General features: G+C 45.8%; 1 protein-coding gene, 1 non-coding gene and 2 pseudogenes across 2 annotated transcripts; 3 read left to right on the forward strand and 1 right to left on the reverse strand.

The window, feature by feature from the left end:
* Nucleotides 1-24,844: 24,844 nt before the first annotated feature.
* LOC140197059 (uncharacterized) lies at nt 24,845-50,884 on the forward strand (annotated as a pseudogene).
* Nucleotides 50,885-60,942: 10,058 nt separating this feature from the next.
* LOC140197061 (uncharacterized) lies at nt 60,943-92,174 on the reverse strand (annotated as a pseudogene).
* A 4,514-nt stretch (nt 92,175-96,688) lies between these two features.
* LOC140195981 (uncharacterized) lies at nt 96,689-108,446 on the forward strand. The gene is made up of 2 exons (XM_072254666.1): nt 96,689-96,733; nt 104,451-108,446. Exon 2 carries the CDS (start codon nt 104,891-104,893, stop codon nt 106,748-106,750), a length of 1,860 nt encoding a protein of 619 aa, XP_072110767.1. The 5' UTR covers nt 96,689-96,733; nt 104,451-104,890; the 3' UTR covers nt 106,751-108,446.
* Nucleotides 108,447-142,967: 34,521 nt separating this feature from the next.
* Nucleotides 142,968-143,061, forward strand: trnai-uau (transfer RNA isoleucine (anticodon UAU)). The gene is made up of 2 exons: nt 142,968-143,005; nt 143,026-143,061. It is a non-coding gene; the product is annotated as a tRNA-Ile (tRNA).
* The last annotated feature ends 1,118 nt before the right edge of the window (nt 143,062-144,179 follow it).

A 144,179-nucleotide genomic window follows, 5' to 3' on the forward strand; every position in this document is an offset into this window, starting at 1 on the left:
CAGGACGAGGAATCACCAGCACCGGTCTGGGCGAGGAGACGAGTCTCAGCTTTATACAGGGTTGGAACGCGGTGCCTGGACTTGGCCTTGGAACACAGGAACACAGTGCCTTAGATTTGAGCACAGGAACACAGAACATGGAGCAGGGACCCGTCCTTGGGGAGCACAGGACGCAGGGCCGGGACTCGTACACAGAACACGGACACTAAACACCGGGACACAAGGAGACAGTTCCGAACTCAGCGATAGATAGTTCACTCTATTGGCGTGGCAAGAGACCGGTCTCAGTCCGGCGGCTGAACTTGATGGGGATCCTGACGAGGTTGCAGGTGGAAGTTCAGAAGGAAGCAGAAAGGAAAGGAACAGTCCAGCAGGGTATTTGTAGAACTGTTTATGTGCCAGACCAGATGAAAATCAGGTGCCTCAATTAAGGCACCCAATGGAACAAGGGAAAATTGGAAAACCCGGAATAGGGAATCAACGGACCGAACCGTGAACTGGAATGCGGACTTCACGGACCGGATCAAGACAGTAACCCCCCCACCCCCCGCCACCTTATGGGATCCTCCTGGCGACCCAGAAGGCCTTCCCAGATCAGGGACCACACAGCCGGGTAGGGCGACATTCAACAGGAGGGAACCCTGAATGGCGAGAGTTAAACAACAGTGTCTGTGTCGCTGGGTCCATATTTGACTGGACTGTTCTGCTATAAGGCGCGCTGGTGGCGGACCCAAAAGTAAGACACAGATCCTGAAGTTCTCGGAACAGGACTTGGTTTATCAAGATAGCAAGGGAAGAAACGTCGCAGGACATTGACCCAGGCCCTGGACGAGACGAAGATTCAGGACCTGGGTTAGAAGCACGTGACCCGGACATGGAATTAGGAACAATGATCCTGGACTAGGAACTCGGAACTCCGGAACCAGAGTCTGGACAAGGACACGGAACCTGGTCTTGGTTGGGACTTAGAACCTGGTCTTGACTCGGATCGGAACCCAGCTCTAGGCGAGGACTCGGAACTCGGATCTTGGCAAGGACTCGGGACTAGGATCCTGGCAAAGGCTCGGCACTAGGATCTTGGCAAGGACTCGGGACTGGGATCTTGGCAAGGACTCGTGACTAGGATCCTGGCGAAGACTGGGGACTAGGACCTTGGCAAGGACAAGACAAGGAACCTCTAGCGCTGGAAGAAGCTGCGCGGCAGGACGAGGTTCCTCCAGGGCAGGACCAGGCTTTTGGACTCGGTTTGGCTCGGCGCTTGGACTCGGCTTGGTTAGGCTCTTGGGTACGGAGCCCTGGACCCCTTCTAGGATGCAGGGCCAGGAAACTTTCTACAACGCAGGGCCGGAACCCTTAATAGGACACAGGGCTGGGATGACAGCCGAGGATACCGATGGGGACGATCGAGCACGGGACGAGGAATCTCCAGCACCGGACTTGCCGAGGTACTCTTGGGCTGGGCGAGGTACCCCTGGGCTGGGCAAGTACCCGGTGCTCAGATTTGTAATGGACTAAAACACTGCGCCTGGACTTGGTCTTGGAACACAGGAACACAGAGCCTTGGACCTGAGCACAGGACAACAGAACACAGACACGGGACCCCTCCTTGGGGAGCACAGGACGTAGTACCGGGACTCGTACACAGAACACGGACACTAAACACGGGGCACAAGGAGGCAGTTCCAAACTGAACGATAGATAGTTCATTCTCTAGCGTGGCAAGGCTTCGGTCTCACTCCGGCGGCTGAACTTGATGAGCATGCTGACAAGGTTGCCGGCAGAGGTTCAGAAGGAAGCAGAAGGGAAGGAAACAGTCCAGCAGGGTATTTGTAGAGATATTTATGTGCCAGCCCAAACGAAAATCAGGTGTCTCAATAAAGGCACAAAATAGAACAAGGGAAAACGGGAAAACCCGGATTAAGGAGCCGACGGACCGGACCGTGAACCGGAATGTGGACTTCACGGACAAGACCATGACAGGATTCACCATAAAACGAGAGGGCAATTCAGCAGGTGCAAGAACAAAAACCCACAGTTCTTTCCCAATCGAGGCAACAGCAACATTCAATGTGAGGACGAAATGCCGTTACCTCCATTTATGCTGCTCCTCACTGTGGCAGTGGAGCAGGACGCAGACGGAGATTAAAGACCTGATGTCAGTGGATTCAACATGAAGCAGGAAATCGGGATTAATCGCTTGGACAAGTATTGAGCAGCCCAACTCATTAACCTCGGCCGGCAAATGTGCAATTAACTCGTCGCGTCGTTGCACTTCGTCAGAATGAAACAAAGAAAGTCAACACATTACCCGAACATAGTCTGAAAATTACACTTCCACTAAATCTACGTCCATCGCTTTAGAGAAATTGTTGCAATACTTGTGATGAGATCCTAGGTTATTCATTATAGACTGTGCCTTTAAGAACCCCGCCTATCGGAAAGAGAAAGCTGTACAGCACAAACAACTTGTTACAGAGAGAGGGGGGGGGCGGTTACTGCACAGTTTGTTTGGGATTTCTGCAAGGATACTGCCAGCTTCTGAGAGCCTACAAAGAGAGAGAGAGAGAGGACGAGCTACTTGATGGACAGCCGGTGCTCAGCGCAACAGTATTTAAACCAGCGTAGTTGCTTGTTTCACAGGGACGCACAGAAGAAGGGACACGTAGACGCACTAAGGTGTTGTGAAATTACCACTACACTTTCAGGTGCCCACGAGTGTGGGACTGAGGATCGATTAAGTGGTATCGATCTATGTTTATTAGTGCGTGAAAGAGCGACCCTTTGGAGTCTACCGGTGTTTCTAACCCTTGCCTTAGTTGGTAGATTATCACTTGAAGACGGTGCTCTTAAGTTGGTCAAGGTTGGCTAACTTGGAAGTTTCAGAGGACGACGGGAAGAATCGACGTCAGCGGCTTACGTGAACAACAAACCACCTCTCTCTCCCCTCAATTCTACTCAACTCAACTCAATAACACCAACTGAACTGACTTCGTTTACCTACTATCGTAAGACAGTATCACTTACCAGCTAAGCTTGAAGAAGTTTGGGTTTTATATTTCCACACCTATATATGCATAAGCTCTGCTAACCTGTTCGATTTAACTAGTTCTATATGACTGCATTGCGGAGATACTAATGAAAATAGTGTCAGTATAGAGCAAAACCAGAGCCCAGGTGTGTTCCATTCCTACTGGTTCTTTAACCCGTTACGGGGTACGTAACGTTCTAAACACATGTACCTCGCTAATACTTTTTGAACTTATGTATGAAGCATCACTTCCTCCTCCGCATCAAGTAGAGGATGACAGTTCCTTCACTGATATCTGCAATGTTCCATGCTCGGCCCTTCCTGGTGAAACCCCTGTGCATCGGCTCCATTGCATTCACAAGAGGAACGTTAAGATCCCTAATCAGACAATTATTACATATGCAATTTTGTTTGCGTTGCTTGGATTTCCAGCATCTGCAGAATTTCCCTTGCTTGTGAAATATTATATATGATTATGTCTTGACCTTTCCGGTCAGTGAAGGCAAACAATCGGAACGTGTTCAACACCACGTTATCAACCGGCATCTGAAAACGTTATTGTTGTTTGAACATCCGTTTTCTTGTTCTTCTCTACATCACGAGAACGCCGTCACTCTGTGTGAATCTCCCAGCCCTTGTCATCCATGGACGATAATTATCCTTGTTTGTCCGTCTCTGACCATCAGACAAACTGATCAATTTCATCGCATATCTGACGAGCTGTTGGAACTCCCTCTTCTCAACACCCTCAGACCCCTCTAAAGGGGCCTGGGCTTCTTTTCATATTATGCCCAATGGGTCTCTAACTACGCAGACAAGGTCCTCCCCCTGGTCAAGTCCACCACATTCCCCCTGTCAGCCGAGGACAGGGGACATTGCCAAAGCAGCAATGCATGCGGTGGATGAGGCCATTCCCTTCCAAGTAGAGGGTGACGCTTCCGACTTCGCACTGGCCCCTAACCTCAACCAGGCAGGAAGACAAGTGGCGTTCTTCTCCCGTACCCTTCAAGGTCCTGAACTTCGGCACTCCGCAGTGGAGAATGTGGCCCAGGCCATAGTGGAAGCTATTAGGCACTGGAAGCACTATCTCGCCGGCAAAAGGTTCACCCTGCTGACTGACCAGCGCTCAGTCGCATTCATGTTTAATAACCAACAGCGGGGCAAAATCAAAAATGTTAAAATTCTGAGGTGGAGAATCGAAATCTCCACCTACCACTATGACACCATGTAGAGGCCTGGGAAGCTCAACGAGCCCTCCGATGCTCTATCCCGGGGTACATGTGCCAGCGCGCAGATCGACCGGCTATACATCCTACATGAAGATCTTTGCCACCCGGGGGTCACCCGGCTTTTCCACTTCGTGAAAGCCCGGAACCTGCCTTACTCCCTCGAGGAGATCAGGACGATGACCAGGGACTGCCAAGTCTGCGCAGAGTGCAAACCGCACTTCTACCGACCCGAAAAGGCATAACTCATCAAGGCCACCCGCCCCTTTGAGCGACTGAGTGTTGACTTTAAGGACCCCCTTCCCTCCACCGACCGCAATGTGTACTTCCTTAACGTTATCGACAAGTACTCGCGGTTCACCTTGGCCATCCCCTGCCCCGACACCACTACCACTTCAGTTATAAAAGCCCTGCGTAAGCTCTTCACTCTGTTCGGATACCCATGCTATATCCACAGTAACAGAGGGTCCTTGTTTATGAGTGACGAGCTGCGCCAATACTTACTGGCTAGGAGAATTGTAACTAGTAGAACCACGAGCTATAATCCCCGGGGGAATGGACAGGTAGAGAAGGAGAATGGCACGGTGTGGAAAGATACACTCTTAACCCTTAGATCAAAGAGACTGCCAGTCTCTCGCTGGCAGGAGGTCCTCCCGAGGCACTCCACTCCATCCTCTCCCTGTTATGCATGGCCACCAATGACACCCCTCATGAGCGGTTCTTTCTTTTTCCCAGAAAGTCGACCACTGGGTCCACCCTACCAACTTGGCTGACGTCCCCGGGCCAGTGCTGCTCCGGAAACATGCGAGGAGCAATAAATACTCCCCGATAGTCGAGAGGGCTCACTTACTTCATGCGAACCCTCACTATGCCTATGTGGTTTTACGGGAGGACACGGTCTCCATCCGCGACCTGGCGCCCGCAGGAGCAACCAGGCCCCTACCCTGAACACTCTGTAGTGACCATTGACCCCGTACCCAGCGATGTATGTATCCACGAGACACCGCGCACTCCAAGCCCTACACAGGCACCACACGACACTCCCATAGCGGGCGCGACACACACAGAAGAGGGATTAACAACGCCTAACGTGCTGGCACCTCAGGACAGGCCGGAGCCAGCACAACCGCCGTCACCAATGCAACCACCACTGGTGCTATGTAGATCACAGCAACGGACTCGACAGCCTGATAGACTTGACCTGTAAATATACTTGTTTCAAATATTGTCAGTCACTTCACCCCACGGAACTCTTTTTTTTAAAAAGGAGGGGTGAATGTGGCAAACCATGTATATATGTTGTAACTGGGTTAACTGTCTGGACACGCCCCTCTACTGACTACCCCTGTGGCTCCTCCCACAGATTCCTGTATAAAGGTGATTTCGCCTTGTCCCTCCCCCTCAATCCGGGGGCAGACACTCATCATGGAGGTCGTATTGTACAGCGAATAAAAGCCTTTCAGTATTTTACCAAACTTCAGTTTTTTGGAGTTATTGAAGCTGCTTCACCCACCTGCAATCGGAACAAAACATCACTCCAGCGTCCTGCGTGTCTGTTATGTCCACTGCCTTTGACCAGCCAACTCTCACCAATCTCCCATCGGCTGTCATCGCGACTGATCTTGGACCATCGTTCACTTCCCGCCTTTGGAAGGTTTTCCCCAAGACGACGCGACTGATCTTGGACCACCGTTCACTTCCCGCCTTTGGAAGGTTTTCTGCTGTCTTGCATGCGCCACGGCCAACCTCTCCTCTGGTTTTCAGACTCAATCCAATGGTCACACTGGGAGAGATAAACAGGAGTGGGAGTCAAGCCTGCGCTAACTTTACTCTTCCAACCATAGGCTCGGGAGCTCACAATTGTTTTGGCCAAATTCCGGCCTCAATGACTACCAGTCTGACTCCACGAGTAGGTCTCCCTTTCAACGAGAGGCAGGAACTGAGCCCCCGCTCCTCGCTGGTTAAGAGATTGACATAGGAGTCCCTGCTACTGAACAGCTGAGCCAGCGCTACAAGCACTCCTGGGGACGAGCAAGGGCTTCTTTGCTGCGCGCCCAGAGACAACATGCCCGGTTCCTACCAAGAGATGAGGTCTTGTTGGCATCATGGGATCTTTTCCGGAAAGTTGAGAGCCGCAGATTGGCACCGCTGCTCGTGGGATCGTTTTCAGTGGAGAAGGCTGCCAACAAGATGTCATATAGTTTCCGTCTGCCATCATCACTGACGATCCACCAGAAATAACAAGTTTCCTAGCTCGAGGTGGTTACTACCATTTCTATGGCCCAAGTCACCCCACCTCCCCTCATCCCCACTAAGTAGATAGTGCCTTTGTCTATACGGTGTGGTGCCTCCTGGTATGTCGCTGGGTACGTGGTATTGTCCGGTACCGCGGAACGATAGGGAAATGTTGAAGAAGGACATTTTGGGCAAGTTGCTCATCTGAGTTTTCCAGCGGACAGGCTCTGTTGCACTGTGACACACGCCTCCCTATTCCTGGTGAATTTCCTCTGTAGTCTTCGCGAACAATGCATCCATTGAAATAAATCCTATCCGGAACTGAATTGAAAACACTTCAAGAATCCTAGCAGATCACGCAGCAGCTATTGAGAGACTAGCGTCGATGTTTCGGCCGAGGCACTTCCATTACAGCATTGACAAAGGGCCATCGATTCACTCCTTCCATGCCGACCAGGTGTCCATCAAGATAGTACCATCGACCTGCATTTGTCCCGCCTGATCTGGGAGACGAATTAACCTGGATATACGTGTTAGTCGCATGGGCGCGGAGGCTGAAGGCCTCTTTCCCCGCTGTAAGAATGAATAACTCAGACTTCCCTACCCTGCGCTTAATCCATCACGTCTTTTAAACCTCTGTGAGTACAGGATGACAAAGGAGGTAGTGTTCGCTCTCTAAAAGAGCAGTAAAGTGGATAATTAACCAAACCATGACAGGGTTGTGCTGCAGAATATTGATAGCGTCAGAGGATGAGATTACTGGGGACGTGACCAACATACTTGTGTTATCTCTAGGCACAAGCAGATCAGAAATAAGACGATGATCAATGTTATTCCATTATTTAATCGGAATGGATAATCCCGGAAAACAATAGACTCGCTGGCCTCACGTCTGCTGTACGCAAGTTACTGGAGAGGATCCTTCAGGATAGGATGCAGAGTTGTTGAAGACTACTCACATAAGCAGACAAGTTGGCTCTTCCGAACTGTGACGATATGTTTACTGGCTAGTGTAATCGACCTGCACCAGCACCGGATCCGATTATAGCCCTCGCATCCATGCACCTATCCACGTCTCTTAAACGCTGCAACTGAATCTGCATCCACCACTTGCTCTGGAAACTATTTCGACACTCACACTGACTTCTGAGTGAAGTGTGATCAAATCTGTGGAATTCTCTGCCACAGGAAACAGTTGAGGCCAGTTCATTGGCTATATTTAAGAGGAAGTTAGATATGGCCCTTGTGGCTAAAGGGATCAGGGGGTATGGAGGGAAGGCTGGTACAGGGTTCTGAGTTGGATAATAAGCCATGATCATACTGAATGGCGGTGCAGGCTTGAAGGGCCGAATGGCCTACTCCTGCACCTATTTTCTATGTTTCTATGACTACGGGGTCCTCTGGGAACATGGGGATTCCTGACTGCCTCTGACCACCCCATTAGTAATGCCACCTTTGTAAACAACTTCCTCACCGCTCTACAGCTATCTCGAGTCTTGTCTATTATTAAATGTGCGGCCCACACCCGCATGTCCGACCGGGTCACTACAGGCAATGTTTTAGCGGATAAGACAGCCAAAAGTGCGGTCGAACCCTTGGTAGTTGTAGTTCCCTCATGTTTCCTTCAAGCAACCTTCTGTGACTTAAGCAGAATGGATTTGCTAGACATGCGGGAGGTACATACTTTTCAGGGGGATGCCTCTGAGGAGGAACGCAAACTGTGTCCCAGATGGGATGCCAGAAAGACCCCGATATAGGTTTTTGGATCACCCCAGTGGGACAGGTTTGTGTTCCTGCACAGTTTTTACCAATATTGTACACACCCCAAAAAGGAGGGAAGGGTTGGTAACCTGTACCCTGTACACCGGGTACGTCTCCCTTGACAGGTGAACCTTTTTCACGTCTACAAGTTGATTTTATTGAATTGCCTAGAGTGCATTGCTATAGATACTGCATAGTTATTATAGACTTGTTTAATAGATGGATTGAAGCTGTTCCAACTACCAATAATACTGCTATGACTGTTGTGAAGGTATTATTACAGGAAATAATTCCCAAGTACGGCCTGCCAGAGATGCTGAGCTCTGACAATGGGCCACACTTAGTGGTGAAAGTAAACAAAGGGGTCTGTAACAAACTAGCTATCAAGCAACAATTCCACTGTGTACACCACCCACAGGCCGCTGGCATAGTGGAAACTGCCAATGGCACTCTGAAGAGTAAATTGGCCGAACTAACAGCAGAGACTGGACTCACTTGGTTGAAGCTGGCCCTAATCCACATGAGGGTTACCCCACAGGGGAAAACAGGGTTGTCACCAGCTGAAATCATTTATGGACGGCCCATGAGGACACCCTGGGAACAAAGACCTTGTGTACCATTGCTCCCAGAAAGTCTACCAGCAAAATTGGATATGCATACCCTAGGGGAAGAGATGGGGAAATACATATGCCAACGAACCAAAATTCTCCAAGCATTACATTCACAGGTATGACATGCTTACAAGGAAGAGAACTACCCCGCAGAGAGGAGTGACTATCCCACCATAGAACCTGGGAATTTTGTCCTGATCAAGAACTGGGATTGAGGGAAACTCAGACCTCGGTGGAGAGGACCATATCAGGAGTTACTGACCACTCCCACGGCTGTGAAACTGAAGGGGCAATCTCGGTGGATACATCGAACAGACAACAAACCTGTTACTGAAGGAACTGAGTAGAAGGACTCTCTCGACTAAAGGAAAATGTATTGGTTGATAGTGGTGTTCGTGTTTATGTCTTTGAGAGGGCTCACCCCAGCATCCGGGGGCCCCCATGTTAACACCTTTCTGTCACACAGGCAGAACTAGGGGCCTGCTGGGTTTGTGGTGAAATTCCCCAGCATGGTAAAACTATGGTTCCAATGTCAGTAATGTTACATGCTTAAGGAGATCTGTGTTTTTTGTGAGAATGCGGTAATGGTCTTTTGGAGGTCACCTGATGTGATTTTCCCGCCGATGTGAGGTCAGGTGATGACATGTGCCCCGTGACGAAATAAGGGTTGACTCAGGTGACGCAGTGGGTTTTTGAGTTTGTTGATTTCCAGGTAGAATGTGTTGTGCCTCCGTTTCTGTTACGTGTTTGTTTTTGTGACGCAGTTTCATTTTTAAAACAGAAGGTGTGTTCTCTTACAAGATATTGTATTTGAGCTGGGAATTTGTGGCTGGAAGTGCCAATTTACTCAATTCAGACAGTTTTGAAGGAAGAGTGAAGAATTCATCGAAGTGAAGGATCGAGAGAAGTCGGCATCGGTTGGCAGTTTAATAAAGGATCGACCTTTTTGAGTCTTCGTTGGAGAGAACCTGCATTGAGGTAACTCTTGCAATAGTGCAATGAGTTCATGCACAAACGCTCTCTCTCTCTAAAAGGAATTTGAGGTCAGTTGATTTAAACTGTTTATTTTTGGCATCGGGAATCCTGTGGACAGAACCGGCAGTAAAGGTGCGTCGGTGAAGAAATCGTTCTCCAGAGAAGTCTCTCCCAACTGAATGTGTAAAACTGTTGGACTTTCGAAGTTATCGTTTTAAGAACTGTACCTGACTGTATCGATTTAAGAACTGTTTTCAGCATTTAACACTTTAAGAAACAAAGTCGAGTGGCGAGCTGGTGAACAACTGCGTACCTGTTAACCTCCAGTTAAAGTTTTCCTTTGTTTTTACCTCCTTATCGTTTATACATGTTTAATAAATGTTTGGTTGTTTTTATAAAACCTGTCTCGGTAAATATTCATTGTTGCCGGTTACGCAACAGTAATCCCACTGAACCAGAGTGAGGAACTCTCAGCCTGAGCTTTCTCAAATAACACCCAGGGAAGTGAGGTGAGGAACTGTGGCCCAGTCAGAGATAACTGTGGCTGTCAGTGTTCTGAGGGATGGTATCTCTCAAACAGAACTTCCTATGCTGGGAAACATGCATCCTGGCCATACTTGCAGGTGCCCAGCAGCGGAGAAGCTGAGACTGAGCGATTTTGGATGATCGCTTTTCTCTCCTATGGAGTAGCCAGGAATTCACGAGAGATAATCAATTTGGCTACAGCACTTGAGGAGCTGGCCACAATACTGCAGGGGCTCTGACAGAATCACAGGCCCAAGTAACAGAAATATCCACTGAAATGATTGCAATCCGGCAAACAGACCCACAGAATCGTATGGCTTCAGATTTTATCCTGGCTGAGAAAGGGGGAACCTGTGCTATTATTGACACAGAATGCTGCACCTATATCCCTGATGACTCTACTAACATTACATCCCTCTCCAAGCACACTGCCAAGGAGACTGACAGCATCAAGAAAGTAGGGCAGGATTTACATGGGTTCACCAAAGGGTCGAAATGGTGGTCTTCGAAGGCCTGTTCAGTAATATGTGGGGCATTATATTGCATTATGGCCGAATAGTTGTACATATGATTGTTATCATTACCGTTGTTGCTTTCTCTGTAAAAAATTACTGCTTTGTAGATCAAGTAATAATCAAAAGGAGGGAATGATAAAGTATGTAAAAGGGTTAACACTTCGTTAAACAATAGCAGCCTGCTTTTCTGAAAGAAACTGCTGATGATCAACAGATGTGCTGAGCCATGCTGAGCCATATTTCTTCTTGAGGGTAGCTAGCTAGGGTTTCAGGATGCTTATCTCCCTGTGCACTCATGTGTAGAGATAGGACAGCTTCAGTCTGTTCTATGTGTGTAAGCCATTATGACTATTTTGTAATTTGTCTTTAGGGGCTGTCATGTAGTAAATAACTTTGGCTCCAGCCTGTCTTGTGTGGGGGGTATCTGGACGGATATATCTGTGGTGTAAGGGGAATTGTTAGTCAGTTAGTGGATTGGGCGGGAACAGTCATAGACTGAGTAAGCCCCGGGTGCTTGGAATAAAGAGTTTGTACTTAAACGGTCTCTGAGTGACTTTATCTGGATTCGACTTCCACAGAATAGGAGTGGTTTTAAAGGGCTGGGCTGCTGGAAGCACATTACCAGACCTGGAGTGATTGCAGCTGGGTCTGACAGAGGCATAACTGGCTCTTCTGGGCACATTCAGTCTCACCCCAACTGCTTCCTACCTTCTCTTGTACAGATATGTAATGTCTAAAGGACTAGTGTTTGAGTAAATAAGACTCACCAAACTTTCTCCTGACTGAATCACTGGAATCTCCGAGTCAGATGAGTTCTCTCCAGTTGATGCTCTCAATCCTCGGGCTGGTTCACTTGTTGCTGTTCCCTCGTCTTCAGTCGTGGTTTGCTTCCATTTGGGGTTTTTCTTCCAATAAATCTCTCACCGCAGGTCTAACTTTAACATGTAATGAAGCCCATTAACAATAAAAAGGAGAACCAAACATATCTGCTTCATGTTTCTAAGAACAAAACTCACTGAAATTTAAACGTTGAAGGCAAATATAATCATCTCAGTGAACAATCTTTTATTGTCCCTCACACGTCACAAAACGATATGGGATAAGGAGGAGCCATCAGTCAGTCATGGTAAGACATAAGACACAGGAACAGAATTAGGTGATTCGATCCATCTGGTCTGCCCCATCACTCAACCATAGCTGAGTTTTATTCCAACACCATATTCCTGCCTTCCTCCTGTAACCCTGAAGCTACTTAGCAATCATGAACATATTAATTTTTGTCATAAATATACCCAAATGGCAGCTTCAACTAATCTCTGCGGCAACAAGTTCCACAGATCAGACATATTTTCCCCAATTTTTTTTTCTCATCTGAGTTTTTAAGGGAAGCATCTTTATTCTGAGACTGTACTGTGAGATTACAGACTCTCTATCTAATGGAAACATCCTCTCCATGTCCACTGTATCCAGGCTTTTCAGCATTCGGTGGGTTTACTTAACCATACATCCCCCCCCACCACCCCCAATATCCCTCTGAACTCCATTGAGCACAGGTCCAGAACCATCAAATGCTCCTCATACATAAAGCTGATCTTTGCTGAAATGCCGAGAGGTGATTGGTAAGTTCGTGGCCTAAGGTGGAAGGCGCCAATTTTAGAAAACCTAGCATTTTTCAATTATCTGAAACAGAAATACCACAAAAGTTATTAACTCCAAACTTTCTGCCTAATCACTCAAAGAGTTGAACTACACGTGCATGTAACGAGAGCTGTATAACTTTAGGCCTTCTAACTTAGGCCACGAACTTATCAATCGCCCCTCTTACAGCTCCGGCACCTAAAAAAATTGCCTGCACCCCTGCTCCGGCCGTCCGGCAGAATAGTGCTCCTTTCCCAATGCCCTAACCCAGATTTACACAACCATGAGGAAATCTTACTCACCGCCGCCCGAACGGCACACACCGGCAACTGCGCATGCGTTTAGCGGGAGGTTCTCCGCAGCACCTCCGGTGGCCGGAGGTCTGCTCATCCCACCAGTGGCTGGAGGTCCATGCAGCGCCACCGGTGGCCGGAGGTCCATGCAGCGCCACCGGTTGCCGGAGGTCCATGTAGCGCCACCGGTGGCCGGAGGTCCATGCAGCGCCACCGGTGGCCGGAGATCATTCAGACAGACCTCCTCCGGCAGGCACTGCACAAGGAGGGCATTAAAGTGGGGGGAATCGTTTCCCTAGCCAAAGTTGGGATCCCCGGCATACGTGGCGTAAATGGAAGCAAACCTGTCAAAAAACTCGGGACCGTCCTCGTCTTTCCGAGGTTTACAATTCAATACTCTGATGAGATCCATTGCTTGGGACAAGGCCCTTCTCAGGGTGTCTCCAATGCGTTGGATCTGGTCCGGGCCCTGGAGGAAAGCGGCACTAAAAGCCGCCCAATCTGCATGGCCCCCTTGGGCCTAACGCCATTTCTCCTGTTCCACAGGATTAAGGGCCATGTAACAGAGGCAATAAAGGTCCTCGGGAGCAGCCTGATAGATTCGGATTACACGTAGTAGGTGATCTATGAACCCTTCGGGATTGGTCTTTTTGTCGGGGGCCCCTTGCATTATCATGGCCATTTCCCGAGGCTTCCAAGGAGTGTGTACCTCAATAGTTGGTCCCTGATTATGCTGGCCTGCCTGGGGATTAGGCACAGTCCTAAATGGGAACTGTCAGGTCAACGGAGGCCAGTCATTCTCGGACTCATGATCAAAATTAGAGTTGGGGTCTGGATCATCAGGGTCCTGGGGATCTCGGGTGGGACCATGGCCCAACAGTCCGTCAGTTGGGCGAGCCACCGCGTTGCGCTTCGGCCGGGGCTTTGGGACTGGAAGCTGTGTGGTCCACCAGTGAGTTCGGGTAGCAATATAGTCCGAAAATTGTGAGGTACCTGATCTGCTATCAGTAATAGTCCTGGGAAGTATGGAGGATGCCGGGACGGGGGCCGTCATGGGGGCTGATGTGGGGGTAGGAGAATAGGGGGTGGTTTCGAGACCTGACCTGAAGGATTTGGTAAACCGGGTGGGGGAGGGAGTGGGATTCCTGCAGGGGCTGAAGGAATTATTACATCCTCATTGTCGGTTTCTTCGACGGTGTCAAATGAAATCTGCAGTCCTGACATATCCAAAGGTGCATCTTTCCCGGTTGATTTAATTTGTTGTTTATCAAATAATTCACATAAGGCCTTTAAAACCATATATGGTCGGACCTGGCCCTGATCATCGGTAATAGGGATGTTTCGTTTTTTGGCATTTTCTTCCCAGGATGTCTGTCTAGAACGCTCATTTAATCTGTCCGCTACTTTTACCCACATTGTAATCAAATCTTTCCATTATTGAGAGCAATTTTGCTTCCAGACTTCAGTCTCTGTTTTTTTGCATTTGTCCAGGTCCCAAGTTCCCCCCAAAGGCCAATTTCCACACCACCACCACCACCACCACCAATCTTTTATTTAAGCCCGCACTAAGACGTCTTAGGTTCTTTTCTAGCTCCGGATTTTCCTTACACATCTTTCCGAGTGGCGTGGTAATGTCCCCCTTATCCAAAGTCTGACCCATGTTTATCACTTTACTCCCAAATCCACTTCAAGGTCCTGACCTTCACGTGGGAGATTTCCCCTCTTGACAACCGGTCTAAGGCTGGATGCAGTTTCAGTGAAATATCACCCGTCCCTCCCCGATTCTTTTACTGCAGTACTCGTGTGCGAGGCGACCCCAACTCAGTCAGTCGTAGAAAAGCGAGATTTCCACTAGTTCACAAGTGTACCTAAAACGTTGCTACAGCATCCGGATGGACTGCAGGGGAGAGCCACTTCCCCTGTGTTTGGCCAAACGTCTGCTCTGCCCTGTGCTGATCAATTTAATCTACACGCCCCGTCCCCTCCTACGCCAATTAGAATGGTTACCAGCTTCAAAATGTAATAGGTTATTGCCACTAACCCGCTGACCAATTTGCTGTAACACACTCAAAGAAAAATGTAATAGGTCACTACCAATGATCCGCTGCCCAATTTATTAGCACCGGCAGGCTTTAATACTCACAATACTTCGTCGGGAATTGTAACCGCTCATTGAGGTCCTGGACCTCCAAAACAAATCCTGCGCGTCGGCCCCTGGCCTCGGAGTCCCGGACTCCCTGTTTCTCAGACACTGTTTCACTGCGTGTCGGCCCCTGGTCTCGGAGTCCCGAACTCCCCGTTTCACAGACACTATTTCACTGCGTGTCGGCCCCTGGTCTCGGAGTCCCGGACTCCCCGTTTCTCAGACACTATTTCACTGCGTGTCGGCCCCTGGTCTCGGAGTCCCGGACTCCCTGTTTCTCAGACACTATTTCACTGCGTGTCGGCCCCTGGTCTCGGAGTCCCGGACTCCCTGTTTCTCAGACACTATTTCACTGCGTGTCGGCCCCTGGTCTCGGAGTCCTGACTCCCTGTTTCTCAGACACTGTTTCACTGCGTGTCGGCCCCTGGTCTCGGAGTCCCGGACTCCCCGTTTCTCAGACACTGTTTCACTGCGTGTCGGCCCCTGGTCTCGGAGTCCGGGACTCCCTGTTTCTCAGACACTATTTCACTGCGTGACGGCCCCTGGTCCCGGAGTCCCCGACTCCCCGTTTCTCAGACACTATTTCACTGCGTGTCGGCCCCTGGCCCCGGAGTCCCCGACTCCCCGTTTCTCAGACACTATTTCACTGCGGGTCGGTCCCTGGTCTCGGAGTCCTGACTCCCTGTTTCTCAGACACTATTTCACTGCGTGTCGGCCCCTGGCCCGGAGTCCCCGACTCCCTGTTTCTCAGACACTATTTCTCATACAGATTCTCATACAGAAATCCGTCAACGTTAAAACCACTTCCCCTCGTGGCCTCTACCGACTGTGGTCCGTGGAGTCCGCTGAGCAGCTCAGCAGGAACCCTGAGGGGAACAAGCAACCAAAGGAGACCGTGAGAGGACCGGGGGAAAGTCACCCCGTGGGCCCGCCCGTCTCAGCGGCGTCCAGTGGATCGCTTGTTCACTAACACCAGGGCCGCTGGAGGCTCCCGTTGGGACTCCTGGCTGGCTCGCCAAGTTGTCCTTATCAATTCACTATTCACTCAGAGACCACGATCAATTCTTTATTCAACCTGATCCGAGCAGAGGTAACCACCATACGCTTCTACAGCGTCTGGCAGTCAGCTCTGCCCAGCACGAGTACAAGGTTACATTTATATGCAAAAGAAAGGTTTCAGTTAGCAGCTGTTTCCCCTGTCCACGCTTATGACGGTTTAGTGGTCAGCAATTTCATCAGGGTCACAACAGCTTCAGGTGCAGAGGTACAGGTCAGTCAGCGCTTCTGTTCTGAGAGATGAGCATGCAGTTGCAACATCCTAACCGTGCCCGGTTCTGTTGTCTAGTTCCTGCCGCTGCTATATTTTCCAGATCACATATACCATTTAACCCTTCCTATCCCGTACTCCAACCCCCTTTTCACTTACACAAAGAAGGTTGAAAAGTTTGTCTGGACTGAGCCTTGTCAGGATGCATTTGATCGATTGAAAGTTATTATTTGCGATTAGGCCAATCAATGTAGGGTCGTCAGTGAATTTAATTAGCAGATTGGAGCTGTGGGTGGCTACACAAGTCATGGGTGCACAGAGAGTAAAGGAGGGGCCAAGGAGACAACCCTGTGGGGTATGTGTGCTGAGGGTCAGAGAGACAGAGATGAGGGAGCCCACTCTTACCACCTGCCGGCGATCTGACAGGATGTCCAGGATCCAGCTACACAAGGCAGGGTGAGGGCCGAGGTCTCTGAGCTTCTTGTCGATACTTCACGCCTTCGTATGGCTACTGCTCTGCCCATGACGGCAAGGAACTGCAGAGAACTTTGGAGAGCAGAGAACATCAGATAAACAAGCCTCCCCTCCATGGACTCTTCCTACACTTCCTGTGTGTCGGAAAAGCAGGCCGTGTACTCAAAGATCCTCACAACCCGGACATTCTTGCTGCAAACCCGCTCCCTCATCGGGAAAGAGATACAAAAGCCTTAAAGCGCGTATCACCAGGCTCAAGGACGGCTTCCTGTCTGCGGTTATAAGCCAAATGAATGATAAAATGGGCTCGACCTCACAATGTAACTCGATGTGACCCTGCACCATATGTCTATCTGCACTGCACTTTCTCTGCAGCCATAATGCTTTGTTACAGTTACTGTTTTGTCGTACATCAGCTCAATGTACTGTAGTAATGTATCGATCTGTGTGGATGGTACGTCAGGCAAGATTTTCACTATAGCTCAGTACGTGATGATAATAAACAAATTCCCATTTTAATTGTGTGGAAATATTAGACAGACTGAGCTTCTGCTCTGGAACCACAGAAGGAAACTTAACTGTTGTAATTTCTGAGGAATGCAGATAAATGGAAAAGGCTTCAATCTCGCATTACGATCTGCGGTAACTGGGATCAGGTGACTGGTGGTGGGTCTCCCATATCAATATCAGAATCAGGTTTAATAGCACCGGCATATATCATGAAATTCATTGTCTCTGCAGCAGCAGTAGAACCTAATTCATAACAATAGATTTGAACAATTGTGATTTAAAATAAGAACATACATATTAAACAGTTAAATTATGTAAGTAGCACAACATAAAAATAAACTATTTTAATTGTGTGGAACTATTTGACTGACTGGGTTGTTGTATTGCAAATTCTGGAGTGAAGCTTAACTAAACTGCACATTTATGAGAAGCTCAGATAAATAGAAAAGGCTAAATTCTCACATAAATGGGCCATAGATCCAGAAACATTGGCTGCACTTCAGCAGGTAAAAACAGTGGAATGAAACATGCTGAAAATATTGCAGATAAAAACATATTGCCCACCCACAATGAGAGGACGTGACAGATCTGGATCTCACTGCCTTGTTTGAATGGGCAGAAGATGAAGCTACACGGACACGTTGAGCAGTGAGCGGCAGATGCTGCAGATCTGCGGGGAAATGTGAACAGGAAACGGGATCAGGTGACGGGTGGAGGGTCTCCCACCTGAACAGGTGACTCTGCTCCTCGCCCCTCACCCGCTGCCCGACCCATCCGCTGCATTTCCCACATTATTGCATAGTTACATATCCCTCCATATCTTCCCTGTCCCTTTCCCTCCACCTCCAGGTCACAGAGTTATGGGGTCGATTCCCATCCCGATCAAACACACTTTTCAGACACAAACTGGAAATGTGCAGGTTTCATTTAAATCAGTCTGTGTTTATAAACACTAATTTCTATTCACATTCCTCCGGCCTCACTGGACAGGAACACTGAAACACCAAGTGAGAAACAGCAGGAGGTGGCCATTCAGCCCCTCTAACCATCAACAAGATGGCGGCTGCTCTCCCATCTCAGCCACATGTTTCTGCCTGATCCTCATTTCCTCGATCCCTTCAGTCTCCACACATCTGCCGGCCTCTGTTTTATGTGAGGACGATCACCGAATCTTCACCGCCCTCTGTGGTGGGGATTTACAGACATTCACCACCCTCGGAGTGGAGACATTTCCCCTCATCTCAGTCCCGGACAGTCCACCCCCTTTTTCAGAGACTGGGATCCCTGGTTCAACCGGTAATGATGTTGTGCATTTCAATGTGTTCACCTCTCAGTCCTCAATTCTCCAAATGAAAGGGTTATCACATTTGATCTTTCTTCATATGATGACCCCACCACTCCAGGGATCAGTCTGGTGAATCTTCATTGCACTCTCAATAACAAATACTCTCTAACCTCTCTGTTAACCCTCTATGGAATTAATTTCCATCTTCTGCAGCCCCGTGTTGCCCCAACCACTCACCTCCCATCCCTGTCACTATTTCCACCTTCCCACCTCCCCCTCACCTGGACCCACCTCTCACTCCCCAGCTCTTGCCCCATCCCCACCCCTCACCTCTTTTCTCGGACTATTTCCCGTCCACTCTCAGTCCAGAGGGAGGGTCTCGGCCTGAAATGTTGACGGTCCATTTCCCTCCACAGATGCTGCCCGACCCACTGAGTTCCTCCGGCAGTTTGTTCTTTGGTCTGTATAACCCGTGTTAGTGTGGGGAGCGGGATTTTACACCATATTCCCGGTACAATCTCAACAAAACACAAATAATTGTCACTTTGCCCCGACCATTGGCCCCGCTTGCAGGCAACAGTCTGCCGGTGTTTGCCCCCCAATGTGGTGAATCGCCACCACCGTGGGCTCAGACATTTCCACAGATGAGCCCCTCCTGTCCCCACCGGGACAAACATCCTGTCCGCCCCCTCTCTCACCGTCTTCATCCTCTCCCTCCCCGGGGAACCGGCATCAAACCGACGGGCCGAGCGGTCTCCTCCTACCTCTCAGCGACACATCAGACTCCGGCCGCAGGAGACGCTTCACAAACGCCCCAACTTCCCTCGGAGGGAAATGGAAATAAATCAGAAAGCGGACATTTACTTTGGGATTTGTTCCGCTCTCATGAGGAGTGTGACACTCGGACAGGCGACGGAGTCAGTGGGGGTAACGCCCTCTCTGCCAGTCCGCCTCCGCGACTGGTTGTAACCAATGATTGACATCACTTCGCACCAATGGGAATAGCGCAGCTCCTGCATCCTCTGTTGACAGCGGTGGGGAAGGGGCTCGTCACGTGATTAGTAGCCCAGCCGTTAAACCGATAAAGCTCGAGCTCTCCAGCGCGTGGGTGACGTAAGACACCGCCCACGTGAGGGCAGATCCCGGTGTGGGGAGCCCATGTGTGACGTCAGGCGCGTGGGTGCGCGTGTGTGACGTCACCTGTGGGAGAGCGCTCGTGTTTAAAAACACCTGAATGGACGTTTCTTATGATTTCAGTGGGACAACAACATTAATCACGGGTTTCATCACTGAATCCAGTGTTGTGAGATGTAAAGTCCCCTGTTATGTGTCCGGCTGTGCCGTGTTGTTGGTGGAGTGGGCAGCGTGGTGTTTGTCTCGATTCGGGTCACAACACCAGAATTGCCAGCGGGGTCCACACACAGTGTATTGGTGACCAGAAAACCTCCCGTCCCTGCAGTCTCTGTCTCCTGGTAAACTCAACACCCTGACAATGTGGATCATAGATACCCCTTCCTCTCAGAGTCCGGGAATCATTCAGACAGTGATCAAAGAGAGGAATTATATTTATTGGTCATTAAAGTTCACCCAGATTCGTTTAGACGGATTTGATGTGGAGTTCGGGGGTCACAGTGAAAGGGCCGGACGGCCGAACTCCCCCCGTTGTCCAAACATCCTTCCAGGTGAGGCGACCCTTCACCTGTGAATCTTCCGGGGTCGCCCGTTGTGTCCGCTGCTCCCGATGCGGCTCCTCTACACCGGTGACACCGGCTCCTCCGCAGTTGTGCGGGGTCGGGTTGTTTTTATTTGGGGGTGTCGATGTTATTGTTGTGTTTTGTGCGGAGAGACGGGTATTTTTTAAGGTGGACCATCGGGATGCCGTTCTTGTTTTTATGCTGGGGGAGCTTGATGTTTCTCTCTGAACGGGGTTCATGTTCTTCCTTAGTTTCGTGGCCTCAGGAGAAGAACAAAAACTCAGAGTTGTATATGGATACCTGCTTTGATAATAAATTAACCTTTGAACTATCCGCTCCGAGCGGGATTTCCCAGTGTATAAACATTTTCATTCCGATTCCCATTCCGGTTGCGACGGGTCAACACATCGCCTCCTCTTGTGCCAAGATGTGGCCACCCTCAGGGTCCAGGATCAGCACCTTATATTCCGTCTGGTTATCCTCCAAACTGATGGCATGAATATTGATTTCTCCTTCCGATGAACAAATCTCCCCCTCACCTCTCCCTCCCACTCCCTCTCTTCCTCTCTGACTTTTCACGTCCACTCACCTGCTGATCACTTCTCTCTGGATCCACTGCTCCATCCCTTTCTCCTATTCTCCACTCTCCTCTCCTATTAGATTCTATTTTCTTCTGCTCTTGAGCTTTCCCACCTACCTGGTTTCACCTATCACCTTCCAGCTCGGCATTTCCTCGCCCGCCCCGATTTTATTCAAATATGTCCCTCATTCCATCTCAGTCCTCAGTTCAACTGGAAACGTCGACTGTTAACTCTTTTCGATAGGAGCTGCCCGGACTGCTGAGTTCCGCCGGCATTTTGTTTGTGTTGCTCTGGATTTCCAGCATCAGCAGACTTTGTCGTGTTTGTGATCTACCTCTCCGTTGTCACTCGCACCTCCGGCCACTGATGGCGCTGCACGGACCTCCGGCCACTGGAGGCGCTGCAAGGACCTCCGGCCACCGGTGGCGCTGCATTGACCTCCGGCCGCCGGCGGCGCTGCATGGACCTCCGGTTACCGGTGGCGCTGCATGAACCTCCGGCCACCGGGGCGCTGCATTGACCTCTGTCCACGGGTGGTGCTGCGGCGAATATCCTGCTGAACGTCGGCCCGGTGCCCATCACAGTTGTCGCCGGCGGTTCTGCTACCGAGGAGGTGAGTAATGGAGTTTGTGTAAATCGGGGGTTTGCTGCAGTTGGAAAGGGCCGGGACCGAGTTCTGCCGGACGGCTGCAGGCTCCGGGCTGTCCGGTCCCGCAGCCCCGGTTTTAGCTTTGCGCCCGAGCCCGGGCTGTGGGATCAGTCAGTTGTGGTTCCCAGGCTGGGAGGGGGTTTGGGGTGAAGGGGATCTGTCTGTGTGTGGGTAGAGGTTACGGGTGGACTGTGGGTGTGGGGGTGAGTGGTCGGAAAGATGTGGGGCCCTGGGCCTGAAAGGGGGCGGTTGTTAGAAAGTGGGATGTCCTTTCAGCAGGGGTGCAGTGCTAATTGTTTTAGGTGCCGGAGCTGACAAAATACTTGCCATTTCCTATATCCCCTCTCTCACCCAGTTTGTGTATCTGCTGATTTCATGTACTGGGCAACGTCCTTGCCCCATTCGAGTAATGAATAGGTAAACAAATTGAGTGTGGTATATATATACATATAGGGCTTCTTATAATGTCAGAATCGGTTTTATTATCACAGTCAATTGACGTGAAATTTGTTGACTTAGCAACAGGAGTTCAATGCGATACATATTCTGGCATAGATAAGAAATAAATTAAAACATAATAAATAAAAAAGTAAATCATTATGCATAATGAATAGATTGTTAAAAATGTGTAAAAACAGAAATGATGTATATTAAAAAGTGAGGTAGTGTCCAAAGCTTTCAAAGTCCATTCAGGAATCGGATGGCTGAGGGGAAGAAACTGTTCCTGAATCGCTGAGTGTGTGCCTTCAGGCTTCTGAACCTCCTACCTGATGGTAACAGTGAGAAAAGGGCATGCCCTGGGTGCTGGAGGTCCTTTATAATGGATGCTGCCTTTCTGAGACACCATTTCCGTAAGATGTCCTGGATACTTTGTAGGCTGGTACCCAAGATGGAGCTGACTGGAATACAATTACAGAGGCCCAGGTTCTGCAACTTCTCAATTAGGATAGTGGGAATGATGGTATTAAATGCGGAGCTGTAGTCGATGAACAGCAGCCTGACGTAGATGCTTGTGTTGTCCAGGTGGTCTAAAGCCGTGTGAAGGGCCATGGAGATTGCATCTGCCGTTGACCTATTGTGACGACAGGCAAATTGCAGTGGGTTCAGGTCCTTGCTGAGGCGGGAGTTCATTTCAGTCATAACCAACCTCCCAAAGCATTTCATCACTGTCGATGTAGTGCTACCGGGCAATAGTCCTTAAGGCAGCCCACATTCTTCTTCTTTGGCGCTGGTATAATGGTAAACCAAGATGAAAGAAATATATCAATTCCAGAGATCCACAGAAATATAGTGATAGTTAAAACATTAACAATAGTATAGCCTATTAGTACATTTCAGTGTATAACTGGTATAATAAAACATATAATACTTAATTTAATAATATGACAAAGTATTACTCAGTTGCACTCACTAATTATCATAAAATATAATTATCAAGCAAGTAAAGAAAAAGACAGTAATCATGTATTTTACCAATTTAAAAATAATTACCTACTTACCAAATGCCACCAATGAGAAGTTTCACAATAATTTCCACAAAGGGTCAGGCGTAATATGTGTTTGGGGGTCTGAAGCTACTCTTGTCCTGGTGTCATCTGCTGATCTGTGGTACTGCAGCCATGTTGTGACATACGGCTCAGGATTCCACTGAACTAGAGGAGGTCTGTGTAGTTTAACAAACATAAGTGCTGATACATGATCTATGAGAGTCCTTGAGTGTGTTGTTGTTATTATCAAGTTGATGTGACTGAATCCTCTCTCACAGTCAGCAGTACTAATAGGAATAACTTGTGAACAGCTCAGTAATGGGCGTAAATCTTGGGGGATGCGGCGTCCACGATTCTCCACATAATCCCTGAAGGCATTTATTACAGATGAGGAAGAAAGCTTAAACCTCTTACAGAGAGATGATATTGCAGCTTCTCCATAATTCTCCATCAGGCGGAAGGTACCGAAGCATCCGGGCTCACACGACAAGACTGTGTAACAGCTTCTTCCCCCAAGCCATCAGACTCCTCAATACCCAGAGTCTAGATTGACATTCACATCATTTATTATTATATCGTTATTTGTCTGCTACTGTGCCTATTGTCTTGTTTATAAATTATTGTACTGCCCTGCACTGTTTTTGCACACTTTATGTTGTCCTGTGCAGGTCTGTAGTCTAGTGCAGTTTTTTAATGTTTTTATGTAGTCTAGGGTAGCCTTGTGCAGTCTCACATAGTCTAGTGTAGTTTTGTGTTGTTTTATGTAGCACCAGGGTCCTGGAGAAACGTTGTCTCGTTTTTACTGTGTACTGTACCAGCGGTTTATGGTCGAAATGATGATAAAATACAACTTGGCTTAAAAAAAAAATTAAGCGGTATTTCAGCCGGCCAGTTATCTTTATCAAGGACACACATTTCATTTAACAGGGAATTAATACATACTTTGAGCTTTAGAAGTTTGAGAACCTTTCAAGGATATTGACGTGAACATAAGGTGCTGCAAATCGTTTATAAGACAAGTAAGAAACTGTCGATAATTAATGGAGACAATTTTGTTGTTGGTTGTTAAGGTAATTTCTCCAAACTTCCCCTTTTCAACTGCCTCTTGAGCTTCTAGAGTTTTTGTACCAGGTTGGTCTTTCAGTCCATGCAGTGATCTTCTGATCCATTGGGTCAGTTTGTCTGCATAAGCAGTCGTAGTAGTGCGTTTCTGTAAACACTCTGACAGTAAACCAAGTTCATGCAACGTGTCATACGTTAGAGCTAAGTCCAATTGAAACTGTCCTGAAGAATCTTTTCAACAGACCTTCATAGGTTTTTCTGTCACTCACAGATCCTGTTTCATTCTTCATTGCTTTTTCAAAATGAAAACACAGTGCTTCATAATTTTGTCACACTGCTGAAACTGTTCGAAATGAGCTAGCCACGCACCTGGTGCCCAGAACACGGCCTAGTTGCAAATTTATAGTTCTAGTTGAGAGGCACATTCAGACAGTTCCTTTTGATTTGGAGGTGATCTACTGTAAACAGAGTACAATTTATCCATAAATGATTGAAAATGATTCATTCTATGAAGTTCTCTCACTGAATCACCTACTGCAAGTTCTAATCTGTGATTAAGACCGTGCCAATTTGTCACATCAGGGTTATGTTCCTTGAGAATTGTAACAGCACCAGATTTGACACCAGACATTACGTTCGCCCGATCACTAGCAAATGCTACAAGGTTCTGTTTCTAACAGTAGAGAGAATAATAGTAGAGAGTGTAAAAGAGGTTTACCAGGATATTATCTAGATTAGAGGGCATGAGCTATAGCGAGAGGTTGGACAAACTTGTGTTGTTTTCTCCAGGGCGGCGCAGGCTGGGGTGAGACTGGATGGACGTTTATAAGATTATGAGTGGAGTAGACACAGTAGACAGATGGTATGTTTATCCTGGGGGTTGAAATGTCTAACACATTTAAGGTGAGAGAAGATGTGAGCGGCAAGTTTGTTTCTTTCTACATGAGTAGTGGGTAGCTGGAGTGCTCTGCCTGGGGTGATGGGAGACCCCACCAGTCACGTGATCCCCTTTGCCCCTCGCATTTAACCGCAGTTATAACAAGCTCTTCGCGCATGCTCACAGTCTCTGGCTGGGTGGTGCTGAAGTGGATCTGATGTTGGCCGTGAGCCCTGAACTGAGAGGCATTTAGTACCAAGTTATCTGGGCTCGTCAGAAATGTGTAGACTTCACTGAATCTGCATTGAACGATCCAAACCAGGAGCCTAGGCTGTCTATTTCCGCAGAATTGAAACGGGAGTCCCGTCAGCAGGTCACGTGAGGCTGTTTGCCGCAGATCTGCCCCGCCCTCCGCTTTGTGACGTATGATCACGTGGTGTGTGCTACCCTCCCCGGATGGGTGGTAATGCTTCCTCCATGTTGTGTTGGAGAAATCTGATGTTGGCCCCGAGACCCGTTAACTCGCCTCGCTTCCTGAGGCTCCTCACATTTGTCCTTGAGCTTTATGGCTGTTGTGTCTTCTCCCCGATTGGAGTGGGTGAGAAAGGAGAATGACCCAGGCTGTGGGGATCTTTGATTTCACTGTCTGCTTTACTGAGGGACTGGGAAGTCCAGGGAGGAGAATGGTTTCTGTGATGTGCTGATCTGTATCCAAAGGACCCTGCAGTCCCTCACAGTCATAGGCAGAGTAGTTACCATGCAATTGCGTGAAGTGTCCGGATCAGAAACTTTCTATGGTGTGTTGATAAAAATTTGGTGAGGGTCAAAGGGCATATGCCAAAATTCTAATTGTTTGTTCTAACTTCGTCATTTTAGGATCTTTTATACAGTAGGATGTGCGATTAATTCAGAATCTGTGTATTGCTGGAGGATCATCAGTGATTGTCCTTGATCCCTTCTCCCACCTGGTTCCATCTGCTCATCCCTGCCCATCTTGTTCATCCTCTGTCCAGTCTCCGAACCCCCTCCCCCCCGCTTCAGTGATATGCGTCAACCATGTGAGTCAACCTCGGTCCACCCTGTATCTCACCACCTCAATGTTATATATCAGCAATCTTTCTTCTAACCTTCGTCTTCTTTGTGAAGTGTTCATTTACACCTTTGGCTTTGCTGAGTTATTTCCAGAATCAGTTTTTGTTAACTGGAATGCCAGAGGGTCATCAGGTACCAGTTCTGTTGTGTATTGGTGTGGAGGTGTTAGTTATTCAACTGTGACTGGCTGACACACTGCAGCATTTTACTGGCAGCAAGGAGTACTGGGAGAGTTGGTGCTTGGGCTATAATCCTGTGATCGACATTCCAGGCATATGGAACTGCTGGTGTTTTGGCTTTGACTTTAGTTAGTGCTTCTACAGGTGGGGCTGGATGGTCATCCTTCTGCAATAAAGCAGAAATTTCGAGCAGCTGGACATTGATTGTGGGGAAATCCCGGATTGCACTACCCAGTGTGAGATGTGGGGATGATGTGTGAGACTCTTAGGGTTGGTGAGTGGCAGATTCAGCTGTGTGACTCTGTGAGTGGGGTCCTGGGATATCACAGTTTTTGACCCGGGTAAATTGGACCTGGGGATCGAGATGGCCAGGTTTATGAGGTGTTGAGCGAGTATTTCTGGTCTGCGATGTTTGTTTCTGGAGTTCCTTTGGAAGCAATGACTGCTAATCTGAGGAGAGGATGAGTTCCCATTCCATTCTCACAGGGGGAGGCTATGAGTAAATGGGCTGTTCCATGTTTACAACAGTAGAAATAGGCCCATGAGTTTGTGTTCAAACTGTGATGGAAATCCCCCCTCACTGTCACCTGTCTGTGACTCGGTGGGGAAATCAAGCAGAATCTGAAATTGCTGGAGATCTGCACTAAAAACAGAAAATGTTTGAAGTCATTCTGACGAAATGTTATTAACCTGAATTGTAAAGTTTGTTCCTCTCCCCACACCTATTCCTCACCAGCTGAGTGTTTCTGGAAATTCCAGTTTCTTTTTGTTACATTCACCCTGGAATGGTTTATATTTCCTGAAATGGACCTGTTTTAACCTGGGAATGGAAATAGCTCGTTCTGTGATTGTAGAACAGTAAAGAAAGCTCAAATGTTCCCTGTAAATTATTCTGGTACCAGTCTGTCTGTTATTCCTGGGAATGTGTTCAGTACCGTTGTTGATAACAAGGTTTATAAGAATAATTTCAGGAATAATCAGCTTTATGTACAGTATTGTTATGAACCAGCAGCAATAGATATGAAAATGAGTCAGGCTTTATAAACAAACAACAAAATTTATTAACCTCTGCTCAAAAACACAGAAAAGTAAACAAACGACGAACATAACTGGAAGTTAGCAGTTATGCGGCAATATCTAACAAACAGTCAAACTTAGAAACAGTTCTCATTGAAGCACAGTCTTAAAGCGGTAAATTCAAAAGTCCAAGTAATTTATACAATCATTAAGGAGAGACTTCCCCGAAACAACAATTCCTTCGAAGAAATGACAAATCTGTCAACCACAGCGGAGAGATGCCTTGTCAGACAAAATCACGAAGAAATAAAGTGTCTTAAAGTAACTGACCTTTTGGCCGGAGGGTGGTCACTGCACAAACCTTCCCGACCTTGCAGGGGTTTAACTGGAACGTGCATGCCACAATTTCCGGAACGAAGATTCAAAAAGTTTGATCTCTCCCAAATGGCTGAATGACATTAACTTTACCCAATCCTTTGGGTTTGGATAACACTGGTAATGTCTTCACTCTCCGATACTAGACTGTGAGGGAAAATAAACGTGCAACAAACAAAACCGGTGGTGTCCAGCACAACAGCCGACCGGCAACAACGTGGTTGCACCTTTAAATAACAACAAGAACTGTGTCACAGTGGCGGCTTTTCATTTATACCATGCCATCACGTGACATTACATCACTCCACTATCACAAGACCATTCCATCCTCCCACTCACAAAATCTTACTGTGGCATGTAACAGTATGAGGAGCATTTGATGGTTCCGGACCTGTGCTCAGTGGAGTTCAGAGGGACGGTGGGGGTGGTGTGGGTTTGTATGGTTAAGTAAACCTACTGAATGCTGAAAAGCCTGGATACAGTGGACATGGAGAGCATACTTCCATTAGACCGAGAGTTTGGGATCTGACAGCACAGTCTCAGATTAAAGATGCTTCCCTTTGAAACTGAGAAAATTATTTGGGCCAAAGATGTCTGATCAGTGGAATTTGTTGCTGCAGAGGTAGGTTGAGGCTGCCATTTGAGTAATTTTATGACAACGATAAATATAATCATGATTGCTAAGTAGCTCCAGGGTTACAGGAGGAAGGCAGGAATATGGTGTTGGAATAAATATCAGCCATGGTTGAGTGGTGGGCAGACCAGATGGATTGAATCACCTAATTCTGTTCCTGTGCCTTATGTCTCACCATGACTGAATGATGGCTCCTTCTTATCCCATATTGTTTTGTGCCGTGTGAGGGACAATAAAAGATTGTTCACTGAGATCATTATATTTGACTTCAGCATTTAAATTTCAATGAGTTTTGTTCTTAGTAACATTAGGCAGAAATGTTTGTTTCTCCTTTTTGTTGTTAATGTGCTTCATTGTCTTTCATGTTAAAGTTAGACCTGTGGTGAGAGATTCATTGGAAGAAAAACCCCAACAGGAAGCAAACCACGACTGAAGACGAGGGAACAGCAACAAGTGAACCAGCCCGAGGATTGAGAGCATCAACTGGAGAGAACCCATCTGACTCAGAGAATCCAGTGATTCGGTCAGGGGAAAGTTTGGTGAGTTTCATTTACTCAAACACTGGTCCTTTAGACATTACATAACTGTACAAAGGAAGGTAGGAAATCATTGGAGTGAGACTGAATGTGCCCAGAAGAACCAGTTATGCCTCTGTCAGCCCCAGTTGCAATCATTCCAGGTCTGATAATGTGCTTCCAGCAGCCCAGCCCTTTAAAACCACTCCCATTCTGTGGAAGTCGAATGCAGATAAAGTCACTCAGAGACCATATAAGTACAAACTCTTAATTCCAAGCACCCAGGGCTTACTCAGTTAGTCGTTCAAACAGGAACAGTCTATAACTGTTCCCACCCAATCCACTAACTGACTAACAATTCCCCTTACACCACAGATATATCTGTCCAGATACCCCCAACACAAGACAGGCTGGAGCCAAAGTTATTTCCTACATGACAGCCCTTAAAGACGAATTACAAAATAGTCATCATGGCTTACACACACAGAACAGACTGAAGCTGTGCTATCTCTACGCATGAGTGCACAAGGAGATAAGCGTCCTGAAACCCTAGCTAGCTACACTCAAGAAGAAATATGGCTCAGCATGGCTCAGCACATCTGTTTGTCATCAGCAGTTTCTTTCAGAAAAAAACAGGCTGCTATTGTTAACCCTTTTACATACTTTATCATTCCCTCCTTTTGATCATTACATGATCAACAAAGCAGTAATTGTTTACAGAGAAAGCAACTGAGTACAGCATTGACTTATCAGTGGGTAAAAACAGCGTGCAATGTTAATTATTACAATGATATGTACAACTATTAGGCCATAATGCAATATCTCACCCCACATATTACCGAACAGGCCTTCGAAGACCACCATTTCGACCCTTCGGTGAACCCGTGTAAATCCTGCCCTACTTTCTTGATGCTGTCAATCTCCTTGGCAGTGTGCTCGGAGAGGGATGTAATGTTAGTAGAGTCATCAGGGATATAGGTGCAGCATTCTGTGTCAATAATAGCACAGGTTCCCCCTTTCTCAGCCAGGATAAAATCTGAAGCCATACGATTCTGTGGGACTGTTTGCCGGATTGCAATCATTTCAGTGGATATTTCTGTTACTTGGGCCTGTGTTTCTGTCGGGGCCCCTGCAGTATTGTGGCCAGCTCCTCAAGTGCTGTAGCCAAATTGATTATCTCTCGTGAATTCCTGGCTACTCCGTAGGAGAGAAAAGTGATCATCCAAAATCACTCAGTCTCAGCTTCTCCGCTGCTGGGCACCTGCAAGTATGGCCAGGATGCATGTTTCCCAGTACAGGAAGTTCTGTTTGGTGGGGGCCTGAGATACCAGCCCTCAAAACACTGACAGCCACAATCATAGAAACCATAGAAACTACAGCACAGAAACAGGCCTTTTGGCCCTTCTTGGCTGTGCTGAACCATTTTCTGCCTAGTCCCACTGACCTGCACACGGACCATATCCCTCCCTACACCTCCTATCCATGTATCTGTCCAATTTATTCTTAAATGTTAAAAAAGAACCCGCATTTACCACCTCGTCTGGCAGCTCATTCCATACTCCCACCACTCTCTGTGTGAAGAAGCCCCCCCTAATGTTCCCTTTAAACTTTTCCCCCCTCAGCCTTAACCCATGTCCTCTGGTTTTTTTCTCCCCTCACCTCAGTGGAAAAAGCCTGCTTGCATTCACTCTATCTATACCCATCATAATTTTATATACCTCTATCAAATCCCCCCTCATTCTTCTACGCTCCAGGGAATAAAGTCCTAACCTATTCAACCTTTCTCTGTAACTGAGTTTCTCAAGTCCCGGCAACATCCTTGTAAACCTTCTCTGGACTCTTTCAACCTTATTTATATCCTTCCTGTAATTTGGTGACCAAAACTGAACACAATACTCCAGATTCAGTCTCACCAATGCCTTATACAATCTCATCATAATATTCCAGCTCTTATACTAAATACTTTGATTAATAAAGGCCAATGTACCAAAAGCTCTCTTTACGACCCTTTCTACTTGTGACGCCACTTTTAGGGAATTTTGTATCTGTATTCCCAGATCCCTCTGTTCTACTGCACTCCTCAGTGCCTTACCATTAACCCTGTGTGTTCTACCTTGGTTTGTCCTTCCAACATGCAATACCTCACACTTGTCTGTATTAAACTCCATCTGCCATTTTTCAGCCCATTTTTCCAGCTGGTCCAAGTCCCTCTGCAGGCTCTGAAAACCTTCCTCACTGTCTGCTACACCTCCAATCTTTTTATCATCAGCAAATTTGCTGATCCAATTTACCACATTATCATCCAGATCATTGATATAGATGACAAATAACAATGGACCCAGCACTGATCCCTGTGGCACACCACTAGTCACAGGCCTCCACTCGGAGAAGCAATTCTCTAGTACTACTCTTTGGCTTCTTCCATTGAGCCAATGTCTAATCCAATTTACCACCTCTCCATGTATACCTAGCGACTGAATTTTCCTAACTAACCTCCCATGCAGGACCTTGTCAAAGGCCTTACTGAAGTCCATGTAGACAATATCCACTGCCTTCCCTTCATCCACTTTTCTGGTAACCTCCTCGAAAAACTCCAATAGATTGGTCAAACATGACCTACCACGCACAAAGCCATGTTGACTCTCCCTAATAAGTCCCTGTCTATCCAAATGCTTGTAGATTCTGTCTCCCTCCAATAACTTACCTACTACCAACGTTAAACCCACCGGCCTATAATTTCCCGGATTACTTTTCGATCCTTTTTTAAACAACGGAGCAACATGAGCCACTCTCCAATCCTCCGGCACCTCACCTGTAGACAGCGACATTTTAACTATTTCTGCCAGGGCCCCTGCAATTTTAACACTATTCTCCTTCAAGGTCTGAGGGAACACCCTGTCAGGTCCCGGGGATTTATCCACTTTAATTTTCCTCAAGACAGCAAGGACCTCCTCCTGTTCCATGTGTACAGTTTCCATGATCTCACTACTTGTTTCCCTTAATTCCATAGACTTTATGCCAGTTTCCTTAGTAAATACAGACGCAAAAAACCTATTTAAGATCTCCCCCATTTCCTTTGGTTCCGCACATAGCCGACTACTCTGATCTTCAAGAGGACCAATTTTATCCCTTACAATCCTTTTGCCCTTAATATACCTGTAAAAGCTCTTTGGATTATCCTTCACTTTGACTGCCAAGGCAACCTCATGTCCTCTTTTAGACCTCCTGATTTCTTTCTTAAGTATTTTCTTGCGCTTCTTATACTCCTCAAGCACCTTATTTACTCCCTGCTTCCTATACATGTCATACAACTCCCTCTTCTTCTTTATCAGAGTTGCAATATCCCTTGAGAACCAAGGTTCCTTATTCCTATTCACTTTGCCTTTAATCCTGACAGGAACATACAAATTCTGCACTCAAAATTTCTCCTTTGAAGGCTTCCCACCTACCGATCACATCCTTGCCAGAGAACAACCTGTCCCAATCCACGCTTTTTAGATCCTTAAAAACGCAAACAACAGGAATTCTGCAGATGCTGGAAATTCAAGCAACACACATCAAAGTTGCTGGTGAACGCAGCAGGCCAGGCAGCATCTCTAGGAAGAGGTACAGTCGACGTTTCAGGCCGAGACCCTTCGTCAGGACTAACTGAAGGAAGAGTTAGTAAGAGATTTGAAAGTGGGAGAGGGAGAGGAAGATCCAAAATGATAGGAGAAGACAGGAGGGGGAGGAATGGAACCAAGAGCTGGACAGGTGATTGGCAAAGGGGATACGAGAGGATCATGGGACAGGAGGTCCGGGAAGAAAGACAGGGGGGGGGGGGACCCAGAGGATGGGCAAGGGGTATAGTCAGAGTGACAGAGGGAAAAAAGGAGAGTGAGAGAAAGAATGTGTGTATAAAAATAAATAACAGATAGGGTACGAGGGGGAGGTGGGGCATTAGCGGAAGTTAGAGAAGTCGATGTTCATGCCATCAGGTTGGAGGCTACCCAATGGCCACACATTTTAATTCCACATCCCATTCCCATTCTGACATGTCTATCCACGGCCTCCTCTACTGTAAAGATGAAGCCACACTCAGGTTGGAGGAACAACACCTTATATTCCATCTGGGTACCCTCCAACCTGATGGCATGAACATCGACTTCTCTAACTTCCGCTAATGCCCCACCTCCCCCTTGTACCCCATCCATTATTTATTTTTATACACACATTCTTTCTCTCACTCTCCTTTTTCTCCCTCTGAATATACCCCTTGCCCATCCTCTGGTTCCCCCACCCCCCGTCTTTCTCCCCAGACCTCCTGTCCCATGATCCTCTCATATCCCCTTTGCCAATCACCTGTCCAGCTCTTGGCTCCATCACTCCCCCTCCTGTCTTCTCCTATCATTTTGGATCTTCCCTTCCCCCTCCCACTTTCAAATCTCTTACTAACTCTTCCTTCAGTTAGTCCTGACGAAGGGTCTCGGCCTGAAACGTCGACTGTACCTCTTCCTACAGATGCTGCCTGGCCTGCTGCGTTCACCAGCAACTTTGATGTGTGTTGTTTTTAGATCCTTTCTCATTTCTTCAAATTTGGCCTTCTTCCAGTTAAGAACCTCAACCCTAGGACCAGATCTATCCTTGTCCATGATCAAGTTGAAACTAATGATCACTGGAACCAAAGTGCTCCCCTACACAGACTTCTGTCACTTGCCCTAACTCGTTTCCTAACAGGAGATCCAATATTGCATCCCCTGTAGTTGGTCCCTCTATATATTGATTTAGAAAACTTTCCTGAACACATTTTACAAACTCTAAACCATCTAGACCTCTAACAGTATGGGAGACCCAATCAATATATGGAAAATTAAAATCCCCTACCACCACAACTTTATGTTTCCTGCAGTTGCCTGCTATCTCTCTGCAGATTTGCTCTTCCAATTCTCGTTGACTATTGGGTGGTCTGTAATACAATCCCACTAATGTGGCCATACCTTTCCTGTTTCTCAGCTCCAACCATAAGGACTCAGTAGACCAGCCCTCTAATCTGTCCTGCCTGAGCACTGCTGTAACATTTTCCCTAACAAGCAATGCTACTCCCCCACCTTTCATTCCTCTGCCTCGATCACATCTGAGACATCGGAACCCTGGAATATTAAGCTGCCAGTCCTGCCCCTCCTGTAGCCAAGTTTCACTAATTGCTATAACGTCATAATTCCACGTGTCAATCCACGCCCTCAACTCATCCGCCTTCCCCACAATACTCCTAGCATTGAAATATATACACCTCAGAAGATTTTTACCACCACTCACAACCTTTCTATCAGCAGATTTGCTTGAACTTTTAACATCATTTATTTTCACCCCAGACACACTGTCAGCTCAGGCACTCTGGTTCCCATCCCCCTGCAAATCTAGTTTAAAACCTCCCCAATAGCATTAACAAACCTCCCTGAAAGGATATTGGTCCCCCTGTAGTTCAAGTGTAACCCGTCTCTCTTGTACAGGTCCCACCTGCCCCAGAAGAGGTCCCAATTATCCTGAAATCTGAAACCCTGCTCCCTACACCAGTTCCTCAGCCACTTGTTCATCCTCCAGAGCATCCTATTCCTACCTTCACTGGCACCTAGCACAGGTAGCAATCCTGAGATTACCACCCTCGAGGTCCTGCTTTTCAACTTCCTACCAAGCTCTCTATACTCACTCTCCAGGACCTCTTCACTCTTCCTTGCTATGTCATTGGTACCGATGTGCACCACGACATCTGGCTGGTCACCCTCCCACTTCAGAATGTCATGCAATCGATCAGAGACATCCTTGACCCTGGCACCTGGGAGGCAACAAACCATCCTGGATTCTCTATCACAACCACAGAACCTCCTATCTGCACCTCTAACTATCGAGTCCCCTATCATTACCGCTCTCCTTTTTTTCCACCCTCCCTTCTGCACTGCAGAGCCAGACTCAGTGCCAGAGATCTGACTGCTGCAGCTTGTCCCAGGTAACTCATCCCCCCAAACAGTATCCAATGCGGTATACTTGTTGTTGAGGGGAATGGCCACAGGGGAACCCTGCTCTGCCTGCCCTTTCCTCTTCCCTCGCCTGACAGTGACCAAATTTCCTGTCCTCTGCTCCTTTGACGTAACTACCTCCCTGTAGCCGCTATCTATAATCTCCTCATTCTCCCGAATGATCCGCAGGTCCTCCAGCTCCTGCTCCAGTTCCCTAACGCAGTTTGTTAGCAGCTGCAGCTGGATGCACTTCTTGCAGGTGTCGTTGTCAGGGACACCGGAGGGCTCCCTGACTTCCCACATCCTGCAAGAGGAGCATTCCAACATCCTGCCTGGCATTCTCTCTACGCTAGACAATCTGAACAAAAAAACTAATCGGAGCCTACCCTGGCCTCTGCCCGTTCTCGCCGAAGCCTGTTGAGCCAAAGCCATCCCACTCTGACTCAGTCCACTCCGACAATGGCCGCTGTATATGGTGGTCTGCTTTTAAACCTTGGCGCGCTATGTCACGCCCCTGCGCAGTGCAGACCCTTCTCCCCGAGCAGTGTTTAAGAAAAAAAAACGACTTTTTCTACCCGAATTCTTCCACTCTCTTCTTTAGCTGCTTGCTTCGACTGGACCACAGTTCCTCACCTCACTTCCCCGGGAGTTATTTGAGAAAGCCCAGGCTGAGAGTTCCTCACTCTGGTTGAGCGGGATTACTGACATTGGAATCATAGTTTTACCATGCTGGGGAATTTCACCACAAACCCAGCAGGTCCCCAGTTCTACCTGTTTGGCACAGGTGTGACAGAGAGACAGAAAGGTGTTAACATGGGGGCCCCCGGATGCTGGGGTGAGCCCTCTCAAAGACATAAACACGAACACCACTATCAACCAATACATTTTCCTTTAGTCCAAGAGAGTCATTCTACTCAGTTCCTTCAGTAACACGTTTGTAGTCTGTTCGATGTATCCACCGAGATTGCCCCTTCAGTTTCACAGCTGTGGGAGTGGTCAGTAACACCTGATATGGTCCTCTCCACCGAGGTCCGAGTTTCCCTCGATCCCAGTTCTTGCTCAGGACAAAATCCCCAGGTTCTGTGGTGGGATAGTCACTCCTCTCTGCAGGGTAGTTCTCTTCCTTGTAAGCCTGTCGTACCTGCAAATGTAATGTTAGGAAAATTTTAGTTAGTTAGCATATATATTTCCTCATCTCTTCCCCGAGGGTATGCATATCCAATTAAGCATCTCTGGCAGGCCGTACCTGGGAATTATTTCCCATAATATACGTTCACAACAGATAGCAGTATCATCGGTAGTTGGAATAGCTTCAGTCCATCTACTAAACACATCTATAATAACTAAGCAGTATCTATAGCAATGTACTCTGGGCAATTCAATAAAATCAGCGTGTAGACATGAAAAAGGTTCACCTGGCAAGGGAGTCGTACCCAGTGTGCAGGGTGAAATCTAGAACTTCTGCCAGTAATGCACTGCCCTCTCTTCCTTTAATTCCTTTGCAAGGCCCTGACTTAATTACAGACAGAAGTTCATTCCTGTCCTTATCAGAGAGCCCTCCTCCCTTTACTCAAACGAGGGTACAATGTATAATATTATCATCTAACAAGGGTACAATGATTAATGTTATCAGCTCTCAGTGTGTCTGTCTGCAAGCCGCAGAGAAATGCTAATGAGCCTGCCTTAGCTAACCGTTGAAGACAAAGTTTACTTCAGTTCAAAAAATCCTATTCAGTCCCAATTATTCTGTTAGCCAGAGCTTACACTGGTTTAAAATGATTTTTTTTTATATCCTCAATTCCTCAGGAGGGTTCAGGGGAAATATTTATGTCCAGTACAGAAACTGGTGTTACCTGTGTATATTGTGACGATACAAAAGTTGCTGGAGAATTTACAAGCGGGAAGAAGTGGAGTGATATTTGGAAATCTGACTTTTTAAAGCATAATTTAGCAAGCAAACCACATATGGACAATGTGCAAAAGCTCTGGTGAGAAAATCCTTTATTACTCATTACAGGCCTGCTACATAGGTTGTGTGAGAGAGCAGATGAACTTGATCGAACTCAGAGGAAATCAAAGTCCTTATCGACAGTGAATTGCTAGCTGTTAAAGTGAATACCTCTCTATATTAAATTCACTGTGCATGTGTTGTCACTGGGTAAAAAAATGCACAATGCAGGTTTTATGTGCACACTGGTAATTACAAATTAGAGGGGACATTGGTGGAAATGTGGGGAGACCTCCAGTGTCCCTGATGCCCTCACCTACAAGATGTGCATCCAGCTGCAGCTTGTAACCCTGCACTCAAGGAGTTGGAACTTGAAATGGATGAATTCCAGATCATCCAGGAGTTGTGGGGGGAGGGGGTGATAGCTATGAGATGAAGAGAGGTGAGTTACACCCAAGGTGCAGGACACAGGAAACTGTGAGAGAAAGGAAGGGGTATGAGGTTAAGTAGCCATCGCAGAGTACTCTTGATGCTATCCCACACAACAACACTTTAGAAACTGTTGGCGGGGGGCTTACCTGTCAGAGGAAAGTCAAAGGGGTAATAGGGGATTTGTTAGTTAGGGGAACAGAACAAGAGGGGACTAATATCCTAGTGGGAAGGCTTGCTCATGCTAGTACGGGGGGAGAGGTGATGTGGTTAAAATAATTTGTAGGGGGAATGGGAGCCCGAATGACAGAACAGATAGTGGAGAGGGTGAATTGAATTGAATTGACTTTATTACATACATCCTTCCTATACATGAGGAGTAGAAATCTTTATGTTACGTCTCTGTCTAAATGTACAATGTGTAATTTATAGTCATTTATGATGAATAGTTTGTACATAGGACAGTCAATATAACATAAAAATGCAATTGTATCAGCATGAATTAACCATTCTGATGGCCTGGTAGAAGATGATGTCCCAGAGTCTGTTGGTCCTTTTGCTGTGATACCATTTCCTGGATGATAGCCGCAGGAACAGTTTGTGGTTGTGGTGATTTGGGTCCCAATATCCTTTGGGCCCTTTTTACACACCTATTTCTGTAAATGTCCTGAATAGTGGGAAGTTCACATCTACAGATTCGCTGGGCTGTCTGCACCACTCTCTGCAGGGTCCTGCGATTGAGGGAAGTACAGTTCCCATACCAGGCAGTGATGCAGCCAGTCAGGATGCTCTCAATTGTGTCCCTGTAGAAAGTCCTTAGGATTTAGGACCCCATCCCAGACTTCTTTGACCATCTGAGGTGAAAGAGGTGCTGGTGTGTTTCTTTCATAACTCAGCCGGTATGTACAGACCATGTGAGATCCTTGGTGATGTTTATGCCGAGGAACTTAAAGCTGTTCACCGTCTCAACCCCAGATCCATTGATGTCAATAGAGGTCAGCCTGTCTCCATTCCTCCTGTCATCCACAATCAGCTCCTTTGTTTTTGTGACAATGAAGGAGAGTTTGTTTTCTTGACACCAGTCAGATGTTGTTCAGACCTCAGACAGAGTCAGCAATCAAATGGCTGAGCATGGTGCGATGAATGTGCTGAGCTGTGTATATCACAATGCAAGAAGCATCGTAGGTAAGCCAAGTGAGCTCAGGACAGGGAATTATGATATTGTAGCCATTACTGGGTGTTGGTTGCACCCAACATTCTGAGGGATTTCGAGGAAATAATTTGTAGAGAGATCGCAGACCATGCCAAGAAACAAAGTTTGATTCAGTAAGTGATTTTAACTTTCCATATATTGACTGGGTCTCCCATACTGTAAAAGGACTCGATGGGGTAAAGTTTGTCAAATGTGCCCTTAATCAGTACGTAGAATTCCTGACAGTCTGTTAGGAAATGATCCAGGGCTGGTGACAGAAATTAGAGACAGTAATACCATGAGATTCAAAGTAAGTATGGAAAAAGAGCAGTCTGGACCATGGGTTGAGATTCTAAATTGGATAAAGGTCAATTTTGATGGTATCAGAAAGAATCTGACATATGTTGTTGGGGACAGGCTGTTTTCTGGCAAAGGAGTACTTGGTAATTGGGAGGCCTTCAGAAGTGAAATTTGGAGAGTGTCTAGTTTGTATGTGCCTGCCAAAATAAAAGTTGAAAGGTAACTGGTGCAGGGTACCTTGGCTTTCAAGAGATATTGAGACCCCAGATATTTTGTTCCTCTAAATGCCTCAGCCTGTTGGGTTCTACCAAGAGTCATTCATGACTGCAATATCATAATTCCACACCCTGAGCTCATCTGACTTTTTATTTTAGTTATAGAACATAGAATAGTACAGCACAGTACAGGCCGTTCGGCCCACAATGTTGTGCCAACCCTCAAACCCTGCCTCCCATATAACTCCCCATCTTAAATTCCTCCATATACCTGTCTAGTAGTCTCTTCAACTTCACTAGTTTATCTGCCTCCACCACTGACTCAGGCAGTGCATTCCACACACCAACCACTCTCTGAGTAAAAAACCTTCCTCTAATATCCCCCTTGAACTTCCCACCCCTTACCTTAAAGCCATGTCCTCTTGTATTGAGCAGTGGTGCCCTGGGGAAGAGGTGCTGGCTGTCCACTCTATCTATTCCTCTTATTATCTTGTACACCTCTATCATGTCTCCTCTCATCCTCCTTCTATCCAAAGAGTAAAGCCCTAGCTCCCTTAATCTCTGATTATAATACATACTCTCTAAACCAGGCAGCATCCTGTTAAATCTCCTCTGTACCCTTTCCAATGCTTCCACATCCTTCCTATAGTGAGGTGACCAGAACTGGACATAGTACTCCAAGTGTGGCCTAACCGGAGTTTTATAGAACTGCATCATTACCTCATGACTCTTAAACTCTATCCCTTGACTTATGAAACCTAACACCCCATAAGCTTTCTTAACTACCCTATCTACCTGTGAGGCAACTTTCAGCGATCTGTGGACATGTACCCCAAGATCCCTCTGCTCCTCCACACTTCCAAGTATCCTGCCATTTACTTTGTACTCTGCCTTGGAGTTTGTCCTTCCAAAGTGTACCACCTCACACTTCTCCGGGTTGAACTCCATCTGCCACTTCTCAGCCCACTTCTGCATCCTCTCAATGTCCTGTGACAATCCTCTACACTATCTACAACACCACCAACCTTTGTGTCATCTGCAAACTTGCCAACCCACCTTTCTAACCCACATCCAGGTTGTTAATAACAGTCACGAAAAGTAGAGGTCTCATAACAGATCCTTGTGGGACACCACTAGTCACAACCCTCCAATCCGAATGTACTCCCTCAACCATGACCCTCTGCCTTCTGCAGGCAAGCCAATTCTGAACCCACCTGGCCAACTTCCCTGGATCCCATGCCTTCTGACTTTCTGAATAAGCCTACCGTGTGGAACCTTGTTAAATGCCCTAGTAAAATCCATGTGGATCACATCCACTGCACTACCCTCATCTATATGCCTGGTCACCTCCTCAAAGAATTCTATCAGGCTTGTTAGAGATGATCTGCCCTTCACAAAGCCATGCTGACTGTCCCTGATCAGACCATGATTCTCTAAATGCCCATAGATCCTATCTCTAAGAATCTTTTCCAACAGCTTTCCCACCACAGACTGGTCTATAATTCTCCGGACTATCCCTACTACCTTTTTTGAACAAGGGAACAACATTCACCTCCCTCCAATCCTCCGGTACCATTCCCGTGGACAATGAGGACATAAGGATCCTAGCCAGAGGCTCAGCAATCTCTTCCCTCGCCTCGTGGAGCAGCCTGGGGAATATTCCGTCAGGCCCAGGGGACTTATCCGTCTTAATGTATTTTAACAACTTCAGCACCTCCTCTCCCTTAATATCAACGTGCTCCAGAACATCAACCTCACTCATATTGTCCTCACCATCATCAAGTTCCCTCTCATTGGTGAATATCGAAGAGAAGTATTCATTGAGGACCTCGCTCACGTCCACAGACTCCAGGCACATCTTCCCACCTTTATCTCTAATCGGTCCTACCGTCACTCCTGTCATCCTTTTGTTCTTCACATAATTGAAGAATGCCTTGGGGTTTTCCTTTACCCTACTCGCCAAGGGCTTCTCATGCCCCCTTCTTGCTCTTCTCTGCCCATTCTTAAGCTCCTTTCTTCCTTCCCTATATTCCTCAATAGGCCCATCTGATCTTTGCTTCCTAAACCTCATGTATGCTGCCTTCTTCCACCTGACTAGATTTTCCACCCCACTTGTCACCCATGGTTCCTTCACCCTACCATTCTTTATCTTCCTCACCGGGACAAATTTATCCCTAACATCCTGCAAGAGATCCCTAAATATCGACCAAATGTCCGTTGTACATTTCCCTGCAAAAACAACATCCCAATTCACACCCACAAGTTCTTGCCTTATAGCCTCATAATTTGCCCTTCCCCAATTAAAAATGTTCTTGTCCTCTCTGATTCTGTCCTTTTCTATGATAATGCTAAAGACCGGGGAGTGGTGGTCACTGTCCCCCAGATGCTCACCCACTGAGAGATCTGTGACCTGACCCGGTTCATTATCTTCTGTTGGTTTCTTAAAGCTTCCCAACAGTTTTTGCTCTTTTAGTTGCCCTCTCTTTGTCTTTTCTGTTGGCTTTGGCTTCTCGTATCAGCCACGGTTCTGTCCTCCTGCCTTTCCAATTCTTCCACTCTTATCTGTCACTCAGCTCCCGAATTGCTCCCAGAAACCCCAGCCATTGCTGCTCCAATGTCACTGCTACCTTTTCCCTTCCAAACAAGTTTGGCCAGCTTCTCTGTGATAGAAACATGGAGAAGTTCAGGATGGAAACAGGGTATTTGGCCAATTTAGTCAATGCCGAAAAAACATTTAAGCTGTCTAATGCAACTACCTGCACCAGGACCATCGCCCTCCATACCCCTACCATCCAGGCTCCCATCCAAGCTCATATTCACCACTTGTGCTGGCGTCTCATTCCACACTCTCACGACCATTTCAGTGAACAGCTTTTCCAAATGTTCCCGTTAAACTTTTACCTTCCCCACTTACCCATGACCTCTTGTTGTCATCCCACCCAACCTCAGTGCAAAAAGCTGCTTGCATTTCCCCTATCTAAACCCTCATAATTTTGTATACTTCTCACAAATCCTCAAAGCAATGTATAATTCCCTTGTTTATGTTTTGAGCCTTTTTAGGTGTATAAGATGATGAGGGGCATTGATCGTGTGGATAGCCAGAGGTTTTTTCCCAGGGCTGAAATCGCTAAAACGAGGGGGCATAGTTTTAAGTTGCTTGGAAATAGATACTTGAGGGGATGTCAGGGGTAAGTTTTTTACCCAGAGAGTAGTGGGTGCGTGGAATGCACTGCTGGCTATTTGCGTGAGAGTGTTTCAGTTCCTGTGGGGCCAGGCACTCATGCAGCTCAGTGGGAACAGGGAATAATACCAATGGAGAGAGTCAAACTGAGCCGGTTCACAGATTGGAGATGGCAGAAATACCCCATTCTTATAGAGACAGGGGCAGCATCAGAGAGTTTGATGGTCTTTTCAGATACCAGCCCTGTGCCCAGTTAGAAGATGACTTCTCTCTCCAACTTGGGTTGAACTCCACTGTAACAGTGTGATGCCAGATCACACCTCGACAACTCCAGTGATCTCATCTGAAATGTTGTCCTACACCTCACTGATGGATTTTGTAAATCTTTTTACAGGTTAAAAATGACAGGGAATTTGTCCACAAGAATCTCGAACATAACACGCCAGTTTTGCTGTCTCTGTCCAGATATTTAAGAAGTACAGCCAGGGATTCACTCGATCATCCTTCCTGCTCAGACTGTGGGGAGAGATTCACTAAATCATCTGACCGACTGGCACACCCATCATTTTACACAGGGGGGGTCCCATTCATCTGCTCAGACAGTGGGAATGGATTCAGTCAGTCATCTAAACTGCAGAGCCACCAGCGAGTTCACACAGGGGAGAAGCCCAACACCTGCTCGGACTTTGGGAAGAGTTTCTCTCAGCCAATTCAACCAAATGTGCATCATTGAGTTCACACAGCGGAGAGGCTGTTCACCTGCTCTGAATGTGGGAAGCGAGTCAATCAGTCATCTAACCTTATGTAACTCTAGCTTCGGCTAGCAGCTTAATATAGGGGGTGTTATCCCCCCACAGCCCGGCCAAACTTAAGGAATCTCATTTTGGTGGATCCTGCGCAATGTGTCCCCTGTTACAAATCAGTACGCTGAAATAGCAAACAGTACACAATATGTGATTATACAATTGAGCTTTATAATTCTTGCTTTGACTGTAGGGTTAGTGAAGTAAACAGAAACAAAAGCAAAAGGGCCCACTCTCTCTATTCGTGTCTTCTCATCTCTCCCCAGCAAAAGACTGAAAATCTCTCTTCCAGACTCACAAGAGAGGACATTCTTGTCATTGGATAGCCCCGCTCTCCAAAACCCTGTTATCTCTAGCCGTAACCTAAACATTGCTGCTGCAGAGAAACCATTACTTCAGCAGTGAAACACTGCACAGAGGCCATTACATGAGCAGTGAAACCTGACAGCATGTTACACTTATGACACACTACCGGGTTCACACTGGGGAGAAAGTTTCAATAAGCTGCATGCTGGATATTTGTCCATCCCTGTTGCTGAATGCAATTTCGAGAGTGACTGTCGGTGCTGAACTCTGCAATTATTGCTGCTGCTCACCACACTCAGTTCTGCACCCTGGTCACTGGGCATGGGAGGAGTTTCTTCTGCTGCATATTCACCTTTAATGGGACTAGGAGTTTAATATTCTGGATCTGAGACAAATAAATCAGTTTTATTTTAAACTCTGTCTCTGGTACTTAGTGAATTTATAACACACTAGTGTACAGTAGAGAGTTAACTCAGGCTGTCTGGACCCTGCCAGTGATTCTGTTCTACAACAGTCCTTTTAAATCCTCCCCTGTTGTTCATCTCTCACTCTCCCTGCGGTGATGGGTTCCAAACAGTCACCACTCTGTGGGTGAAGAGGTTTCCCTTGAATTTTCTGCAGACTGAAGAAGTCGAGCTGACCACGGTTCTGTCTGAGATGTTCTTCACACCTCTAATTTCTGTGCTGAGGAAGAATCACTTCATTAGGATGTATCTACCATGCACCTCCGGAATTGCTCCCAGAAACTCCACCCATTGCTGCTTCATCGTCATTCCTACCAGATTCCCCTTCCAATCAAGTTTGTCCAGCTTCTCTGTCAAAGAAGCATGGAGAAGTTAAGTGTGGAAACATGCCATTTGTCCCATATAGACAATGCTGAAAATATTTAAGCTGTCTGATGCAATGAGCTGCACTGGGACCATAGCCCTCCATACCTCTACCATCCAGGTACCTATTCAAACTTCTCTTAAATGGTGAAATCGAGCTCACGTCCACCACTTGTGCTGGCTTCTCCTTCCACACTCTCACAATCAATTCAGTAAAGAGGTTTTCCACATGTTCCTGTTAAATTTTCGTTAAATATGGAAGACACTTACCATGACCTCTTGTTGTCATCCCACCCAACATCAGTGGAAAAAGCTGCTTGCATTTACCCTATCTATACCCTCATAATCTTGTATACTTCCAACAAATCCTCAAAGCAATGTATAATTTCCTTGTTTATGCTTAGAGCCTTTTTTGGTGTTTTCGATGATGCAGGGCATTGATTGTGTGGCTAGCCAAAAGCTTTTCCCAGGGCTGAAATGGATAACACGAGGGGCATAGTTTTAAGCTGCTTGGAAATAGGTACCGAGGGGATGTCGGGGTAAACTTTTTACACAGAGTGGTGGGTGTGTGGAATGCACTGCCAGCAGCGATGGTCGAGACAGATACAATAGGATCTTTTAACAGCCTTTTGGGTAGGTACATGGAGCTTAGAAAAATACAGGGTTATAGAGAAATAGAGGGCTATGTGGTAGGAAAATTCTAGGCAGTTTATAGAGTAAGTTACATGGTTGGAACAACATTGTGGGCAGAATGGCCTGGAATATGCTGTAGGTTTCTATGTTCTATGTTGAACAGCAAAATAACCTTGGCTATCCAACGATCCTCTGATAACTCTCCTGACACAAAGGATGATTTAATTATCTCTGCTAGGGCCCGACAATTTCTGCAGTTGCCTCCCGTAGGGTCCGAGGGAGCAGCTTGTCATGTCCTGGAGATTTATCCACCCTAATCTGCCTCAGGATAGAAAACATCTCCTCTGCTTTAATCTGTACAGGGTCCACAATTTTAATGCCACTTTTCCACACTCCCATGGACCCTGTGTCCATCTCCTGAGTAAATAGGGATGAAAAAAATATTTAAGATCTCCCCCATCTGCTTTGGTTCCACATGTAGATTGCCATTCTTGTCTTCCGGAGGGCCAACTTTATGCCTTGCAATCCTTTTGCTCTTAATCTATCCCTAGAATCCCTGAGGATTATCCTTCATCTTTTCTGCAAGGGCAATCTCCTGCCTTCTTTTAGCCATCCTGATTTATTTCTTATGTGTTCTCTTGCATTTCTTGTACTCCATAAGAACCTACCTGCCTATTTTTGTTATGCGGCTCCATTTTGTGCTTCACCAGGGTCTCAATACCTCTTGAAAACCAAGGTTCCCTACAGTTTCTATCTTCACCTTTTATTCTGACAAGCACGTACCCGCTTTGTACTTTAAAAATTTCATTTTGAAGGCTTCCCACTTCCCACACACACCTTTGCCATATGGCAGCCTGCCTCAGTCCACAGTTGCCAGATCCTAGTGTCATAATTCGAGGTGTTGATCCATGCCCTGAACACATCCGCATTTCCTACACAGCTCCTTGTATTGAAATATACAGGGCTCAACATATTCCCTGCACCATGCTCAACTCTTTCATTCCTGACTTGTCTGAGGACTGAACAACATCTGTCTCCACACCTCCTCCACTATCTGTTCTGTTATGCAGGCTCCCATTCCCCCTGCAACTTCAGTTTAACCCCCCCCCACGCACATCTGACCATGCAGCTGTATTACCCCTTTGGCTTTCATCTTCCAGATCAATAAAAAGGAGGTGCATACTAGGTACAGGCAGATAGGAACAAATGGGGTACATGCGAGATACAGGAAATTCAAGTGAACACTTCGGAAAGAAATAAAAGAGGGCATGAGGTTGCCCCAGCAGACAAGGTGAAGGAGACTCCTCAGGGACTCTGCAGATATGTTAAGAGCAAAAAGATTGCAAGGGACAAAATTAATCCTCTGGAAGATCAGAATGGTAATCCATATGAGGAGACAAAATAATAGGGGAGATTTTTTTTCTACAGCCGTATCTACTCAGGAGATGGACACAGAGTCTATAGAAGTGAGGCAAAGTAGCATCAACTTAATGGACCCTGTACAGATTACAGAGGTGGAGGTGTTTGCTGTCTTAAGGCAAATTACCCTGGATAAATCCTCAGGGCCTGACAAGTTGTTCCCTCAGACCCCGCAGAAGACAAGTGCAGAAATTGTCGGGGCCTAAGCACAGATATTTAAATCTGGGAAAGTGCAGGGACCGGATAAATAAGTATTTGGATAAATCTAGACTGATTAAGGATAGGCAACATGGCTTTGTGCATGGTAGGTCATGTCCAACCAATCTTATAGAGTTTCTTGAGGAGGTTATCAGGAAAGTGGATGAAGACAAGGCAGTAGATGTTATCTACATGGACTTTAGCAAGGCACTTGACAAAGTCTCATATGGAAGGTTGGTCAAGAAGGTTCAGTCATTCAGCCTTCAAGATGAGATAGTAAATTGAATGAGACACTGTCTTTGGGAGAAGCCAGACTGTGGTAGCAGATGGTTGCTTCTCTGACTGGAGACCTGTGACTAGTGGTGTGCCACAGGGATCAGTGCTGGACCAGTTGTTGTTTGTCATTTATATCAGTAATCTGGATGATAACATGGTTAGCTGGATCAGCAAAGTTGTGGATGACACCAAGATTAGTGGTGTCATGGACAGTGAGGAAGACTATCATGGCTTGCAGTGCGATCTCGACCAGCTGGGAAAATGGTTTGAGAAACAGAAAATGGAATTTAATGCGGATAAGTGTGACGTGTTGCACTTTGGTTGGACCTAGACTGGTCGGGCAGTGAGGAGTGCTGTAGAAGAAAGGGATCTGGGAATACAGGTCTATAATTTACTGAAAGTGGTGTCACAGTTATATAGGATGGAAAGAAGTATTTTGGCACATTGGCCTTCATAAACTAATGTACTGGCAACAATAGATGGATGTTATGTTGATTTGTAGAAGACATTGGTGAAGCCTAATTTGGAATATTGTGTGCAGTTTTGGTCACCTACCTAATTGAAAGATGTAAGAGAGTTTGAAAGAGTTCAGAGAAAATTCGCAAGGATGTTGCCAGGTCTGGAGTACTTGGGTTATAAGGAATGATTGAACAGGACAGGGCTTTATTCCTTGGAACGTAGAAGATTGAGGGGAGATTTGATTGTGACAGAGGGGCATAGATAGGATAAATGCAAGCTGGCTTTCTCCACTGAGATTGGGTGGGACTACAACCAGAGGCCATGGGTTAAGGGTGAAAGGTGAGACGTTAAGGGAACATGAGGGAAACCTCTCCACACAGATGATCATCTGGGTGTGGAATGAGCAGCCAGCACAACTGGTGCATGCAAGCTCAATTTCAACATTTAAGAGGTTTGTATAGGTAGGGGTATGGGCGTAGACAGTTTAAATAGGTCAACACAAACTAGGTGGGCCAAAGCGTCTCTTTCTGTGTTGTACTTTTCTATGATTGTGACAAGAACATGAAATAATACTAATACTCACTCTAATTCCTTTTAACAGCTGTGCAGACGAACCATACATCTGAGTAGGAGATATTTACATGGCGTTAAAATTGTGGCACTTTAAATTAACAGTACATAAAAGAAAATCCCAGCTGCACGTCAACTAAGGCTATTTGCATGAGGCTGTTTCAGTTACTGTGGAGCCAGGCACCCATGCAGCTCAGTGGGAAGAGGGAATAATACCAATGGAGAGAGTCAAACTGAGCCAGGTCACAGATTGGAGATGGCTGAAATGCCCCATACTTATAGAGACAGGAAGAGCATCAGAGAGTTTGATGGTCATTCCAGATACCAGCACTGTGCCCATTTAGAAAATAATTTCTCTCTCCAACATTGGTTGAACCTCTCTGTAACAGTGTGATGTCAGATCACACCTTGGAAATTAAAGTGATCTCATCTGAAATGTTGTCCTTCACCCATTGATGGATTTTGTAAATCTTTTTACAGGTTAAAAATGACAAGGAGTTTGTCTACAGGAATCTCGAACACAACACACCTGTTTTGCTGTCTTTGTCCAGACATTTAAGAAATGGAGCAAGGGATTCACTCAATCATCCTTCCCACTCAGACTATGGGGAGGGATTCACTCACTCATCTGACCATCTAGCACACCCGTCATTTTACACAGGGGAGAGGCCATTCTCCTGCTCAGGTAATGGGAATGGATTCACTCAGTCATCTCAACTGAAGGTACATCAGCAAGTTCACACTGGGCAAGGACATTCATCTGTTCTGTATGTGAGAAGGGATTCAGTCGGTCTTCTCACCTGTGGACACACCAGTCAGTTCACACTGGGCAGAGGCTATTCATCTGCTGAATTTGTGGGGAAGGATTCATTCAGTCATTTGACCTAATGGCTCATCAGCGAGTGCATACCAGGAAGCGGACGTTCACCTGCTCAGACTGTGGGAAGGGATTTCCTCACTCTTCCACCCTACAGAGACACCAGTCAGTTCACACTGGGGAGAGCCCATTCACCTGCTCAGACTGTGGGAAGGGATTCATTAAATCATCTCAGCTACTGAGACACCTGTCAGTTCACACTGGGCAGAGGGATTTCACCTGCTCAGATTGTGGGAAGAGATTTCCTCACTCTTCCACGCTACAGAGACACCAGTCAGTTCACACTGGGGAGAGCCCATTCACCTGCTCAGACTGTGGGAAGAGATTCACTCACTCTTCCAACCTACGGAGACACCAGTCAGTTCACACTGGGGAGAGGCCGTTCACCTGCTCAGACTGTGGGAAGGGATTCACTCGGTCATCGGACCTACTGAGTCATCAGTCAGTTCACACTGGGGAGAGGCCATTCACCTGCTCAATCTGTGGGAAGAGATTCTCTCAGTCATCCACTCTACAGAGACACCAGCGAGTTCACACTGGGGAGAGGCCATTCACCTGCTCAGTCTGTTGCAATACGTTCACTCAGTCATCCCACCTACAGAGACACCAGCAAGTTCACACTGGGGAGAAGCTGTTCACCTGCTCAGACTGTGGGAAGAGATTCACTCAGTCATCCACCCTATTGGCACACCAGTCAGTTCATACTGGGGAGAGGCCATTCACCTGCTCAGAATGTGGAAAGGGATTCACTCGGTCATCCGAAGTACTGGCACACCAGTCAGTTCACCGTGGAGAGTGGCCATTCACCTGCTCAGAATGTGGAAAGGGATTCACTCGCTCTTCCACCCTATTGGCACACCAGCGAGTTCACACTGGAGAGCGGCCGTTCAGCTGCTGTGAATGTGGGAAGGCATTCACACGACCATCTCATGTACTGAAACACCAGCAAGTTCACACTGTGTAGAGGCCGATCACATGCTCAGACTTTGGGAAAGGATTCTCTCAGCCATCCCCACCAAATGTGCATCATTGAGTTCACACTGGGAAGAGGCCTGCTGTAAATGTGGGGAGGGATTCACTCAGTTATCTAACCTTGTGACACACTACCGGGTTCACACTGTGGAGGAAGTTTCAATAAGCTGCATGCTGGATATTTGTTCGTCACTGTTGCTGAATGCAATTTCAAGAGTGACTGTCGGTGCTGAGCTCTGCAATTATTGCTGCTGCTCCCCACACCCAGTTCTGCACCCTGGTCACTGGGCATGGGAGGAGTTTCTTCTGCTGCATATTCACCTTTAATGGGACTGGAGTTTAATATTCTGGATCTGAGACAAATAAATCAGTTCTATTTTAAACTCTGACTTTGGTACTTAGTGAATTAATAACACACCTAGTGTACAGTAGAGAGTCAACTCAGGCCGGCTGGACCCTGCCAGTGATTTTGTTCCATGGCAGTCCATTTAAATCTTCCCCTGTTGGTCATCTCTCGCTCCCCCTGTGGTGATTTGTTCCAAACAGTCACCACTCTGTGGGTGAAGAGGTTTCCCTTGAATCTTCTGCAGACTGAAGAAGTCGAGCTGACTGCAGTTCTGTCTAAGATAATCTTCACCCCTCAAATCTCTGGGCTGAGGAAGAATGACATTGGTAGTTAACCTCCTTATTCACAGCACGTTTGCACATTATGGGTCATTTCACCCAAAGACTGAAAGCAGAATGGGAAACCATTAGTTGGATGTTCAACAACGCAGGGTCAGAAACCAGAGGCGGGTCTGCACAGGGCAGGGTTTGGGGCTCTAGATGATGTTCAGGGTAAGAACGTATGATGAGGAGAAGGGAATCAGCAGCAGGGCATTGCAGCAAACAACAGAGTAGCAACATTTGGAAGCTGATTGACTGAGAAAATATTTTGGTTCTCTGACTGATGACACAAACAATACCTGTTGTGAAGTGCTCCATTGGTCAAGAAAAATGTGTGTGTTGGGATGGTTATATCTATTGAGGGAGTTATTCCTGCTTGTTTATCCTGTAATATTATATGTGGATAGTTATTATGGATTGTCCTATCTGAAATAATATAATGATTATCATATAATTTGTAAGATTTTGACTAAAACTGGATCAGACTTGAATTTATCTGCCTTTATGAAGTGGTGGAGGGCATTCATGAGTTTGTATTTTAAAGCAAGATTTTGGTGAATGATATTTGCCACTTGATTGTACCTTTGTAAGTAATCAGATTGAGTTAATCTGCTGCAGGATCCTGAAATGTATTGGATTGTGTCTGGTTTCTCTTGGCATTTTCTGCACTTACTGCCTTGTTTGTTTGTATTTCATGTATTTTCATTTTTTTTTTCCTTTTGTTAACCACCTTGTCCTGTATTTCTGCAAGGAACCCCTCCGTTTCTGGGAAGAGGGATCCAACTCTCAGTCAGGTGCTCGATGCTTCCTTGTCACCATCTCATCTGCTCAGATCGTTGAGATGCCTGCCATGGAGGGTCATACTCATTCACTGGTTAATGTTTTCTTCCATAGTGATGATTCATTTTTCTGAGTTGGCCTCTCATTGAAGTTTTCTGGTCTGTATTTCTTATCACGATGGCATACACACACCTGGAGTGCTGAATTCTGTTCATTTTTGATGAAAATATATACTTAGAAGTTTTATCTGACTGTTGTGTGATTTTTTTTTTCATGTGTTATTTCTCTTCCTCCTTCTATCCAAGGTGGTGTTAATCTAAGTGGGTTTGAGTGTAAATAGTTCTTATTTATCTTTGTAAATGTTACTGATTGAAATGGGTCCGAGATATTTTTATTTTAAAAAGTCAATGCTGGTGTAAGGGGTTTCTTCTTATATGTTAGTGCTAGGTGAATAAAATGGCTTCTCTGTAATGTTAACTGCTGAGCAGCTTGTTTGGGTTACATTACTGATTAGAGAGTTGTATTCATTTGCTAACCAATTGGGATAGATGTTATTCTTTCTTGTGTGTCTGTAAGCTATTGTTTTTGCGGGCTTTGGGGGAGATGGCGCGATGGGGACGGAGAGAGGAGACACGATGCTGTAAGCTGGGTGATGGAACAGACCCCGAGCGGTAGACCAAGGCCCAGGGTGTTGGGGAGGAGAACCGAAGAGGAAGGATGTGCTGGACGTGCTCTGGTCGACCACCGTGGTTGGTTCCAGGCGGTGGGTCGAGGGGGTCAGAGCAGATGGCATGGTGGAAAAAAGACCCCATTCATTGAGCTCCAACGGTTGTGCACGGAGTGGTTGAACTCTGATAAGTTTGGCACCTTTTACTTTCCTTTTCTATTTTATCTCTATTAATTACATATTTCCAGTAAGATCTATAGACTGTAATCATTTAATCGCATATGGTGTATTGTCTGTTATTTGGTGGGGAGGGGTACATCACACAGCATCCACACAAACTTGATTACCTAGGTTGGTGGGGTCGAAGGCTGCTCCCCCTAGACAAAAGCGAGCTGAGCCAGTCTGAGGCTTACCATGGGGCTACATTGGTATTGATAAAGTGTTTATTACCTTTATTGTATTTGTTAACTATTGAGCTCTGTTTGGCAGGATTTTTAAGCCTTGAACTAAATTTTGTCAAAGGTTTTTTCCTATTTCGCACTACTTTCTATTTTCTTTGCTTGTCGATATTCCAGATACGTGGGTGTCAAGAGTCCCAATGAAGGGTCTTCGCCCAAAATGTTGATTCCCATCCATAGATGCTGCCTGACATGCTGAGCTCCTCCAGCACTTTATGTGTGGTTCTCTAGATTTCTTGCATCTGCAGGTCCTCTTGTTTCCCAGATACTTATATGTTTCTTGAAAGAACAAGCTGGTAGTGGGGTTGTGTGGATCTGTTGGTAAAATATTAAATAAAATCATTAGAAAGAGGTGGCATAGGGTTGGAAGGTGTTGAATCTGTGGGTAGAATTAAGGAACAGCAAATGTAAAAATAATCCCTGATGGAAGTTGTACAGAGACCTCCAAACAGTAGTAAGTATGTGGTCCACAAACTACAATGGGGGATAGAAAATGTGTGCCAAAGGGGCAATATTACAGTAGTCATGGGGGATTGTCATGCAGGTGATTAGGAAAATTAGGATGTTGTTGGTCTCAAGAGGAGGAATTCCTAGAATGCCTACAAGATGTTTTTTTAGAGCAGTTCATGGTTGAGCCCACTTGGGGATCAGCTATTCTGGACTGGGTGATGTATTGAACTGGAATCAATTCGGTCATTTAAGTTCAAAGAACCCTCAGGGGCAAGTGATCTTAATATAATCAAATTCATCTGACATTAGAGAAAGAGAAGATAAAGTCAGATGTGGAATAAAGAGAATTAGAGAGGCATGAGAGAAAAATTGGTCAAAATTGATTTGGAAAGAACACGGGCAGGGATGAAAACAGAACAGCAATGGCTAGAATTTCTGGAAGTGATTCAAAAGGCACAAGATATATATATCACAAAGAGGAAGTAGCATTCTAAAGGTAAGGTGACAAAACCGTGGATGGTAAGAGAAACCAAAGACAACATAAAATCCAAAGAGAGGGCATAAAGCAAAAATTACTAGGAAGTTAAAGGATTGGGAAGCTTTTGAAAACCAACGGAATGCAACTAAAATAATTAATAGGAAAAGATGGAATATATACGTAGGTGAGCTAGCCAGTAATATTAAAGAGGGTACTAATTTTTTCTTCAGGTAGATATAGTGTAAAAGAGAGGCGGATGTGGATATCGGACCATTGAAAGATGATGCTGGAGAGGTAGTAACGGGTTGGGGGTGCAAGGTGGTGGCAGATGAACTGAATAAGTATTGTACATCACTCTTATCTGTTGAATTCACTGGCAGGAATATGGAAGTCCCAGATGTCAGTGGTCAGAATGTGTAAAGTTACGTTACTCGGGAGAAGATTCTTGGGAAGCAGAAAGGTCTGAAGGTAAACAGGTCACCTGGACTTGATGGTGAACATGGCAGGGATCTGAAAGAGGTGGCTGAAGAGATGTGGAGGCATTGGCAATGATCTTTCGAGAATCATTAAGGAAATGATATCCTCAGAAGTCTTTTCCCTTCACTACTCCCCCTGTCCCAGTTTCACCTCTCACCTACCACTTCTTCCACCCCTTTCACCCCCACACTTCTTCCTCTGATGTCTCATCATTTTTTCCCAGTCCTGATGAAAGGTCTTGGCCCAAAATGTCGACTGTTTACTATTTCCCATATATGCTGCCTGGCCTCCTAGGTTCCTTCAGCATTTTGTGTATGTGTTGCTTGGATTTCCAGCATCCACAGATTTTCTCCTGTTTTTGATAATAAAAGCAAAAGCGGGGTCATATAAAATAGCAAGAAAATAGTGGAAAGTTAGAGGATTGGAAAGCTTTTAAATAACCAGCAGGAGACAACTAAAAAAAAACACACACACAGGAGAGACAAGATGAAAAATTAAGTTAAGTGAACCAATAATATCAAGTATCAAAAGTTCTTTTTTCAGATATATAAAGAGTAAGAGAGAGGCAAGAGTTGATATTGTACCGCTGGAAGATGATGCTGGCAAGTAAGTAACAGAGCAAAGAAATGGCGGCCGAATGTAATAAGTATTCTGTGTCAGTCTTCACTGTGTAAAACACAAGCAGTATAAGACAATAAGAAATAGGAGCAGAATTAGGCCATTCAGCCCCATCAAGTCTGCTCTGCCGTTCTATCACGGCTGATCCCAGTTCTCACTCAGCCCCATGCACCTGTCTCCTCGGCATATCCTGTAAGACCCTGATCAGCAAACTATTAGATTCTGCCTTAAATGTACCCACAGACTTGGCCCCCACCGCAGTCTGTGTCAGAGAATTCCACAGATTCACTGCCCTCTGACTAAATAAAATCCTCCTTAACTACTCTAAAAGGTTGCTCCTCAGTTTTGAGGCTGTGCCTGCTGTTATGTCTACCCCCACCAAACAAAAAGTGCTCTCCTTATCCACCCTATCCAGACCTTTCCACATTCAGTGGGTTTCAGTGAGATTTACCCCCCATCATCTGCATTTATTAAACATGTGTCAGTGAAGGAGTACAGGCCCAAGGCTGGGAAATGCTCATCATATCTTAACCCCTTCGTTCCCGGAATCATCCTCTTGAACATCCTCTGGACTCTCTCCAATGACAACACACCTTTTCTGAGATATGGGTCCCAAATATCCTAAGTGCAGCCTAAGTAGTTCCTTATAAATTATCAGCATTATCTCCTTGCTTATATTTTCTACTTCACTTTAAATGCCAGCATTGCATTTGCCTTCTTTACCACAGACTCAACCTGTAAATTAACCTTCTGGGAGTCTTGCCCGAGGACTCATACCTCTGTACTTCTGTTGTTTGAACCTTCTCCCCAATCAGGTAATAGTTCACTATTGTTTGTTTTGCCAAAATGCATTATCCAATATTGTATTTCATCTGCCACCTTTTTGCCTGTTCTTCAAATTTGTCTGTGTCCTCCTGCAATCACATTACTTCCTCAGCACTACCAATCTCTGTATCATCTGCAAACCTTGCCAAAAAGCCATCAATTCCATTATCCACATCATTGGCAAACAATGTGAAAAGTAGCGGACCGAATACTGACCCCTGAAGACCACTAGTCACTGCTAGCCAACCAGAAAAGGCTCCTTTTATTCCCACTCGCTGCCTCTTGGCTGTCAACCATTCCTCTATCCATGCCAGTATTTCTTCTGATTATTATCCTGTTAAGCAGTCTCATGTGTGACACCTTATCAGATGCCTTCTGAACATCCAAGTAAATGATATACACTGTCTCTCATTTGTCCATCCTGCTTATGACTTCCTCAAAGAACTTTAACAGATTTGTCTGGCAAGATTTCCCTGTATAAAAGCTATGCTGGCTTTGACTTATTTTATCATTAGTCTCCTAGTACCCCAAAACCTCATCTGTTATAATAGACTCCAACACTTTCCCAGCCAGAGGTTAGTCTAACTGGACTATAATTTGCTCTCTTCTGCCTTCCTCCCTTCTCAAAGAGTGGATTGACATTTGCAATCTTCCTGTCCTCCGGGACCATGCCAGAATCAAGTGATTCTTAGCAGGTCATGACCAATGCATCTGTTATCTCTTCAGCAACCTCTCTCAGGACTCTGGGATGTAGTCCATCTGGTCCAGTTGACTTATCCACTTTAAGAACCTGAGTTTGCCTAGCACGTTTTCCTTTGTAACAGCAATGGCACTCACTCCTGCTCCCTGACACTCACGGATCTCTGGCACAACTGCTAGAGTCTTCCACAGAGAAGATGGATGTAAGGTACCTATCAAGTTCATCTACCATCTCTTCCCCATTTCTACCCCATGAGCATCATTTTCCAGTGGCCCAATATAAACTCTCACCTCCCTTTCACAATTTTATAATGGTTTATATTTTTGTCTAGTTTGCTCTTATATTTCATCTTTCCCCTTCAAATAGCTTTTTGTTTAGTTGCTTGTTGTTGGATTTTAAAAGCTACCCAATTATCTAACTTCCAAATCACTTTTTCTACCTTATATGCACTTTCCTTGGCTTTTCTTTTTTTTACAGTCATTAACTTCCTTTGTCAGCCACGGTAGCCTAGCCTCGCTGTTTGAGAACGACTTCTGCGGGACATATCTGTTCAGTACATTGTGAACTATTCCCAGAAACATCAGCCATTTCTGCTCTGGCGTCATCCCCACCAGTATCCTTCTCCAATCCACCTGGGGAATCACCTCTCTCGTCCATCTGTAATTCCCTTTATTCCATTGAGATACTATGCATGTGACCCATGCTCCTCCCTCACAAATTGCAGTAGGAATTCAATCATATTATGATCACTGCCCTGTAATGGTTCCTTGACATTAACCTCCCTGATAAGATCTGGGTCATTACACGACACCCAATCTAAGATAGCAGTTCCCCGAGTAGGCTCAACCATCAGTTGCTCTAAAAACCCATTTCATAAGCACTCAATACATTCCCCCTCTTGCGATCTCACACAAATCTGACTTTCCCAATCCTCCTGCAGATTGAAGTCAATTGTGTCATTAAATTTATTACATAAATGCCAAGCATTCAGGAGTATCTGGGGCAGAAGTGAGGAGACATGCTTTTACCAAGGAGGGAAGGTGTTTTGGAATCTGAAAGGCCTGAAGGTAGATAAGATTCCTGGACCAGAACATGAACACCCCAGGGTTCAGAAAGAGGTAGCTGAAGAGATTGTGAAGGCATTGGAGTCATAGAACACCACAACACAGGAAAATGCCATTCGGCCAATCTAGTCCGTGCCAAAGCATTAATCTGCTGAGTTCCAACAATTTCCACCTGGACCATAGCCCTCCATATCCTTCTCATCCATGCACCAAAGCAAACTTCTCTTAAAGGTTAAAATCGTCCCTGCCACTTGCTCTGGCAGCTCATTGCACACTCTCCCCGCCTCTGAACAGATAATTTCCCCCTTAGTTTTCTCTTAAAGTAGTGAGTAATGATCTATCAACAATCACTAGATTTTGGAACAGTTCTGGCAGACCAGAAAGTTGCAAATGTCACTCCACTCTTTAAGAAGAGAGGGAGGCAGAAGAAAGAAAATTATAGGTCTGTTAGTCTGACCTCAGTGGTCAGGAATATGTTTGAGTGTATTAAGTGTGAAATTTTTGGGTACTGTAATTGGGGACGAATGAGGATGGCAGTTATATACAGGCCAAACTCAGCAGGATTCCTTTAGAGGAAATTGTGTCTGACAAATCTCTTGGAATACTTTGAGGAAATAACAGGCAAGATAGATAAAGCAGAGGCAGTGCATGTTGGTTGCTCAGGCTTTCAGATGATCTTTAACAAGGTACCCCATGCAAGGCTTATTGAGAAAGTAAGGAGGCAGGGGATCCAAGAGGACATTGCTTTGTGGATTCAGAACTAGCTTGCCCACAGAAGGCAAAAGGTGGTTGTAGATGGGTCATATTCTGCATGGAGGTCGATGACCAGCGCTGTGACTCAGAGATCTGTTCTGGGACCCCAACTCTTCGTGATTTTTCTAAATGACCTGGATGAGCAAGTGGAGGGATGGGTTAGTAAATTTACTGATAACACAAAGGTTGGGGGTGTTGTGAACAGTGTGGAGGGTTGTCAGAGGTTACAGCAGGACATTGATAAGATGCAAAACTGGGCTGAGAAGTGGCAAATGGAGTTCAACACAAATAAATGTGAGGTAGTTCATTTTGTTAGGCCAAATATGATGGCAGAATATAGTATTAATGGTAAGACTCTTGGCAATATGGAGGATCATAGGGATCTTGGCGTCGAGTCCATAGGACACTCAAAGCTGCTACGCAGATTGACTCTGTGGTTAAGAAGGCATACGGTGCATTGGCCTTCCGTGGGATTGAATTTAGTTGCCAAGAGGTAATGTTGCAGGTTTATAGGAACCTGAATAGACCCCACTTGGTGTTCTGTGCTCAGTTCTGTTCGCCTCACTACAGGAAGGATGTGGAAACCATAGAAAGGGTGCAGAGGGGATATACAAGGATGTTGCCTGGATTGGGGAGCATACCTAATGAGAACAGGTTGAGTGATCTCTGCCTTTTCTCCTTGGAGTGACGGAGGATGAGAAGTGACCTGATAGAGGTATATAAGATGAGGAGAAGCATTGGTCATGTGGAGAGACAGAGGCTTTTTCCCCAGAGTGGAAATGGCTGCCACAAGAGGACACAGGTTTAAGGTGCTGGGGAGTAGCTACACAGGAGATGTCAGGGTAAGTTTTTTTTCAGAGACTGGTGAGTGCATGGAATGGGCTGCCAGCAACGGTGGTGGAGACGGATACAATGGGGTCTTTTAAGAGACTCCTGGGCATGGAGCTTAGAAAAATAGAGGGTAACCCTAGGTAATTTCTAAAATAAGGACATGTTCGGCACAGCATTACGGGGCAAAAGGGCCTCTATTCTGCTGTAGTTTTTCTATGTTTCTAATTTCTATTCATATTTCTCTGTCCTCACTGACAGGAACACTGAAACAGCAGGATGTGGCCATTCAGCCCCTCTAACCATCAACAAGATGACGGCGGCTCTCCCATCTCAGCCATGTGTTTCTGTCCGATCCTCATTTCCTCGATCCCTTCAGTCTCCTCACATCTGCCCGTCTCTGTTTTATGTGAGGACGATCACTGAGTCTTCACCGCCCTCTGTGGTGGGGATTTACAGACTTTCACCACCCTTGGAGTGGAGACATTTCCCCTCATCTCAGTCCCGGACAGTCCACCCCCTTTTTCAGAGACTGGGATCCCTGGTTCAACCGGTAAAGATGTTGTGCATTTCAATGTGTTCACCTCTCAGTCCTCGGTTCTCTAAATGAAAGGGTTATCACATTTGATCTTTCTTCATATGATGACCCACCACTCCAGGGATCAGTCTGGTGAATCTTCATTGCACTCTCAATAACAAATACTCTCTAACCTCTTTGTTAATCCTCTATGGAATTAATTTCCATCTTGTGCAGCCCCGTGTTGCCCCAACCACTCACCTCCCACCCCCGTCACTATTTCCACCTTCCCACCTCCCCCTCACCTGGACCCACCTCTCTCTCCCCAGCTCTTGCCCCATCCCCACCCCTCACCTCTTTTCTCGGACTATTTCCCGTCCACTCTCAGTCCAGAGGGAGGGTCTCGGCCTGAAATGTTGACGGTCCATTTCCCTCCACAGATGCTGCCCGACCCACTGAGTTCCTCCGGCAGTTTGTTCTTTGGTCTGTATAACCCGTGTTAGTGTGGGGAGCGGGATTTTACACCATATTCCCGGTACAATCTCAACAAAACACAAATAATTGTCACTTTGCCCGGACCATTGGCCCCGCTTGCAGGGCAACAGTCTGCCGGTGTTTGCCCCCCAATGTGGTGAATCGCCACCACCGTGGGCTCAGACATTTCCACAGATGAGCCCCTCCTGTCCCCACCGGGACAAACATCCTGTCCGCCCCCTCTCTCACCGTCTTCATCCTCTCCCTCCCCGGGGAACCGGCATCAAACCGACGGGCCGAGCGGTCTCCTCCTACCTCTCAGCGACACATCAGACTCCGGCCGCAGGAGACGCTTCACAAACGCCCCAACTTCCCTCGGAGGGAAATGGAAATAAATCAAAAAGCGGACATTTACTTTGGGATTTTGTTCCGCTTGCAGGAGACGGGGTAACGCCCTCTCGGCTGGTCCGCCTCCACTATTGGGTGTAATCAGTGATTGACATCCCATCGCACCAATGGGAATAGCGCAGTTTTGCAATCAATTTAATTCCTCTGTTGACTGTTCGGGATGGGGGGCGCGGCTCGTGCTGAGTAGCTCAGCCGTTAAACCGAAAAAGCTCGAGCACAGCAGCGCGTGTGTGACGTAAGGCACTGTGCTCGTGACAGCAGATGCAGATACGGGGAGACCATGGGTGACGTCAGGCGCGTGGGAGGGGCTGTTGTGTGACGTCATGTGAGGGGGAGCGCTTCAATTTTAAACACCTTTTGTTGGGTCCGATCTGGAACAACAAAATTAAATTCGGGTTTCATCGGGACCGGATCCGGTGTTGTGAGATGTGTCCGGCTGTGTCGTGTTGTTGGTGGAGTGGGCAGCGGGGTGTTTGTCTCCGGGCTCTCCTCAGCCCCGGTTTTCACTTTGCGACCGAGCCCGGGCCGTGGATCAATTCCTTGTGGTTCTGCAGGGGGTTTGGGGCGAAGGGACAGTCTGTCTGTCTGTCTGTCTGTCTGTGTGGGTCGGGGTTATGAGTGGGTCCCGGGACAAATTAACTTGTAAACACCGGACCATCTGGTGAATTGGATCAGACAGCTTCGCTCGCCTGTCCTTTCAGGAAACAACAATTCTCTCTGCATATTAATGACTGTCTAAACTTGCTGTGAACAAGATTCTGTGTTACAAGATTGTGAGTTACAGAGTCTAGGACAGCTGTCACCGTCATGGGCTGCGAGTGCAGACAGGGATTGGGGTCACTGAGCTGTGCATCAGAGAAGGACACGGGTTTGTACAGCCTCCTGTGGGGTAGAAATGTCCACACGGTGAATTCGGATCTGCTGGCACATCGGGAGTCTGAAAGGGAAAGGGAATAGGGAAGGGGCTGAGCAGAGAGTTTTAACAGGGGTGGAGGGGTACAGGAGCTGTCTGATAGATCGTTTTAATTGTTTTTATAATCTCACAGATGGTGACTGAGGAAGAAGCTTGTTGAGGGAGGATACCCGGAGGCGAGCAGCTCAGACACGGAATCAGGAATTGAATTAAATTGACTTTATTTCTTACATCCATCAGGAGTAAAAATCTTTACTTGACGTCTCCATCTAAATGTGCAACGTGCAATCATAGTAATTTATAACAGTTTATAATAAATAAAACAGACAATGTAATATAGAGTACACTCAAATCAGTGTGAGTTCATCAGTCTGACGGCCTGGTGGAAGAAGCTGTCCCGGAGCCTGTTGGTCCTGGCTTTTATGTTGCGGTACCGCTTCCCGGATGGTATCAGGAGAGTGACAGTGATGTGATTTCCTGTGTCACGGGTACAGACAGTCATCTCAAGTGAGGAGTTTGTGTGGAGATGCAGCTTCCCTGGAGATGGAGGAAAGAGGACACACCAACAGGTGGAACCTGCTGTGGGAAGACATGGTTTGTCAGGTCTGACGATGAGCTGAATGTACCATAACCTTCAGACTGAATCAGAAAACCATTCTGAGGGTATTTGAAATGTCAGAATCAGGGGAGATGTGATCACATGTGCAGAGGGCAGGGGTTGTGTCTCCATCAGAACCTCAGTGAGATGGTTCAAGTTACAATGTGCAGGAATGAAAACACAGTGTTGGGTGCTGGATTTAATCATTGATTCTGACACAGTGAGAGGGTTAGTTTCGTTGTAAGGAGGCAACATTACTGTCCCCTTACTGTCTTTCCTCTCCACCCCATCCTCCCTCTCACCCCCACATTGGACATAAGTTCAGGGTGAAAGTGAATACTTTGAGGGGAGTCTGAAGGGGAATTCTTCACTCAGAGGTTGGTGGGAGTGTGGAATGAGCTGCCAGCAGAAGTTGTGGATGTGGGTTCGATTAAGACACTAAAGAGAAATTTGGGTGATGAGATGGATGGGAGGTGTATGGAGGCTATGGTGCAGGTAGTTGGAATTAGGCAGTAAAAACATAAACAGGTCAGCATTGACTAGAAGGGCCGAAGGGCCTGTTTCAGTGCTGCTGGGCTCTGTGACTGTCATAATATTCTGATCTGTAATTTCCAGAGTCAGTGCTTTGCTGCTAATGACTGAACCCAGAAATTTACCCAAACAAGAACTGAAAGACTCGTAGAATTGAAAGACTGCAGAAAGCGTTTACAAGCTGTGATCCTTGCCAAGGGGGATGTTACTAAGTACTGACCATGCAGGTTGTCCAAACTTTTGCTTCGGGCCCTTTTCCTTTCTTGCTATTTTGAAACTGTAAAAGATGGAAATAAAAATGTAATCCTGCTTAAAATATTAAAGAAATGTGCCATATTTAACTTTGTGCCTTTTGGAAATCAGGTCATCTTTTACTCGCTTAGCTATTCACAGTAACAGAAATTTAACCAGGGGTGCCCAAACATTTGCATGCCACTGTATATATCCTGTGCCTTCCGAATTGCTTCCAGAAATTCCTGCCATTGCCGCTCTGTTTTCATCCTCCCCATGTTCTTTTCAAATTAATTTTGACCAATTTATCTCTCATGCCTCTCTAATTTTCTTTAATTCCACATCTGACTTTAGCTTCTCCTTCTCCAATGTCAGGGTGAATTTGATCATATAAAGATCACTTTCCCTTAAGGGTTCTTTGAACTTAAGTGTCCTCATTAATTCCGCTTCATTACAACACCCAATCCAGAATAGCTCATCCCCAAGTGGGCTCAACCACCAGCTGCTCTAAAAAAGCATCTTGTAGGCATTCTAGGAATTCCTCCTCTTGAGACCAACACCATCCTAATTTTCCTAATCACCTGCATGACAATCCCCCATGACTATTGTAACATTGCCCTTTTGTCACGCACTTTCTATCTCCCATTGTAATTTGTGGATCACATACTCACTACTGTTTGGGGGTCTCTATACAATTCCCATCAGGGATTTTTTTTTACATGTGCTGTTCCTTAATTCTACCCACAGATTCCACACATTCCAACCCTATGCCAACTATTTCTAATGATTTTATTTACTATTTTAGCAACAGATCCACACAACCCCACTACCAGCTTGTTTTTGGCTTGTTCTTTCAAGAAGCATATAAGTATCTGGGAAACAAGAGGACCTGCAGATGCTAGAAATCTAGAGAACGACACACAAAGTGCTGGAGGAGCTCAGCATGTCAGGCAGCATCTATGGATGGGAATCAACATTTCAGGCCAAGACCCTTCATCGGGACTCTTGATACCCACGTCTCTGGAATATCAACGAGCAAAGAAAATAGAAAGTAGTGTGAAATCAGGAAAACCTTTGACAAAATTTAGTTCAAGGCTTAAAAAAACCCTGCCAAACAGAGCTCAATAGTTAACAAATACAACGAAGGCAATAAACACTTTCATCAATACCGACATTAGCTTTTTTAAAGTGAAAATATCTTCGTCCCATTTCAATCAGTAAAATTTATAAAGATAAAAAAGAACTTTGGAAAACTTTAGAAAAGACTATTTACACTAAACCCACTTAGATTAACACTACCTTGGACAGAAGAAGGAAGTGAAATAACACACATTAAAAAAAAAATCACACAACAGTCAGATAAAACTTCTAAGTACGAGGGGTGATTGATAAACTCATGGCCTAAGGTAGAAGGAGATGAGTTATACAGCCCTCGTTGCATGCACATGCAGTTCAACTCTTTGAGTGATTATGCAGAAAGTTTGAAGATAAGAACTCATCAGGGGTAATTGACAGGTTTGTGCCCAAGGTAGAAGGAAATGAGTTATTAACTTCAAACTTTCCGCATAATCACTCAAAGAGCTGACCTGCACGTGCATGTAACAAGAGCTTTATAACTCATCTCCTTCCAGCTGAGGCCATGAACTCATCAATCGCCCATCTGCGGACACTTTCTGGAGGTCCAAGATCCGTGTGCTCCACGACTGCTGGACTAAGTGTGTAGGAGGGGACTATGTTGAAAAATAAATGTGCTCGGTTTTCTAAAATTGACTCCTACCCGAGGCTGCGAACATATCAATCACCCCTCATATATATTTTCATCAAAAATGAACAGGAGTCATCACTCCCTGTGTGTGTATATGCAATCGTGTAAGAAATACAGACCAGAAAACTTCAATGAGAGGTCAAATCAGAAAAATGAAACATCACTATGGAAGTATGACCCTCCATGGGAGAGATCCCAACGATCTGAGCAGACGGGATGGTGACAAGGAAGCATCGAGCACCTGACTGAGAGTTGGAGACCTCTTCCCAGAAACAGAGGGGGTCCTTCCAGAAATACAGGACAAGGTGGTTAACAAAAGGAAAAAAAAAATCAAAAACACATGAAATATAAACAAACAAGGCAGCAAGTGCAGAAAATGCCAAGAGAAACCAGACACAATCCAACACATTTCAGGATCCTGCAGCAGTTTAACTCAATCTAATTACTTACAAAGGTACAATCAAGTGGCAAATATCATTCATCAAAGTCTTGCTTTAAAATACAAACTCATGAACGCCCTCCATCAATTCGTAAATGTACCATAAATTCAAGCCAGATCCAGAAAATCTGAGAAATTATATGATAATCAATACATTATTTCAGATAGGACAATCCATAATAACCATCCGGATATAATATTACAGGATAAACAAGCAGGAACAACTCCCTCAATAGATAAAACCATTCCCAACACACCCTCACCATGGATATTGTTTATGTCATCAGTCAGATAACTGAATTATTTTCTCTGTCATTCAGCTTCCAAATGCTGCTACTCTGTCATTCGTTGCCATACCCCGCTGCTGATTCCCTTCTCCTCATCATACATTCTTACCCCGACCATCGTCCAGAGCCCCAAACTCTGCCCTGTGCAGACTCGCTTCTGGTTTCTGACCCTGCTCCACTGAACATCCAACTGGTGGTTTCCCATTCTGCTTTCAGTCTTTAGAGGACAGTGGTGTTTTCTAACAACCCTTTAGAAGCAGGGAAAATGATCCATAATGTGGAAATGAGCCATCAATAAGGACGTTAACTACCAATGTTATTCTTCCTCAGCCCAGAGATAAGACGGGCGAAGTACATCTCAGACAGAACTGCAGTCAGCTCGACTTCTTCAGTCTGCAGAAAATTCAAGGGAAACCAATTCACCCACAGAGTGGTGACTGTTTGGAACCCATCACCACAGGGAGAGTGAGAGATGAACAACAGGGCAGGATTTCAAAGGACCATTGTGGAACTGAATCACTGGCAGGGTCCAGCCGGCCTGAGTTGACTCTCTACTGTACACTAGGTGTATTATAAATTCACCAAGTACCGGAGACAGAGTTTAAAATAGAACTGATTTATTTGTCTCAGATGCAGAATATTAAACTCCAGTCCCATTAAAGGTGAATATGTCGCAGATGAAATTCCTCCCATGCCCAGTGACCAGGGTGCAGAACTGGGTGTGGGGAGCAGCAGCAATTACTGCAGAGTTCAGCACCGACAGTCACTCCCGAAATTGCATTCAGCACAATGATGGACAAATATCCAGCATGCAGCTTAATCAAACTTTCTCCCCCGTGTGAACCCGGTAGTGTGTCACAAGTGTAACACACTGTAAGGTTTCACTGCTCATGTAACGGCCTCGGTGCAGTGTTTCACTGCTGAGGTAATGGTTTCTCTGTAGCAGCAATGTTTAGGTTATGACTAGAGATAACAGGGTTTTGGAGTGCGGGGCTATCCAATGACAGAAATGTTCTTCCTTGTGAGTCTGGAAGAGAGATTTCATGGTCTTTTGCTGGGGAGAGATGAGAAGACGTGAATGGAGAGAGTGGGCCCATTTTCTTTTTTTTTTGTTTTCTTTACTAACCCTACAGTCAAAGTAAGAATTTTAAATCTCATTCATTTAATCACATATTGTGTACTGTTTGTTATTTCGGGGTACTGATTTGTAACAGAGGACACATCACACAGCATCCACCAAAACGAGATTTCATAAGTTTCGCCCGGCTGGTGGGCTATCACCCCCTATATTAAGCTGCTAGCCGAAGCAAGGGTTACATAAGAATACATTACTGAGTGAATCGCTTCCCACATTCACAACAGGTGATCGGCCTCTACCCAGTGTGAACTTGCTGGTGTCTCTGTAGTTGAGATGAGCAAGTGAATCCCTTCCCACACACTGAGCAGGTGAACGGCCTCTCCCCAGTGTGAACTGACTGGTGTGTCAGTAGGCGAGATGACCGAGTGAATCCCTTCCCACAGTCTGAGCAGGTGAACAGCCTCTCCCTGGTGTGAACTGACTGGTGTGCTTGTAGGCTAGCTAACTGTGTGAACCCCTTCCCACACTCTGAGCAGGTGAATGGCCTCTCTCCAGTGTGAACTCGCTGATGTACCTTCAGATGAGATGATTCAGTGAATCCCTTCCCACAGTCTGAGCAGGTGAATGGCCACTCTCCGGTGTGAACTGACTGGTGTCTCAGTAACTGAGGTGACAAAGAGAATCCCTTCCCACAGTGTGAGCAGGTAAATGGCATCTCTCCAGTGTGAACATGCTGATGTATCTTCAGTTGGGATGACCGAGTGAAGGTCTTCCCACAGTGTGAGCAGGTAAATGGCATCTCTCCAGTGTGAACATGCTGATGTATCTTCAGTTGGGATGACCGAGTGAAGGTCTTCCCACAGTCTGAGCAGGTGAACGGCCTCTCCCCAGTATGAGCTCGCTGATGTACCTTCAGTTGAGGTGATTCCGTGAATCCCTTCCCACAGTCAGAGCAAGTTTACGTTCTCTCCCCTGTGTGAACTGACCAGTGTCTCAGTAGGTGGGATGACTGAGTGAATTCCTTCCCACAGTCTGAGCAGGTGAATGGCCATTCCCCAGTGTGAACTCGCTGGTGTGCCATTAGGTCAGACGACTGAGTGAATCCTTCCCCAAGAATTCAGCATATAACCAGCGTCTGCCCAGTGTGAACTGACTGGTGTGTCCACAGGTGGGAAGACCGACTGAATCCCTTCTCACACACAAAACAGGTGAATGTCCTTGTCCCAGTGTGAACTTGCTGATGTACCTTCAGTGGAGATGACCGACTGATTCATTCCTACTGTCTGAGCAAATGAATGAGCTCCCCACTGTGTAAAATGACGGGCGTGCCAGCAGTTCAGATGATCGAGCGAATCCCTTGCTCCACTTATTAAATATCTGGACAGAGACAGCAAAACTGGTGTGTTGTGTTCGAGATTCCCGGAAACAAATTCCTCGTCATTTTTAACCTGCAAAAAAGATTTACAAAACCGATCAATGGGTATAGGACAACATTTCAGATGAGATCACTTGATTTGTCAAGGTGTGAACTGACATCACACTGTTACTGTGAGGTTCAACCCAAGTTAGAGAGAGAAATCATCTTCTAAATGGGCACAGTGCTGGTATCTGGAATGACCATCAAATTCTGATGCTCTTCCTGAATGAATGGGGCATTTCTGCCGTATCCAATCTGTGACCTGGCTCAGTTTGACTCTCTCCATTGGTATTATTCCCTGTTCCCACTGAGCTGCATGGGTTCCTGGTCCCACATTAACTGAAACACTCTCACGCAAATAGCCGGTAGTGCATTCCACACACCCACCACTCTCTGTGTAAAAAACTTACCCCTGACATCCACTCGGTATCTATTTCCAAGCAGCTTACAACTATGCCCCCTCGTGTTAGCCACTTCAGCCCTGGGAAAAAACCTCCGGCTATCCACACGATCAATGCCCCTCATCATCTTATACACCTGAAAAAAGGCTCTAAACATAAACAAGGAAATTATACATTGCTTTGAGGATTTGTTCAAAGTATACAAAATTATGAGGGTACAGATAGGGTAAATGCAAGCAGCTTTTTCCACGGAGATTGGGTGGGATGACAACCAGGGGTCATGGGTAAGTGGGGAAGGTGAAAATTTAACAGGGACATGTGGAAAAGCTGTTTACTGAAATGGTCATGAGAGTGTGGAATGAGATGCCAGCACGAGTGGTGAATATGAGCTCAGTTTCACCATTTCAAAGAAGTTCAGATGGGGGTCTGGATGGTAGGGGTATGGAGGGTGATGGTCCCGGTGCAGATTGGTGCATTAGACAGCTTAAATGTTTTTTTTGGCATTGACTAGATGGGCCAAATAGCCTGCTTCCTTACTGAACTTCTCCATGTTTCTATGACAGAGAAGCTGGCCAAACTTGTTTGGAAGGGAAAGATAGGAGTGACAATGGAGCAGCAATGGCTGGAGTTTCTGGGAGCAACTCGGGAGCTGAGTGATCGAGACATCCCAAAGAAGTGGAAGCATTGAAAAGGCAGGAGGACACAACCGTGGCTGAAATGAGAAACCAAAGCCAACATCAAAGCCAAAGAGAGTGCAAATAAAAGAGCAAAAACTACTGGGAAACTTTTAGAAACCTACTGATGATTAAAAAAAAAGTCAGATGAGCTCAGGGCGTGAAATGATGAGATTGTAGTCATTAATGAGTCTTGGTAGCACCCAACAGTCCGAGGCATTTAGAGGAACAAAATATCCGGGGTCTCAATATCTCTTGAAAACCAAGGTTCCCTGCACCAGTTACCTTTCAACTTTTATTTTGGCAGGCTCATACAAACTCTACACCCTCAAACTTTCACTTCTGAAGGCCTCCCACTTTCCAAGCACTCCTTTGCCAGGAAACAGCCTGCCCAAAACCACACTTGTCAGATCCTTTCTGATACCATCAAAATTGACCTTTGTCCAATTTAGAATCTCAACCCATGGTCCAGACCTCTCTTTTTCCATATTTACTTTGAATCTCATGGCATTATGATCACTGATTTCTGTCTCCAGCCCTGGATCATTTCCTAACAGCTTATTGCACACTTCTACATCGGGAATTCTACGTACTGATTAAGGGCACATTTGACAAACTCTACCCCATTTAGTCCTTTTACAGAATATGAGTTCCAGTCAATATATGGAAAGTTAAAATCAGTTACTGAATCAACCTTTGTTTCTTGGCATGCTCTGCGATCTCTCTACAAATTTGTTCCTCTAAATCCCTCAGACTGTTATGTACAACCAAGTCCCAATAATGGCTACAACATCATAATTCCCTGTCCTGAGCTCATCTGGCTTTCCTACGATGCTTCTTGCAGTGTGATATACTCAGCTCAGCACATTCATCGCACCATGCTCAATCATTTGATTGCTGACTCTATCTGAGGCCTGAACAACATCTGACTGGTGTCAAGAAAACAAACTCTCCCTCATTGTCACAAGAACAAAGGAGCTGATTGTGGACGACAGGAGGAATGGAGACAGGCTAACCCCTATTGACATCAATCAATCTGGGGTTGAGAGGGTGAACAGCTTTAAGCTACTAGGCATAAACATCACCGAGGACCTCACATGGTCTCTACATACCGGCTGTGTTGTGAAAAGAGCACAACAGCAGCTCTTTCCCCTCAGATGGTTCAAGAAGCTTGGGATGGGGCCCCAAATCCTCAGAACTTTCTACAGAGACACAATTGAGAGCATCCTGACTGGCTGCATCACTGCCTGGTATGGGAACTGTACTTCCCTTAATCGCAGGACCCTGCAGAGAGTGGTGCGGACAGCCCAGCGCATCTGTAGATGTGAACTTCCCACTATTCAGGACATTTACAGAGACAGGTGTGTAAAAAGGGCCCAAAGGATACTGGGGACCCAATTCACCATAACCACAAACTGTTCCTGCTGCTACCATCCAGGAAACGGTACCACAGCAAAAGGTCCAACAGGCTCCGGGACATCATCTTCCACCAGGCCATCAGACTGATTAATTCATGCTGATACAATTGCACTTCTGTGTTATATTGACTGCCCTATGTACAAACTATTCATTATAAATGACTATAAATTACACGTTGCACATTTAGATGGAGACGTAACGTAAAGATTTCCACTCCTCATGTATATGAAGGATGTATGTAATAATGTCAATTCAATTCAAATCACCTTCTCCAGTATCCATTCTGTCATTTGGGCTCCCATTCCCCCTACAACTTATTTCAACCACATCACCTCTCCCCCCAAAATAGCACGAGCAAGCCTTACCCCTGCACTAGGATATTAGTCCCCTCTTGTTCTGTTCCACTAACTAACGTATCCCGTCACCCCTTTGACTTTCCTCTGCCAGGTAATCCCCCCGCCAACATTTTCTAAAGTGGTCCTCCTGTTGTTGTGTGGGATAGCAACAAGAGTTCTCTGCGATGGCTATTTAACCTCATTCCCCTTCCTGACTCTCACCCAGTTTCCTGTGCCCTGCACCTTGGGTGTAACTCACCTCTCTTCATGTCATATCTATCACCCCTCCAACTCCTGGATGATGCAGAATTCATCCATTTCAAGTTCAACTCCTTGAGTGCAGGGTTACATGCTGCAGCTGGATGCACATCTTGTAGGTGAGGGCATCAGGGACACTGGAGGTCTCCCCACCTTCCCACCAATGTCCCCTCTAATTTGTAATAACCAGTGTGCACATTAATCTTGTACTGTGCATTTTTCACCCAGTGACAACATGTTCACAGTAAATTTATATAGGAGAGGTATTCATTTTAACAACTAGCAAATCACTGTCGATAGGAACTGTAATCTCATCTGGGTATGATCAGGTTCATCTACACTCTCACACAACCTATGTAGCAGGCTTGTAACAAGTAATGAAGGCTTTTCTCACCAGAGCTTTTGCACATTGTCCATATGTGGTTTGCTTGCCAAATTATTCTTTAAAAAGTCAGATTTCAAAATATCACTCCACTTCTTCCCACTTGCAAATTCTCCAGCAACTTTTGCATCACCGCAATACACACAGGTAACACCAGTTTCTGTAATGTACATAAATATTTCCCCTGAACCCTCCCCCAAATGACTGACGGTGGTGAATTCATTGATGGTAATGCCAATGAATATAAAGGGAAACGCAGTATTCTGTCTCACTGGAGTCTGGCACATTTGTGATGTGAAAGCTATTTGTTGCCCAGGACAAAGGTGTTTGATATCATTATGTACCCAGAGAGAATGGGTCAAAACATTTTCCCACGGTAGAAAGGTCCAGAACAAGAGGAGGTAGAACAAGCAACACTCACAAAATGCTGGAGGAACTCAGCAGGCAAGGCAGCATCTATGGAAAAGTGTACTAATGCTGAATTCCGGCATTTTGTGTGTGTTGCTTGCATTTCCAGCATCTGCAGATTTTCTCTTGTTTGTGATTGGAGACAGAACAAAGGTGATTTTCTCAAATGGTGATGTAAAAGATTTTGTTCCCTTTCTCCGAGTTCCTGATCCTTGCATTTAGACAGCTGGAGCTCAGCTCTGTCTGAGAGATCCATCGGTTCCCATTCCCTCATCAGCGGGAAGCTCCCCGGGGTCCGTGCAGGGATCGTGGGGCTGAGAGAGAGGGAAGAAAACAGGACTGTCCCGGGATCGCGGGTCACAGTGTCCGAAGGTCACAGCAATTGCCCCTCAGTCGGTCGTGAAAACGGTCTCACGGAGAAACACTAACCACAGCGATATCCGAGCCCTTTTGTGTGCTGCGCATGCGTGATATTCGGGACCATCCGCAACCCTGACGCCTGCGCATTCGATCGGTGCTTCAGCGACAGCGAAAATTGTTAAAGAGCTTTCAGGTTAATCACGGAGCCATTGAAAAGTTTCTGCAAGCACCGGTTCAAGTACATACCTCAGTGTTTTTTTGTGTAGAAAACTCATCACCTCTTTTAACGCAGAAAGCAGCTTCCATAAAACATTACACTTAATATAAGCAAACTTTCCGCGTGTTTAATGCCAAGTAGAACGTTCTTACAAATGCAGATATAAAACACAAGAGATTCTGCTGTTGCTGGAGATGTGGACACATACACATAAAATACTGGAGGAACTCTGCAGTTCAGGCAGCAACCAAGCAGAGGTGTACACAGCCAATGCATGCTGAAGGGGCTCGGCCTACACGTTGTCTATTCATTCTTCTCCACATTGATCGCCTGATCTGTTGATTTCCACCGGTATTTTGCAGAAATTAAACACTTTTTTTTCGATCAACCAGTTTCCAAATGTTTCTGATCTTTCATTTTTAGCCGCATCCTGCTGATCTGATTCCTCTTCCTCTACCTCCTTGTAAACTCTAGTTCCCATCTCTTTCTGGAGCCCCAAACCCCTGACTCAGGCTGGTAACTCTTTGGTTTCTGACTCCCCTCCATCGAAGATTCACTCATTAGTCTGCTGTCAGACTTTTGAGGCGCGTTGCAACAACTCAGCTGTCTGAGGCACAGTCCTTTGAAATTAGTGAAAATGACACCAAAAGTTGAAAAGAGCAGGGAAGGAGGAGTTTAACCGCCTTAGTCCGGAGCCCTGAAGAACGTGAAAACCACAGTGAGCTCATCGTCTTTTTTCCGTCTGGAGAGAATCATGCAGGAAATTGATACAGGTGTATAAGATAATGAGAGGCATTGGTCGTGTGGATAGCCAGAGGCTTTTCCCAGGACTGATTTTCCTCCCTGATGTGAAGTTACTGGTGTTGCAGCAGCTGGGATGATTGAGTAAAACTCTTCACTCACTCCGGACAGAAATGTGGCCTCTATTTATTGTGAACTCACCGGAGCATCACCCGGTGGGTTAACTGAATGAGTCTCTTCGCACACACGGAGCAGGTGAACGGCCGCTTCCCAGTGCGAAGCTGTTGGTGTATTTGCGACGGCCGACTGAATCCCTTCCAAACTGAGAGACAGTGAATGACGCCACACTGCTATCAACGTCATGGCAATGTATCCAATCAGATCACGGACATGGACACGTGATCGGGCTCTCCTTGTAGCGAGTGGGGCGCTGTCTTCTCCAGCATCTCCGCCTCCACATTCAAGGATCGGCTGCATTCAAGCGCTGGTGAACTGACAGAAACAGCGGAACTAACGGGCTGTAGTGTTTGTGATTCACATACACAAATCCTTTGACTTTACTACACTGTTAAAAGTTTACAAAGCCCGTCAGCGGGTGAAGGACAACATTTCAACAGAAAATTTCAGTCTCCATGGTTATTTCTGATAAAAACAATTTCACAGCTCAAAACAATTCGGAGGAACAAGAAAGACACACAAAAAACGCTGGTGGAACGCAGCAGGCCAGGCAGCATCTATAGGAAGAGTTACAGTCGACGTTTCGGGCCGAGACCTTCGTCAGGAGAAACTGAAGAAGAGATAGTAAGAGATTTGAAAGTAGGAGGGAGAGAGGGAAGATCCAAAATGACAGGAGAAGACAGGAGGGGAGGGGTGGATCAAAGAGCTGGAAAGTTGATTGGCAAAAGGGATACGAGGCTGGAGGAGGGAGAGGATCTTGGGAGGGGAAGCCTGGGGAGAGAGAAGGCGGGAGGGAATCCCGGAGGGTGGAGAGCAGGCAAGGAGTTATAGTGAGAGGGAGAAAAACGAGAGAGAGAAAAAAAGGGGAAAATAACAAATATATTTTAAAAACATAAATAACGGATGGGGTGTGAAGGGGAAGAGGAGCATGAACGGAAGTTAGAGTGGTCAATATACATGCCATAGGGTTGGAGGCTACCCAGACGGAATATGAGGTATTGTTCCTGCAACCTGAGTGTGGCTTCATCTTGACAGTACAGGAGGCCGTGGATAGATATATCAGAATGGGAATGGGACGTGAAATTACAATGTGTGGCCACTGGAATAACACGACCCTTCTTGGGCCTGCCGGATGTCCCAGTCGGTGTTGTAGGGACCGGTGCTTGGAGCCCAGTTGTTCCCAAACTGTGTCAACAATTTGGCTGAGGGACCAAATAAATATTCCTCAGTCTACTATTGACAAAAAAATGTATATTTATATCCTGAAAATGAAACCAACTGTATATTAGATCCCGAGGGTTTCGGGAGTTTGGAAAAATTAAATAAGGGTGTCTGTGGGTTTTTGTTTCCCGGGGTTTGTTTCCACGCCCTGATATCGATGGAGTGAAGTGGGAGTTCAGAGCCGACACAGCGGGGTCCGATACAGGTCAGACGGGATAAGTTACAGGCGACACTCCGCTTCGGGACCATCAGCACTGGAACATTTAGAGTAACGCCGCAGTAATTCGGGTCAGAGAGAATATTAAATAAAACCAACACGGGAACTTTTTGATCCGATCCCCTGACAGAGTGTGAAGGAGCCGCGGCGAAGAGTACTTGCAGAATTTAAAATAAGCGAGCCGAGCCGGGCCCGTGTGGGCGGAAGCCGAGGAGGAGATCGATGCCTGTGAACGGGGGAAGTAAATCTGCAACGAGCTTTGGAAACTGTCCATGGAAAGTCGGAGACAGCGGGGCTGAGCGGTACCGGACAGTGTGAACAGATGTGACCGGATCGCGGGAATCATTGTCGCTGAGAAAGTTGCCGAGGCTTTCCCGGCTTTGCATATCAGTCAGAAACCCGATGGACAGAGAATTACACTGATTTTCCAAAGTGTTCCCGGCCTCCTTCCCGAACCCTGCTCTCCGTGCAGCGCCCCGGACCGGAACGTTTCTCCCGGCATCGGCACCTTTGAGGCGCCGGCGATCGCCGCCTTCCGCGTTTTAAACCTTCGGGAATGAGCTGTTCTCCATTTCCAGCATGTCCCTGCCCCGAGACCCACGGAGCGGACAGACAGCAACTCACTCGCTCTCTCTGTTGTTTCCCAGTGAATTTAGTGGCGACGGTGATCCTGTCCCGGGGAAAGTGCGGCCTCTCCACCCGCACCACTCGCTACCTGGTGGCCACGGCAGCGGCGGATTACTGACCATCGTTTTTGCGGTGATATTGTGGCGGGTCGGTTATTATTACTTCCCCGGACTTTCCTGGACATCACCCCCGTGTGCAGTGTGATCTCTGTCCTGGGAGAGGCAGTCACAGACTGTTCGGTCTGGTTTACCGTCACTTTTACATTTGATTGGTTTGTCGCCATTTGTTGCCAGAAGTGGAAAATAAAATATTGCACCGGGAAAACTGCGCCTGTGGTTCTGACAACAACCGGCGTCCTTCTCTGTTTTAAAGATATGTCTAACTTCTTTATATATCGTCCCGCGAAAGTGATCAACTGGGACTGTATTCGAAAGCCGGGCCACGATACGGATCCCGGGGGGGGGGCGGGGGGATATCGGTGGTTTTCTACCGTCCTAACGCCATCACACCCGTTCTTGTTAATACTACTGTTCGACGCTCTGACAGTCAGACACATTTTAGTGACTGGTCGCGTCCGTAAGGGGCTGAGGGATCAGAGCAAGGCGGAGAACCGCAGTGACCCGGAGATGGAGAGCAGGAGGAGGTCTGTGATCTTACTTCTCACCATCTCCGGAAGCTTCATCACCCTGTGGTCGGTGAGTGTTGCCGAATTTCATTACTTCACCATTGCCCGATTGGATCCAAGTAATTACAACTATTCGGAATGCATATTTGAACAGTCAGGGGACATGCTGATGATATTAAGTTGCTGCACAAACACGTTTATTTTTGGGGTAACTCAGTCCAAGTTCAGAGAGCAGTTCATCAGCGCAGCGAAGTATCCGCTCAGGTCAATTATTCAACTAATTAATAAACAAAATAACTAAGCTCTTCTCGGCGGCGGTTGCAATGTTTTCGATCTTGACTCTACAGAACCAATGATCATCGGAGGAATTGGCAGCGGGGAGAGTAAATCTGGTTTCGAGCCCGAGAGAAACACAGCCCAGGAACAGACGCTCCGACACCCGCACCCCGCCACCTCCTCTCCTACCGATTATTAAACTCATCCTACCTTTTATTTTCAGTTTTTCACCATATCCCCGTTCTCGTCACCGCCAGACCCTTCTCGGTCTGAGAAAGCGAGACAGGTTCTGGGGACATTCAGGAGCAAATCGGCAAAAATGCAACTCATTAGTTACTTCCGTCTTTTGCATAAGAATGAAGTGGAAAAAAAAGTCAACAGTCTACACGAACTTACAGTAAAGCTTGCACTTATCCATCGCATTAGACAACGATGTTACGGAGGAATGTTTAACACCGCAGAACCCATGCATAATTGTGCAAATTTTCACCGAAACCTCCGATGCCTGCTCTGCTTCAAGGAAAATAATGTCATCTCACTTCCTGATTTCTAATAAAATTCCATCCGATCAGATTGCGTGTTGACTCTCCTCTGCATTCACTCCAGTGGAATCGCATGTTTATTTTTATTTTTTATCTCAGCTCAAACTGATAAAAATCGCGGTATGGACACGGACAAGCCCACTGATTTCTCAATCGCTTGGAACTCTCGGCCGATTCTGATGGTGTTGCGTATTGCGGCTGTCTGGAGATTTACATAAATATTGTCGTGCGGGTCGAATTGTTTAATATTGTTGTGTGGTGACTTTGGAATGATGCCAGTCGTGTGTATATTACAAATAGGACAATGTATACCCTGCTCGTGTACCATAGCCTTTCATTTTCCTCTTTAAGGTTAGCATATTTCTGCTGTTTCTCACTATTTGATTTTCATGTGTTGTGTGTGTTCGGAATGGCCAGACCTATTATCCTGTAATATTAGATCCGGACGGGCTCCAGGTGTTGCCACATCTCTAATCATGGATTGGCCGTAATAGACTCCAAAACTGGATTAGGATTGTATTTATAATAACCCATAGAATGTTTCATGATTTTATATGTTAAAGCAATATTTTGGTGAAAAATGTTTGTCACTTGATTGTACCCGTGTAAGACTGAATTAAACTGTTGCAGGATACTGTAATGTGTGGGATATTTTCTGGTTTCACATGATATATTCTACTTTTATCGTCTTGAATTTGTTAGTTTTTTACTGCCAATTTTTTGATGTCTTTGTCTTAACCACCTGGTCCTGCATTGCGACAAGGAAACATTCTGTTTCTGGGAAGACGTCTCCAACTTTGAGCCAGTCTTTGGACGCTTTCTCGTTGACACCTCGTCTGCTCAGATCGCAGGGATTTCACTATGGACGGTTATGCTCATCTGTTGGCTAACTGTTTCTTCTATAGCAGTGTTTGCCAACCTTTTTAGCCCAACACCCACATACTCTCCCGAAGCACCTTCATACTTTGCAACGCCCCTCTTAGGCCCAATATACTTTGCGTCGCCCCCATAGTGTAAAAATATGGCTACCATATGCTAACATGAGAAAAATATTCTGCTTTAACTTCTTACTTATCTTTAAATCTAGATTCTACAGCACCTGCCTGCTGCACAGTAGCTGCGGGATGTTGACGATAAATGACACAATAAACTTGCAATTTTATTTTCATAAATTCCACTAAACCAGCATGGCATCCTGTCATATATGGTGCTCTGTCCGTTGCATAAGAAATCATGTTCCTAGTCAGAATAATTTTGTTATCAATGTCACTTTGAGCTCGTCGTGGACTGATTCTCCGTTGATATCCATTTTCAACTTATTACAATTGAGAATCTTTTCATCAATTTTTCCAGTTTTGATGAACTGTTCATATGCCGTTATCAACGCCTTGTTGTCTCGCACAGTTGACTCCCAAATTCTGTATTTCTTGTAGCTCTGTGCATAGTGATACTCAATGTCTTTACTCGTTTCATCAATATGACGAGCTAAAGAGTTAATACTCAGAGGAATGAAACGGCAGGACTTACTAATCTTTCAGTAATTGTATGAGATCTTGCAGACTTTTGCTATCATTTTGGAAATGTTATGAGAAGCAGTGAGACCACGATCAAAGTCATTTGCATCTTTCTTTCCAAATGACTCGAGTGTGCTACGCTTTTCAGATGCTTCTTTCGTCTCCCGGGACTGAGTAAAACCATGAGTAGCTTTTTCAGTGTGTCTTTTATGGAAGTGTTGCTGCAATCTTGATGGTTTTGTTGTTTTATTAGACAATTCAGTATTACAAATAAGACATGTTGGGCGTCGCTGATCTGATGGAAATGGAATAAAACAATACTCCAGGTATGTAGCATTCTAAAGAAGCACTTTCTGCAGTGTCTATTTCTTAGCAGGATTAGAATTCCAGGCTTCACCGCCTTCAAATCATAAGACCATAAAATATAGGGACAGAAGTGGGCCATTCGGCCCGTCAAGTCTGCTCCGCCATTCAATCATGGGCTGCTCCAATTCTTCCAGTCATCCCCACTCCCCTATTTTCACCCCATACCCATTGATGCCCTGGCTAATCAAGAAACTATCCATCTCTGCCTTAAACACAGCCAATGACTTGGCCTCCACAGCCACTCATGGCAAAAAATTCCACACATTTACCATCCTTTGACTAAAGTAAATTTCCCTAATCTGTCTGTCCTCTTGCAGCTTCTCAATTTCCTCAAAACTTCCTGTCCCTCCAAATGACTTGGTATCATCCACATCTTTGCAACAAACTCATCAATTCTGTCATCCAAGTCACTGCCATATAACATAAAAGAATCGGTCCCAACACAGATCCCTGTGGAACACCACTGATCACCAGCAGCCAAACAGAAAAGGTTCCCTTTATTACTATTCTTTTCCTCCTGTCAATCAGCCGCTGCTTTATCCACACGAGAATCCTTCCTGCAACATGGGCTCATAACTTGCTAAGCAGCCTCATGTGTGGCATCTTGTCAAGGACTTTCTGAAACTTCAGCTGCACATCATCAACTGAATCTGCTTTGTCTATCTTGCTTGTCACTTCTTCAATGAATTCAAATACTTTCAACATACTTGTCAGGCAAGCTTCTCCCTTGCTGAAAACGGTTGATTTTCACGTGCCCCAAATACCCTGAAAACACATCCTTAACATCCCACTCCAATACCTTCCCAAAGAGTGAAGTGAGACTAACTGGTCTATAATTTCCGTTCATCTGCCTCCCTCCCTTCTTGAAGAGTGGAGTGATACTTCCAAATTTACAGTTGTACGGAACCATGCCAGATTCAATTGATTATTGAAACATCATTACTAATCCCTCCACAATCTCTTCAGTCACCTCTTTGAGAACTCTGGGTGGCCTGTTTACCTTCAGACATTACTGTTTCCCAAGAACCTGCTCCTGAGCAATGCACTATAAACATTTCTGACCACTGACATCTGGACTTCCACCATCCTGCTGGTGTCTTCCATAGTGAAGAATGATGCAAAATACTTTCTCAGTTCATCCGCGAGCTCCTTGCCTCTATTACCACCCCTCCAGCATCGTTTTCCATTGGCCCAATATGCACTCTCACCTCTACTTTACAATTTATGTACCTGAAGAAAGGTTTAGTATCCTCTTTATTGGCTAGCTTACCTTCATATCCCATATTTTCCTTAATTATTTTTTTAGTTGCCTGCTGTTGGTTTTTAAAAGCTTCCCAATCCTCTGACTTCCCACCATTTTTGCTCCAATATATGCCTTCTCTTTGGTGTCTATGTTGGCTTTGCCTTCCTATTCACCACAGTTGTATCATCTTGCCTTTGGAATACTTCTTCCTCTTTGGTTCTTATAAATCCTGTGTCTTCCGAATTACTTACTGAAATTCCAGCCGTTCTGTTGTCATCCATTCCAGTGTTCCTTACTTACTAATTTAGGCCAATTCTTCTCTCATGCCTCTGTAATTATCTTTATTCTACAGTTATACTGATATATTTCACGTTAGCTTCTCCTTCTCACATTTCAGGGTGAATTTTATTATATTAAGACCACTACCCCCTCTGGGTTCTTTTGCCTTAAGTTCTCTAATTAATTCCTGTTCATTGCACAACACCCAATCAAGAATGGCTGATCCTCAGCTGGGCTCCACCAGAAGCTGTTCTAAAAAGCCATCTTGTGGGCATTCTAGGAGATCACGCTCTTGGGATACAGCACCTACCTGATTTTCCCAATATACCTGCATGACTATCTCCCATGAATACTGCAATATTGCTGCTTTGACATGCATTTTCCCTCTCCCGTTGTAATTTGTGGAACATATACATACTACTGATGGGGGGGGGGGGCTCTATAAAAATCCCATCAGTGTCTTTTCACTGTTGCGATTCCTCTGTTCTACCCACAATGACTCAACACTTTCCAACTCTTTCTAATGATTTGATTTTATTTTTTACCAACAGAACCATACAACCTTCTCTGCCTACCTGTGTGTCCTATTCAAGAAACATACAAGGATATGGGACACATGAGACCCTGCAGGTGCTGGGAACCTAGAGCAATACACACAATGCGCTGGAGGAGATCAGCAGGTCAGGCAGCATCTATGGTTGGGAATCAAAATTTTGGGCCAAGACCCTTCATCAGATCACTTGATACACAGGTATCTGGAATATCAACAAGCAGAGAAAATAGAAAGTAGTGTGAAAAAGCAAAAACATATTTCAAACTTTACTTCAAGGCTTAAGAACATTTGCCTAACATATTTCCGTGGTATAGCAAATACAACAAAGGCAATAAACTCTTCCATTATTCCCATATTAACATATTCCTTGGCAAAATATCTTGGTTCCATTCCGATCTGGAAACTTTACAAAGAAAAATAAGAACTGAAATGACAAATTCAGGAAAGAGTATTTACACTCAAACACACTTAGATTAACACTACCAAGGACAGAAGGAGGAAGAGCTATAATTGACATTAAAAATAAAATCACTCAACTGTCTGATAAGATTTCTAAAGTATACATTTTCATCAAAAATAAACAGGATTCAGCACTTCATGAGAGTATATACAATTCTGATAATAAATACAGACCAGAAAACCTAGATGAGAGGCCAACTCAGAAAAATGAATCATCACTATGGAAGAAAACATTAACCAGTGGAATGAGTACAACCCTCCATGGGAAAATCCCAATGATTTGAGCAGACTAGCTGGTGACAGGGAAGCATTGCGAGCCTGACTCAGAGTTGGAGACCTCTTCCCAGAAACAGAGGTTCCTTGGGGAAATACAGGACAAGGTAGTTAACATTTTAAAATATAAAAATTGCATTAAAGGCAAACAAAGCAGGCAATAAATGCAGAAAATGCCAAGAGAAACCAGACACAGTCCTGCAGCAATTTAACTCAATCTGATTCTTACATTGGTACAATCAAGTGACAAATATCATTCACCAAAATCTTGCTTTAAAATACAAACTCATGAATGACCACTGTAACATCATAAAGGCACAATAAATTCAAGCCTGATCCAGTTTTAGAGTCAAAATCTTACAAATTATATGATAATCAATACATAACTACTAATAGGATAATCCATAATAACCATTCAGATATAATATTACAGGATACACAAGCAGGAACAACTCCCTCAATAGATAAAACCATTCCCAACACACACATGTTCCTCGACCAGTGGAGCACCTCACCACAGGCATTGTTTGTGTCATCAGTCAGACAAACAAATTATTTTCCCTGTCAATCAGCTTCCAAATGTTGCTACTCTGACATACATTACCAAGCCCCACTGCTGATTCCCTTCTCCTCATTGTACATTCTTACCCTGACCATCGTCCAGAGCCTCAAACTCTGCCCTGTGCAGACCCACCTCCGGTTTCTGACCCTGCTCCATTGAACATCCAACTGATGGTTTCCCATTCTGTTCCCATGTCTTTAGAGGACTGTGGTGTTTTCTAACAACCCTTTACAAACAGGGAAAATGACCGATAATGTGGAAATGAGTCATGATTAAGGAGGTTAACTACCAATGTCATTCTTCCTCAGCCCAGAGATACGAGGGGCAAAGAATATCTCAGACAGAACTGCAGTCAGCTTGACTTCTTCAGTCTGCAGAAAATTCAAAGGAAACCTCTTAACTCACAGAGTGGTGACTGTTTGAAACCCATCACCACAGGGAGAGCAAGAGGTGAACAACAGGGAAGGATTGAAAAGGACTGTTGTGGAACAGAATCACTGGCAGGGTCCAGCCGGCCTGAGTCAACTCTCTACTGTACACTAGGTATGTTATAAATTCATTAAGTACTAGAGACAGAGTTTAAAATGGAACTGATTTATTGGTCTCAGATCCAGAATATTAAACTCCAGTCCCATTAAAGGTGAATATGCAGCAGAAGAAACTCCTCCCATGCCCAGTGACCAGGGTGCAGAACTGGGTGTGGTGACCAGCAGCAATAATTGCAGAGTTCAGCACCGACAGTCACTCTCGAAATTGCTTTGAGAAACAATGATGGACAAATATCGAGCATGCAGCTTATTGAAACTTTCTCCCAGTGTGAACCCGGTCGTGTGTCACAAGTGTCACACGCTGTAGGTTTCACTGCTCATGTAACGGCCTTTCTCTAATGTTTCACTGCTGAGGTAATGGTTTCTCTGAAGCAGCAATGTTTAGGTTACGACTAGAGATAACAGGGTTTTGGAGTGCGGGGCTATCCAATGACAGAAATGTTCTTTCTTGTGAGCCTGGAAGAGAGATTTCATGGTCTTTTGCTGGGGAGAGATGAGAAGACGCGAATGAAGAGAGTGGGCCCATTTTCTTTATTTTTATTTTCTTTACTAACTCTATAGTCAAAGTAAGAATTTTAAATCTCATTCATTTAATCACATATTGTGTACTGTTTATTATTTCGCAGTACTGATTTGTAACAGGGGACACATTACGCAGCATCCACCCAAATGAGATTTCTTAAGTTTTGCTGGGCTGGGGGGCTATCACCCCCTATTTTAAGCTGCTAGCTGAAGCGAGAGTTACATAAGGTTAGATAACTGAGTGAATCGCTTCCCACATTCAGAGCAGGAGAATGGCCTCTCCCCAGTGTGAACTCGCTGATGTAACTTCAGTTGAGCTGAATGAGTGAATCCCTTTCCACAGACTGAGCAGGTGAACAGTCATTTCCCTGTGTGGGCTGACTGGTGTTTCTGTAGGTGATATGATGAAGTGAATCCTTTCTCACAAACTGAGCAGGTGAATGGCCACTCTCCGGTGTGAACTGACTGATGTCTCAGTAGGTGATATGACGAAGTGAATCTCTTTCCACAGTCTGAGCAGGCGAATGGCCTCTCCCCATTGTGAACTCTTTGATGTACCTTCAGTTGGGATGACAAAATGAATCCCTTCTCACAGTCTGAGCAGGTGAACGGCCTCTCTCCAGTGTGAACTCGCTGATGTATCTTCAGTTGAGATGACGAAATGAATCCCTTCCCACAGTCTGAGCAGGTGAACTGCCACTTCCCAGTGTGAACTGACTGGTGTCTCTGTACGGAGGATGATTCAGTGAATCCCTTCCCACACTCTGAGCAGGTGAATGGCCACACCCCAGTGTGAACTGACTGGTGTCTCAGTACTTTAGACGACTGAGTGAATCCCTTCCCACAGACTGAGCAGGTGAACGGCCTCTCCCCAGTGTGAACTCGCTGATGTACCATCAGTTGAGATGACTGAGTGAATCCCTTCCCACAGACTGAGCAGGTGAACGGCCTCTCCCCAGTGTGAACTCGCTGGTGTGCTTGTAAGGTAGCTAACGTTGTGAATCTCTTCCCATAGTCTGAGCATATGAATGGCCTCTCCCCAGTGTGAACTCTGATGTACCTTCAGTTCAGATGACTGAGTGAATCCCTTCCCACAGACTGAGCAGTAGAATGGCCACTCTCCAGTGTGGACTGACTGGTATCTCAGTAGATGAGATGACTGAGTGAATCCCTTCCCACAGTCCGAGCAGGTGAACGGCCACTCCCCAGTGCGAAGTCGCTGGTGAGCCATTAGGTCAGATGACTGAGTGAATCTTTCCCCACAAATTCAGCAGATGACCAGCCTCTGCCCAGTGTGAACTGACTGGTGTGTCCACAGTTGGGATGACCAACTGAATCCCTTCTCACCCACAGAACAGGTGAGTGGACTTGTCCCAGTGTGAACTTGCTGATGTAACTTCATGAATTGACTTTGAATCCCCACAGTCTGAAAAGGTGAACGGCCTCTCCCCTGTGTAAACTGACAGGCCTGCCAGTCAGTCAGATGATTGAGTAAATCCCTCCCCACAGTCTGAGCAGGAAGGATGATCGAGTGAATCCCTTGCTCCACTTCTTAAATATCTGGACAGAGACAGCAACACTGGTGTGTTGTGTTTGAGATTCCCGTAGATATATTCCTTGTCGTTTTTAACCTGAAAAATGATTTATAAAATCCATCAATGAGTGAAGGACAACATTTAAGACTAGATCATTGGAGTTGTCCAGTTGTGATCTGGCATCACACTGTTACAGTAAAGTTCAACACAAGTTGGAGAGAGAAATCATCTTTTAACTAGGCACAGTGCTGGTATCTGGAATGACCATCAATTTCCTGAAGCTCTTCCTGTCTCTATAAGAATCAGACATTTCTGCATCTCCAATCTGTGACTTGGCTCAGTTTAACACTCTCCATTGGTAATATTCCCTGTTCCCACTGAGCTGCATGGGTGCCTGGCCCCACCGTAACTGAAACACTCTCACACAAATAGCCTTTGTTGACCTGCAGCTGGGATTTTCTATTATCTACTGTCAATGTGAAGTGCCACAGTTATAAAGCCATGTAAACATTTCCTGCCCCGATGAATGGTTGGTCCGCACAGCTGTTAAAAGGAATTACATTGATATTAGTATTATTTCATGACCTTGTCACAGAGTCATAGAAAAGTACAACACAGAAACAGGCCCTTTGGCCCATCTAGTTTGTGTTGAACTATTTAAACTGTTTACCCCTGTACCCCGAATATCCAGGGACCTATACAAACCTCCTAAATGTTGAAATTGAGCTTGCATGCAACAGTTGGGCTGTCTACTCATTCCACATCTGGATGACCGTCTGTGTGAAGAAGTTTCCCCTCATTTTCCCCTTAATGTGTCACCTTTCATCCTTAACCCATGGCCCTGGCTGTAGTCCCAACCAATCTCAGTGGAAAAAGCCAGCTTGCATTTACCCCATCTATAACCCTCATAATTTTGGCACACCTCCATCAAGTCTCCCCTCACTCTCTACATTCCAAGGAATAAAGCCCAGACCCGTTCAATCTCTCCTTATAACCCAAGACCTCTAGACCTGGCAAAACCCTTGCGAATTTCCTCTGAACTCTTTCAAACTCTTTTACATCTTTCCTGTAGGTTGGTGATGAAAACTGCACACAATACTCCATATTATGCCTCACCAATGTCTTGTACAATGTCAACATAACATCCATCTCCTCTACTTAGCACTTTCGTTTGTGAAAGCCGATGTGCCAAAATCTTTCTTTCCATCCCTATTGAACTGTGACACCATTTTCAGTGAAATATAGACCTGTATTCCCATATCCATGTCTTCTACAATACTTCTCAGTGCCCTACCCGTCACCGTGTAAGACCTACCCTGGTATGTCCTACCAAAGCACAACACCTCACACTTGTCTGCATTAAATTCCATTTTCCATTTCTCAAACCATTTTTTCCAGCAGTCCAGATCGCACTGCAAGCCATGATAGTCTTCCTCACTGTCCACTGCACCACCAGTCCTGGTGTCATCCACAAATTTGCTGATCCAGTTAACCACACTATCATCCAGGTTACTGATAGAGATGACAAACAACAACAGATCCTGCACTGTGGCACACCACTAGTCACAGGTTTTCAGTCAGAAAGGCAACTATCTGCTACAACACTCTGGTGATGAAGTTTTAAGGGTATTGGGGGATGTAAGAAATGATTCTTGGACTCTTGTAAATAATGGGTTAAAACTAAGTCCAAACTTATGTGTGCTCTGTTCTGGATAGTGTGCAAATTTCTGTTTTGTCCTTCACTGAGGAATCTGCTTGCAGCTTGTTTAGATTAACGACTCACAGATATCTCTTGGGAACGTTATGTAGAGTTGAGTTCTCATGAGACACGAATTGAACAAAGTGTCTAACGAAAGAGAATAACTAATAAGGATTGGACAGAACATTCATTTGTATTTAAAACCCTGATTTAGTGGACTCTCTTATCTAAGAAATTAAGTTTTGCTCCACAGCCTTGGTGGGATTACCAGTTGAACTAAAGTGCTCTTTGTTTCGTTAGTTCTATAACTGTAACGTTTCTGCATGTTAGACAGAGATTCATCATGAGCAGCCAGAGGGAGAGGAGTTGTGTCCCTCTGATGCTTGGCTCTGAGCTTCTCGCCGGCTGAGTTCGAACAAATAAACTGGTGAAAAGGATAAAGTAAAGAACTGTTTGTAGTGTGGTTATTGATCCGGCAAATTTAAGCTTACACCATAAAAAGTATCCCATCCGGATACTTCACACCTTTGCACAGCTATTCTCTTCTTTTGACTTCAAGAAATAGAACTGTGGACACATCATGGAAACAAGCCTCTCTCTATACTCTCTCTATACTTCCTGCAGCCTCAGTAAATCAGCCAACATAATTAAAGATTCCCAGAACTCCAGACCAGACATTATCGATTATCAACCACCCATCAGGTCGAAGATAAATGAAAACAAAAGAACAGAAAACATACCACCAGACCTAGGGACATTTTCCATTCTGCTGTTATAAGCAAACTGAATATTCCTCAGCATTATAAGATGGACTCTTCACTTCATAATGTAAGTCGACGTGACCTTGCACCATATGTCCACCTGCAGTGGATTTTCTCTGTAACCATAATGCTTTGTTACACTCTGTTAATGTTTTACTATTTTCTACTGTTGTAATTTGTTGATCTGAGAGGATGGTATGCAAGACAAGATTTTCATTAAACCTCGGTACATGACAATAATAAACGATTCCCCACTTTAATTGTGTGGAAATTTTAGACAGACTGAGCTTCTCCTCTGGAACTTCTGGAGGAAGATTTCACTGAAGTGTACAAATGTTTGAGAAGCCCAGAAAAACAGAAAAGGCTTCCTTCTTGCATTAATAGGGCTATATACCTCGAAAAATTGGCTGCCCTTCGGCAATTTGTAACAGTGGAATAGAGTCAATGAAAAAAATTCCCCACCCACAATGAGAGAATGTGACAGATCTGGATGTGTCTCCCTTGTCTGAATGGAAAAAAAAAAATATATTAAACAGCACAAACAAGAGAAACAAACCCACAGATGTAAGGCAGTGGTCCCCAACCACTGGGGCGCAGACCACTGGAGATGAGAGAGAGTGAGGATGAAGGACACAGAGAGAATGGAAATGATATGATTTGGTGATATGAGTCAGCTGCACCTTTCCTCATTCCCTGTCACACAATGTTGAACTTGAACATCCCCCCTACACCCTCCCCCGTCGGCCGATATTAAACCGGTCCACGGTGCAAAGAAGTTTGGGGAACCCTAACATAAGGAATCATACACAAGACGCCAGACCCTGGTGTAGCAAACCCATGCATGACATCAGGCTTGTGGTGGGAGGAGGGAAGGAGAGGGGTAAGACTTTTTGTTCCATGGCTCTCTTCCAGTGAAGGTGGGACCTGTACAGAAAGGACCACAGCAAAAGAGAAGGTTCTCAGGAAACTGAAGATCTGAAGGCAAATAAGTCACCTGGACCTGATGGTTTATGCCCACAGTTCTGAAAGAGGTGGCCAGAGAGATCGTGGAGGCATTAGTAATGATCCTTCAAGAATCACTTGATTCAGGAATGGCTCTGGAAGAATGGAATATTGCAAATGTCACTCCTCTCTTTAAGAAGGGAGAGAGGCAGAAAAAAGGAAACTATAGGCCACTCAATCTGACAGTGGTTGGGAAGATGTTGGAGTCGATTGTTAAGGATGTGAGTTCGAGGTACATGGAGGCACAAGATAAAATAGGCCGGAGTCAGCATTGTTTCCTCAAGGGAAAATCTTGTCTGATAAATTTGTTGGGATGCTTTGAAGAAATAATACGCAGGGTAGACAAAGGAGAATTGGTTGATGTTGTGTATTTGGATTTTCAGGCCTTTGACAAGGTGCCACACGTGAGAACCCTTAACAAACTCTGAGCCTATGTTATTACAGGGAAAAGGTAGTGACTGATTGGCAGGAGGAAGCGAGTGGGAATAGAGACAGCCTTTTCTGGCTTGCTACCGGTTCCTAGTGGAGTTCCACAGGGGTCTATGTTGGGAACAATTCTTTTCATGTTATATGCCAATGATTTGGATGATGGAATTGATGGCTTTGTTGCAAAGTTTGCAGGGAATTTAAAGATAGGTGGAAGGACAGGTCATTTTGGAGAAGTAGGGAGGCTAGAGAAAGATCAGGAAAATGGGCAAGGAAATGGCAGATGGAATACTGTGTCGGGAGGTGCATGATTATACACTTTGCTAGAAGAAATGAAAGGGTTGGCTATTCTCTAAATGGACAGAATGTACAAAAAAAATCTGAGGTGCAAATGGACTTGGGAGCCATTGTTCAGGATTCCCTAAAGGTTAATTTGTGCATTCAGTCTTTAGTGAGGAAGGCAAGTATGATGTTTGCATTCAGTTCAAGAATATAAAATATAAATACAAAACTAAATATAAAAGTGAGGATGTAATGTTGAGACTTCACAAAGCTCCTGGATTATTCTCAGCAGTTTTGGGCCCCTTATCTCAGCAAGGATGTGCTAACACTGGAGAGAGTTCCAAGGAGGTTTACGAAAATGAGTACAGAATTGAATGGCCTGTCACATGAAGAGCATTTGATGGCTCTGGACCTGTATTCAGAGGAATGAAGGATGATTTCTTTGAATCCTATCAAATGGTGAATGGCCTTGATGGAGTGGATATTTCCTGTGTTGGGAGAGTCCAGGACCAGAGGACACAACCTCAGATTAAAGGGGATAGGCGGGCATTCTTTTAGAAAGGATATGGGGGGAATTTCTTCAGCCAGAGAGTGGTGAATCTATGGAATTCTTTGTCATGAGATGCTGTGAATGCCAAGTAGTTATGGATATCAAAGGCAGAGGTTCCTAGATTCTTGATTGATGACGGTTTATGGGGAGAAGGAAGGAGACTGGGAATGAGGAAAATTGGAACAGGCATGAATAAATGGCAGAACAGGAGCAATGGGCCAAATGGCCTAATTTTGCTCCTATGTTTTATGGTTTTATGTGGGGGCATCAGAATGACGTCACATATGGGTGAAAGTTTGTACTGAAAAGCTGTTTAATGGAGTTTTTTAATGATTTTGGGGAGTGAGCGAAGGAAACCTAATGGGTTTCATCAATGAACCAACATTGTGTGATTTAAAGTCCCCTGCAAGGTACCCTGCTCTGCCATGTTGTCCGTAGAGTGGGCAGTGTGGTGCTTGTCTCGAGTTGGGTCACAAAACTCCAATGTTTCTGAGGAGGACTTCCCAGAGTGATCTGGTCTGGGGTGGTTCAGTCAGTGCAGTGTCTCGTTGTATTGTATTTTCAGAAACAACAGTTTTACTGATATAAACTGGAATTGCCAGCAGGGTAAAGACAGGTTCATATCAGTTAACAGAAGACCTCTCGTCCCTGTGGTCCTTGTCTCCCAGCAATCTAAACACCCCAACAGTGTAGGTACCCGTTCATCTAAAAGTGAGTGAATCATTCCGATAGTTGATCACTGAGAGGAATTATATTTGTTGGGAACAGCTAGACGATAGGAAGCAGATGATGATGATAGGAAGCTGTTTATTGGAGTCGAGGCCCTGTGCCTCGTGGAGTTCTCCAGGGTTTGGGTAGTGAGTTTGCAGCAAGTAATTTCAAAGAATTACCTCTTTTTGCAAGATAGTAAATATAAGCACCCATCTTTGCCTCTCCACAGTTAGAACCGGCCAAAAGCTACTTCAGAAGATGCAAGTTCTTCAAATGAGCAAACACTGAGAGAATGTGCGTGAGTTTAAAGAGCTGGGATACTGACAGAATATTACCAGACCTGGAGTGATTGCAACTGGGTCTGACAGAGGCATAACTGATATTTCTGGGCACATTCATTCTCACCTCAACTATTCCCTACCTTACTTTGTACAGATATGTAATTTCTAAAGGACCAGTGTCTGAGTAAATGAGACTCACCAAACTTTCTCCTGGTGAATCAATGGAAACCCTGAGTCAGATGGGTTCTCTCCAGTTTGTGCTCTCAGTCCTTGGGCTGGTTCACTTGCTGCTGTTCCCTCATCTTCAGTCGTGGTTCACTTCCAGTTGTGGGTTTTTCTTCCAATAAAACTCTCACTGCAGGTCTAACTTTAACATGAAAGATAATGAAGCATGTCAACAATACAAAGGAGAACAAAATATTTCTGCTCACTGAAATCTAAACATTGAAGACAAATATAATGATCTCAGTGAACAAATCTGTAATTGTCCCTGACAAGTCACAAGACTTGATTTGGGATAGGAAGGACTCATCGTTCAGTCATGGTAAGATATGAGATGGAGGAACAGAATTAGGTGATTCGATCCATCGAGTCTGCTTCAGCACTCAACCATGGCTGAGATTTATTCCAACACTATATTCCTGCCTTCCTCCTGTAACCCTGAAGCTACTTAGCAATCATGAATATATTAATCCTTGCCCTAAATATACACAAATGACAGCCTCAACCACACTCAGTGGCAACAAATTCCACGCATCAGCCATCTTTTGGCTGAAGAAATTTTTCTCATCTCAGTTTCTTTATTCTGAGACTGTGCTGTCAAATCAGACTCTCCGTGTAATGGAAACGTCCTCTCCATGTCCATTGTATCCAGGATTTTCAGCATTCAGTCAGTTTACTTAACCACACACCTGCTTTCACCACCCCGTTAAATGCTCCTCACACATAAAGCTGATCATTTCTGAGATTACTCATGTGAACCTTGTTAGCAACAACTACACTGAACACATTTTCACGTATAACAGACAATCAGGAAATGTAAACCATTCCAGGGTGAACGTAATAAAAAGAAACTGGAATCACCAGAATCGCCCAACAGGAGAGGAGCTGCTGTGGGCAGAGCATCAAATTTAACGATTCAGGTTCACAATCTTCTGTCAGAATGCATTCACAATTTCCCATTTTTAGTGCAGACCACCAGCAACGTGAGTTCCTGTTTGATTTCCACTACCTGACAGACAGGTGACAGTGAGGAGGAATTTCCATACACAGTTCGAACACTGAAACCCCAGGTCTATTTCTACTGGTGTAAATACAGAACAGCCCATTTGATCACAGCCTCTCCTTGTGAGGGATGGAATACAAACTCATTCGCTCCTCAGATTAACAGCCATTTCTTCCAAAGGAACTCCAGATATGAACATTTGATCCCAGACCAGAAATATTCGCTCAACACCTCATAAACCTGGGTCCATTTTACTTGGATCTAAAACTGTGATATCCCAGGACCCAACCTCACACAGCCACACAGCTGAACCTGCCACTTACCCACACTGAGAGTCTCACACATCGTCCCCACATCTCACACTGGGTGGTGCAGTCAGGGATTCCCCCACAACCAACGTCCAGCTGCTTGAAATTTCTGCTTCATTGCAGAAGTACGACCACCCAGCCCCATCTGTAGAAGCACTGACCAATGTCAAAGCCAAAACACCAATAGTTCCACATCCCTGGAATGCCAATCACAGAATTATATCCCAAGCACCAACTCTCCCAGTACTCTTTGCTACCAGTAAAATGCTGCAGTGTGTCAGCCAGTCACAGTTCAATAACTAGCACCTCCACACCAATGTACAACAGAACTGGAACCTGATGACCCTTTGGCATTCCAGCTCACATAAACTGATTCCAGAAATAACTCAGCGAGGCCAAAGCTGTAAAAGAACACATTGCAATGAAGACAAGTGTTAGAAGAAAGATTGCTGATATATATTATTGAAGAGGTGTAATGCAGGGTGGACCAAGGTTGACCCAGATGGTTGATATACATCACTGAAGCTGGGGGGGAGAGAGACTGGACAGAGGTTGAACAAGATGGGCAGGGAATGAGCAAATAGAACCAGGTGGAGAAGAGTTCAAGGAGGATCAGTGATGGTTCTCCAGCAATACATAGATACAGAATTAATAGTACACACTACCGTATAAAAGATCTTAAAATGACAAAGTTAGAACAAACAATAAGAACTTTGGCATTTACAATTTGACCCTCACCAAATTTTTATCAGCACACCATAGAAAGTTTCCCATCTGGGCACTTCAACCCCTTGCATGGTAACTACTCTGCCCGTGACTGTAAGGAGCTGCAGAGACCTTTGGATACAGATCAGCACATCACAGAAACCATTCTCCCCCCTAGACTTCCCAGTCCCTCGGTAAGCAGGCAGTGAAATCAAACATCCCCTCAACCTGGGACGTCCTCCCTCACCCACCCCAGTCAGGGAGAAGACACAACAGCCATAATGCTCAAGGACCGACGCGAGGAGCCTCAGGAATCGAGGCGAGTTGGGAGAAGTTAACGGGACTCAGTGGCCAACATCAGATTCCCCAACACAATATGGATGAAGCATCACCACACATCCCGGGAGCGTCAAACATACCACGTGATCGTGCGTCGCAAAGCGGAGGGCGGGGCAAATCTGCTGGAAGCAGCCTCACATGACCTGTTGGCGGGACTGCTATTTCAATTCTGCGGAAATATACAGCCTGGGCTCCTGGTTTGAATCGTTCAATGCAGATTAAGTGAAGTCTACACATTTTTGACGAGCCCAGATAACTGGGTACTAAATGAGTAATCGGCCCTCAGTTCCGGGCTCACGGCCAACATCGGATCTTCCCGCTCAGGATCTATACTCACCAATGGGAAAGTGATATCTTCGGCCCGCAAACAGTGACCCCGACGCCCGCGTCCCCAAGCGAGGAAGCGAGGACACTTTCCCGCACTCACAGACGATCCGCTTCAGCACTGGAGGAGAAAGGTAAACACCGCTCACTCGGAGACTGTGAGCATGCGCGAAGTGATTATTGCATCATCCGGAGGGCGGGGCCTCGGAAACAGACGCGCAGATGCTGCCCATCTGCGGTTAAGTGGGAGGGGCGAACAGGCTCACGTGACGTGTGTGTGTGCGTGTGTGTGTGTCTCTCTCTCTCTCCCTCTCTAACTCTCTCTCTCTTCCCCACCCCACCCCCAGCCCAGGCAGAGCATTCCAGCTACCCACCACTCTGTGGAAATAAACAAACTTGCCCCTCACATCTCCTCTCACCTTGAATGTATTAGACATTTCAATCCCCTGGAAAATTATATCATCTGTCCACTCTATCTATTCCTCTCGTAATCTTATAAACGTTCATCCAGTCTCACCCCAGCCTGCGCCGCTCTGTACAAAACAAAATAAGTGTGTCCAACCTCTCGTTATAGCTCATGCCCTCTAATCCAGGCAGTATCCTGGTAAACCTCCTCTGCGCCCTCTCCAAAGCCCCGACATCCTTCCGAGATTGGGGGCGACCAGAACTGTATGAAACACTCCAGATGTGGTCTAACTAGTTTTATAAAGCTGTGTTACAAACTGTAACGTTTTAGAAACGAACCAGCAGCAATAGAGATCACACTAGAGTCTGGTTTTGATGTTAAAATCGTTATCTTTATTAATACCTACTTATTACATAGTAACTTAACCGTATAAAGGAAAGTTAACAGTGTTATGTGTATATATGTGTAAATATAACTCTCAAACTATCGAGCCTGAGGGAACAAAGCTTAGAGTCTTGAGACGGTAAAGTAGGAAAGTTCAGTAATCCACGGAATAAATGATGGGAGAGAGATATTTGTAATCCAGGGTGAAACGTAGAGAAAAGGCCGTTACACCAAAATAACCGTCGTCGAAGTTCTTATTCGTTGAATCCGTCCACATACAAGTTATCAGCGAAAGTGACCTGTCACAGGAATACGGTTTTCCAGGGGTTACCACACAACATACTCAGGCAAGGGTTAACACTAGCGGTCCCCCAAGATATTCCAAAATCCACTCCTGTGGATATTATGAAGTGATAGCCACACACATTCGTTGTGGTTCCGTGTACCGATGATCAACCCATTCTTGTGGGCATAGGAGAGTTCCAAGCCTCAGCTGCGACAGACTGAAGCTATCAGCTTTTCCAGTCCCTCTCTCTCTCTCTTTAGACTGGCCGACTGCCTGTCTGCAGATCGCTCTGTCTCTCTTATGGTTAAATCCACAGTTAGCGCCGTCAGCCTGTGACTGACGTCATAGTCCCGCCTCCTCACTCCGGCGCTCTTAAAGACACAGTCACAGTCCGACCGCAGGCTCGCAACAGCCGCAACACAACTTCCCGACTTTTCAACTCAGTGCTTCAACTAATAAAGACAACCACGTCATTTGCCTTCTTAACCACCCGATCAATCTGTGCAGTCTCTTTCAGGGAGCGATGAACCTGGAGTCTAAGATCCCTCTGATCATCAACACTGTTCAGGGTTTCGCATTTCACAGTGCACTGTCTCATACATTCGACTGACCGAGCTGCCAAGATGATCATCACTAATTAAATCTCACTGAGATTTCTCAGATCCTGTTGAATTTATTGCCAAGTGCACAAGTACGGGAAGGTACAGGTACAGAGAAACACTGACTTGTGGCAGCATCACAGGCAAGTACATTCAGATAACACACAGAACACAAATTATACGATTCTCTGTCCGTCACAATCTATAAATATGTTTTATGTCATTAACAGTATATAAAATACATTGTGTCAGGATAAATATTAAAATGTGAATTTTGTGTCAATAACAAACTTGGAAATGTTGAATTTGGTCCCTGTTTCCATTCCTCCTGTAGTCCACAACCAGCTCCTTTGTTTTTGTCACCATGAGGGAGAGGTTGTGTTCTTCACACCACTGTGTTGGGGTGATGACTTCTTCTCTGTAGGCTGCTTCGTTGTTATTTGAGATTAGTCCAGTCAGTGTAGTGTCGTCAGCAAATGTAATTAGCAGATTGGAGCTGTGGGTGGCGACACAGTCATGGGAATACAGGGAGTAAAAGAGGGGGCCAAGGAGACAGCCTTGTGGGGTATGAGTGCTGAGGGTCAGAGAGACAGGGGTGAGGGAGTCCACTCTTACCACCTGCCGGCGATCTGACAGGAAGTCCAGGATCCAGTGACACAAGGCAGGGTGAAGGCCGAGGTCTCTGAGCTTCTTGTCGATACTTCACGCCTTCGTATGGCTACCGCTCTGCCCATGACTGCAAGGAACTGCAGAGAACTTTGGAGAGCAGAGAACATCAGAGAAACAAGCCTCCCCTCCATGGACTCTTCCTACACTTCCCCTGCATCGGAAAAACAGGCCGTGTACTCAAAGATCCTCACAACCTGGACATTCTTGCTGCATTCCTCCCCATTTTAATTGTGTGGAAATATTAGACAGACTGAGCTTCTGCTTTGGAACCTCAGAAGGAAACTTAACTGAACTATTGTCATTTCTGAGGAATGCAGGTAAATAGAAAAGGCTTCAATCTCACATTACGATCTGCGGTAACTGGGATCAGGTGACCGGTGGTGGTTCTCCCATATCAATATCAGAATCAGGTTTAATAGCACTGGCATATGTCATGACATTCGTTATCTCTGCGGCAGCAGTAGAACCTGATTCATAACAATAGATTTTAATAACGATGAATTACAATAATGTACATATTAAATAGGTAAATTACGTAAGTGGTGCAAAACAAAAATGAAAAAAAATGTAATAAACTCTTTTAATTGTGTGGAAATTCTGGAGCAAAGCTTAACTAAACTGTACAAGTTTATGAGAAGCTCAGAAAAATAGGAAAGGCTAAATTCTCACATGAATGCTCTGTGTTAAATGTTTCACCAATATGGTGACTGAAGGCAGCTGCAGGTTCGTGAGGGACTGTTACTGTCAGAATCTGCAGTTATTGTGGCTGCTCATCGCACCCAGGACTGAACCCTGGTCACTTGAGCATTGGAGGAGTCTGTTCTGCTGATGTTAGCCTTAAACTGGACTGATGTTTAATATTGTGGATCTGTGAAAGATAAATCAGTTCTGTATCAAATCCCGTGTCTCAAGTACTTACTGTCTCTACCACACTCACAATGTACACTAGAGAGGCCAGTCGGCCCATCTGGTCCCTGCCCATGTTTCTGTTCCATATCAGTATATCAAAATCTATCCCTGCCGTTCCCCTCTCACTCTCCCTGTGATGACAGGTTGCAACTAGTCACCACTCCGTGGGATAGGAGATTTCCCTTGAATTTCAGAGAATCATAGAAATCTACAGCACATTACAGACCCTTTGGCTTAAAATGATGTGACAACCATGTAACTTACTCTAGAACCTGCCTAGAATTACCCTACCGCATAGCCCTCTATTTTCCTAAACTCCATGTACCTATCTAAGAGTCTCTTAAAAGACCCGATTGTATCCGCCTCTATCATCGTCGCAGGCAGTGCATTCCACACACACACCACACTTTGTTTAAAAAACGTAGCTCTGACATCTCCTCTGTACCTACCTCCAAGCACCTTAAGCCTATGCCCCCTCGTGTTAGCCGTTTCAGCCCTGGGAAGAAGCCTCTGGCTATCGACACGACCAATGCCTCCCATCATCCTACACACCTGCATGAATTTCCTGCATGCTTCTGTCCAGGCTGAATAACGCGATGAGCTCACTGTGGTTTTAACGTTCTTCGGGGCTCTGGACTAAGGTGGTTAAGCTCCTTCTTCCCTGATCTTTTCAATGTTTTGTGTCATTTTCACTCATTTCAAAGGTCTGTGCCTCAGACAGCTGGGTTGGTTGAATGAGCCTCTAAAGTCTGACAGCAGATGAGCGAGTGAATCTTCGATGGTGTAGAGTCAGAAACCAAAAAGTTAACAGCCTGAGTCAGGGCTTTGGGGCTCCAGGAAGAGATGGGAATTAAGAGTTTACAAGGACAAGGAGGAAGAGGAATCCAACCAGCAGAATATGGCTACAAATGAAAGATCAGAAACACTTTGAAACTGTTTGATTGAAAAAAAAGGTGGTTAATTTCAGCAAAATACTGGAGGAAATCAACAGATCAGGCAGCAAATGTGGAGAGGAATAAATAGACAACGTTTAGGCCGAGCCCCTTCAGCATGCCCAGACTGTGTACTACTCTGCTTAGTTGCTGCCTGAACTGCAGAGTTCCTCCAGCATTTTGTGTGTATTTGTTCACATTTCCATCAACAGTAGAATCTCTTGTGTTGTATATCTGCATTTGTAACAAGGTTCCACTTTGGCATTAGACACGCGGAAAGCTTGTTGACATTAAGTGTATTGCTTATGGGAGCTGCTTTCTGCATTAAAAGAGCTGCCGAGTTTTCTACACAAAAAAAAACTGAGGTATGGGCATGGAACCGGTGCTTGCAGAAACTTTTAATGGCACCGTGATTACCCAGAAAGCTCTGCGAAGAATTTTCGCCGTCGATGAAACACCGATCGAATGCACAGGCTGTTCCCGAATATCGCGCATGCGCGCGGTACACAAAGGCCTTGAGGAATCGGCACCAGGTAAGAGATATTCCCCGGCTGCGGGTGGGGGTTTTCAACACCGAATTCGGAACAATTGCTGTGAGCTCCGGACACCGTGGGCCGTAATCCCGGGACAGTCCTGCTCTCTTCCCTCTGTCTCAGCCCCACGATCTGTACACGGGCCCCGGGGAGCTTCCGGCTGATGAGGGAATGGGAACCGGTGGATCTCTCAGACAGAGCTGAGCTCCAGCTGTCTAAATGCAAGGATTAGGAACTCGGAGAAAGGGGACAAAATCTTTTACATCAATTGTTGAGAAAATCACCTTCCTTCTCCCTCCAATCACAAACAAGAGAAAATCTGCAGATATTGAAAATCCAAGCAACACACACAAAATGCTGGAGCAACTCAGCATTAGTACACTTTTCCATAGATGCTGCCTGGCCTGCTGATTTCCTCCAGCATTTTGTGTGTGTTGCTTGTTCTACCTCCTCTTGTTCTGGACCTTTCTACCCGTGGGAACATGTTTTGACCCATTCTCTCTGGGTACATAATGATATCAAACACCTTTGTCCTGAGCAACAAGTAGCTTTCACATCACAAATGTGCCAGACTCCAATGAGACAGACTACTGCCCTTCTCTTCATATTCATTGGCCGTCAGTCACCTGGGGGAGGGTTCAGGGGAAATATTTATGTACAATACAGAAACTGGTATTACCTGTATGTATTGTGGCGATGCAAAAGTTGCTGGAGAATTTGCAAGTGGGAGGAAGTGGAGTAATATTTGGAAATCTGACTTTTTAAAGCATCATTTAGCGAGCAAATCAGATATGGACGGTGTGCAAAAGGTCTGGCGAGAAAATCCTTCATAACCCTCTACAGGCCTGCTATATAGGTTGTGTGAGAGTGCAGATGAACTCGATCAAACCCAGAGGAGATCAAAGTTCTCATTTGCTAGCTGTTAAAATAAATACCTCTCTCTTTAAAGTTCAGTGTGCACATGTTGTTGTCAATGGGTAAAAACTGCACAGGCAAGATTTTTTGGCACACCGGTCATTACAAATTAGATGGGACATTGGTGGGAAGGTGAGGAGACTTCCAGTGTCCTTGACACCCTCACCTGCTAGGTATGCATCCAGCTGCAGCTTGTAACCTCGCACGTTAGGGAGTTGGAGCTGGAAATGGTTGAATTCCAGATTATCCAGGAGTTGGTGAGGGTGATAGATATGACATGAAGAGAGGTGAATTCTCACCCACAGGAATCTGGGTGAGAGTCAGGAAGGCGAATGAGGTTAATTAGCCATTGCAGAGTACTCTTGTTGCCATCCCACACAACAACACTTTAGAAACTGTTGGGGGGGGGGGATAACTTGGCAGGGGAGTGTCAAAGAGCTGATAGGGGATTTGTTAGCAGAGATCAAATATCCTAGTGGTAAGGCTTGCTAGTGCTAGTGTGTGGTGGGGGAGGGGTGATGGTGGTTAAACTAAATTTGCAGAGGGGATTGGAGTCAGAATGCCAGAACAGATGGTGGAGAGGGTGAATTGAAATGACATGCATCTTTAATTAACATGAGGAGTAGAAATCTTTACATTACTTCTCTATCTAAATGTGCAATGTGTAATTTCTAGTAATTTATAATAAATAGTACATAGGACAGTCATTAAAACATAGAAATACAATTGCATCAGTATGAATTAATCAGTCTGACGACCTGGTGGAATGAGCTGTCCCGGAGCCTGTCGGGCCTGGCTTTTATGCTGTGGTACCGTTTCCTGGATGGTAGCAGCTGGAACAGTTTGTGGTTGGGGTGACTCAGGTCCCCAATAATCCTTCGGGCTTTTTTACGCACCTGACTCTGTAAATGTCCTGAATAGTGGAAAGTTCACGTCTACAGATGCGCTGGGCTGTCCGCACCACTCTCTGCAGAGTCCTGCGATTGAGGGAAGTACAGTTCCCATACCAGGCAGTGATGCAGCCAGTCAGGATGCTCTCAATTGTGCCCCGGTAGAAAGATCTTCCATACCAAACTTCATCAAGCATCTGAGGTGGAAGAGGCGCACAGCCACATGACACACAGCGGGTATGTACAGACTATGTGAGATCCTTGGTGATGTTTATGCCGAGGAACTTAAAGCTGTTCACCCTCTCAACCCCAGATCCATTGATGTCAATAGGGGTTAGCCTGTCTCCATTCCTCCTGTCATCCACAATCAGTTCCTTTGTTTTTGTGACATTGAGGGAGAGGGTGCTTTCTTTACACCCAGACAGATGTTGTTCAGACAGAGTCAGCAATCAAATGGTTGAGCATGGTGTGATGAATGTGCTGAGCTGTGTATATCACAATGCAGGAAACGTCATAGGAAAGCCAGATGAGCTCAGGACAGGGAATCATGATATCATAGCCATTACTGGGACTTGGTTGCACCCAACAGTCTGAGGGATTTAGAGGAACACATTTCTAGAGAGATTACACCCCATGCCAAGAAACAAAGGTGGATTCAGTAAGTGATTATAACTTTCCATATGTTGACTGGGACTCCCATACTTAAAAGGACTAGATGGGGTAGAGTTTGTCAAATGTGCCCCTAATTAGGGCTGGTGACAGAAATTAGTGATTATAATGCTATTAGATCTAAAGTAATTATGGAAAAAGAGAGGTCTAGACCATGAGTTGAGATTCTAAATTGGAGAAAGGTTAATTTTGATGGTATCAGAAAGGATCTAGAGGAACAGATTTGTCGAGAGATTGCAGAATATGCCAAGAAAAAAATATTGATATAGTAAGCAATTTTAACTTTCCAAATATTGACTGGGTCTCCCATACTGTCAAAGGTCTAGCTGGGGTAGAGTTTGTCAATTGTGTCCTCAATCAGCATGTAGAGTTCCCAATGTAGAAGTGTGCAATAAGCTGTTAGGAAATGATCCAGGGCTGGTGATGGAAATTAGTGTATGGAAACACTTTGTATCTAGTGATCATAATGCCATGAGATTTAAAGTAAATATGGAAAAAGAGAAGTCAGGACGACGGGTTGAGATTGTAAATTGGAGAAAGGTCAATTTTAATGGTATCAGAAAGGATCTGACAAGTGTGGTTTGTGACAGGCTGTTTTCTGGCAAAGGAGTACTTGGTAAGTGGGAATTCTTCAGAAGTGCAATCTTGAATGTGCAGAGTTTGTGTGTGCCTGCCAAATTAAAAGTTGAAAGGTCACTGGTGCAGGGGTCCCTGATTTTCAAGAGATATTGAGGCCCCGGATATTTTGTTCCTCTAAATGCCTCAGACTTTTGGGTGCAACCAAGAAACATTAATGGTTACAAATCATAATTCAATGCCCTGAGCATATCTCATTTTTTTTTTTTAGTTGTCTTCTGTAAGTTTTAAAAAACTTTGCAATAGTTTTTGTTCTATTATTTGCCCTCTCTTTGGCTTTTATGTTGGCTTTGGCTTCTCATTTCAGCCATGGTTGTGTCCTCCTGCCTTTACAATGCTTCCATTTCTTTGGGATGTATCTATCACTCAGCTCCCGAATTGCTCCCAGAATCTCCAGCCATTGCTGCTCTGTTGTCATTCCTACCAGTTTCCCCTGACAATCAAGTTTGGCCAGCTTCTCTGTCATGGGGACATGGAGAAGTTCCATGGAACAGGCCATTCGGCCCATTTAGACAATGCCAAAAATACTTAAACTCTAATGCAATGTCCTACACTGGGACCACAGCCCTCCATACCCCTACCATCCAGGTACCTATCCAAACTTCTCTTAAATGGTGAAATTGAGCTGGCATGAATCACTTGTGCTGGCATCTCATTCCACACTGTCACGAGCATTTCAGTGAAGAGTTTTTCCACATGTTCCCCTTGACTTTTCACCTTCCTCACTTACCCATGACCTCCGGTTGTTGTCCCACCCAACCTCAGTGGAAAAAGCCTGCTGCATTTACCCTATCTCTACCTTCATAATTGTGTATACTTCCAACAAATCCTCAGAGCAATGTATAATTTCCTTGTTTATGTTTAGAGCGTTTTTTACGTGTGTAAGATGATGAGGGGTATTGATCATGTGGATAGCCAGAGGCTTTTTCCCAGTGCTGAAATGGCTAACGCGATGGGGCACAGTGTTAAGGTGCTTGATAATATGTACCAATGGGATGTCAGGGGTAAGTTTTGCACACAGAGAGTAGTGGATGCATGGAATGCACGGCCAGCAGCGGTGGTAGAGGCAGATACAATAGGGTCTTTTAAGAGACTCGGATAGGTACATGGAGCTTAGAAAAATAGAGGGCTATGATTTAGGGAAATTCCAGGCAGTTTCTAGAGTAGGTATCAGGATTGGCAGAACATTGTGGGCCGAAGGGCCTACAATATGTTGTAGATTTCTCATTCCTATGTTAAACAGCAAAACAACATTGGCTGTTCTCCAATCCTCTGGTACCTCCCCCTATCACTAAGGATGATTTAATTATCTCTGCTAGGGCCTCAACAATTTCTGCACTTACCTCCTGTCGAGACCAAGGGAGCACCTTGTCATGCCCTGGAGATTTATCCACCCTAATCTGCCTCAGGATAGCAAGCATCTCCTCTTTTAATCTGTACAGGGTCCATGATGTTAATGCCATTGCCCACACTTCCATAGACTCTGTGTCCATCTCCTGGGTAAATAGAGATGATCTTCCCCGTCTGCATTGGTTCCAAACATGGATTACCATTCTGGTCTTCCAGAGGACCAACTTTGTCCCTTGCAATACTTTTACTCTTAATCTATCTCTCGAATCACTTAGGATTATCCTTCATCTTTCCCGTGAGGGCAACCTCATGCCTTCTTTCAGCCATCCTGATTTACTTCTTCTTTGTTCTCTTGCATTTATTCTTCATAAGAACCTACCCGCTATCCCTATTATGTAACTCCCTCCATTTTGTGCTCAATACCAATGTCTCAATATCTCTTGGAAACCAAGGTTCCCTATAGTTTCTATCTTTACCTTTTATTCTGACAAGCACATACCCGCTTTGTACTTACAAAATATTGCTTTGAAGGCCTCAATTTACGAAGCACACCTTTGCCGTAAAGCAGCCTGTCCCAGTCCACAGTTGCCAGATCCTAGTGTCATAATTCAGATCCATACCCTGAACACATCCACCTTTCCTACGATGCTCCTTGTATTGAAATATATAGGGCTCAGCATATTCACTGCACCATGCTCAACTTTTTCATTCCTGACTTTGTCTGAGGTCTGAACAACATCTGTTTCCACAACCCCTCCATTATCTGTTCTGTTATCCAGGCTCCCATTCACCCTGCAACTTCAGTTTAAACACCACCCTACCCCCAACTCCCACCATACAACTCTGTCACCCCTTTGGCTTTCATCTCCCAGATCAATAAAAAGGAGGTGCATACCAGGTACAGGCAGATAGGAACAAATGGGGTACTTATGAAATACAGGAAATTCAAGTTAAAATAAAAGAAGGCATGAGGTTGCCCCAGCAGACAAGATTTAGGAGACTCCTCAGTGATTCTGCAGACATGTTAAGAGCAAAAAGATTGCAAGGGGAAAATTAATCCTCTGGAAGATCAGAATGATAATCCATATGAGGAGACCAAGTAGATGGGGGAGATAGTTTTTTTGCATCCGTATTTACACAGGAGTTGGACACAGTCTATAGAAGTGAGGCAAAGCAGCATCGACTTCATGAACCCTGTACAGATTACAGAGGTGGAGGTGTTTGCTGTCTTAAGGCAAATTACCATGGATAAATCCCCAGGGTCTGATAAGTTGTTCCCTGGGACCCTGCGGAAGACAAGTGCAGAAATTATCAGGGCCCAAGCACAAATATTTAAATCATCCTCAGTGTCAGGTGAGGTACCGGAGGACTGGGGGACAGCCAATGTTGTTCCACTGTTCAAGAAAGGCTCTAAAAATAAACTAAGAAATTGTATGATGGCGAGCTTGACATCAGTAGAGGGAAAGTTATTGGAATGTATGTGCAGGAACCGGATATATAAGTATTTGGATAGATGTGGACTGATTAAGGATAGACAGCATGGCTTTGTGCACGGTAGGTCATGTCTAACAAATCTTATAGAATCTCTCGAGGAAGTTATCAGGAAAGTGGATGAAGGCAAGGCAGTGGATGTTGTCTACATGGACCTTAGCAAGGCACTTGACAGAGTCTCATATGGGAGGTTGCTCAAGAAGGTTCAGTCACTCAGCATTCAAGATGATATAGTAAACTGGATGAGACACTGTCTTTGGGAGAAGCCAGACTGTGGTAGCAGATGGTTGTCTCTCTGACTGGAAGCCTGTGACTAGTGGTGTGCAATAGCGATCAGTTGGATCTGTTGTTGTTTGTCATCTATATCAATAATCTGCATGATAGTGTGGTTAACTGGATCAGCAAAGTTGTGGATGACACCAAGATTGGTGGTGTAGTGGACAACGAGGAAGACTATCATGGCTTGCACTGCTATCTGGACCAGCTGAGAAAATGGTTTGAGAAATGAAAATGGAATTTAATGCAGACAAGTGTGAGTATTGCACTTTGGTATGATCTACCAAGGGAGGTCTTTCACAGTGACTGGCCGGGCACGGAGGAGTGTTGTAGTAGAAAGGGACCTGTGAATACAAGTCCTTAATTCACTGAAAGTGGTATCACAGTTAGATAGGGACGGAAAGAAGGATTTCAGCCCATTGGCCTTCATGAACCAAAGTACTGACAAAAATAGATGGATGTTATGTTGATTTATAGAAGACATCGGTGAGGCTGAATTTGGAGTATTGTGTGCGGTTTTGGTCACCTACCTGCAGGAAAGATGTAAAAGAGGTTGAAAGAGTTCAGAGGAAATTCACAAGGATGTTGCCAGGTCTGTAGGACTTGGGTTATAAAAAAAGATTGAACAGGTCAGGACTTTATTCCTTGGAACGTAGAAGATTGAGGGGAGATTTGATTGTGATGGAGGGGCATAGATAGGGTAAATGCAAGCTGGCTTTCTCCACTGAGATTGGGTGGGACTACAACCAGAGACCATGGGTTAAGGGTGAAAGGTGAAACATTAAGGGGAACATGAGGGGAAACTTCTTCACACAGATGGTTATCCAGATGTGGAATGAGCAGCCAGCACAAGTGGTGCATGCGAGCATGATTTCAACATTTAAGAGGTGTGTATGGGTACCTGGATGGTAGAGGAATGGGAGTAGACAGTTTAAATTGTTCAACGCAAACTAGGTGGCCCAAAGGGTCTATGTTGTAACTTTCTATGACTGTGACAAGAACCTGAAATATTACAAAAAATCACCCTAAGTACTTTTAACAGCTGTGCAGACCAACCATTCATCTCGGCAGGAAGTTTTTATATGGCGTTAAAACTGTGGCGCTTTAAGTTAATAATACATAAAAGAAAATCCCAGCTGCACGTCATGAAAGACTATTTGCGTGATAATGTTTCAGTTACTGTGGGGCCAGGCACTCATGCAGCTCAGTAGGAACAGGGAATAATACCAATGGAGAGAGTCAAACTGAGCCAAGGCATGAATTGGAGATGGCAGAAATGCCCCATTCTTATAGAGACAGGAAGAGCGTCAGGGAATTGATGGTCATTCCAGATACCAGCATTGTGCCCAGACAGAAGATGATTTCTCTGTCCAACTTGGGTTCAACCTCACTGTAACAGTGTGATACCAGATCAAACCGTGGCAACTCAAGTGATCTCATCTGAAATGTTGTCCTACACCCATTGATGGAATTTGTAAATCTTTTTACAGGTTAAAAACGAGAAGGAATTTGCTCCAGGATTCTCAAACACGGCATGCCAGTTTTGCTGCCTCTGTCTAGGTATTTAAGAAGTGGAGCAAGGGATTCAAACAACCATCCTTCTTGCTCAGACTGCGGGGAGGGATTCACTCAGTCATTTGACCAACTGGCATGCCCAACATTTGACAGAGGGGAAAGACCGTTCACCTGCTCAGACAGTGGGAATGGATTCACTCGGTCATCTCAATTGAAGGTACATCAGCAGGTTCACACTGGCCAAGGCCATTCACCTGTTCTGTGTGTGAGAAAGGTTTCAGTCGGTCTTCCCACCTGTGGACACACCAGTCAGTACAGACCGGGCAGAGGCTTGTCATATGCTGAATTTCTGGGAAAGGAATTCACTCAGTCATCTGACCTAGTGGCTCACCAGTGAGTTCACACCGGGGAGTGGATGTTCAGCTGCTCAGACTCTGGGAAGGGATTCACTTGGTCATCTAACATAATGGCTCACCAGCGAGTTCACACCAGGGAGCAGCCGTTCACCTGCTCGGACTGTGGGAAGGGATTCACTTTGTCATTTAAGCTACTGACACACCAGTCAGTTCACACAGGAGAGAAGCCGTTCACCTGCTCAGTCTGTGGGAAGGGATTCACTCGGTCATACAACCTGCAGAGTCATCAGCGAGTTCACACAGGGGAGAAGCCGTACACCTGCTCAGAATGTGGGAAGAGATTCACTCAGTCATTCTACCTACAGAGACACCTGCAAATTCACACTGGGGAGAAGCTGTTCACCTGCTCAGTCTGTGAGAAGAGATTCACTCACCCTTTCACCCTACAAAGACACCAGCGAGTTCACACTGGGGAGAAGCCATTTACCTGCTCAGTCTGTGAGAAGAGATTTACTCACTGTTTCACCCTACAAAGACACCAGCGAGTTCACATTGGGGAGAAGCCGTTCACCTGCTCAGTCTGTGGGAAGAGATTCACTGATTCATCCACCCTACAGAGTCACCATCGAGTTCACACTGGGGAGAAGCCGTTCACCTGCTCAGAATGTGGGAAGGGATTCACTCAGTCATCCAACCTACAGAGTCATCAGCGAGTTCACACTGGGGAGAAGCCATTTACCTGCTCAGAATGTGGGAAGGGATTCACTCAGTTACACAACCTACAGAGTCATCAGCGAGTTCACACTGGGGAGAAGCCGTTCACATGCCCAGACTGTGGGAAGGGATTCACTCGGTCATCCCAACTATTGTCACACCGGTCAGTTCACACTGGAGAGAAGCCATTCTCCTGCTCAGAATGTGGGAAGGGATTCACTCAGTCATCCCAACTACTGGCACACCAGTCAGTTCACACTGGAGAAAGGCCATTCACCTGCTCAGAATGTGGGAAGGGATTCACTCAGTCATCCCAACTACTGGCACACCAGTCAGTTCACATTGGAGAAAGGCCATTCACCTGCTCAGTCTGTGGGAAGGGATTCACTCAGTCATCCCACCTACAGAGTCATCACCGAGTTCACACAGGGGAGAGGCCATTCACCTGCTCAGTCTGTGGGAAGAGATTCACTGCGTCATCCCAACTGAAGGTACATCAGCGGGTTCACACTGGGGAGAAGCCGTTCACCTGCTCAGTCTGTGGGAAGGGATTCTCTCAGTCATCCCAACTACAGACTCATCAGCGAGTTCACACTGGGGAGAGGCCATTCACCTGCTCAGTCTGTGGGAAGAGGTTCACTCAGTCATCCCAACTACAGATTCATCAGCGAGTTCATACTGGGGAGAAGCCGTTCACCTGCTCAGAATGTGGGAAACGATTCACTCAGTCATCCCAACTACTAGCACACCAGTCAGTTCACACTGGAGAGTGGCCACTCACCTGCTCAGACTGTGGGAAGGGATTCACTCGGTCATCCAACCTACTGGCACACCAGTCAGTTCACACAGGGGAGAGGCCATTCAGCTGCTCAGAATGCGGGAAAGGATTCACTCATTTATCCAAGCTACTGGCACACCAGTCAGTTCACACCGGGGACAGGCCATTCACGTGCTCGGTCTGTGAGAAGAGATTCACTCAGTCATCCTACCTACAGAGACATCTGCGAGTTCACACTGGGGAGAAGCCATTCAACTGCTCAGAATGTGGGAAGAGATTCACTCACTCTTCCACCCTACAGAGACATCAGCAGGTTCACACCGGGAAGAAGCCATTCACCTGCTCAGAATGTGGGAAAGGATTCACTCAGTCATCCCAACTACTGGCACACCAGTCAGTTCACAATGGGGAGTGGTCGTTGTTATGAATCCCTGGGTTTCCTTTGCTGTGGACTGTCATCTTAAGAGAGAGAGAGAGAGAGAGATATTAAGGCGAATCAGTCTGACTTACGGCTTGTTTACATCGCTCGCAGCTTGTTTAGTTTTAACTGAGGACACAGACACTCAGAGTCAGACAGAGATGAAGGAGAAAAAAATGGAAGGATCGACATAAGGGAACTAGTGGCCAAGGGTCACTGTTTAGAACTTTCCAATGCCCACAAGGGTGGGTTAATTATCGATTCAGCGAACGTTGAATGTGTGGTTGTCACCTCATTTGATCCATAGGAGTGGATCGGATTTGGGGTATCCTGTGAAGACCACACCCTTGCCTAGGTGTGGTGTGGTAATTCACTTGAAGACGATACGCCTTGTGACAAGTCACTTTTGGAGATAATTCGTATGTCGATTTGGAACGACAACGGATAAAATCTACAGCAGCTGTTCTCCACTTTTACCACCATGAACCTGTGGAATTCGACATAATTGCCTTCTCTCGATATTTACCCTGGATTACAAATACCTCTCTCTCATCATCTATTCTGTGGATGAACAGAACTTTCATACTTTACCATCTCAAGACTCTTAAGCCTTGTTTCCCCAGAGCTCAATAGTTTGGGAGTTATATTTACACACATATATACACGTAACACTGTTAACTATTGTTATCTTGCTTAAGTTACTATATTATAAGTCAATACTAATAAAGATAGCAGTTTTCACCTTAAAACCAGATGTAGTCTATTGTTGCTGGTTCATTTCTAAAGCGTTACAATTCATAACAAAATTGGGGCCTGCATCCAGGATATGAACAAATTTGGTGGTGTATTGATTGATTAATTATCAGTTTCATTGGGGAAATCTGTTTAGATTTATTTGTGTGTGGAAAATCAGCAGCAATGGATGTTGATAGATTTCTGGAACCGCCAACATCTGAGGCATTAGAGGACGTCAGTAGCATTGAGTTGTTGAGTACTGCTAAAAGGTTCAAACTTGTTCCGGTGAAATCAACAATGAGGAGGGCACAGATGCAGAGGATAATAGCTGAGCATTATGTATCTGAGGGTGTGTTTAAACCGGAGGAGTTGGAGGTGTTTCATGAAAGTAAACCTAGTGAGCTTGAGCTCCCGTACAAGTTAGAAAAGTTAAAGATGGAGGCTGCGGAAAGGCAGAGGCAGTTTGAGGCTAGAGAGGCAGGAAAACAGAGGGAGGAAGCAGAAAGACAGAGGCTGTTTGAGCTGGAAAAGATAGAGAGATTGCTGCAAAGGGGTCTAGTGTTAGACTCTAGTGATAAGTTTGAGGCCAGTCAGGAAGTTAAATTGGTACAGTACCTCCATTTGACGAGGCAGAGGTTGATAAATACTTTCAGCATTTTGAGAGGGTTGCTCAGAGTTTAAAGTGGCTAAAAGAGGCTTGGCCTATTCTCTCACAAAGTGTAATTAAGGAGAAGGCTCAGCAACCCTATTCTGCTTTGACAGTTGATGAAGCAACTGATTATGACATTGTGAATGAGGCTGTGCTCAGAGCTTACGAGTTGGTCCCAGAAGCATACAGGCAAAATTTAGACATTTGAGGAAATCTGTAAACCACACTTATATATAGAATTTGCTTATGAGAAGTTTGTGTGTTTTGACCACTGGTGCACATCTAAAAATGTAAATGATGTTTTTAACAGCTTGAAAGAGTTGGTTTTAATTGAAGAATTCAAAAGGTGCATCCCTGATGACATAAAGACATACTTAGATGAAAAGGATGCTGCCACTTTGCAGGAGTCTGCTAGATTAGCAGATGAGTTTTCTTTAACTCATAAGGTTAAATTTACCCTGAGTAAAAGCTTCCGAAACAGTATCAGGGATAACCAGGGTAAACTGGAAATTAAAGCTGGGACTAGTGACAAGAGTAAGGATGAAGGGAAGCAGTTGAAGGAGAAATATTGTGGTCTTACTATTTACTTGCTACTATTGTAAGAAGGCTGGTCATATGATGCTAATTGTTCCATCCTGAAGAAGAAAAAGGAAAAGGAGGCAGCCCCAAATGCCTGTGATCAGCAAGTTGAAGCACTGATAAATCCGCAGGGTTCTGAACATTCTCTTGAGGCTCAGTTAAGGACTGAGAGGTCTGACCGAGTTGAGAGGGATTCGATCGTTTTATGTCAGATGGGTTTGTATTAGTGAAGGAAGGGTCAGCCCTGGTACCAGTGAAAATTCTTTGAGATACTGGGGCTTCTCAGTCACTTATATTAGACAGCGTTCTAAAGTTTGGTGATGAGACTGACATTGGTGAGGTAAATCTTATTAAGGGTATTGGGGGCAGCATGGTTTCTGTGCCATTGCACAGGGTAACTTTACAGTCAGGGTTGGTTTCGGGACCTGTTAAGATCGGATTATGCTCCAGTTTACCAGTGGAAGATGTTACAAACGTTTGTACTTTGCTGTTAGGGAATGACCGGGCAGATGGTAAAGTTGTTCCTGCAGTGCAGTTGACAACTAAGCCAACCACTGACGATCCACAGATGGATTTTAACATTTATCCTTCCTGCGCAGTATCTCCAAGTATGGCTAAAATGTCTGCCAATGCAGAGAGTTCTGTGCAGCATGATTCTGATACCCATGATAGCCAAAATCGGGATTCAGGTTGTGATGAGTTGTCAGGGACATTTTCTGCCTTCACTGTTTCAACAGGATTCAGGTATGTCTGATGAGAAAGATTTATCCCTGTGTAGGAGGGAGTTTATAGCAGAACGGAACCGAGACCCTGAGATTGAAGCTTTAAAAGAAACAGCTCTCTCAGATGATGAGATTAAGAAAGTGCCAGTAGGATATTATCTCAAGGATGGAGTGTTAATGAGGAAGCGGAGACCACCTGCTATACCTGCGAGTGAGGAATGGGCAGTTGTTCACCAAGTTGTAGTTCCTAAAGTTCATAGGACTGAAAGTTTAACTTTGGCCCACAGTATGACCTCAGGTGGCCATTTTGGAGTGAATAAAACTGTAAACAGGATTATGAAAGATTTTGACTGGCCTAATTTGAGGAAAGATGTTGTGACCTTTTGCAGAACCTGTCACACTTATCAATTTGTGGATAAACCTAATCAGGTCACCCCAGTGGCCCCACTCCGGCCTATACCTGCATTCGGTGAACCCTTTTCCAAAGTTATAGTGGATTGTGTTGGCCCATTGCCAAAGACTAAAGCTGCCTATCAGTGTTTGCTCACTATTATGTGTACTGCATCCAGATTCCCAGAAGCAATAACTCTCAGAAATATTAAAGCTAAAACTGTGGCGAAGACTCTGAACAGGTTTTTTACTTTATTTGGTTTACCTAAAGAAATCCAGTCTGATCAAGGAAGTAATATTACATCTGGATTGTTTCAGCAGGTCGTTTATAAACTCGGAGCTAAACAAATTACATCGTCTGCATACCACCCGGAATCACAAGGGGCTTTGGAAAGATTTTATTCTACCCTCTAAACAATGATTAAGACATACCATATTGAAAATGGAAAAGAATGGGATGAAGGAATACATTTGCTTTTGTTTGCAGTAAGAGCGTCAGTACAGGAGTCACTGGGTTTTAGTCCATTTGAAATTGTATTTGGTCATAGAATGAGGGGTCCTTTGAATTTGATAAAGGAACAGTGGATTGATGGGTATGTACATGTTAACTTGTTGGACTTGTTTTGAGTTTCAAAAATAAACTACAGCAAGCCTGTAGTCTAGCAAGACAAAACTTAAAGATTTCTCAAAACAAAATGAAGTGTTGGTTTAATAAGTGGACTTGTGAAAGAAAATGTTAGGGTGGGGGATAAGGTGCTTCCCTATTTCCAATGTTGACAAATCCACTTCAGGCAAAATTCAATGGACCATATGAAATAGTCTCTCAAATTAATGAGGTAAATTATGTTATTAAAACACCCAACCAATGTAAACCAACACAGGTGGCACACATAAATATGATAAAGCCTTATTTTGGCAAGCAGGCACCATCTGTGAGTGTTGTTGTCAAAACATATGAATCTGGCAACCCTGAGATTGAAACAATTGACTCGTCTGAGACTTTTCACAAGCCAAACATGGTCCCAGTTAGGGTAATGAACTCAGTTGTTCTAGAAAACATTGATAACAAGTTGGCTCATCTGCAGCCAAAGCAACAGCAACAGCTGAAGGAATTAATTCTGAAGTCCTGATGTTCCCAAGGAAACCATGGTGGCAGTACATGACCTAGATATTGGTCAAGCCAAACTGATTAAACAATGCCCATATCACATGAACGTAGAAAAGTGTAAATTGGCTGAGCAAGAAATTGAATATATGCTGAAAAATTATATTATTAGGCCTTCAACATCAAATTGGAGCTCACCCTGCGTTATTGTGCCCAAACCTGATGGTAGTGTTAAATTTTTCACTGATTATAGGAAGGTAAATGCAGTAACAAAAACAGATGCCTATCCTATCCTTCGGGTGATGATTACATCGATAAGATTGGAAAAGCTAAATTTCTTACAAAGGTTGATCTGTTGAAAGGATATTGGCGTGTTCCATTGACGGACAGAGGTAGAGAAATTTCTGCATTTGTGACATCTTCTGGGTGGTATGAATACAATGTTTTGCTGTTTGGAATGAAAAATGCTCCAGGAACATTCCAGAGAATGATTGATTCTGTAATTTGAGGGTTAGAACACACAGGTGCCTATATTAATGACTTAGTCATAGGGAGTGACACTTGGGAAGAGCATATCTCTGCAGTAGAAAAGCTGTTTGACAGGCTTTCCCAGGCCAGCCTTACAGTTAACTTTAGCTGAGAGTGAATTTGGCCATGCCACTGTGACCTACCTTGGCTATGTAGTAGGTCAAGTCAAGTTGGCACCTGTTTAGGCAATTTCTGAAGTTCCTATTCCAACTGATAAGAAGGCTCTTAGGAGGTTTCTGGGAATGGTTGGATAATATCGTAAGTTTTGTAAGAACTTTGCTGATATTGCTCTTACTCTGACTAATCTCCTGAAGAAGGGCGAAAAGTTTGTTTGGACTGAGCAATGTCAGGATGCATTTGATCAATTGAATGTTATTATTTGAGATGAGGCCAATCAATGTAGTGTCTTCAGCAAATGTATTTAGCAGATTGGAGCTGTGGGTGGTGACACAAGTCATGGGTGCACAGAGAGTAAAGGAGGGGGCCAAGGAGACAACCCTGTGGGGTATGTGTACTGAGGGTCAGAGAGACAGAGGTGAGGGAGCCCACTCTTACCACCTGCCGGCGATCTGACAGGAAGTCCAGGATCCAGCTACACAAGGCAGGGTGAAGGCCGAGGTCTCTGAGCTTCTTGTCGATACTTCACGCCTTCGTATGGCTACTGCTCTGCCCATGACTGCAAGGAACTGCAGAGAACTTTGGGGAACAGAGAACATGAGATAAACAAGCCTCCCCTCCATCGACTCTTCCTACACTCCCCCTGCCTTGGAAAAGCAGGCCATGTACTCAAAGATCCTCACAACCCGGACATTCTTGCTGCAAACCCGCTCCCCCATCAGGGAAGAGATACAAAAGCCTTAAAGCGCATACCACCAGGCTCAAGGACAGCTTCCTGTCTGCGGTTATAAGTCAAATGAATGATAAAATGGACTCAACCCTACAATGTAAATCAATGCATGACCCTGCACCATGTCTATCTGCACTGCACTTTCTCTGCAGCCATAATGCTTTCTTACAGTTATTGTTTTGTCGTATAACAGTTCAATGTACTGTCGTAATGTACTGATCTGTGTGGATGGTACGTCAGGCAAGATTTTCACTGTAGCTCAGTATGTGATGATAATAAACAAATTCCCCATTTTAATTGTGTGGAAATATTAGATAGACTGAGCTTCTGCTTTGGAGCCAGAAAAGGAAACTTAACTGTTGTCATTTCTGAGGAATGCAAATAAATAGAAAAGGCTTCAATCTCTCATTGCGATCTGCAGTAACTGGGATCAGGTGACCGGTGGTGGGTCTCCCAGAACAATTATCAGAATCAGGTTTAATAGCACCGGCATTTGTCATGAAATTCATTGTCTCTGCAGCAGCAATAGAACCTCATTCTTAACAATAGATTTTAACAATTGTGATTTAAAATAAGAATATACATATTAAATAGTTCAATTATATAAGTAGTACAAAATAAAACTTTTAAAAAATGTAATAAACTAGTTTAATTGTGTGGAACTATTTGACGGACTGGGTTGTTGCTTTGGAAATTCTGGAGTGAAGCTGAAGTTAACTGTACTAAACTATAACTAAACTTATGAGAAGCTCAGATAAATACAAAAGGCTAAATTCTCCTATTAATGGGTCACACACCCATAAAAATTGGCTGCACTTCAGCAGGTAAAAACAGTGGAATGAAACATGATGAAAATATTGCAGAAAAAATCATTGTCCACCCACAACGAGAGGACGTAACAGATCTGGATCTCACTGCCTTGTCTGAACAGGCGAAAGATGAAGCTACACGGACACATAGAGCAGTGACCGGAAGATGCTGCAGATCTGCGGGAAAAAGTGAACAGGAAATGGGATCAGGTGACGGGTGGAGGGTCTCCCACCTAAGCAGGTGACTTTGCTCCTCGCCCCTCACATGCGCCCGACCCATCCGCTGCATTTTCCATATTTACACCAGATACATTGTCCCTTCATATCTTTCCTGCCCCTTTCCCTCCACCTTCAGGTCACAGAGTTACAGGCTCAATTCCCATTCTGATCCAACACACAATTCAGATCCAAACAAAAATTGTGCAGGTTTCATTTAAATCAGTCCATGTTTATAAACACTAATTTCTATTCACATTCCTCCGGCCTCACTGGACAGCAACACTGAAACAGCAGGAGGTGGCCATTCAGCCGCTCTAACCATCAACAAGATGACGGCTGCTCTCCCATCTCAGCCACATGTTTCTGCCCGATCCTCATTTCCTCGATCCCTCCGGTCTCCACACATCTGCCGGCCTCTTTTATGTGAGGACGATCACTGAGTCTTCACTGCCCTCTGTGGTGGGGATTTACAGACATTCACCACCCTCGGAGTGGAGACATTTCCCCTCATCTCAGTCCCAGACAGTCCACCCCCTTTTTCAGAGACTGGGATCCCTGGTTCAACCGGTAATGATGTTGTGCATTTCAATGTGTTCACCTCTCAGTCCTCGATTCTCTAAATGAAAGGGTTATCGCATTTGATCTTTCTTCATATGATGACCCCACCACTCCAGGGATCAGTCTGGTAAATCTTCATTGCACTGTCTATAACAAATACTCTCTAACCTCTTTGTTAATCCTCTATGGAATTTATTTCCATTTTCTGCAGTCCCGTGTTGCCCCAACCACTCACCTCCCACCCCTGTCACTATTTCCACCTTCCCACCTCCCCCTCACCTGGACCCACCTCTCACTCCCCAGCTCTTGCCCCATCCCCACCCCTCACCTCTTTTCTCGGACTATTTCCCGTCCACTCTCAGTCCAGAGGGAGGGTCTCGGCCTGAAATGTTGACGGTCCATTTCCCTCCACAGATGCTGCCCGACCCACTGAGTTCCTCCGGCAGTTTGTTCTTTGGTCTGTATAACCCGTGCTAGTGTGGGGAGCGGGATTTTACACCATATTCCAGGTACAGTCTCAACAAAACACAAATAATTGTCACTTTGCCCGGACCATTGGCCCCGCTTGCAGGGCAACAGTCTGCCGGTGTTTGCCCCCAATGTGGTGAATCGCCACCACCGTGGGCTCAGACATTTCCACAGATGAGCCCCTCCTGTCCCCACCGGGACAAACATCCTGTCCGCCCCCTCTCTCACCGTCTTCATCCTCTCCCTCCCCGGGGAACCGGCATCAAACCGACGGGCCGAGCGGTCTCCTCCTACCTCTCAGCGACACATCAGACTCCGGCCGCAGGAGACGCTTCACAAACGCCTCAACTTCCCTCGGAGGGAAATGGAAATATTTCAGAAAGCGGATATTTTCTTTGGGATTTTGTTCCGCTTTAACGGAGTAACGCCCTCTCGGCTGGTCCGCCTCCGCTATTGGTTGTAACCAGTGATTGACATCGCTTCGTACCAAAGGGAATAGCGCAGCTCTGCAATCAGTTCAGTTCCTCTGCTGACTGCCCGGGGGCGGGGGGGGCGTGGCTCGTTCTCAGTAGCTCAGCCGTTAAACCGAAAAAGCACGAGCACAGCAGCGCGTGTGTGACGTCAAGCTCCGTGCTCGTGACAGCAGAAGCAGATACGGGGAGACCATGGGTGACGTCAGGCGCGTGGGGGAGGGGCTGCTGTGTGACGTCACGTGAGGGGGAGCGCTTCAGTTTTAAACACCTTTTGTTGGGTCCGATCTGGAACAACAAAATAAAATTCGGGTTTCATCGGGAGCGGATCCGGTGTTGTGAGATGTGTCCGGCTGTGCCGTGTTGTTGGCGGAATGGGCAGCGGGGTGTTTGTCTCCGGGCTCTCCTCAGCCCCGGTTTTCACTTTGCGACCGAGCCCGGGCCGTGGATCAATTCCTTGTGGTTCTGCAGGGGGTTTGGGGCGAAGGGACAGTCTGTCTGTCTGTCTGTCTGTGTGGGTCGGGGTTGTGAGTGGGTCCCGGGACAAATTAACTTGTAAACACCGGACCATCTGGTGAATTGGATCAGACAGCTTCGCTCGCCTGTCCTTTCAGGAAACAACAATTCTCTCTTCATATTAATGACTGTCTAAACTTGCTGTGAACAAGATTCTGTGTTACAAGATTGTGAGTTACAGAGTCTAGGACAGCTGTCACCGTCATGGGCTGCGAGTGCAGACAGGGATTGGGGTCACTGAGCTGTGCATCAGAGAAGGACACGGGTTTGTACAGCCTCCTGTGGGGTAGAAATGTCCACACGGTGAATTCGGATCTGCTGGCACATCGGGAGTCTGAAAGGGAAAGGGAATAGGGAGGGGGCTGAGCAGAGAGTTTTAACAGGGGAACCTGTTCAGGGGTGGAGGGGTACAGGAGCTGTCTGATAGATCGTTTTAATTGTTTTTTTTATAATCGGACAAATGGTGACTGAGGAAGAAGCTTGTTGACGGAGGATACCCGGAGGCGAGCAGCTCAGACACGGAATCAGGAATTGAATTGAATTGACTTTATTTCTTACATCCATCAGGAGTAAAAATCTTCACATTACGTCTCCATCTAAATGTGTAACGTGCAATCATAGTAATTTATAATAGTTTATAATAAATAAAACAGACAATGTAATATAGAGCACGCTCAAATCAGCGTGAGTTCATCAGTCTGACGGCCTGGTGGAAGAAGCTGTCCCGGAGCCTGTTGGTCCTGGCTTTTATGTTGCGGTACCGCTTCCCGGATGGTGTCAGGAGAGTGACAGTGATGTGATTTCCTGTGTCACGGGTACAGACAGTCGTCTCAAGTGAGGAGTTTGTGTGGAGATGCAGCTTCCCTGGAGGTGGAGGAAAGAGGACACACCAACAGGTGGAACCAGCTGTGGGAAGACATGGTTTGTCAGGTCTGACGATGAGCTGAATGTACCATAACATTCAGACTGAATAAGAAAACCTTTCTGAGGGTATTTGAGATGTCAGAAGCAGGGGAGATGTGATTGCATGTGCAGAGGGCAGGGGTTGTGTCTCCATCAGACCCTCAGTGAGATGGTTCAAGTTACAATGTGCAGGGATGAAAGCACAGTGTTTGGGGCCGGATTTAATCACTGATTCTGACACAGTGAGAGGGTTAATTTTGCTGTAAGGAAGCAACATTAATGGAAGAAGACACAGGAACTTCATCAATTGCAGAAGTGACCAAATTGTATGTTACCTCGACAGAAACAGATATTCACAATGGTGACAAAGGGGTTCAGTCTGGTTTATTTCAGGTTGGAGAGGGGTGTGGAGTTTTGAAATCAATGCCTTGCGGGTCACCATCGTTAATTTGTCATGTCCGGTGTGGTGGATCACACAGCATGGAAACAGGCCTTTGGCCGGCCATACCTGTTCTGACCATCCACTCACTGTCTACACTGGTCCCATTTATCAGCACTCGGTTCATAGCCGACTGTATCTCGGCAGTTTCAATGCTCATCCACTTCGTAATGTTGTGAAGGGGCCTGCCTCCATCACCACCTCGGGCAGTGTGTTCCAGATTTCAGCTACCCTCTGAGTGAAAAATCTCCTCAGAGCCCTCTAAACCTCTTCGTCCTCTGTTTAAATCTACACCTTCCGGTATTTGCACCTCTGTCCCAGGATTGTGTGCGATATGGACTACAGTGAGGCCTTTGATAATGTCCAACATGGGAAGTTTCTGTGGAAAGTTTGATCACATGGGATCCAGGGGGAGCTGGGTAACTGGGTGCCCAGTTGGCTTGATGGTAGGAAGCAAAGCGTGATTGTGGGAGGCTGCTTTTTGGACTCCAGGCCCGTGCCTAGTAATGTTCCCCAGGGTTACGTCCATTGCTACTTGTCATCTGTTTCAATAATTTGATTAATATCAATAATATTATTAATTTGAGAGTGTACAGGTAAGTTACATGATAGCAGCAAGTAAGTTCAAACAATTACATTTTTTTGTAAGATAGTAAGTATAAACACTCCTCACTGTTTCCCCCTCCCCTACAACCGTCTCCATGCTCCCGCACCTTCTGCTTCCCACCTGTCTCCATCCCATCTCCTTCCTCATGCGCCAGAGGTCATAGGTTAAAGGTGAGAGGTGATTTTTTTAAGGGGAACTTGAAGAGGGTGCTTCTTCACTCAGAGTTCGTTGAGAATGTGGAACTGCGGAACTGGTGGATGGGAGTTCAGTTTCGCCTTTTAAGAGACATTCAAATAGTCCATGGAGGGACGTGTGTGTGGGCCATGGCGCAGATAGGAGGGACTATGCAGAAAAAACGGGTCAACATGGGCTAGATGGCTGAAGGGCCTTGTGCTCCATGACTCTAATAATAGCCTGATTTGTAATTTCCACAGTCAGTGCTTTGCTTCTGATAACTGGACACCAGAAATTTACTGAATGGGTGAAGAGTTTGCTCTGTGACTGTTCCTATGCTCAAAGTCACTGGGATGTCCCATCACTGAGCAGATATTGCCTTCTCCAGGTTAATATGGCATTACCAAACGTGGGACAGCTGGTTCATAGTTCAAAAAGCAATAAATTCAACCAAAAACCATTACTAATAACACCTCTCTGAAGTAAATTGTGTTAAATTTTCACTGCAAGCAATGACGAGGTGAGCAAAGGAGGTGCGAATTAGAGGATGAACTGAGCTGGTACGTTGCTCAATCGACACAGCCATTTGGAGAGGAGAAATCGAGCCGGAGGACTGCGTTGGTCAAGTTGGACAAAATACTGAAAAATGCTCTGGGGCTCAGTGTGGTGAAACAACGCACTGAATTGAAAATCACATTGAAACCTCGTAGACTTAATGTTATAGAACGTAGGCATAGAACAGTCCATTTTGGGATCAGACGCTTCAGCCCAAAATATTGTGCTGAATCAAATAAATTGCTCACCAAAAGGCCAACCTAACTAATCCCTGATGCCTGCACAATGTCCCTGTTCCTCCATTTTCTTCAGATTCATGGGCCTGTTTAAGTGTCACTTAAAAGTCTCCAATATATCTGCATCTACCACCATGGCCGGCGTGGATTTTAGCCTCCCACCAATCTCTGTGTGAAACAACTTGCCTCGCACTTCTCCTTCCAGCTTGGCCCCTCTCATATTAAATGCATGGCCTCTGGTATCAGACATTACAACACTGCAAAAAAGAAACTGCGTGTTTTCTCTAAATATTCCGCTCATAAGCTGATAAACCTCTACAAGATCTACCATCAGCCTCTGCTGCTCTCGAGAGAACAATGCAAGTTTGGCCATCCACTTATCATAGCATCTGCCCTGGATTCCTTGTCATAACACCCTCACGAAAATGCATGTAAGCAACATCCACAGCTCTACCTTCATCGATCATCCTTGTCACCTCATCAAAATTTACAAACAAGTTTATAAGACAGGTCTTGCTCCACACAAAGCCAAGATCGCTCTCCGTAATTAGGTCTTGGCTTTTCAAATGCTCGTTACTCCTCTCTCTCAGAATTCCCCTCGGTAACTTCCCTGGCATCAATGTGAGACCCACCGCTCTATGGTTTCCAGGTTTATCCCTGGTTCCCTTCTGAACTGATGAATCAACATTACCTTCTCACCAGTCCTTCAAGACCTTGCATAAGGCTGGGGGTGGCGCAAAGATATCTGGAAAGTCGCCAGCAATCTCTCCACTTGCCTCTCTCGATAACCCAGGCTTTATCCCATGGCACTCTGTGACATATTCATCTTGATGCTTATTTAAGAGACGTAGCACTACTGCTATTTCCAAATGCCCAGTATGTATATATAGCTTCCAAATCTTTAGTTATTTTTCCCTTTCCTTCTTGACGACATTCCTACCTTCCCTCGACATCCACAGTTCTCTTACCTTGCCATCCTTGTCCTTCCTTGTGACTGGAACATACCTGTCCTGTACTTTGTTCAGATGGTCTTCAAACCTTCCACGTGTCGGACGTGGATCTGCCCACTTTCGCAATCCTGGGAACAAACCTATATTCTGCCTTCAAATTCGTCCTTCCCAAGTGAATCACTTCGTACCTTTCGAGGTTAAACTGTATCGGCCACTACTTAGGTCAGTTCTGCATCCTGTCGATATCCTGTTGCAACCTACAACAACTTCAGCACTGTCCAAATCTCCTCCACCTTCCATATCATTGCAAGCACACTAAACCAACCTTCCACTTCCTCATCCAAATCACTTATAAAAATCACCAAAAACAGAGATCGCAGAACAGATCTCTGTGGAACACAACTGATTGGCCACCCTGCAGGGAGAGCACACTCCAAACGTAACTATCCTCTGCCTTCCATCCTAAATCCACCAGCCAACTCTTTCTGGATACCATGCCTTCTGAAAGAGCCTACATGGTGAACCGTATCAAATTCCTCACTAAAGTCCAATTACCCCACAACGACTTCTCTATCTTTATCAATCTGCTTTGTTACATCGTCACACAATTCAACCGGACTCGTGGGGCTTGACCTGCTCCTCACAAAGCCAAACCGACCATCCCCAATCAGGTTTTACTTCTCCAAATTCCCGTAAGTCCTGACTCTAAGAATCTTCTCCAATAGTTCAACCACCACTGAAGTAAGACTCACTGGATTATACTTTTCAGAGTTATCCCTGCTCCCTTTCTTGAACAAAGCAGTAATGTTTTCCACGCTCGACTCCTCAGCCACTACTTCTCTGGCGAGTGATAATGCAGAGATCAGCAAGTGTGCAGCAACCTCTTCCCTCACTTCCCCCGGTTACCTGAGCATAAAGGAGGATTTATCTATCGTGTATTTCAAAAGGTCCAACACCTCCTCTCTCTTGACCACGACGTGTTCCAGCACATCAGCCCATTTAACGCTGTCTTCACAAATTGAAGATCCCTCTCACTGGTGAATACTGAAGTAAAGTCTTCAGTAAGGACCTGCCCTACCTCCACTGACTGCAGCGCGTGTTTCAACTTCTATCCCTGAGTGGACTTACCCTCACTCTGGTCATCCTGTTCTCCACGGACATCGAGAAAGCCTTGGGGTTTCCTCAATTCTAGTTAAGACACCTTGAGGCCCTTTCTACTCTCCTAACTCACTCTTCATTTTGTCCCCGGCTGCGTTGTGACTCTACAACCCTGTCTGACCTTGCTTCCAAAACCTTAAATCAGCTGATTTCTTCCTCTGACAAGATGTCTCACATCGCTTGTCAACCACAGTTCCTTCACACTATCATCCTTTCCATGCCTCAATGTGCCAAATCTATCCAGAATCCCCTGCAAGCGCTCTCTAAAATCCCCCCACATTCCCACTGTGCAGTTCCCGGAGCACATGCTTTCCTGATTTATGTTCCGAGGTTCCAGACTGAGAGCATCATAATTGCACTTCCCACAATTAATTACTTTGGGGACGGACACCGACCTGCAGCGAGAGAGCGGGGCAGTGTGGTCAGTTTGTGGTCTGACACCGGGCTGTGAGGAGAGGGCGGGACAATGGGATTAATTTGGGGCGGACACAGGGCTCAGGGACATCGTGGGGCAACGGGATTACTTTGCGACTGACACAGGGCTGAGGAATTTTAGAGTGTGTTTCCCGTTTATGAAGGGAGGCTGCTGGAACAGAGTGAATCAAATTAACTGTTATTTTTATTATGTTTTACAAAAGTCTTCGGTTTGTGTTATTCCGTAAGCAGTTAAAATGATCTATCGAGCTAAATTTAGGACAGACAGCGATATCTCCTTCACCATCGAGCAGCTCCCCCTCAAGGCCCTAACCCGCATTCTCGCGCTCTCACCCGACACTTCCTTTGACTTCAGGACCACGGAATCCCCGAGCTCAGCAGCAGCCCCAACCCCAGCAGTGCCGGTACTCCGGGGCTCCCACCCTCTCTGCCGCCGGAGATCCCCCGGAGCAGCTCCACCGAGGTGAGGAAGATCTCCACCCTTCCGTCCCCTCCCCACGGCCCCTTTGACCTCAGGATCTTATCGACCTGGAACGCTTCGCAAGGGGGTATCAGCACTTCCCTCTCACCGGGGAAGGGGGAGAGAGAGCCCACCGGGACCCCTCTGGCCGTTCGGATGTGGAACAGGGTCCCATCCCCTCCGGTAAAAGCCTCCGCCACTTCCCGGGAAGCCGAGGCCGAGGTGAACGCTCCAAACTCGATCGTCTGCCCCTGTTTGGCCCGGAACGGGAGTGAGGCCCCTCTGTACACTGTCCCAGGATGGTCCACCCCCTCCCTCTCCCTCAGCTCCTTTAGTGCCCGGGACAGAAGGCTGCGGTAAGTCCGGAAGGCCACACAGGAGGTTGGAGTAGTTTGGGTCTGGAGACTGGAGGCCAGGCACAGGAGGGTCTCTCTATTGAAGATGAGGTAAAAGGGAGTGGAGGGTGGAGGAGGGTGCTCCAGGGTATAGGTCATGACGGTCCGGGCCAGCTCCTCGCTAATGGAGGGGCCGCTCCCTCCTGAATTCTCACCGAGCTCGAGTCCCGCTCGGCTCCAGGCTGCACTGAGCTCTGGCTGTGACTCCAACTCAGACTGCAGACGGGACAGGAGGATGGCTATATCCCCGTCTGCGTCCAACCCGGGACCCCCCGCTTCCCGCCGGCAGCCAGGAACCCGTCCCAGGGGGACCGCCTTGTCTGAGAATCGCAGGGGACGGCTGCGGGAAGGGCGATCCCTGTGGAGAGAGAGAGGGAATGAGGGTCATGTCGGAGGAAGGGTGGGGAGCGGGAGAGCAAGGGAGGGAAATGTACCATCAGAACGATTGCGACAATGTGGCAGGTGCGCATGCGCTGTTTGATGGTGCGAGATAACACACACAAAATACTGGAGGAACTCAGCAGGCCAGGCAGCATCTGTGGAAAAAAGGTACTGTTGACGTTTCGCGCTGAGTTGCTCCAGCATTTTGTGCGTGTTTCTGCCCAGTCTCTCTCCTCAGCTCACTACCGTCCTGGTATCTGTTTTCACCCCGTCTCTCTCCTTCCCCTGGTCTCTCCAAACCCCCTATCTCTCCCTTCTCTTATCTGTCAGCTCATTCCAAATCACTTTTCCCATACCAGATCCCTCTCCTCACCCGAGCCTATCTCCCCATCAAAGGACCCCTCCCCGCTCTCCCTGGTCTCTCCGTCCACCCAGTCACCCCAATCTCACTCTATATCATCAGTCTCTCTCCCCGTCTCTCTCTGTCTCTCTGACCTCCACCCCACCTCTCCATTCACTACTCCACTCTGTCTTTCCCAGATTATCTCTCTCTCCAGTCTCTTCCTTCCCCCAGTCTCCCTCTCTCCGCACTCTCCATCACCCCGTCTCTCTCTTTCTCTCTGCCCCAGACTGTTTCTCCCTTTCTGCACAGTGTCTCCCACCAGCCACATCCCCATATCTTCCTCTTTCACTATTTCCCTCTCCACAGTCTCGCTCCATAGCGTCTCCTCCCCGTCTCTCTTCTCCCTGATCCTCTCTACCCCCATCTTTCTCGACTGCCTCTCGCTCCTCCATTTCTCTCAGTGTGTCCTCCCAGTCATTCTCTCGCCTTCGACACCCCTCATTTTCTCCCACAACCTGTCTATCTTGACTTATCTCTCCTTCTCCCTTCCCAGTCTCTATCCTCACTTACTCTTCATCAGTGTCTTTCTCCCATCCTACAGTCTGGTCTGTTTATACAGTTTCTCTCTTTCGACCCCTCAATCCCTCTCTTAACCCCAATGCCCTTTTCTCTCTCTATCTCTCGTCCCCCATTCTTTCTACCTCAGTCACACCCCAGGTCCCTCTCTCTCCCATCCTTCCCAATCTCGTTCTTCTTCCCCATTCATTCACCCAATTTCTCTTTCCCACCAGCCTCTCCCCTACAATCTCGCTGGCGTCCCCCAGTCCCACTCTCATTCTCCAATCTCTCGTTGTTCCCAGTCACTTCTCCCAATATTTCTCCTGATCCCCATTCTTCCTGTCTCGTGCTCTCTCTTAACGCAACTCCCTCTCCCCCACTCTCTCACCTCTCTCTCTCTCTCGCTCTCTCTCTCTCTCTCTCTCTCTCTCTCTCTCTCTCTCTCTCCATCATTTTTGCTCTCCATGCCCTGTCTCTGTCCTCCTGGTCTCTCTGTCCTCTCAAATTCACAGCCCGTCTCTCTCTCCAACGTCTCTTTCTCTCCCCGTCTCTTTCCCCTCCCATATCGCCCAGTCTCTCACCTTCAAGCTCATTGTTTCCCCCAGATTCTCTCTCCCTTCCAGTTTCTCTCCATTATTCCCTCTCTCACGGAGCGCACCCCGTCTGCCTGTCTGTCTCCCTCTCTCCCTGATCCCGCTGTGTCCCCCTCTCTCGCTACAGCCCATTCTCTCTTTCTCTCTGATGCCGCTGTGTCCCCCTCTCTCGCTACAGCCCATTCTCTCTCTCTCTCTCTCTTTCTGATCCCGCTGTGTCCCTCTCTCTCTCTCTACAGCCCATTCTCTCTCTCTCTCTCTCTGATCCCACTGTGTCCCTCTCTCTCTCTACAGCCCAGTCTCTCTCTCTCTCTCTCTGATCTCGCTGTGTCCCCCTCTCTCTCTACAACCCATTCTCTCTCTCTCTCTCTGATCCCGCTGTGTCCCTCTCTATCTCTACAGCCCATTCTCTCTCTCTGATCCCACTGTGTCGCTCTCTCTCTCTACAGCCCATTTTCTCTCTCTCTCTCCCTGATCCCACGGTGTCCCTCTCTCTCTCTACAGCCCATTCTCTCTCTCTCTGATGCTGCTGTCCCCCTCTCTCGCTACAGCCCATTCTCTCTCTCTCTCTCTCTCTCTCTGATCCCGCTGTCCCTCTCTCTCTCTACAGCCCATTCTCTCTCTCTCTGATCCCGCTGTGTCCCTCTCTCTCTCTACAGCCCATTCTCTCTCTCTCTCTGATCCCGCTGTGTCCCCCTCTCTCTCTACAGCCCATTCTCTCTCTCTCTGATCCCGCTGTGTCCCTCTCTCTCTCTACAGCCCATTCTCTCTCTCTCTCTCTCTGATGCCGCTGTCCCCCTCTCTCGCTACAGCTCATTCTCTCTCTCTCTGACCCCGCTGTGTCCCTCTCTCTCTCTACAGCCCATTCTCTCTCTCTCTCTCTCTGATCCCATTGTGTTCCTCTCTCTCTACAGCCCATTCTCTCTCTCTCTCTGACCCCGCTGTGTCCCTCTCTCTCTACAGCCCATTCTCTCTCTCTCTCTCTCTCTCTCTCTGATCCCACTGTGTCCCTCTCTCTCTCTACAGCCCATTCTCTCTCTCTCTCTCTCTCTGATGCCGCTGTGTTCCTCTCTCTCTCTACAGCCCTCTCGCTCTCTCTCTCTCCCTCTCTCTCTTTGATCCCACTGTGTCCCTCTCTCTCTCTACAGCCCATTCTCTCTCTCTCTCTCTCTCGCTCTCTGATCCCGCTGTGTCCCTCTCTCTCTCTACAGCCCATTCTCTCTCTCTCTGATCCCGCTGTGTCCCTCTCTCTCTCTCTACAACCAATTCTCTCTCTCTCTCTCTCTGACCCCGCTGTGTCCCTCTCTTTCTCTACAGCCCATTCTCTCCCTCTCTCTCTCTGATCCCGCTGTGTCCCTCTCTTTCTCTACAGCCCATTCTCTCTCTCTCTCTCTCTCTGATGCCGCTGTGTCACCCCTCTCCCTACAGGCCAGTTTCTCTCTTTTTCTCCATCTGCTTCACGCAGCTCTGAATGCCTGTAGGTTCCAGTCTCCGGAACGAACACTAACTCTATTTTTCTGGCAGACAAAAGCGCTTCTGTAACCATCACCCATTGAAATAGCGGGGGTGGTATTACTGGACTGAACACAGAGAGAGATTCAGCGTCGGACAGTAGTCAGGATGGGGTGGGGGGGGGTGGGTGAGTCCAAATAGTGGATAATGAGAGTGGGAGGAACTGCTGCTGGGGAGTGAGGGGAGGTGTTGGAGAGTGGGAGTGTGAGGGTGAGGGGGAGCTGATGGAGAGAGGGAGTATGAGGGTGAGGGGGGAAAGACGGAGGGAAGTCAGAATGGGATCAGAGAGTACGGAGGAGCGAGGCTGGAGGGAGGAGGGTGCGCTGAGGTGTGAGAGGATGATGATGTATGAGGAGAAAGAGAGAGACGAGAGTCGGTGACCGGAGTGTGGACTGAGGAGGGAAGTCGAAGATGAGGGAGCAGAACTACAATCAGAGGGGAGGGGTAGGTGTGGTGGGAAGTTTCATTCCCTCAGTCTCACTCACAGTAACAGAGGAAGCAGAAGGCGAGGGGTCTGAGGTTCCTCATTCTCGCTCAGTTCGCAAATTCCTCTTGTTCACGGCCTTCGGAACAAGTCCCCGTTGTTCTGAAAAGATCCGTTCACTGGCCGCTTCTCTGTCTGCCTGTTCCTTCTGTTCCTGAGCGTCGGAGCGAGTCTCTTTCCGCTGCTCTGAAAGGATCCGTTCGCTAGTCGGTGCTTCTTCCGCCTGTCGTCTCCGACTGACGCCAACTCTGAAATACTGACCTCTCAAACTCTCTCTCTCTCTCTCTCTCTCTCTCTCTCTCTCTCTCTCTCTCTCTCTCTCTCTCTCTCTTCCTCTCTCCTCTCCCCCCTCTTACTCTCTCCCTCTCCCTCCTCTTTCTTTCTCCCTGTCCTCTCTCTCTCTCTCTCCCCTCTCTCTCTCTCTCTCTCTCTCTCTCTCTGCCCCCAACTCTCTCTCTACACACTATTCCTGTGTATTGTATCAACTTTCTGGTTAATTCATTTCTTTAGCGGTGTTTGCTCACAGACACAATTGGGAAAAAGCAGCATGCCTGAGACCATCTGTGAAAACAGAACCCGACAAACTGTTTGATCGGACAAGTTCACGATTTTATTTTACTTTACATGCTCCCGGAAGTGTCGAACTTCAGCTGTAATATCTGCCTGTGTATCACATATCCAGCATCTGTAGGTAGGAACATAAGAAACAACGTAAGAGATAGAGGCAGGAGTCGGCGATCTGGCCTGTCGAACCTGCTCCGCCATTCAATATGATCACGGTTGATCTGACCATGGAGTCATCTGCACCTACTGCCTTTTCCCTAAAACCCTTAATTCCCCTACTATGCAAGAATCTATCCCACCGTGTCTTAAATACATTCACGTGTCTATCCAAGTGTCTCTGAAAAGTCCAGAATCTATCTGCCTCAGCCAGCAACTAAGCACACATTCCAGGCTCCCAACAACTTTTGTTTAAAGGGAATCTGCCTCTCACAACTTCCGACAGGGCTGCAGAGAGGGAGAGTTTAAACTGGGGAAGCATGGTCAGGGGTGAAGGGGTACAGAGGCTGTCTACTAGCCCAGTGACGGAGGAGGAGGCTGAGCCTGGAAGTGAGCAAGTCAGACACGGTTTCAGGAGAGAGAGACAACGATGTGATTTCCTGTGTCACGGTGATGAGCAGTCTTCTCCAGCGAGGAGCTTGTGTGGAGATGCAGCTTCCCTGGAGGTGGAGGAAAGAGGACACACCAACAGGTGGAACCAGCTGTGGGAAGACATGGTTTGTCAGGACAGAATACGGGCTGGATGTACCATAACCTTCAGACTGAATCAGAATATTAGAAATTCGGATAGATGTGATCACATGTGCAGAGGGCAGGGGTTGTGTCTTCATCAGACCCTCAGTGAGATGGTTCAAGTTACAATGTGTAGGGATGAAAGCACAGTGTTTGGGGCCGGATTTAATCACTGATTCTGACAGTGAGAGGGTTGGTTTTCCTGTAGGGAAACAACATTAATGGAAGAAGATACAGAAACGTCATTAATTTCCAGCTGTTTCGAGGAAAGTGACCAATTTGCATGTTACCTTGACAGAAACATATATTCACAATGGTGACAAAGGGGAGCAGCCTAGTTTATTTCAGGTTGGAGAGGGGTGTGGAGTTTTGAAATCAATGCCTTGCGGTGCCACCATCGTTAATTTGTCATGTCCGGAGTGGTGGATCACACAGCAGGGAAACAGGCCTTTGGCCGGCCATACTTGTTCTGACCATCCACTCACTGTCTACACTGGCCCCATTTATCAGCACTCGGTTCATAGCCGACTGTATCTCGGCAGTTGCAATGCTCATCCACTTCGTAAATGTTGTGAAGGGACCTGTCTCCACCATCACTCGGGCAGTGTGTTCCGGATTTCAGCTACCCTCTGAGTGAAAAATCACTTCTTCAGAGCCCTCTAAACCTCTGCTTAAAACGGTATCCTCTGATCTTTGATATCTCTGTCCCAGCATCGTGGCTGATACGGACACCGGTGAGGCCTTTGACAAGGGTCAGCATGGAAATTTGCTGCGGAAAATTAGAACACTTGGGATCCAGGGAGAGCTGGCTAATCGGATGCACAGTTGGCTTTGTGTGTAGGAAACGGAGAGTGATGGTAGGAGGGTGTTTCTTGGACTCGAGGTTTCTGCCTAGTGGTATTCCCAGTGTTACGCCCATTGCCACTTATCGTCTGTGTCAATAATTTGGTTGAGAGTGTACATGGTATGGTTAGTAACTTTGCAGCAAGTTCAAGTCATTACTTTATTTGAAATATAGTAAGTATAATCACTCCTCTCTCGTTCCCTGTCCGCACTCGCTCTGATCCTTTCCGACCATCGTCCTCCCCCTCCCCACCCACTTCCGTTCTCCACGCCGTCTTCTCCTTCACGTCACAGAGGTCATAGGTTAAGGGGGAATATTGTTGGTGACACTTAGAGGAAACTTCTTCACTCAGATGTTGGTGAGGGTGTGGAATGAGCTGCCTCCCGAAGGGGCGGATGCGAGTTAAATTTCAATATGCAAGGGAAATTTAGTTAAGTGCAAGGATGGGAGGGATATTTCGGGTGATGTTGCGGGTAGATGGGAGTAGACAGAAACAAAATGTGTCGGCATGGTCTAGACGGGCTGAAGGGCCTGTTTTTTGTGCCGTTGAGCTCTGTGGCTGATAACATTCTGATTTGTAATTTCCACAGTCAGTGTTTGCTGTTAATGACTGAACCAAGAAATTTGCAGAATGTATGAAGAAGTTACCTGCTGTCTGTTGCTGTCCTCAAAGTCACTGGGACGTCCCATCACTGAGCAGGTATTGTCTTCTCCATTCTCTTTCACTCAGTCTGTCTCTCAACACGTTGACAGGCAATCACATAACTCACAGAGAAGGGAATCTCGACAGACGGGTTCCTGCTCTTCCTCAGCCTGGTGATGGGGAAACTCTCCCAGTCCCAGGGAGTGATGTGGGAATCCTTGGTGGAAATAAGGAATGGGTTGGCAACATTGGAAAAAGTGCTGAAAGAAGTTCTGGGGCTCGGTATGGTAAACTGAAAATAAATACACTGAACTGAAAATCCCATTGAAACATCACAGACTTAACAATGTTATGAGACATAGACATAGAACATCGAACAGCCCGGCACAGGGACAGGCCGTTCAGCCCACAATATTGTGCCGAACCAATTAAATTAGCAATCAAATGGCGAACTAAACCAATCACTTCTATCTGCACAATGCTCATATTCCTCCCTTTTCCTCACATTCACGTGCCTATCTATTTTTTTCATAAAAAATCATCATGTATCAGCCTCTACCACCAGGCCAGACACACACTCCAGCCACCCACCAGTCTCTGTGTAAAATCACTTGCTTCTCACACCTCCTTTGAACTTATCCCCTCTCACATTAAATCTGCGGCCTCTGGTGGTAGTAGACATCGGCTTCTCTATGTTTCTCATAATGTTATAAACCTTCATCAGATCTAGCGTCTGCTGCGCCACTTCCGAGAAAGCAACACAAGTTTCTTCAACTTATAGGAGACATCTCGGTGAATTTCCTCTACATCCTCTCCAAATCCTTGACATGCTTATATAATTGGATTATCAGAACAGCATGAAATACTGCAGACATGGTGAAACCAGAGTTTTATAAAGCTGCAACATAACTTCCTGACTTTTAACCTCAAATCCTCAACTGACAAAGGCAACCATGCCATTTGCCTTTTTAACCACCCAGTAATCCTGCATAGGCACTTATTAGGAGCAATGAACTTGTACCCCAAGATCTTTCTGCTCATTAACGCTTAAGAGTCTTACATTTAACAATGTGCTGGCTCTGTACATTTGACTTCATAAATTACAACGCTTCACATTTGGCTAGGTTAAACTCCATCTGCCGTTTCTCTGCCCAAAGCTGCAAATGCTTGATCGGATATCCCGCTGTATTCTTTGCAGTCATCTATGCTGTTCACACCACCGATATTTTTGTCATCTGCAAACTTATTAACCCAAATATATGCATTTTTCTTCACCTCATTTATACATATCACAAACTGCCGAGGTCTCAGTAGAAATTCCTGTGGAAGACCAGTAATCACCGACCTCCATCTAGAATTCATTTCCACTTCCACCCTCCGTCGTCTATGGGCAAGCCAGTTCTGAATTCAAACTGTCAATTCAACATTGATCACAGGGATTTTAATCTTCTAGACCAGACTCATGAGGGAACGAGTCAAACACCTTCCAAAAAACCATGTAAACGACATCCACAGACCTACCTTCGTCAATCACCTTCGTCAGCTCGTCAAAAAGTCTATCAGGTTAATAAGACACAATTTTCCCCACACAAAACCACGTTGTCTCTCCCTAATTAGGCCATCATTCTCCAGATGCTCATAAATCTTATCCTATGAGCATCCCAATCACTGGTGCAAACTCACCGGTCTTTAGTTTCCAGGATTATGTCTCGTGATTATTGGATCAACATTAGTTACTCTGCAGTCGTCAAGGACCTGGCCTGTGGCCAGGCAGGACACAAAGATATTGGTCATGTAATCTCTTAATTTGCCTCTCCCAATTACCTGGGGCATATCCCATCAGGCCCTGCGGACATCCACCTTATTTAAGAGAAACAACAATACCTCCTCCTTTACTGCAAAATGTCCTGGCATGTTAACCGTCTCGGTACTGATCTCCCCATCCAATACATCCTTCTCCTTGGTAATGTAAACGTAAAGTTCTCATTAAGTACCTCAACGACATCCTTCATATCCTGGTAAATATCCCCCACCCCCCTTTATCGTTGAGTTGTCCAACCTTCTCCCTAGTTACCCTCTTGCTCCTGATCTATGTGTAGAATGTCTGAGGGCTCTCATTAATCCAACCTGCTAGGGACATTTCATAGCCCCCCTGCCTTTCCTAATTCCCTTCTTGAGTTCTTTTCTGCCTTCCTTGTGGCCCTCCAGTGCTCTTTGATTCTGGCTTCCTAATCTGTGTATAATTCACCATTTTTTTTTCTTCTTGACTGAATTCACGACGTCCCTCGACACCCACGGTTCTCTTACCTTGCCATCCTTGTCTTTGCCGCTTATTGGGACGTGCCTGCCCTGTACTTGGTGCAGTGAATCTTTAAACAGCCTCCACATGCTGGATGTGGAATTTCCCAAAATCAGCCATTCCTAAATCACTCTCCCTAGTTCCTGTGTAATGCTCATGTAATTTGTGTAGCTCCGGTTTTAAACTCTCCCACAAGATGAATGCCCATCTTTATAACTATCTTAAAATTTAAGCTGTGCTCACTGCTCACCCACTGAAAGACTCCTTGCCTGGCCAGACTCATTACCCAACACCAGATCCAGTACATCTCCTACTCTGGATTTAGGATCCTTCCTTGGAGGCACCTCACAAGTTCCATCCCATCTAATCACCATGGACTAGGAAGTGCCAATGAGAGGACTCGGCCCGAAACACCGACTGACGAACGCTTCAAATTCGACCACCTTCTGCTGATGGGCCCGATAGGAGAGCAAAGACCCTCTGTACACAGTACCGGGACGTTCCCTCTCCTCCCGCTACCACAGCTCCCGCAGCGCCTGAGACAAAAGCATGTGGTAAATCCGTAAGGTCATTAAGGAGTTTGGTTTGTTTTGTGTCCCGAGAGTGGAGACTAGGCACCAGCTGGTCTCCATATTGTAGAAGATAAACCACAAAAAACAGAAAATCTTCAGATTCTGGAAATCCAGTTTATGCACATAAAATTCTGGAATAACTCAACAAGACAGCCAGCATCTTGGCAAGCAGTAACCAGTCGAGATTTCGCCGAAATCTTTCAAATCTCTGTCTCTCTCTCTCCATCACTCTCTCTCTCCCTCTCACCCAATTGCATTTTCTCCCAGTCTATCTCATATCCCGGGCTCTGTCTGCTAGTCCCTCTGCCATCGCAGTCTCCCTTTCCCCTCCGACTCTCGGTTTTTCTCTACGAATCTTTCTCTCACAGTCACTCTTTCCAAGTCTCTCTTTCCCGTGTCTCTCTTCCCATTCTATCTTTCTCCCCATTCTCCCTCCATAGTCTGTCTCTCTATACCTTCTCAGTCTCTCTCTCTCTCTCTCTCTCTCTCTCTCTCTCTCTCTCTCTCTCTCTCTTTCTCTCTCTCTCTCTCTTCCCAGTCTATCTCTCCCCCTGTCATGGTCCAGTCCGTGAAGTCCGTATTCCGGTTCACGGTCCGGTCGAACGACCCTTGCTCCAGGTTTTCCTGTCTACCCTGCTTCTGTTCTTGTTGAGCTCTAATTGAGTCAGCTGACTCTCGTTGGGGCTGGCTGCATAAATACCTTCAGAGACCAGCGCATGGCTGCCGGTTTGTTCTTGTCCTTACTCCTTGTATCCCTTCTGTTTCCTCGCCTGAAGCCTTGCCTTGTCTTGCTGGTAACTCTCGCCTCGCCCAAAGTTCTAGTCTTGCCTTGTATTGCCTGAGCCTTGCCTGGTCTTGCTGGTAACTCTCACCTCGTCTCGCCTTCAGTCTTGTCCTGGAGCCATCCCGTACCAGCTCCATTCCTGTCCCTTTCCTCCGTCGGGTGAGTCAGGCTGTCTTGCCATTACCCTGCTGCTGGTTCTGTCCCTTCCTGTCCCTTGCCTCCGTCAGGTAAGCCAGGCCGTCTTGCCGTTACCTGCGGTTGGTTCTGTCCCTTGCCTCAGTTGGGTGGCGATCCGCGTCCTGCCCAGGAGTACCGCACCCTGCCCAGAAGACCCCAGCCTCCTACCTCCTGCCAAGCCTCGTCCCTAGCCTTTAGCCTCAAGCCTGAAGACTCCAGCCTCCTGCCTCCTGCCAAGCCTCGCCTCAAGTCTCTATCCTCAAGCTTTAAGACTCCAGCCTCGTCCTGCCTGCCAGCCAAACCTCGTCCGTGCCTAGTTCTGGGGTCCGAGCCAGAGGCAAGACCCAGGTACTGGGTTCTTGTCCAGTCTCTGGCTCGGAGTCCAAGCCCGGGCTCCTAGCTCTGTTGTCCAGTCCTGTTCCGGGTTCCCGGTTTTCCTGTCCATGTCTTTGCCCTCGCCCTGTATCCTAGTCCTGTCCCTAGTACTTCAGTGTCTGTGTCTTGCACTTGGGTCCGTTCCTAGCCACCTCCTTATGGCACCCCTGGGTTCTCTCTCCGCCACTCTCTACACCGCCTCTCTCTCTGCACCGTCTTTCTCCTCCAGTCTCTCCAGTCCATTCGCCATCTCTCCTCTCACTCTCTAACCCGCAGACTTTCTCTCAACCCAGTCTCTGTCCCTCTGTCTTTTCTTCCCTCGCAGTCTCTCGTCCCCGATCCTGTCTCCCACGCGTATTCTCCCCGTCCTTTGGTATCCCTCTTTCCTTCCCCTAGTCTCTCCTCTGTTCCGCCTTCTCTCTCTTTCTTCCCCCACGGTGTCTCTCCCTATCGCTGTCTTTATCTCTCCTCCTATCGTGTTACTTTGCCTTCGATTTTATCTTTCCCCCATCTGTCTCTCCCCGACTTCTTCTTCCTGTGGTGTTCGAGATGTAACAGCATATATACCACCTAGGTAACGTCCGATATTAAGCATGACCATGGATATCTCTATCTTCCGGTATTTTCCCTCTCTCCTTTCCCTCTCATTTTACTATGGACCGATACTCTTCTTTCTACTTTCCTGTCACCTCCCTTTGCTGCCCCTCCTCCTCCCCTTTCTCCCATGATCCTCTCTCCTATTGATCTCTTTCCTATTGGCATTTTCCACTTACTATCCCAGGCCATTTACTTCGTCCCTCTATTTCATCAACCTGGCGCCACCTAACACCTTCTAGCTTGTCCTCCTCTCCTTCCGCAGACTTCGTAGTTGGGCATCTTCCCCTTTCCTTTCCAGTCCTGTTGAAGCCGCGACCCGAAGTGTCGACTGTTTATTCATTTCTATTGCTGCCTGACATGCGGAGGTCCTCCAGAATTTTGTACGCACTGCGTATTGATGCAGTCCCTCGTATAGTAAACCAGCTGCCATCAAAGTTCATACCACTATGAAGCAAAGTAATTCAGTCACTGTACACATGTATCTCGAGTTGGTGCAAATACTTAAACCGACAGAACATCTGCATTTATTGCATGTGTACCAACAATGACAATTGCTTTGCAGATGCTCGAAATTGGCAGCGTTGTTAACAGAGAGGTAGATATTCGTATTTACTTATCTGACAATCTTAAACGTCCTTTCACTGTAAATACAACACAACAATCTATATTGTTTATTTTTCCTGACGTGTTAACTCGATGTGCTCAATGGTCCGAACGGAACGGCACAGAAGGAGAGCCTTTCACTGTGTCTCGATGCTGATTGCAGTCATAAGCCAAAAGCTCGTCACATATGCGATGAAATTGATCATTTTATCTGATGGTCCGAGAAGGGCAGGCAAGGATAATGACAAGGGCTGGGAGATTCACATAGAGTGACGGCATTCTCGTGATGCAGAGAAGGACAAGAAAACGGATGTTCAAACATCAATAACCTTTTCAAATGTGGTGTTGAACACATTCCGAATATCTGCCTTCACTGACCAGAAGGGTCAAGACATAATAATATATAATACTTCACAAACAAGAGAAAATCTGCAGATGATGGAAATCCAAGAAACACACACTGAAATGCCTATATAATATGTGTCTGATTAGAGTTCTTAACTTTCCTGCGTGAATGCAATGGAACCGATGCAGCGGGGTTTCACCAGGAACATGGAACATTTCAGATATCAGCGGAGAATCCTCCATTCTCTCCTTGAAGCAGGGGAAGAAGAGATGCTTCATACAGATGATTAAAAAGTATTGGAGAGGTACTTGTGTTCACTATGGTCACCATTTCTCCATATCAGCTGCATCTAACACGATGGACACAGGTTTAGTGGAAGTGTAGGTTTCAGAGGATGTCGCGTAATGTGTTGACGTTCTTTGTTCCATTCTGACGTAATGCAATGACGCGACGATTTAATTGGACATTTGCCGGCCGAGGTTACTGTACTTTCATTGTTCACAACGAGAAACATTATAACAATAAACACACTGAGTTTGGCTGCTCAATCTACGGAACACTTGTCTATGCGGTTGATCCCGAGTTCCCGATTAATGCTGAATCCACTGATATCAGGAATTTAATCTCCGTCTGCAGTGGGGGATATGTGCGTTGATCATCCTGCCGCCTTTTGTTTCCTTCTTGGTTTCATTTCCACCTGAATTAGAAGAAGATTTGTATAATTTGATAATAAATATACCTTTTAACCTGAAGTTATACCCGCTTGAGCTGAAAGCGAAGATCGATAAGGAGTTTCATCGATCAACCTTGCTTTTATAAGATGAAACTTGCTCTTATTAGTCGAAGCCTTAAGTTCAAAAGTGAAGGGGTTATGTTGCAAATTTATAAAACTCTGATTAGGCTATTTCTGGAGTATTGCATACAATTCTCGTCACTCTACTGTAGGAAGGAAGTTCAGGCTTTGAAGAGGTTGAAGAGGAGGTTTACCTGGTCGTTGCCGGATTAAAGGAAATGTGCGTTTATGAAAGGTTGGATTAACATGGTTTGTTTTTTCTGGAGCACCGGGGATTGAGGGGAGATCTAGTAGACGTTTAGAAGATTATGAGGGGAAGAGTTAGAGTAGACAAGGTGTGTCGCTTTCCCAGAGTTGAAGTAATTAATACCAGATGGCATGCATTGAGGGTGAGAGGAGGTAGATTCTGGGGAGATGTCAAGGTCAAGCTTTTATGATATGTTTACGAAGACACGTCGTTCTCTTTTATTGTCATTTAGTAATGCATGCATTAAGAAATGATACATCATTTCCTCCGGTGTGATATCACAAAACACAGGACAAACCAAGACTGAAAAAAACTGACAAAACCACATAATTATAACTTATAGTTACAAACAGTGTAACAATACCATAACTTGATGAAGAAGATAGTGAGGACAGAGCACCCGCATTCATTGCATGTGTACCAACAATGACAATTGCTTTGCAGATGCTCGAAATTGGCAGCGTTGTTAATAGAGAGGTATATATTCGTATTTACTTATTTGACAATATTAACCGTCCTTTCACTGTAAATACAACACAATAATATATATTCGGTTTATTTTTCCTGACGTTTTAACTCGATGTGCTGAATGGTCCGAACTGAACATAAAAAGAGCCTTTCACTGTGTTTTGATGCTGGTTGCAGCCAAAAGTCAACGGCTCGACAGATATGCGATGATATTGATCAGTTTGTCTGCTAGTCCGAGAAGTACAAACGAGGATAAATACCGTCCATGGATAACAAGGGCTGGGAGATTCACAAAGAGTGATGGCATTCTCGTGATGTAGAGAAGGACAAGAAAACAGATGTTCAAACATCAATAACGTTTTCAGATGCCGTTTGATAACGTGGTCTTGAACACGTTCCGAATACCTGCCTTCACTGACCGGAAAGGCCAAGATTTAGAAAACTTCACAAACAAGAGAAAATCTGCATATGATGGAAATCCAAGAAACACACACTGAATTGCGTATATAATATTTGTCTGATTAGAGATCTTAACTTTTCTGCTGTGAATGCAATGGAACCGATGCAGAGGGGTTTCACCAGGAAGGTGCCGAATATGGAACATTTCAGCTATCAGCGGACATAGAACATAGAATAGTACAGAACAGTACAGGCCTTTCGGCCCACAATGTTGTGCCGACCCTCAAACCCTGCCTCCCATGTAAGCCCCCACCTTAGATTCCTCTATATACCTGTCTAGTAGTATCTTAAACTTCACTAGTGTATCTGCCTCCACCACTGACTCAGGCAGTGCATTCCACGCACTAACCACTCTCTGAGTAAAAAACCTTCCTCTAATATCCCCCTTGAACTTCCCACCCCTTACCTTAAAGCCATGTCCTCTTGTATTGAGCAGTGGTGCCCTGGGGAAGAGGCGCTGGCTATCCACTCTATCTATTCCTCTTATTATCTTGTACACCTCTATCATGTCTCCTCTCATCCTCCTTCTCTCCAAAGAGTAAAGCCCTAGCTCCCTTAATCTCTGATCATAATGCATACTTTCTAAACCAGGCAGCATCCTGGTAAATCTCCTCTGTACCCTTTCCAAAGCTTCCATATCCTTCCTATAGTGAGGTGACCAGAACTGGACACAATACTCCAAGTGTGGCCTAACCACAGTTTTATAGAGCTGCATCATTACATCTCGACTTATGAAAGCTAACACCCCATAAGCTTTCTTAACTACCCTATCCACCTGTGAGGCAACTTTCAGGGATCTGTGGACATGTACCGCTAGATCCCTCTGCTCCTCCACACTACAAAGTATCCTGCTATTTACTTTGTACTCTGCCTTGGAGTTTGTCCTTCCAAAGTGTACCACCTCACACTTCTCCGGGTTGAACTCCATCTGCCACTTCTCAGCCCACTTCTGCATCCTATCAATGTCTCTCTGCAATCTTTGACAATCCTCCACACTATCTACAACATCACCAACTTCTGTGTCGTCTGAAAACTTGCCAAGCCACCCTTCTACCCCCAGATAATCCGTCATTCTCTCCTTGAAGCCGGGGAAGAAGAGATGCTTCATACAGAAGATTAAAAAGTATTGGAGAGGTACTTAGACATAAAACCATAAGACAAAGGAGCAGAAGTAGGCCATTCGGCCCATCGAGTCTGCTCTGCCATTTTATCATGAGCTATCAATTCTCCTATTTAGTCACACTCCCCCGCCTTCTCACCATAACCTTTGATGCCCTGGCTACTCAGATACCTATCAATCTCTGCCTTAAATACACCCAATGACTTGGCCTCCACTGCTGCCCGTGGCAATAAATTCCATAGATTCACCACCCTCTGACTACAAAAATTTCTTCGCATTTCTGTTCTGAATGAGCGCCGTTCAATCCTTAAGTCATGCCCTCTCGTACTAGACTCCCCCATCATCGGAAATAACTTTGCCACATCCACTCTGTCCATGCCTTTCAACATTCGAAATGTTTCTATGAGGTCTCCCCTCATTCTTCTAAACTCCAAGGAATACAGTCCAAGTGCGGACAAACGTTCCTCATATGTTAACCCTCTCGTTCCCGGAATCATTCTAGTGAATATTCTCTGAACCCTCTCCAACATCAGCGCGTCCTTTCTTAAATAAGGAGCCCAAAACTGCACATGGTGTTCCAAGTGAGGTCTTACCCGTGTCTTATAGAGCCTCAACATCACATCCCTGCTCCTTTATTCTATTCCTCTAGAAATGCATGCCAACATTGCATTCGCCTTCTTCACTACTGACTCAACCTGGAGGTTAACCTTAAGGATATCCTGTACGAGGACTCCCAAGTCCCGCTGCATCTCAGAACTTCGAATTCTTTCCCCATTTAAATAATAGTCTGTCCGTTTATTTTTTCTGCCAAAGTGCATAACCATACAGTTTCCAACATTGTACTTCATTTGCCACGTCTCTGCCCATTCTTCCAATCTATCCAAGCCTCTCTACTGACTCTCCGTTTCCTCAGCACTACCGGCCCCTCCACCTATCTTCGTATCGTCAGCAAACTTAGCATCAAAGCCATCTATTCCATAATCCAAATCGTTGATGTGCAATGTAAAAAGAAGCGGCCCCAACACTGATCCCTGTGGAACACCACTGGTAATCGGCAGCCAACCAGAATAGGATCCCTTTATTCCCACTCTCTGTTTCCTGCCAATCAGCCAACGCTCTATCCACGTATGTAACTTTCCCGTAATTCCATGGGCTCTTATCTTGTAAAGTAGCCTCATGTGTGGCACCTTGTCAAAGACCTTCTGAAAATCCAAATATACAACATCCACTGCATCTCCCTTGTCTAGCCTACTGGTAATTTCCTCAAAAAATTGTAATAGGTTTGTCAGGCAGGATTTTCCTTTAAGGAATCCATGCTGAGTTCTGCCTATCTTGTCATATGCCTCCAGGTACTCTGTAACCTCATCCTTGACAATCGACTCCAACAACTTCCCAACCACCGATGTCAAGCTAACAGGTGTATAATTTCCTTTTTGCTTCCTTGCCCACTTCTTAAATAGCGGAGTGACATTTGCAATCTTCCAGTCTTCCGCAACCATGCCAGAATCTATCGACTTTTGAAAGATCATCGCTAATGTCTCCGCAATCACCACAGCTACTTCCTTCAGAACACAAGGGTGCATTCCATCTGGTCCAGGAGATTTATCTACCTTTAGACTATTCAGCTTCCTGAGTACTTTCTCTGTTGTAATTATGTCTGCGCACACTTCTCTTCCCTGCCACCCTTGAGTGTCCGGTATACTACTGATGTCTTCCTCAGTGAAGACTGATGCAAAATACTCGTTCAGTTCCTCTGCCATCTCCTTATTTCCCATTACAATTTCTCCAGCATCATTTTCGATCTGTCCTATATCTACTCTCACCTGTCTTTTACTCTTTATATACTTGAAAAAGCTTTTAGTATCCTCTTTGATATCATTTGTTAGCTTCCTTTCATAGTTAATCTTTTCTTTCTTTATGACCTTCTTGGTTTCCTTTGGTAAGGTTTTAAAAACTTCCCAATCCTCTGTCTTCCCACTAATTTTTGCTTCCTTGTATGCCCTCTCCTTTGCTTTAACTTGGGCTTTGACTTCTCTTGTCAACCACGGTTGCATCCTTTTTCCACTCGAAAATTTCTTCTTTTTTGGAATATACCTGTCTTGCACATTCCTCATTTGTTGCATAAACTCCAGCCACTGCTGCTCTGCCGTCTTTCCCGCCAGTGTCCCTTCCCATTCAACTTTGACCCGTTCCTCTCTCATGCCACTGTAATTTCCTTTATTCCACTGAAATACCGACACATCAGATTTCGGCTTCTCCTTTTCTAATTTCACAGTGAACTCAATCATGTTATGATCACTGCCTCCTAAGGGTTCCTTCACCTCAATCTCTCTAATCACCTCCGGTTCATTACACAATACCCAATCCAGTACAGCCGATCCCCTAGTAGGCTCAACAACTAGCTGTTCTAAAAAGCCATCTTGCAGACATTCTACAAATTCTCTCTCTTGAGATCCAGTGCTGACCTGATTTTCCCAATCTACTCGCATTTTAAAATCCCCCATAATTATTATAACACTGCCCTTCTGACAAGCCTTTTCAATTTCCAGTTGTAATTTGTAGTCCACATCCCTGCAGCTATTTGGAGGTCTATAAATAACTGCCATCAGGGTCCTTTTACCCCTGCTATTTCTTAGCTCAACCCATAAAGATTCTGCACCTTCCGATCCTATATCGCCTCCTTCTAATGATTTAATATCATTTCTTACCAATAAAGCCACGTCTCCCCCTCTGCCTACCTTCCTATCCTTCCGATACACCGTGTATCCTTGGACGTTCAGCTCCCAGAGACATGCATCCTTCAGCCAGGTCTTAGTGATGGCCACAATATCATACCTGCCAATCTGTAGCTGTACGACAAGATCATCCACCTTATTCCTTATGCTGCGTGCATTTAAGTACAACACCTTAAGACCAGTATTTGGTAATTTTTGCTTTGATTTCACTGCAACTTTATTGCACTGCAACTCATCCCAATGGCTACAAACTTGTCCCATCACCTGCCTGTCTTTCCTGACATCTTTACTGCTCACTATCTTAGATTTATTTCTGTTTTCCCCTTCCTCCGCTCTATCATTCCGGTACCCATCCCCCTGCAAAATTAGATTAAACCCTCCCTAACAGCTCTACTAAACTTTCCCGCCAGGTTATTGGTCCCTTTCGGGTTCAGGTGTAACCTGTCCTTTTTGAACAGGTCATACTTCCCCCAGAAGAGATCCGAATTATCCAAGAATCTGAAGCCCTGCCCCCTGCACCAGTCTCTCAGCCACGCATTCATCTGCCTGATCCGACTATTTTTGCCCTCGCTAGCACGTGGCACAGGTAGCAATCCCGAGATTACTACCCTGGAGGTCCTGCTTCTCAGCTTCCTTCCTAACTCCTGGAAATCTCTCTTCAGGACCTCCTCCTTTGTCCTATCTATGTTATTGGTACCAACATGTACCAAGACAACTGGCTGCTCACCCTCTCCCTTTAGAATGTTCAGGACCCGATCCGAGACATCCCGTACCCTGGCACCTGGGAGGCAACACACCATGTGGGTATCTCTGTCAGGCTCACAGAATCTCCTGTCCGTTCCCCTGACTATGGAAACCCCTACGACTACCGCATTTCTCTTCTGCCTCCTTCTCTCCTGCACAACAGCGCCAGGCTCAGTGACAGAGACAGTTCAGTGGCAGTTCAGTATGGTAACCATTTCTCCCACATCAGCTCCATCTAACACGATGTACATAAGTTTAGTGGAAGTGTAGGTTTCAGAGGATGTCCCGTAATGTGTTGACTTCCTTTGTTCCATTCTGACGTAATGCAATGACGCGACGATTTATTTGGACATTTGCCGGCCGAGGCTACTGTACTTTCATTGTTCACAACGAGAAACATTATAACAATAAACACACTGAGCTGGGCACCTCAATGGACGGAATACTTGTCCACGCCGTTGATCCCGAGTTCCCGATTAATGCTGAATCCACTGGTATCAGGAATTTAATCTCCGTCTGCAGTGGGGGATATGTGCGTTGATCATCCTGCTGCCTTTTGTTTCCCTCTTGCTTTCATTTCCATCTGAATTAGAAAAAGATTTGTATAATTTGATAATAAATGTACCTTTTAATCTCAAGTTATACCCGCTTGAGCTGAAAGCGAAGATCGATAAGGAGTTTCATCGATCAACCTTGCTTTTATAAGATAAAACTTGCTCTTATTAGTCGAAGCCTTAAGTTCAAAAGTGAAGGGGTTATGCTGCAAATTTATAAATCTCTGATTAGGCTATTTCTGGAGTATTGCATACAATTCTCGTCACCCTACTGTAGGAAGGAAGTTCAGGCTTTGAAGAGGTTGAAGAGGAGGTTTACCTGGATGCGGCCGAGTTTAAAGGGTATGTGTGTGTATGGAAGGTTGGATTAACATGGATTGTTTTCTCTGGAGCACCGGGAGCTGAGGGGAGATCTAGTAGAGGTTTAGAAGATTATGAGGTGAAGAGTTAGAGTAGACAGGGTGTGTCGGTTTCCCAGGGTTGAAGTAACTAATACCAGATGCCATGCATTGAGGATGGGAGGAGGTAGATTCTGGGGAGATGTCAAGGTCAAGCTTTTTTGATCAGAGTGGTGGATGCCTGGAGTGCACTGCCCGGTACGGTGGTAGAAACAAAAACATTAGAGGCTTTAAAGAGAGCAGAATCAGAATTCAGAAAAAGAATCGGGTTTATTATCACCGGCATGTGTCATGAAATTTTGTATCTTAGCAGCAGCAGTTCAGAGTAATACATAATATCGAAGAAGAAAATAAATAATAATAAATAAGTAAATCAATGATAGTATACGTATTTCGAATAGATTGAAAATCGTGTAAAAATCAGAAATAATATATATTTGAAAATTGATGTAGTGTTTATGATTTCAATGTCCATTTAGAAATCGGATGGCGGAGCGGAAGAACCTGTTACTGAATCGCTGAGTGTGTGCGTTCAGGCTTCTGTGCCTCCTGTCTGATGGTAACAGCGGGAAAAGGGCATGTCCTGGGTACTGGAGGTCCTTAAGCTTTCTGAGGTACTTCTCCTGGAAGATGTCCTAGGTACTTCGTAGGCTAGTATCCACGATGGAGAGGAACAAATTTTACAAACCTCTGCAGCTTCTTTCGGTTGTGTGCAGTAGCCCCACTCCCCGTACCAGACAGCGATGCAGCCTGTCAGAATGCTTCCCAATGTACATCTATAGAAGCTTTTCAGTGCATTGGTTGACATACCGAATCTCTTCAAACTCCCGATGAAGTACAGACGTTTTCTTGCCTTCTTTAGAACTGCATCGATATGTGGTGACCAGGATAAGTCCTCAGAGATCTTGACACCCAGGAACCTGAAACTGCTCACTGTCTCCACTTCTGATCCCTCTATGAGGATTGGAATGTGTTCCTTCGTCTTACCCTTCCTGAAGTCCACACTCAGCTCTTTAATCTTGTTGGTGTTCAGTGCCAGGTTGTTGCTGCGACACCACTCCACTAGTTGGCATATCTCAGTCCTGTAGGCCCTCTCTTCTCCATCTGAGATTCTACCTACAATGTTTGCATCATCAGCAAATTTATAGGTGGCATTTGATGCGCACTTTTGATTACTCGATATCCTCATGGATGTCAGGAAGATCGAGGGATATGGACAAGGTAGGAAGGAGGGATTAGAGTTTGAGTATCTTTGATTTGCTGTTTAGATGTCACGGCAATACATTGTGGGCCGAACGGCCTTTTCACGTATATTTATGTGCTGTTTGCGCCATGATATTGGAATTTCTTCCAGTTTTCCTTTCCAGATATTTACAACCAAGTGTTTGCAGCGCTGGGCTCTAGTGGCGCAATCGGTTAGCGCGCGGTACTTATATGGCAGTACACGGCGGAGAAATGCCGAGGCTGTGAGTTCGAGCCTCACCTAGAGCACTTGTGATTTTAATGCTTGCAACGCCCAGGTCACTGCGCGTTTTTCAAGCTGAGCACCCTGTTTATTACTTGCATTTAACTTCGAAGCGATGCACCTTTGACCTTATTCACTAAAAGGCATGTGCCCGCGGGGCTGCAAACATTCTCCGTGTTTGCTTCTCTCGCTCAACACGCGTAGCCTCACTTCCCTTTGTTGAACGTGCCTGAACAGGTGGTTTCTTTGTTGAATCAAGGCATCACAAGCCCAACACATTCCTGTCTTCTCAATTCAATTAACCAAACAGTGAAACAACGAACCCGACCTTTCCTGAAGCCATGCCTCAGAAACGCTGTAATTGCACCTCACCTTGGTTCGCTGTGCTGTCGATTAAGCTCAATGTTCACTTACAACGGCGAGTTGTTTCAGGCACACGCGAACAAAAGAGATATTAATCGTGGCCTCAATGGCCAGAAATGGTATCGAGATGCTGATATCTCTATCCCTCTCTCCCAACATGAAGTTCCAGTATTTCAGCACAGAATTATAAAATAATTCTCACATGTCCTGTGTTCACCAAGCCTCTGTGAAAGAGAGAACACTTCCCCCGATTCTACTGACGTGCTGAGATTCCGTTTCCAATGGTCAGATCCCTCTAGCTGCAATGCGATCCCTCCACTGCGACCTTGATTTGATCTACTTGCCTGAAGGTTGTTGTTCCCAATATAATATTCCTTCACAATCGGTCGTATAACTGGCCTTTCATGTCTTTGTCTGGTTGCGATCCGACGGGTCAGATTGGAACATGATCATCAGTGAGATATCAGTGTGATGGTGTGTCTGGTGTTAGTGTGGATTCGGTGTGACGACTGGCCGTGATTCATTACTCTACAACTGGTATCATCTCACAAGTAACTCCGGCTTGTAACGCGTCCTGTTGTCTATAAGTGTATCGGCACGTTGTTCAGTTACTTTCAATTAACTTGTAATCTGAGGTGATGAGAACGGACGAGAGAGACAGGGTGAGAAATCTTAAAGGCGCCGTTGAATTTAGTCCGTGAGCTGGAGCGCAACCTCGTGGTAGGGGAAGGGGGAGATCCAAAATGATAGGAGAAGACAGGAGAGCGAGGGAGAAAAAGGA

Source organism: Mobula birostris, chromosome 4, assembly GCF_030028105.1.
Source record: "Mobula birostris isolate sMobBir1 chromosome 4, sMobBir1.hap1, whole genome shotgun sequence".
Classification (NCBI taxonomy): domain Eukaryota; kingdom Metazoa; phylum Chordata; class Chondrichthyes; order Myliobatiformes; family Myliobatidae; genus Mobula; species Mobula birostris.

Coding starts and splice junctions, on each gene's coding strand:
- LOC140195981 (XM_072254666.1), top strand. CDS start 104,891: ATGTTCAGCTGCTCAGACTCTGGGAAGGGATTCACTTGGTCATCTAAC.